This window comes from Sturnira hondurensis, unplaced genomic scaffold (assembly GCF_014824575.4).
Source record: "Sturnira hondurensis isolate 20B ecotype Veracruz unplaced genomic scaffold, ASM1482457v3 Scaffold0022566, whole genome shotgun sequence".
Classification (NCBI taxonomy): domain Eukaryota; kingdom Metazoa; phylum Chordata; class Mammalia; order Chiroptera; family Phyllostomidae; genus Sturnira; species Sturnira hondurensis.
Window position 1 is genome coordinate 15,964,769 of NW_028095197.1, and position 121,896 is coordinate 16,086,664.

A 121,896-nucleotide genomic window follows, 5' to 3' on the forward strand; every position below is an offset into this window, starting at 1 on the left:
TATCCTGCTTTAAAGACACATGTCAAACCTCATCTTCTCTATCAAATGTCTGCTGACCTCCCAATTAATACAATCTCTCACTTTTGAGCTTCATAGTTTAATTCTATCTTTCCTTTCATATAGTACCACGCTTTGGAACTTGATTGATTCTTTTTATCATTGTCTTTGGGTTAGAATGTGGGGAGCTGGGAAATGCTTCAGACTGGAGCATACGTTCATCTGACCTCACAAAATTAGCTCTGATTTTTAAAATACTATTGAACTTCCAGAAACGTTGCAGGAGTAGTACACAGAGCTCCTGTATCTTTTCACCCAGATTTAGCTATATTTGTGCCCCCCATACACACTAATAATTCCTGTTCTTTTTTTAGTCTCTTGAGAACCATACCTATATCTCCAAAACAGACAATAACCTTTTCCAAAATAAGCCAGTGTACTCATCCAACTCAGGTAATCCACCTCAGTACAACACCTCCATGTTGTCCCCATTCAGTTGTTGCTCTCTCAACAATGTTTTGTTTTGTTTTTTACTATGCGGTATAGGATCCAATTCAGTATCAATCATCGCACTTAGTTGCCGCGTCTCTTGAGTTCCTCCATACTTTCCAGTCTTTATTGAACCTGACAGTTGGGAATGACAAGCATTTTATGCCATAGGATGTTCCTCAACCTGGGTCTATCCAAAGCCTCTGGATGACCAGACCCGGGGCATGTATTCTGGCAGAAGTGTCACAGATTGGATGCTCCATTCCTCTTAGCACATCCCATGGGGAGACACCTGACATCACTCCATCCAACCCATAGGATGCCAAACCTTGAGCACCCGGTCAAATTGCCCTCTGCCAGCTTTCTCCATTCGGGAGTCACCACGTTTACCTTTGTGACTAGTAAAATATTTTACAGCAAGTACCCCAAACTAACCAACATCCTGTACTTTAACAAACATCCACACGCCTGCGTTAGCCTCCATCAGTAATTCCTGTCTGAAACAGCCACCACCATGACGGTTGTCAAATGGATTTCTTTCCTCCTTTTTCTTTCTCCCTGTCATACTTTCTCTTCCCCTTTCTTCACTATGGCCCTAAAATGTTCTGTTTTATGCTATCTGTGGTCTTCCGTCACAATCATTTCTTTTAATGCCTAAGTTCTCCTAGATTTGGTCCGAAGGAGCCCTTGACTCTGATTTCCTTTTGACTTGTCACCATATTCTTGGAGCATTTTCCTATTTCCTGTTCCCAGATATTTAGTGGGGAGGCTCATCTTACCCTTCCCCTGCTCTAGCCCTGGAGTCAACGCTTTTCCCAAGGGAACTTAGTTCTTTTTAGTGAAAAATTCTATTTGGAAAGCAGGATATGGGAGCCAGGTGTGCCCACTGTGACTGCAATGACATCACTTCCAGGCCCTTTCAGGGGACAAGGTTGAGAAATATGTGCATGTAGACACATACACTAACACACATTCACATACATAGATATATGCATCTGCGTCTATTTCTATATCTATGTAGACAGAGATTTTAAAATGTAGCTATGAGTTTCCTGTTATATCTTTAATTTCAATCTAACACCTCAAATGTCTTTCTAGACTTTCTCTTTCCATATTTATAGCTCTCTATAATCAGTATTGACTCTGAGGTTTTTTTAAAACACTTGAAGCCCTGGCTGGTGTAGCTCAGTGGACTGAGTGCAGGCCTGCGAAGCAAAGGATCGTGGTTCAACTCCCAGTCAGGACACATGCCTGGGTTGCAAGCCAGTTCCCAGAAGGACGAGGACCCACAAGAGGCAACCATACATTGATATTTCTCTCCCTCTCTCCTTCCCTTCCCCTCTAAAGATAAATAAATAAAATCTTTTAAAAAAATAAAAAATAAAAACTTGAGAGCAAGAACTTTTCTTGCCCTTGTATTTCACCAGAGGGCCGCTCTGTTCAATATACAGGGACTCAATAAATCAGCACTGTCCTTTGGTGCTGGGGTAATGTACAACCTTGGCTTTAGCAATTAAAGGACTGACTGGAGAACTTTTCGGGAAGTCAGGGGGCTGGTTGTATGCTTCACTGTCTAACTCTTTGCCTGACTCTCTTTAATCAGCCTCACAGATTTCTGAAAGTAAGAAATGAAAGAATATTCTCAAAGTCTTTCTGAGGTCTCCAGAGACGGTTGCTATATAAATACAATGTGTAATTGTTGCTGCTGTGTGCAAAAGTTTTTTCCATCCATCTCATTCTACAATAGGTGGCAAATGTTTTATAAGATCACTGCCCTTCTCCGGTTTCCAAACAGAAGCCACTAAAAATTGCATTTGATGCAATGGCATAGGTCAAAATGAACTACAGAAGCCCCAATTTTTTTTAAAATTTTACTTTACTTAAAAAGTACAGCACAACAAAGGACATGCACATGTCCTTTTTCATCTTTTTACTTAATGGGGGTAAAGCTTTGAACTCTGGGGTCAGGTAGGGCATGCTGTCTGGGATGAAACAATAGACGACAAACTAGAAATGTCCAGGTGGCCTCACCCCAAAGTTCTGCTCTCCCTTTTCTTCCACTTTCAACATCACAGAAAATGATACTAAGTTCTTTCTTTTGGAAGGAAGAAATTGATTAGGTCCTGGAGGTTCCCATAAATGGATCAAGTGACTTTCTCAGTAACGAGGGAAGGCAGTAAGAGAATAATCAGGACTCAACAGAACGCTGCTCTCTGCATTTATCAAACAACTCCCCTGTGGCCCCCAGATGTAGGTTTCTTAGACCATGCTGATTCACTGCTGGTTATATTTCAATTTATCAAGCCCGGAGACATACATAGACACAACCTCTATTTCTAGCTCTATCTAAGAATACACATAATAGTCAAGATGGAAGAATCTTTAGAGATCTTCCTGCCAAATGTCTCCATTTTATAAAAAAAAGCAAAGGTGAGGCGATTTGTCCAAAATGAGTTCTACTCTATGTGTTTTACTTCCTCTCCCTTGTATGGGTTCTATTGCATTTAAAAGCTATATCTTGCTTGGGCGTTCAGTTCTGGGTTTAGTTTCCTTTCCAGATATCACATTATCTCCACTCTGTAACTAAAGGAAATGCTATACCAACCCTTCCTCTCCCTCACTCTCACACTGCATGCAGAATGTATCCTTGTGCATGGTATAGTGGCAAAAGAATTGAAATGACTCTAACCCTGGCACTGCCACCAACCATCTGGGCGACTTTGGGCAGGTTCCTTGTCCTTTCTGAGCCTGTTTTCTCATCTGTAAAATGAAGGTACTGAATTAAAATATCCATTCATTCCACAAGTTAAATTTTGAACAAAATAGAAATGCCTCTTTCTCCGCCTAGTTTATTTGGTGTGTGACCTTAAGCAAATTACCAAAGCTCTTGCTAACTCAGTTTTTTCATCTATGTAATAAGAATAGTAGAAGTACGTCTATCATTACTTTGTTGTGAAAATTAAGAGATGAGCATATAAAACACTCGTAACAGTAATTGGCCTACACAGAAAGCATTCCGAAATTGCATGCTATTATTATTGCTATTGTTGTTGTAGACATTGCTATTATTTCCCTATTCTCAGTCTTGGCCCATACTATTCCTACTGCCTGACTTGAGCTTCCTCTCACCTGTAAGTCCAGCTCCTACCTGACTTTCAGGACCCAGTCCAGTCTTCCAGGAAGCCCTCCACCTTCCTCCCTGAAGCACTCACCCATAGTACCCTGACATGACAGCCCCATTTGAACACGTCTGTTCTCTCTCCCTCTAGGCTCCCTGAGAGAAGGGTTTTCATCTGATTCATCTTTGAACCCAAGTGCTTAGCACAGAACCTAGCAATTTGTAGGGAATTCATAAATGTGCCTTAAACGATGAAGTAAAAAATTGTTTAAATACACATGTACATTTGTTGTATAAACAGCTGTGCTGATTGTACATTAACACAAACCAAGAGAGATTTTTTTTTTCCTGAGAGTTGTTAAATCTACACTAGTGATACCAAATGCATCACTAATTGGTTCAATCTCATTGTCTTCAGAGTTTTTTCAACATATGAAACTCTGGTGCCCCACCTCCCAAACATTCTGACTCAGTACATCTTGTTGGGAGTGTAGGAATCCCAAAAATCTTTTTATAAAAGGCTTCACAGGTGTTTGGGATGTGCAGCCAAGGTGGGGATACTCAAATGCATATTATGTCTTAAAGACTTCCTCAAGTTTTCTCCCCCAAATGACTGTTCAATTTAAATACAAAACGAGAGAGCCTGAAAGTTATTTTGCTCTTTTCATGTTCATCGCAATCAATATTTTCTTCCCACACTGAGGGTCCCTCAATGAATGATACCAGCTATTAAGATGGAACATATTGGAAAGAGCAATGCTCTAAATGTCAAGAGACATAGATTCTAGAATATACTTGGCCAAATATGTGTGAACTTGAATAACCTACTTTGCTTTTCTGCATTTTAATTTCCCCATTTTAAAAATGGAAGCTGTTATAACAACAGCATGAAGGGAGTTTGGAGATCTTGAGACTGGCTTGGCTACATGGCCTTTTTTTTTTAGCATAGCTGAAAGTGGTTCTTTTCTTTTTTCTTTTTCAATTATAGTTTACTTTCAATATTACTGTGTATTGGTTTCATTGCAATAACTATGTATGGTGCTGGCTGGGTATTGGCAATATTGGGGGGAACACTTTGTAAAGTGGTTGACTGTCTAACCACTATGGTGTACACTTGGCTACTCAGCATTCCCAGCGCTGCTTGATTTTGCTGGATAAGCTCCGTCACAATGAAGACATCTTGAGGGATCTTAGAAGCAGGTTGGAAAACACTGGTTTTGGCAGTGCCTTGGAAGGGCAGGAGATTTCTGCGTTGCTTGGAGGCAGAATAAACAGCTTTGTGTCAATTGTACCTTGAGCCATGGAACTGAAGCCCACTCTGGCACCCCATTATGGTTTAGGGCGGTGATTTTCAACCTGTGTGGCAAGAATTTTTAAAACATGCAGTACCTGACTATTCAGTCAGGGGCACTGACCTTTTTTCCCTTAGAGTGTCCAATAAAAAATGACAACAGCCAAGACAACAATAGATATCTGCTGCGAATGAATCTAAATTATACCTATTTTTGGTCAGATTGTCAAAAAATATAACATATTTTTTGGTGCCGCAGAATTTTAGTAATTACTTATTGTGTGCCATGAGATGAAAAGGGTTGAAAAATCACTGGTTTAGATGTTGGAAAAATGCTAATGGTAATTCACCTCAAACTGTCTCTATGACCTGTGACCCTTTTGGTTGCAAGGGACAGAAACACAGCTCAAATTATTTTAGGGTAAGAAGATTAAGCAAACTTGCAGCTGAGTTTTGAGAATCACTGAAATGATAAACTCAAATGTAGCAAGAGCATTCCTATCTCTCCTCTCTGTTGCTCTCCTCATACCACCTTTATGGTCTCAGCCAGACTTCCTCCGCACAGCAGGAGATGTGACTTCTATTTATAATTTCATTTTGCCCCCAGGGAGGAACTGCCTTTTTCTATGGAATTCTCAAGGAAGGACCCTGGCCTGGTTTAGGCACATGTCTACAACCAAAACGAATCATCCAAGATCACGGAGAACAAGTACACTGATCAGCAACTACTATTAATATCACAAGGGTTAAGGAAGAGGGGGAGCAATTTCTCCCACTAAGAGGGTGCTCCACTTAGAAAAAGGATGGGTGCTGAGAAGGCCAAACATAGAGGCCCACTCCACTGTCCCATAGACATTTAGGTAGAGATGTGTCAGGAGAGGGTTGTCAGCTGGCCAACTACATGGGAAATAATGTAATAAAATACATCTTGGTTCTGCCACCGCTAGCTGTGTGACCTTGGGCCATGGTCATCATTCATCTGCCTGCATTGCAATTACTTACATAAATGCCTATCTCCTCCACCTGACTAGGGTTTTTTGAATTTAGACAGCAGCTATATTATTCATATTAATATTTGCAGGACCTACTACAAAATTTGGCCCTTCATAATTACATAATGCTGTCATTTAAAAAATCATATCTAAGCAAAGTTTTCAATGTGGCTTACTGAGATACTTATAACCATTAGATTTTTTAATTTAAAAAAAAAGAAAGTAAAGGGGTATAAACAAATGGAAAAGATGAAGCTAAGTACACACCACAAAGTTCTATTAGAAATCGGTAATTATAATGATCCTTTAAGCTACCTAGCAGTCTGAGTAGGGATGGAAGATGGAAAGACACTCCATGATTAGGGTTGCTTTTTTTTCTTTTTATTGAATTTATTGGGGTGGCACTGGTTAGCAAAATCATACAAGTTTCAGATACATGATGTATTGTTTGTTCACTACCCCAAGTCAAGTTTCTGTCCATCATCGTTTATCCCCACCATTTATTCCCCCTCTCCCCGCACTCCACCTCCCCTGGCAACTCAGCCCCTGCCCCAACAGCTGTCAGCCTGCTCTTTATCCATGAGTCTACCAGTGTTTTGCTTGTTTGTTCATTCTTTCCATTAGATTCCACATATAAGAGAAATCGTATGATACTTATCTTTCTGTGACTGGCTTATTTCACTTAGCATAATGTTCTGCAGGTCCATTTATACTGTCACAAAGGGTAAGATTTCTTTTGCTTTAATGCCCAGTAGTATTCCATTGTGTGAATATGCCACAGTTACTTTATCCCTTCATCTATTGATGGACACTTGGGCTGCTTCCAAATCTTGTAAATAATGTTGCAATAATCATGGGGGAAGGGGTAGTGGATAGATTTAGGGAGGAGGAGGAAGAGAAGAAAAACTGAGTTAAATTTGAATTTCCCTTTTTAAAAAATAACTCTATTATAAGTTATCCTGTGAAGTATTTGGGACATAGTTACACTAAAAGGAATAATTATTGTTCATTGAAAATTCAGCTCTATCTGGGTTTCTTATGACTTACCTGACAATACTAAATATAATTAGGTTTCCCGTGCCCAAAAGAGAAAGACCAAACCTGCTGCTCAGTGAAGTAAGATCTTTCCAATGCCAGGTTTCCCCTAATGAAGTTCCTAATAAGGAGGATTAATGAGGTGCTTAAGGATTCTTGATCAGCTGAGCTCTCCTGGGCATTCCAGGTCTCAGTTTTCCCCTCTATACAAAGGAGTTTGACTCAGTGATTTCTGGGTTTCCTCCTTACACAAAGGTCCTATGATTCATCCAGTCTGAGATTTTCCATGCCTGAAGACTGTGCCTGTTGTCTAGAATGTCCCTGTTGTGGCCAAATTCTACTGACTAGAGCTCTTTGATTTTGTTGACTTTTCACTTCCCCCAAGAAGCTGACTGTAGCCATGTTTGATTCCCTTAAACCTTTCATTGCAACTCTGGCTTCCTGCTCTGACGCCCACCCCCAAGGGGACTAGAGAGAGTCAACTTCTCTGTTTCTCATTGCATATGTGCATTTCACTGTGGAGCCCCTGGGCCCAGCAGCAGCAGTGGCTACAGCCTTCCGGAGGGAAGTTGAACTTTTCAGGAAGCTAACGAATGCTCAGGGACTGAGCAACTTATGCCAGGTGACAAGGCCAGGGGGTCACTGAACAGTCACTCATATCCAAATTCTACAGCCTTCCCACCATCTAATGCAGTCTTATAAGAAAGCTAACACTCAGAGTCTTGAAGACATTTGCTCAGTTTTTCACAGTGAGATCCCCAAAGTTTAAGCACTTTGATTAAAACATGTTGCCCTAGTAAAGTGTTCTGAGTTTAGATTTATTTCTTAACCCACAATCTTATTGGGATGATTTCAAGGCTGAATGATTGAGAAACGAGAGTCTGAAAAATCCTCTGTCTTCCCTGGAATCAAAAGTTTTCTGACGTCATTTTTAAAAAAACTGGTGATTTCAGTGGCAAGATGTCAGATTTGCAAGATTAGACCTTGAGGCTATTTTTGTGACCTCCTCACTTGGCTTCTGTCTGCCCTCCTCATTTTTGGCTTCTGAAATGGCCTAACTTAGCAGTCACACAACTGTTTACATTTCCCCAAAGAAGTTACCACGCTCTCCCATACTCCAAGACTTTAAGCCCTTCCCTATCTCTTTTAGGATCTAGCTCAAAGAGTCGCAACTTCTGGGAAGTCTCTCCTAATTCCTTCAATCAGAGCAGGCCTCGCCAGTCAGCTTGGAATGCCTATAGCTCTTACTGCGTTAGATTAAGATAATTGATTTATTATACACCTTTCCTCCAGAAAATCAAAAGCTCCTTATACAAAGGTTTATGGACTTGTTTTTTTCTCTGTATCCTCAGCATTTAATGTAGTACTTAGCATGAAGTTGGAGCTCAGTAACTATTTATTGAAGGGAGAAAAGAGGGGAAGGAGAAAAGGATGAATGGAGAAAGGGAAGAAGAATGTTCTTTGCTGTCTCCAGAAGGAAGGAATCCACTGATTTTTGAAAAAAATTCTTACTCTTGATGACTTCTTTTAAGAAGTTAGGCTTTATATGTAATCAATTTTAATAAGTTCCCATTGTTCTTTAGTACTGAAGCATTGGGATTATGGCTTCTCATCATCTGAACTGTGCCATGATGTCTGAACCAGGGCCAGAGACACTTTGGGAGGAAATGTATTATTGTCTGGACCAGTTTCTTCTTTGGTTTCTCTGTTCTCTCTCTGTGCTTTCAGTCATAGGCTCAGTTAGTCACACCTAATATAAAATAATAAAATTAAAGCAATTAGGCACTGTTACTCACTCACACATCTGGTCAAGTCACCAAGTCCTGCCAATTTTTCTTCCCCCCCCCCACTTTCTTTGTTCTCTTTTTTCTTCTATTTTTAAATTATTTTATTGTTGTTCAATTACAGTTGTCTGCATTTACCCCTCCACTCCCCCACCCCCAGCCAAACCCACCTCCCTCCCTTGATCCCATCCCCCTCCTTGGTTTTGTTCATGTGTCTCTTATAGTTGTTCCTGAAATCCCTTCCCCCCATTATTCCTTCCCACCTCCCCTCTGGTTACTGTCAATTTTACTTAATTTCAATGTCTCTGGTTATATTTTGCTTGCTTTTTTCTTTTTAAGTTCCAGTTATAGATGAGATCATATGGTATTTGTCCCTCACCACCTGGCTTATTTCACTTAGCATAATGCTCTCCAGTTCCATCCATGTTGTTGCAAAGGTTAGGAGCTCCTTCTTTCTTTCTGCTATGCAGTATTCCATTGTGTAAATGTACCATAGTTTTTTGATTCAGTCATTTACTGATGGGCACTTAGGTTGCTTCCAGCACTTAGCTATGGTAAATTGTGCTGCTATGAACATGGGGGTACATATGTTCTTTTGGATTGGTGTTTCAGGGTTCTTAGGATATAATCCCAAATGAAGACAATGAGGAAGAGTTTTCCCAAGCCACCCAGAGAAGTGAGACAATATGGTGTATTTGTGGCACTATTAGTATATACAGTAATGAGTTAGAAATTATAGGAAGTATGGCTAGACATATAGACAGGCAGTCTGTGAACGGTCTCATAAATTGAGGAGTTCTTTCAGTATCTAATACTTGTTCATTCATTTTATACACATAGATATGTTTATATTATTTACTGACTTTTTAGATATTTATTATGTTAAACCACTGAAAATTTTAAGCAATCAAGTGACATGTCCCATTTACTTATTAGGATATTAATTTTGGCAGCAAAGTAAAGGTAGACTGAAGAGACTCAACACTGGAAAGAGGGAGGCCATTGAAGAAACTGCTGCCCTGGCCCAGGCCAGGGATGCCAAGGAAATGGACTGGGACAGATGTCACAGAGACTGAGAGGAGGGGGTGAATCACAGTAATACTTAGAAGGTAAAAGTGGATAAATCCAGTTATTGTTTGAACAAGGACATAAGAAGGAGGAAGGAAGAAGGACAGAAGAATAAATCCCTAGTCTGGGTGGGTGACGGTGTGGATGACAGAGTGATTCATAGAAACTTCAAGCACAGAGGAGAAGCAGTCAGGATGCAGTAAGAGTCAGGTGGGGTATGGATAACATATGGGGAAGGACAAAAGGTTTAGTTGAATTATAGGTGCTCAAAGTATATCCAGTTAGAGATAGCAGATATATAGCCACCACTACCAGTCTGGGACTTGAGAGAGATCTTAGCTGGGGATGTGGATTCTGGAGTTACCCATATAGAGAAAATAACTGAGGTCACGGGAATAGATCCCATAATCCAAGGAAGACATGAGGAGCGGTAGGGACTAGAGATAGAACCTTGGGCCTGGTAGCAGTAATTCAGCAGCTTTGGCTCTGTCCTACTTCTTGGTAACCGTATATTTGCAAGACTACAGACATCCCAGGTTCATGTTGAATACCATCATCTAGAAACACTCAAATGTATGAAAACAAATATAGTCAAATCCACAGCTGTAAAGGGAGATGGCAAAAAAAAACTAGATTTTGATGATCTGACTTTATTCTTTTCACTCATTCTGCTAATTGTATTCTGTTTATTATTTGTCATTCCAATATATTGAAAGCATAGTCATTATTCATAAACCCAATATCCCCAAGAAATGCACTCAAAATTATAATTGCAATAATTAAACAAAATCCAGCAGGTAAAGTTTAAAATCTGCCTCCACTCTCACCTCCATGAAAGAAAAAACGGAAGTCATATCTGTACCTGACAGGGATCCCATCCAACCATCACCTAAAATGGAAGCCCTGGGTTCCTTCACTTTTGGAGATAAAAACCTGGGGATCATTAACAGACATGTCATGGTGACCTTCATTGTCAGTCAGCCACTTACAGATTCTCTTTCATCAAACTACGTACCTGTGTTCCCTCCTCTCTCCCATCTTTGTCCCGCCTCCACTGTTAGGTGCAGCCATTCAACCCAGAACATGCAAGGATACTGTTGGCAAGCCTACTTTTTCTATACCTATGGCAGGCAAAGGCCATTAGTCTATTTCTTGAGCATTTTTGTGTCTATTCTTAAATATCCTCTCTAAATTTTAAGTTTTTCATCTATAAAATGGAAACTGTACAGATTGTTTTCCTTAACACTCTTATATTACAAACTAACTCTGGCTCTGACTGTCGTTTCTCTACGGCATTGGTATGGCTTCCCTGCCAGGTTACTCCAGGCACTTCCAGTGCCTGTGATGTCACAATACCTTTGACCCCCCCCAAACCATGCTTCACATTATATTGAGAAAATAATCCAAAAGAAAGAATAATTTGTGTGTAAGGGACATTCATTGAAATATTATCTATCATAGAAAGATCTCTTACAATAGGAGAATTTTATGCAGCTCTTATAATGGCATATTTATGAAGAAAGAACCAGAAGAGAAAAGTAGAAAAAATATGAAATGACATTTCTGTAATAATCACAGCTATATAGAATGATATAGTCATAAATAAAAACTTTAAGAGCATAAGTTTTTCCATAAATTTTTAAGAAATCAAATTCTGTAATTATTTACAGAGTGCCATATATATATATATATGGAAATATATAAATATATATTTACTATTATATATATTTAAATTTTTCACAAAAGCCCTATGTTCTAGATGTTGTCATCACTGCCTTTTTTGTTTAAAAGAGGAGGAAAATGGGCTCAGGAATTGCCCAAGACCAGTTTTAATATGTTGGAGTAGCAACATAATGAATGGGTGATCTTCTCTCTATTGGTTTTCATGAATAATATTGAATAATTTTATGCAATTTTTGGCTTAGTATTTGCAAGAAATAAAAATAGAATAATGGGTTTGTCTTGCAATAAAAAGTGAAACCAACTCCTTATCAATTCTGTGGTTTGAAATGTCAAGTTGAGAATTGGGCGGGCCCCTTATTCCATTGCCCATTAATTGGAAAATGCTTTTTAATGTATTTGGGTGGTGAACATCTCTATTCTGTGTCTCCCGGGTTCTCAGGTGGACTTCCCCCTTGTGACTTTTCCCACAGTCACTGATGACAATGGCTGAGAATCTCTGTTGATCATTAGTTGAGTACAGGAAACCCAGCTGAGCCATTGCTTCCCCTGAAATTGTGTCACTATGCGGTTGTAAAACGCAGGAAAGAAGGAGCCCTGTGGGTCTGGCTATCTCCTGTTGGCTCCAGCCCCTTTAAGACAAGCTAATAATGCAGGCTAGCTCTGTGAATCACAGAGAGAAGGCTTGAAGACTCGCTTAAATGATTGACCTATTTCTGGGCTCTCTGTTGTTGCAAATTACAAGAATATACTGTGTGCATTTTCAGGTAATTTGATACTATTACCTTAAAATTCACAGCTTCTGCCTCCCCCTATCCTCCCCCGTTCAAATGGAATATCTGACCTTTTCCCTTGGCTGCCTGCTTCCCTTTTCCAGGTAACCGATGATGATTTTATACCCTGGATGATAATCAATATGTAGAAGCTGTCTTTATTGATTTGGATAAAACCACCAATTATGGCTATTTTGAGCAGAGCTCAATGAGATTAGATGTGATTACAGGGCAATGGGGTGTGAGCCCACCGGCAACCTGGGGCTGCTGTGAGGCTGTTTAATTGTTACAGATGAAATGCAAATGGACACGATCTCCACCCTTCACAGGGCAGAACCTCCAGGCTGGAGGTTCTGGTCATGCACATTTCAGATGAAAAGCACTAAGGACCCTGTAAGCCTGTCTCAGAGATGGCAAAGATACAATGGCTCAAAGAGAAACAATGGCCCACATGAACCCTGTTCAGCCTCTGCTCTGTCATTTACTTAGAAATCAGAGGCAGCAACTTTCCCAGAATATCAGTAAGGCACATCAGTAAGAATGTCAGGGGGCGGGAAGAAAGAACACAGCAGGCTTTGTCCTTGGCTTGGAAGGCCCTTCCCTCAATTCCCACACTTCTTGATAGTCCTAGATTTACTGTCACCTCCTCAGAGACTCTTCTTCATCTTGTCTGAAAGATGTCCTCGTAATTCAGTGATGAGAAGCGTGGACTTTGGAGCTGTGCTGCTTTTTAGCTAAGTGACTTTATGCAAATTATCAAATCTTTCTGTGCCAAATTTGTGAAATAAGGTCAATAACAGATACACTTAAAACTGCTTGACCCATTCTCCCTAGCCTTTTGTGTGCACGGGAAAGCAGTGGAGTCAAAGACCAGAGCATACGCCGCTGCTCTCCACACTCACTGGTTATATAGCTTATGCCTGTATTTTTTCACCTGCAGCAGCTACATGATTTCGAATGCGTGATGATGTTGGCTCTACCTGGTTATTCTTTTCTTCCTTTCGATCAGTTTCTGAGTGGCTCACCTGGGACTCACCCATCTGGAAACACACTTGTCTTCCTGCCACTGAAGGCTTGGTAGTGCAAAATGGTTATGGTAACGATAATGACATGGCCATTGATTTATTAATTTCTTCATTAATCAATAAGTATTTAGTGAACACTTCCTAAATGAGGCTTTGTTTCATGTGTTGAGCTCTGCACTGAACAAGACAAATGTTTCTGAAGCCCTCCCTGGCTGGAGAGCTCAGTTGGTTAGAGCATTGTCCCCACATGCCAAGGTTGTGGGTTTGATTCCCTGGTCAGGGCACAAACAAGAATCAACCGATGAATGCATAAGTTAGTTGAACAACAAACTGATGTTTCTCTCTCTTTCTTCCCCGCTCTCTAATATCAATAAGTAAAACTTTTAAAAAGTCTCTGAAACAGTGGAGCCTACATTCCAAGGATGGGAACGGGATACTAAATATATATAAACAAATAAACAGAACAGTTAGATAATTTAAGTGCTGTGGAAGCAGAAGTATGTGGCTGAGAATGACTCATGCACAGGCACTGGGGAAAGGCTGCTGATTTGGTTAGACAGTGCCTCCCCAAGGCAATGACATTGGAACTAGGACCTGAAGGCCAAGAAGGATCTGTCCAGGTGAAGTTCCGGGCAGAGTTGCAACAAGGCCATGAGATGGGATCAGGCTGGTATGTCTGAGGACCACCAAAGCCAATCTGGAGAATCTGTGCTAAGCAAGAGGAAAGAATCTTTTGGAGCAAAATCCCCAGTGCCTCAGCCCCCATTGAAGTCAGGAACTTCTATTCTGGGGTTCCTGCAATGACTCAGGAACAGTCATGACTCAACTTCTGTGTCTCTTATGGTGACTCTCCCCAGAGTGACACTGAATGTGGGGCCCTGTCTTGCTGTTCTTGAAGTTCCTGCACCTTGTCCAATATACTGGCAGAGTTCTAGCTACTGCCCTGGTTCAAAAGCAAGAGTAGGGATGCATGTCTGGGTGGCAGAATTATTCCTCTTTCTTGTGACACACTCAGCTCTCAGCCCAGGGAATGTTATTGGTAGTTGGTTCACCTGCCACCTCTGATAGAGTAAAGCCCATTTGCATGATGACATTTTTTAGGTCATTCAGTCTACCTTAGGAGTAGCACCCAGCACCCTCTTACCAAGTTTGGAGTCCAAGCTGTTTAAAATGGGTGGAATCATTCCATTCTGCATCACCCCTTTCTTTTCCAGTATAATATGAGGGTAGGAACACAGGCTTTAGAGGCAGGTGGACCAGGGTCCCAGTCCCCCCTTCTCCACTGAATAGATGGATGAACTTGAGCAAGGAAATTGATCTTCCTTCTCCTCATCTTCCTCACCTGTAAAATGGGGAGAATTATAATAATGCAACATAGGTTATAAAGTACCAGCACAAGACCTATCACATAAAGAGATACTTAACAGTTTGTTTGTTTGTTTGTTTGTCATTGTTACTTCCGGACCAAGGTGTGTACCTTGATTTTCTTTTTTTTTTAATAATAGTTCCTTCCCTACTTCCTATGATGCTAAGGTGTGATTTTTATTCCCCATAGTTTGGATGAGCCTCAGCCTGGGAACCAGCCATCAGTTCAACTTTTGAGATACTGATTCCCCCAGTGGGGACCACCAGATCATCATAGAAGCAGAAATCTGAGCACCTACCTGCCCAGCGGCATCTGAATTTGCAGGAGATACACAGCCTCATTCCTTTCTCTGAGCCTGTTACTACAGCAGAGAAATTAGAGCTCAAACACCACCAGTCTCTCTGATTTGCGCACATATCTGGGTGTGCATTAAATTCAGTGTCAGAAAACAAGCACGGAAAAATCTGCAGAAGACTTCTTACCTTTTTTCCTCATGCTTTCCTGGTGCCTTTGAGTTGCCAAAGACCATTCTTGTTAAGTCAAAAAAGACTCCCCCAAACAAAAACAAACCAACAAACAAAAACAAGCATTGTTTGCTTTTGGAGAAAGCTCCTTACAAAGCTACAAGCTTTTTCAGGGCTGAAAGACAGAACAATTGGAAACTCCAAGTGTGACTTTTGGCCCCATCATTTAAGGCTGAATTCTCCTCTCTAAGACCCCATGATGGTCTCCATTGCATCATTTAGACTCTTGGCATGCACTTACATCCTATTCATGGGAAGAGTAGCTCAGCTTCCAGCAGAGGTCGAAAATGCAAGAGGCTCTGTGGTGTCGTTGGAACAGGGTTGATGAGAGAGAATTTTCCTGCTAATCTTCTTTCCATTCTGACACCAGCCTGGCATTCGGGAGGCGGGAGGATGACAGAGATTAAAACTACACAGGGTGAGCAAAGATAGGTAGCAGTATATGATAAAGGCAATTTTCACTTCTCAGACGCAAGACTGAGAAATGGATCACATTCTACATTAAGTTTTGTACTGCTTCTCAGCACCTTGCCAAGAACTCTCGAAAAGAGAGTGAACATATTAGGATTAAGGCTCTCCATCACTGAGACGAATGGGCCCAGCCATTGAGTAGGTCAGCACTTATGAGAAAGTCGTTTCCACTTTTTGTGCCATGTTTATCTCCACATAATTTCAGGGTCAGGACAGCAACCTTAAAAAAAAACTAGTTTTGGTTGTTTGACCATCAGATCATACAATCACTGAGACCCAACATGCTAAAACTTATCTGCAAAAATAGCAAAATGAAGGATCTTCAAAAGTCTACCAATCTTGAATTGCACAGTGTCTCTCTATAGCTTCCTCAAGCATTTTGCCATCTTCAACCTGACACAACCAGACCCGCTAGCCCTCACCAGGTGATACATATGATTACTGAGAAATCAGACAAGGCCCGTCCTGTACCTGGTTCTCTATTCCCCCACCTTGCTCCCTGGATAGCAGTCCTGCTCCTTCTTCTCATCTCCAAATATGTACTACTAGCTACTTCGTTGTCTTACAGACACCTCAAGTCTAAAGCCTAACTCATCCTCTTCCCTCCTCCTCTCCCTGACTTTCTAACTGATGGAAAGCTATCAACACATTTTGCTCAAGCCAGAAAATAGGGGTGATTATTGATCCTTCCAGCTCCCTCCCTAGCTCATACAATAAAACTTCCTCATTCTGCCTGTTAATATCTTTTAATTCTATGTCCTTTTTCTGCTGTCACTTTAGCTCAAGCCAGTGCCATGTCTTAGCCTGAATCACCTTGTCAGCCCCCCACCAGTTCTCCTTGCCTCAATTCTTGTCCAATTCCAATTGATTCTGTGCAAGTAAGAGCGATCTTTCTCAAATGCTTATCCAATTGTCTCATTGGCTGCTAAAATCCTTCAGTGGCTCTCCAGGGTTCTCAGTCCAAGCTCCTGTGCTGAACTTAAAAAGCCTTGTATAACTTGACTCTTTCCTGCCTGTAGAGACCCATTTTTATCACTACCTGCTTCTCCCTCCTTTCTCTCTCTTCTGTCCCTCACCACTCCATGCATATGTCCATGGTGCTCTTGCTTCAGAAACTGTCCTCCTCTTCTCCACTTATTTCTTTGTCTTTCTCCAGGACTGAGATGCTAAAATATCCTCAAGCAAGAATTCAATAATCACTCTCCTTTTTTGCTAGACTGTGGTCTCCTTATATTTAGGCCCCAAGTCTCCTTCATTTCAGAATGTACAGTTCCTAGCATAGGGCCCCCGCCTCAGTGCCAATAGAAGTTCCAAGTTTGAATGAGAATCTTCATCTCAATGGACTGCAATTAGGAAAGCCCTAGAGGCAGCTCACCACATTGTCCAGAAGGCCTCAGAACTTCTATGAGGAAGACAACCTTCCTCTCCCTTCTGGCAATTTCTCAGTATCTCTGTTTTCGTATTATAGGTAGGACGACAAAGGCAAAAAGGTTGATGAGGTGGGGGGGGGGCCACTAAAACCCTCATGCTCTTGCATCATATTCAGTCCATCTTCTCACATTATGAACTGGAAGTTAATTGGATTACAGGAACCAGGCAAATTGACTTATTTGGGAAAAGAAAATGTCAGTATATTTTATCAGAATTTAGAGAGGAAAGACAAACAAAATGTTGAACACTAATGGCAATCCCAAACAAGAATTTAAAAAAGAAGAAATCATAAAACAGTTACTATGGATAAAAATGTCTTGTGTTTATCTGATTTAATACTCTTAACAACCTTTCGAATAAGTCCTATTTCTACCCCATTTGTAATAGGAGGAAATTGAAACTCGCAGAAGTTCAACACCTTGCCCAGAATGTGAGCCAGAGTCGACATTTGGACACATCTTCCTGATCACAGTCTATATTCTGCATCATCAAGCTATATTGCATCTCTAAAGAGAAAATTGAGATGGGCAATAGACATATGAAAAGATGTTCAACATCACTAGTCATCAGAGAAATACAAACTAAAACCACAATGAAATATCACCTCACACCTGTCAGAATGGCTACCATTAATAAATCAACAAACAAGAGTTGGCAAGGAGGTGGAGAAAAAGGAACCCTCATGCACTGTTTGTAGGAATACAAATTGGTGCACCCGCTATGGAAAACAGTAGAGAGTTTTCTCAAAAAATTAAAAATGGAACTGCTTTATGACAGAGTGATTCCACTGGGTGATTCATGCATATATCCAACAGTGTAATCTGGGGTCATAGAAGAAATCCAAAACATTAATTTTAAAAGGATAGATGCACCCTTATGTTCAATGCAGCATTATTTACAGTAGTCAAGATATGGAAGCAACCCATGTACCCATCAATAGATGAATGAATAAAAAAGCTGTGCTACCTGTATAGAATGGGATATTACTCACCCACAAAAAAGAATGAAATCTTACCTCTTGTAGTAGTAGGGATGAACCTAGAGGGTATTATGCCAAGTGAAATAAGTCAGCCAAAGAAAGATAAATATCATGTGGATTTTACTCGTATGTGGAATCTAAAGAATGAAATAAACAAAGAAGCAAAGTTGAAACAGATGCATAGAAATAGAGAACAGACTGGTGGTTGCCGGATGGGAGGGTAGGTTAGGAGACTAAGCAAAATTCAGGAAGATTTTTCTGAAACATGTGTAATAGATAGTAACTATCTATTGTTGAATGAAAATGAGTGAGTAAAAAATCCAGGTAGAATTCTTAACCAGTTCATTTTCAGATTTCTTTTGTTCACTGAATAGACTCCCTAGGGATCCTTAGGCTACACTGGACAGCATCTTCTGAGATTTTTTAAAATAAAAATATAACCATTGCCCATAGTGGACATGAACACAATGGAAGTACCTTGTATTTATTGATTCTGCAAACATCTAAAGAAGTACTGTCAGTAAAAGTTCATCCAGAAAGCCCACATAAGAATTTCTAGAAGGGAGCGTTTCTTTCCATACCACCTCTGTGGTCACTGTGGTCACTGTCACTGAAGAGAGGCAGTCCCAGGGTGCACTGTGAGACAACACAAAGGCCTCTCGGAAGAGACGTGCAAGAAATGTAGGTAGCAGCTCGAACAGGTACAGGGAACCTAAAATTAAGTAATAAGGTCCACCCTGTGCCTGGCAGGAGGTAAAGAATTGTACATACATTCAATCCTCACAACCTGTACAGTAGGTATTATGAGATACATATGATTTGTGAGAAAAGTAAGTCTCAGAGAAGATGGCAATGCCCTAAAATAGCCCTGCTAAGAAGCGGCAGGGCAGGAGAGTATGAACTCCTTCTGTCTTACCCATCTGCTTGGATAACGGCAGGCGAAATTCCGTGTGGGGTCATGGGACAGGGAAGTGGGGAGGGGGGCGTTTGTGCTCCTCACTGACTGACGGGAGAGCACGTGTTTGGAGAAGATTCATGCTGGATCTGCTGGCATCACCATTCGGAAGCGGAGGACCATCCATGAGGAACTGGAGGTTGCTCTGTTTGTGCTATGGGGGGGAGGGGAGAGATTGTAATGAAAATCTAAGGCACCATCTATTTTATCAAAATTACATAGCTATTCCTTGACGTGAACAAACCCACCACACTAAGCCATCACTGTAACAAGATGCGTTAACATAGTCAATTCTTTTTTATTTTGCCCGAGTATAAAAAATACTAAATTTTTCTGGTTTCTCTAGCAAGCGTCATGTATTGCTCTTACCTTGCTGTCATTTGATGAGCCTTATCTGAAACATCATCCAGTATTTGTCACAAAAAAATCTGAAACAAAAGCCCGAGGTCAAAACATAGTTTGCTGCAAACATACTGCTGGCCTGAATGGTCCCAGCCTCAGCGTTGTTCCGCGACTCTCTCCGTGGCTACGTTCTTGAGTAGAAAAAATAGTTTTGTAAATCTTTATTTGAATCTTGAAATAGTAATAGAGAGGCAACTCTCAAAGGACTGAGGTTGTTTTGAATTCATAGTTTTTAATGTTTTTCCTTCAGCTAATCAGTCGGATAAAACAACAAACAATCCTTTAAAATCTCACTGAGAGGGTCCCAAGGAGCGGTGGATGGGGCAGGATGGACACGGGTCACACAGCAATGCTATATCTCATTTATAAAGGTCGATGGCGAAAAGCCCCCATGACACATTTCAAGCCCTCGTCTTCCATCTCCAAATAGAGGCGACATATTTGGGCCCACCAATCCATACCTTGCTCCTCCTTATGACTGTCAGAGCCTGCAGAGACCCTTGTGGGCTCCTTCTGAGTCTGTGGGCTGATGTCCTAGGACATGGACTCCAGGGTGCTTTCCAGAAGCTTCTGGGTTTGGTGGTGGACCCAGACCACTAACTATGGGCTCTTGATCCAATGACTTACAGGATCTATGAAGCAGGAGAGGAAGCTCTGATCACTGGGGGCTGCTTTGGAGAGCCCACGAAATGCGAAAAGTGAAGCCTTTCAGGCCCATGAGGAGGAGAGGAGACATGCCTTTTGGGGTTCAGCGGCACTCGTTAGGATACAAGAGCATCTCTGAGGGCAGACTGACTTTAATTCAGGTTCCCATCAGAAGTAACAGTTCCCGGCATCATGCAAATGAAAGAACCAAGGAGTCTTTCTCATAGGAAAATGTGATGTTGCTTTCTTTTCAGAATAGCTAAGTAACAAAAAAATATAAATTAGGTTAGAGGGTGGTTGGCTAAAAAAGAAGAAAAACTATCTGGGTTTCAAAAATTACTTTTTTTAAAAGAAATATTCAGCTGTGTCTAAAAAACGATAAAGGACGGAAGGTAATGATTTAGCCCTAAATCACTCTAGGGATAAAAATAAGTAAAGATACTTCTGGCTGCATGTGGCAATTGCCACAGTTATGAATATGAATGTAGGTGAGTGTGTGTGTGTCTGAATGTATATAAACCTCAGCCTCCCAGCTAGATTTTAAATATTTTGAAGGCAGAGACTGTTGCATCTGGGCTGAGTTGGAATCAAACAGATTTCTACTGATTCATTAAGATTTACTTCCCTCCCAGTCCTTCTTTACTTTCAAAGGGCACTATTTTTCCTTCGTATAGATATTAGAAACTCTTCCTAAATATTAACTTCAGGAGTATAGAGACCATTTACTCATCCTTTTTGGCTCCCTAATTCAGTAACACCCACCCAGACTTTCTGTGTCTCACTGTGTCTCTCTCATACACACACTCAAATCTTTTATATGGAAAGCTTGGCACAGCTAATCAGTACATATTTGCTGAAACAGTTCTGAAGGCAACTATGTAATGCATAGAAGTAATGACAAATCCAAGGAGTTGCACCAAGCAATGGAATGGTTTGAGTTTCTGATCATAGATTCCTACATCATAAGAAATAGTCCTGAAAATTATAATGCAACTGGCTTATTGGAATAACAAGACAGATATACAGGGATGGGCAAAAGTTAGGGTACAGTTGTTCATATGGAAAACAATACAATATTTAATAAATAATCATACAAGACTAAACTGTGTTTTGTGTACTCAAAACTGCAAACCTACTTTTGCCCACCCTTGTAATTCATGTTGGTTGTTTTTTGACCTAAGAGTGCCTATGTCATTTCTTTTCTTCCTTCATACAAATAAACTTACACTGGGCACTTATTATTTACAAGACACCAATGTGAAGAAAACAGCAAAGAATCAGACAGGTGTCTACCCTTAACACGTGCAAGAAGAAAGGGGTGAGAAAGCATGGTTGGCAGAAAGGGCTGGGAATGTCAAGGCTAGAGAATGCGTCTTGGTTCTACCACCCTTGCCGTGTGACCTTAGGTAAGTCATCTGACAATCCTGAATTTCAGTTTCCTTCTCTGTAAAATACAGTACCCGCAGGGTTTTCACAGGACTCATATAAAATCATAAAAGTGACTACAACCTCTATAGCACTCTCCAATGTGGACTAAAATATGATTTCACAGACAATAAGCATATCTGCTGTATTCACTGAATGGTTAATGCTGGCCATCTGGAGGTCACATTCAGCCTGTACGGTGTCTTTACAACTTCGAAAGAGCCATCAAATTTTAAAACAGATTTAGCTCTCATTTTTTAAAATCTGGAAGGTCTGGAAACATTAGATACACATTGGAGTGTAGCAACAATGAACTAAATTGAGTAGCAATGCCACTTTTAGATGAAATGGCTACCCTGTAAGTAGCCACAGTTTGCACGACTCCCTTTCACCTTATGCAAGTTACAAATCACTGTAATAAAGCAGAGACAGAGGAAAGTACAACAAAAGAGGAGTGTGTCAGAGGTGGACTCTGGCTATTAAAAAACTAACCTTTGCAGCCGGGAGGCCTTGGACAGCTGCTTGCCTGGTGGAGGTGGTATTTGAGCCACACCTTGGAAAAAAAATCCTAGTTCTTAGACCATGTGGAAATTAGCTCCTACACCTCGTGGGAAGGAAAGGAGGAAACACACAGTCCAGAGAGAGAAAACAGCATGGAAGAAGGTGTGATGGCAAGAACACACGGCAGGGAAATGAGGCATGGTAACCACCCTCTGAGTTAAGGAGAAGGTTTGCGAAGCATATTCATTTATGTATTGAATATTTACTAAGAATCTATATGTCAGGTTCTGGGGACAGAAATGAATAAGATGGACATGTGAACCTGCCTTCTCAAAACTTATGGTCTAGTGGGGGAGACAGAAAAGTGGCGGGAAGATTGGACTGATTCAGCAGCAGTCTGGAGGTCCTTTGATATTAACCAGGAGATCACAGGATCCCTTAATCCTTGCTGAGTAGACTTGGTATTCAGAAGGAGTTAGGAGCATGACTTGTGAATGTGAATCCAGTTTTCCACTAATCCCATGTGCGTGCCTCAGCAGTTGGCTGTGCTGGTGCACACTTCTCCTCCCCAGCCCTTACAGAGAGAAAAGGTCAGCATTAACTACTTCCCAGCATCTCTGGGACAATGACAGTGTTTTGACATGTAAAGTGTGTTATGCAGATGCATGTTGTTAGTGTTACTACTTCTCTGGTCTCTGGGGATCACACCGTCAGCAGTCCTTCCTATCGGGGAGACAGCAGAAACCATTGCTCAGAACGATGTGTGGATGTTAGAAGGTGGGAATAAAAGGAATGTGAACACAGGTCTTACAACCACAAAGACCTGAACTCAAATCCCGTCTGCACCATTGGCTACTTGTATAGCTATGAACATGAGATCACCTCTGTAGGCCTGTTTTCTTACCTGTAAATGATATCTAACAATATCTATTTCTTCGATCTGTCATGTGAATAAAATGAGAGAGCTTACCACCGTGCCTGGGACATGGTGCTCATTCAAAATCTGCTATGATGCAATAGCAGTTGATTTTACAATGAACTTGTTCACAGAGATACATACACAGATATGTATTGAAACATTGTGAAATAGCAAAAGAATAGGCATACACTAAATGTCCATCATTTAGAAATTATTAGTAAATGTTAGGTCTCCCCAAAGGTACATTTGAAATCCTAACCTCCAGGCTGATGGCACTGGAGGGTGGGGTCTTTGGGAGTTGATTAGGCCGTGATGGTGGGTCACTGATGAATGGGAATAATGCCCTTATAAAAGGAGACCCAGGAGAGCTTGCTTCCTCTCTCCTCCGCTTTCTGTCATGTGAAGATACAAGGAGAAAACAGTTCTCTTGAAACCAAGAAGACGCCCTTCACCAAGAACCCGACTCTGCTGGCACCTTAACCTTGAACTTTCCAGCCTCTAAAACCAAGAAATATATGCTGTTTAGGCCACCCCATCTAAGGCAGTTTGTTAAAGTGGCTGCAACTGACTAAGACAGGGCGTAAAGAGATCCAGTGATGGAATACTATACAGCTACGGTAAAGAATAAGATAGAGCTCTGTGCCCTGGCATGGCCATTGTGAAACTAAATTTTTAACTAATAAAAGCAAGCGACAAAAGATGTGCATAGCATGCTCCCATTTGTGAAATATGGGGAGTCCCTAGATACAGCTATAATGGAGATATATATCACATTCATAGGTGCTTTAGTCCAACCAGAAAATGCTGGGAAGGCACACAAGAATCTGTCGTGTGGTGCCTTTCGGAAAGAAGAATTTGGGGTCAGGGTGAGAGGGAGACTCCTTACTACTGTATATCCTTTTATACTCACAATTTTGAAGCCTTTCTGGAAGTTATTCAGATAATGACACAAAGTCAGCTGCTATGTTACATTTACTCAGAACCACTAATAGAAACCATTTACAAGTAACAAGTATCCAGGATACTTAGTGCTTATATCCAAGACACTCTGTATCTTCTTTCTTTATTCTTCCCCATGCACCCCTGGTTGGGAGTACATACCGCCTCACAGGCATTTGTGATCTCTAAAGGATAAATTGGTGGTTTTTCATGCCATGGGGTGGGGCACTGCTGGCTTTCAGCTCGGCCACTTACATATCATGGTTCCTGTTTTACAGATGAGGAACCTAAAGTTCAAGGAAGGACAAAGGAATTTTTGTCTAAAGTTACACAGGCAGTTAAAAGTCACACAGTTGAGTCATGACTGAAATACAAGGCTCCTTCCTCCAGTCCTGTTTATACTTCAGAGTGACTGAGGAAATACCTGAGGCTTTAGAAGGAACATTAACCTGACATTCAACTTGGTACAAGAATAGAATTTCCAACGTTCCTTCTTAGAGAGCGATCACCTCATAACCCTTCCTCATTCCAAGGACAGGCTTCCACAGACCAGTGGTTGAAGTGGTGATGTTTCCTTCAGATGACCTCCAGAGGTGCTAAGTAGGGTTACTGAGGTCTTGTGTTGTGGACAAGGCAGTACTGGTGCTTGGCAGAAGTGCCGGGGAGTCTGAGACCAGAGAATGAATCCAGATTCTCCCATTTGCTTGCTCTGTAACTATGGACAAGTTACATAACACTCCTGAATGTAAGATTCCTCCTCTGAAAAACAGGGATAATAGCAGCACATGGGGTTTTCATGAGACTCAGACAAAATCATGCACGTGGCCCAGCACGATGTCTTTCAATTTTTGAAAGAGGTCAACATTTAAAGCTCAAATTTCAAAAGTCTGAAAGATTTGGCAACTTTGGACTCACATTCCAGTGTGATGAAAATGGACAAAAGTAAATAGTGGTGCCTCTTTCAAATGAAACCTACACCCTCTAGTTGACCACAGTCCCCACTACTCCCTTTTGTCTCATGCTTCATTCATTTACACTCCCTGTCTGTGGGCCTCGGACCTGCAACCCTACAGCTCATTTAACAACCATATTTTGCAGAAGAAATCACTTCAACTCTGGGCATTTACAGTGTCTCGACCACTACCACACAGCAAGTACTCCAATCCACCAACTCCTGCTTTAGGGCCCTTTAGTCTGCATTTGAGGTATGCCTCACACTCTACCACAACTGTGGAGACCCATGCCCATAACCAAGCCCATGTATTGTCTTCCAAACAAGAGGAAAAAAGGCTCACTTTCCTCCACAGCTGATCTGGCCTTCCCTTTACTGAAAACAAACAAACAAACAAGCAAAAAAAAACTAGGTTTCAAAAGAAAATCCTCAAATGAAAGCCTGTTTTGATTTCCCTCTTTGGCTCAGGCACTCTTGCCCTCCACTCTTTCCATTACACAATTCCTGTGCTACAGTTTCCATTACCTTATGCCCAGAGGCCCAAACCGTTTATCAGACACTTCACTTCAGTAGGGAGGTAATGTCACATGGCCATGAATTCGGCAGGAGCCTTGCTGCTATCAATAGAAACCTGGTTAAGGCTCTGAGGGACCTTCTAGAAGACGCCCTCGAACTGGACTTCTCCACCCCACAGCAGCCAACAGACCCACAGGATCAGGGAATCATGTGCATATGTGTGTGATTTATGAGTAAGCACGTGAATTCGAATTTCTCAGACAATACATAAGAAAATTGGATAAAAATACATCTCCACAGTTCCTTCACCCAAAGACTGTAATGTTAAGAGATAAATGAGTTGATTCAGCACGAAAAATGCAAGGTGGTGATCTATGGAAGCACATCAACTACTATGGCACAAACATATTTTAAATAAATTGGAAAACTCCAATATAAATAATTTCCTTTGTTATTCTACGTACTCTTTTTTACATTGAAAAACATTAATTTCTTCTCCAGATGCCCAAGAGGGTCCATGACCACAAAATTTTTGGGAATTCTTGCTTTTAAAGCAATGGTTCTCAACCAGGGACAGCTTTGTCCCTTGGTGACATTTGACAGTGTCTGGAAACAGTTGCTACTGGCTGGCAGAGGACAGAGTAGGGGACAGGGATACTGCTAAACATTCCACAATGCACAGGAAAGCACCTACCCATGAAGAATTGGGCCTAAATGTAAACTGCACTGAGTTTGAGAAACCCTGCAAAGCAAAAGGCCGAAAAGTTGCTCATCTTTCCCACATAATAACCGTTTATATTTATCTGTCTCGATCCTCCTGCTTACCCTTTGAGTAATCACGCAGATAGAGTAGGTTTGTTTATGTTTCTGCTTTTGATTCTTGCATCCACTCCAACTCCAAGTATTACAAGTAGCCCAAATCTGTGAGCCAGAAGCTTGAGCCAAGGCAGAGTTAGGAAGTGTTGATGAATTTACTGGAAATGTAAACAAGAAGTCAGTGTCCCAGAGACAAAAGCAAGATGGTCCATGAGCCCTCCATCTAGCTATCCATGCCTTGAATGAACTGTGTGGGTAACTCCGGGCTTTCCAAAAGGGTGGCTTCTCTAACCGCGCAGAGCTCCTTTGCAGGGCGGGGAGAGTTGCAGGAGGGGAGGAGGAGAAAAGGGGATGGAACATCTTCACCTGGAGACCAGTAATAAACACAAGGCACAAGTGACCCAGCCATCTTCTCCTTCCCTCTTTCCCCTCAGCAATATCATCATCAAAGAAAAATCTTTTTCTNTTGAATGAACTGTGTGGGTAACTCCGGGCTTTCCAAAAGGGTGGCTTCTCTAACCGCGCAGAGCTCCTTTGCAGGGCGGGGAGAGTTGCAGGAGGGGAGGAGGAGAAAAGGGGATGGAACATCTTCACCTGGAGACCAGTAATAAACACAAGGCACAAGTGACCCAGCCATCTTCTCCTTCCCTCTTTCCCCTCAGCAATATCATCATCCAAGAAAAATCTTCTTCTGTGTTGATCTTTTCAAATTAATTTCTCAAATGACAGAACAAAAATTGAAAACTCCAGGAATGTTTTGAACCGTAGTGCAAAGGGTAGAGTTCCGAACAGTGTTTTTAAAACTCTTGTCGGAGAAGCCTTGGCAAAAAACTCGTCTTCACTTCGGCACATTTTCTGTTACCTATCTAAGCCTTTGAGTGACATTCCTCTCTGCTTGGAGATTCTGAAAAACATCTGGCCTGGTCTGGCACAGACCATCCTTACTGGTGAATCTGTCCTGCTGTGCCACACCGAAAAGGAAACAAGTAAGTGCCCAGAAGAGGACAGGTACGGAACATGGATCAGGGACTTCTCATGAGTTCATCTCCAGCCGTGCTGGTGTGATAGTTAATTCTATCTGTCAGTTTGACTAGATACCAGGGTGCCTTCATTTCTGGGTGGTCTGCAAAGGTGTGGTTGGGTTACATTAACATTTGAATCACAAGACTCAGCAAAACAATTTGCCCTTCCTAATGTGGGTGGGCATGGTCCAATATATCAGGGCCTGGATAGAACAAAAAGGCAGAGGATGTTCAGTAAATATTTGTTAAATAAATAAATTCTCCAAAGAAGTCATGCAATCACAAATCGTGGATTCACTGATGAGTGAACAAATCACAGGAAAGATGCCTTTTCTCATTCTACAGATGAAGGGACCCAAGGAATGCACCTATGCTTGCCCCAAATTACAGAATCTCTCCGTCTAAGCCAGTACTTGAGCCCTAGGTCATCTGACTGGAAACACCTTGCCCAAGGCTAATTTTTTCTCTTAAAGCTTTATTTGGAGAGGGATTTGGTGTTAACACACCTCCTGTGGGCTAAAGGATGATCTATCTGGCCAGGGTGTCAGTTACACAGCGAATCATTAATATTGGTGGCAGTAGTTTGAACATACCATGTTCAGAAAAATTAAGCAAGTTTCTTGACTATAGGACTTAACAGAGCTTTGAATGTGCCAATATGTGGCAGGAATAAAACACAACATTTCCCGAACCTAACTGAGGAGCACATTTTGGGTAGAACAGAAACTGATGTTGGGCAGTCTGCCTTTTGCGAAACATGGAGTAATCCTGTTGCCTCTCTTATCCTTGCTGCCTAATTGGATGGTGGCCACGACAGACAAAAATCATCTCACTTCGTCTTCAGAGCCAGCCACGTGAAGCAGCTGTGCACCATCCTCTGGGTATGAGATACCAAGGCAGAACATTTATCCAAACAACCAATAGCACGGGGTTAAATTTTTTTTTTTTTTTTTACTTTTTAAATTGCCTGTGGTTATTTAATGTGGGAAACGAACAGCTCCCTGGAAGGCTGTGCGGTGCCAGAACGCTTGCCCGTCGTCACCCTCACGCCCGCAGCCAGGCCGCCAATCAGGTACATGTGAACAAATGGAGGTGAACCAGTCCCTCTCCTCCCTTGCCCTCCACCAAGAAATGTCATGTGAAGGGGCCTTCAAGGTGCTGCCACAATGATAACCTACAGGATCTCGCCGGGGTAAATGTGGGGACTGTCAGTGGCCTAATTCTTTCATCTTTGTTATGTGCAGAGACATCTTTTAAGAGATAGAAAAAGGAAACTAATATAATGTTTATATGTCTGCCTTCCTACTTGGCTCAGGGCTTTCAGGAAAATAAGAAGTTGTAGAAGGGAAAGATGTTTTCCAATAAATAGATAAACAGAGACCAAATTGTTTCATAAGTTCTGTCTTTTGTTTTTAAATTTTTTTCTGACATGCTCAAAAATGTTTATTAGTACAATGGACATTGAACCACTTTTTTAAATCTGGGAGAAAAAAATAGGCAACCATGACTGCCTATTAATTGCTCATAACTTGTAACAAGAGTTATTCGAAGTACCAAACAGATATACCACATTTATTTCTTACAACATCTTTTCAAATTTTGATTGAAAATTTGTCACTTCAAGGTATGGTCTCTTTCCAGAGGTCGTATCATAATGCTGTATAGTCTTTGGAGGAAAATACTTGAAGAATGGGCACCTGGCGACCTAAAGTGAAATTGAAAATGCCCCCGATACATAAATCATCAGAAGTAGCACTGAGGACGCATTTCAGAATAATAAGGAGGTAAACAGTAAAAGGGTGAGAAATTCAGAATCCTAATTCAATCACATTCCATATAGCACACTGGTTAAACAGGAGGCAAACAGGAGGCCAGATGTGAAGTCCACTTCTATTACTTACAGTGATCCATGATATACTCATAGCCGTATAACCTTGAACACGTTATTTAAACTTCCTATGCCTCAATTTCTCCTCTCAGAATGAAGTGAGACTAATATCTCTACCTTATAGGATGATGAAGACAGCATATGTCAAGTGCACGGGACTATGTGCTTGGGACAAAGTCAACTTTCAATTCACGTTAGCAATAACTAGTGTCGCTAGCTATGTGACTGTGAAATGTACGTCTCCTTTCCTCCACCTATAAAATTGAGATGGTCATAGTTATATCACAGTTCTATCCTGAGGATCAAATAAGACAAAGGACGGAAGCTAGAGGGTAAAACGTCACCTCACATATGTGAAGAAATTTTCCTGTGGCTATCTGGTGGGTCTTCCTTCCACTCAGTGGGAGGTATTTCCTCTCATTGCTGAGCCCCAGGTTTCCTCTCTGAGCACCTCTCTAGGGTATGAAGGGGTCCCCTCTCATTCCGGATCCTAAGGAAAGAACCCCCAGTTCATCACCAGTCCTTTCCATCTCAGTAAGTGGCACTTTCACTACCGTCCAATGGCCAGAGTCAGAAACCAGGGTGCCAGCTATCTCGCTTTGTCACCTCATTGACTCAGTTGACCAGCACCTCCCCTTACCTTTGTCTCCAACATAGGTACCTAATCCTTCTACTTCTCCATGTTCACAGCTCCTGTACTAATTCATACCATCCTCCTTTCTTTTTAGTAATAACCTCCTATACTCCCACTTCCACACTTGTCTGATTCTATCCATTTCTTCCTCTCCGGTACAGAAAGAGAAATCTTTCAAAAATGTCATTCCAATCACATCTCTTCCCAACTCTAAATCCAAAAATGGCTTCTGATTCTCACATCCCTCCCCAAACATAGTCCTCAACAAGGGTCCTGCCTGTTCTCCGGGTTTATCCCAACCCATTCCAGAGCCCCAGTTCCCATCCCTGTCACCAACTTATCTCTGTACCCTATCCTATAGGTCTTTCTCAGCAACGTGAATATATTTACAGTCTTCCTTACCTCAGGACCTTTGCATTTGCTGTTCTCTCCCTCAGCTCCTTTATATTCTTCGTGTCTCATCCCATAATTCATCTCCTTAGAGAGGCCTTCCTGGACCACCCCCAAATGCCTTTGTAGCATTATTATGAAAATTTTCATAGTATTTACTTCATCGCATTATTATGAGAATTAAATGAGAGCAGTGCTTGGCATAGAAGTATTCCTTAAAGCTATAAATAATTATTATTGCTATCATCATCGCCATCCATGTCTCACTTTGCAGCCTATTAAACTGCACAGAAAACACTAACCAGAGTATGTGGTTGTGGTGTGTGTTTGCTTACTTGCATTTTGCCTACCCGACCGCTACTTCCATGAGACATACATCCTTGCCTATGTTGTTTCCTGGTGTGTCCTCACGTCCCAGCAAACCGGCGATCGCAGTGCGAGCTCTCAAATATATGTTGAAGGAACGAATGGCAGTGAAAGGGACTCACATTGCTGAAACCCATGACGGCCTTTGGGGCAGCCCCTCATCTGGCTCCAGTGACAGCGCTGTCTGTGCTCTGAGGGATCACTCCCCCGCTCCCCTTACACCCCTTCATCTCCCCTGCTTCACCCTGTTTGCATTCGAGGCGTCCTGCTCCCGTGAGAAAAGCAAAAGATCCCACAAAACTCTTTTCTTTTTTCTCTCTCCAGAAAAATGGGCCAATTCACAGCTGGGAGAATTTCCTGTCTGGGAGTCTGGAAACTGCCAAGCCAGGAAAGCAGCAGCCAGCCAGCGAGGCCTCTGTTGTCATTGGCCCAAACAGCAACAAAAACAACCACAGCAATAACAACAACAACAACAACCAAACATGCCACGTGGGCGCAGGCACACACAAACACGCCCGGAGACCCAACCGGAGGGACAAGGCTTCAGGGAGGAGCCTCTGGGCTGCACATGCCGGAGGCGAGGCAGATCCTCTGGCCCCGCGCCCGAGGCCCCAGCCCCAGCCCCCCCACCATCTGTCATCAGCGCTCTGCCTACTGTAAGTGTGCGACACAGGACACCCAGGCTGACAAGTAGCAAATGCGGGGGAAGAAAAAACAAAGCCACCACAGCCCGTGGGGGGAAGGTGGCTGCGGCTTTGGTACCAACTGACAAAAAGCCGGGAAATTTGAACCGAAAATTTTCCTTGAAGACCTTCCTTTGTGAGGGTTCTTCTAGGGGGAGGGTGGAGAGGGGGAGGGAGGCTGGCATGGTAGCATCGGCAAGTAGGCTGGCTTTTTTCAGACTCCATGGGCATGAAATATAATTTATAATTCATTCTGACTGTCCATGGGTTGCCCCAAAAGGCTCTCTTATAAGAAAAAAAAAAAGAAAATAACTTTTCCAATAAAATTTCAGAAGGAAACATTTTATCAAGGCCTCATGTGTAATGGAATGCAAATTGCTGATTTCTCCATCAAATAATCATTCAGATTAACAAGTTTCAAAAGACAAAATTGAATAATTTATTATAATCTCTTACAATGATTGATAATCTATTAATTTGGGATCAATTGCCTTTTTCTTGTCGTCCAGAAGTTGTGGGGTTAGTTTTATGTTCTTATTGTAGAAAACTTTCTGGAAAAAAATTAAGGTGTCTGTCATTTTCCACTGTGGGTAACAAAAAAATATTTTTATGAACCTGTGTGTCTACCACAGCAAAAGAATTTTAATCAGCTGAGGTTCCTGCTAAAATGTGTCTAAATTTTGGCTTGAGTGGTGGGAACTGTGTCCACACTTAGATGCCTGGCTGTCGTGGGTTTTCTTTTCCTGTCATTAGACACAGAGTCTTCTTCTCTTAAAAATTAAAAATATGGACCCCGGTTACTAGACATTTGATGACCATATAATAAACTTAACATTGTTTCAGGTATGTTAGAGATAAAGAGACTGAGGTTAAGAGAGTTTGAAGATCACCCAAAGTGGCAACGGCAGGACTTCCAAGCCTCTGGACTTGAAGCCCTAGCATCCTCTCATCTTAAACAAGAAGATTCTGCTCTGTTGCTGTGGTCTCACTTTGCCCATTTAGTTCTCACCGCAGAGCCCACAAGTTCTCCAAATTCTAATCCCTGCTTTTCAAAAAATATTAATTAAGCAAACACAACTGGGGTGAATTTTACCAAGTTGGCCAGAAACAAATCAGATTTCCTTCTGTTTTCTCATCAGTGAAATGTTAGTATTTGATCACTCTTTAATAGTTGGTGACTAAAACACAAACTCGGGCGAAAGAATTCTCAGACCTTAAATAATGCTGACTGACAGCATAATAGCTTGGCTCGTTATCCCTAATTGACAGGGTATACATATATTTACAAATAAAAACACACACCACATGTATTTTCATCCACAAGGTGATGCTGTCAACTAAAATAGGGAATGTGTACCAGTGTACGACATCCATCATTTTTGAGACAGATTCACCACAAAATCCCTCACTTCATGATCCATGGATGAAAGCCTGCATGGGTGCAGGTGGCTGTGACATTGCCACCCGTGTGACATTTACAGAGGAGTGAGGGGCGGGCAAAAACACCAGCTCTAACATCTGGAGAGTCACCTCTGAGCGCAGGCTTATACCCCTGTGCCTCAGTATGTTTGTCTGTGAAGGGGGAGCAGTAATGGCGTCAACGGAATTGTGTGAAGTATAAAATGAGACAGTGGATCAGAAAATGTTTTGTAAATACTAACATACTTAGCATAGTTAAGGAAAAGGAAAACATAGTTTTTATTTTTTCCATACTTCTCCGTTCCCTTTTCTTCATGTCCTTCTGTTTCTCCCAAACTGGTCTGCGTTTAAAAGGAAACAGTATCTCTCCCATCTCCTACTCTCTCTTCAGAAGGTGAAAGTCGGTTGGAAGGTAGTCTTGTAATATTTTTGAGGCCAGCCTGACACTCTACATCAAAAGCCCATTTTGCATTTCATCTGTGGAGAGAGGTATACAGAAGTATCTTCCTTTCCACTTTCTGTGGAATTTAACAGATTTTCAAAAATCCTACACACAGCTCTTCTAGGAGCATAATGAGCAAAGTCAATTTTGCAAACTGTGTGTCGTACATGTCTGTGGGTGATGAGTGTCAGTTAATAACTTATATCAGTGTCCATTCATTCATTCATTCAGCAAGTACATTGAGTGCCCACCTTGTCCAGGGCAATCTCCCAAGTCCTAGGCTGGTAGCAGGAATCCAGAGATGTGATCCTGCCAGGAGATTTGCCCACTGTGCCAAAACGAGAAGTTTAAAGGAGTATCTTAGAATTTTTAGAGTGCTTTTGAATTTTGAGAAGACTCAATTCTTGTAAAGGAGTAATAAGATAAGAGCTGTGGAATCCAGTTCCCTTCCTGACTTGACCAGTCTTCGAGGCCCTGAACCAGTCATTTTCCTGTTTAGGGCAGTTTCCATCCTTTCTAGACATTAAAGGCTTTTCAACCCCCTCTTGCTGTGTTTTCTGAGTTAGCAGGGCTGCTTCACCAAGAACTAAGGGCTAACTGTGGGGAAAGCATGCGTTTCGCTCTTCTGAATTACACTTTCATGAAAGAGAGTGTCATGACTGGGAGCTGGACAGGGCATGGTCCAAAGGGGGCTTTGGATGAAAACAATGAAGAGGGATTAACACAAAAACACAGCTTTGCGAGTCCTTCACTAGGGGCTAAAGGCTTCGTAAGGAGAAGGACTGAGGATCCTCTCTCACCATTGCAACCCTCCCTCGGGTTGCAGTGAACCTACAGGGTTGCAGGTACACACAGAGGCAGAGCCATGGTCACCGCAACAGGAAGGGTGATTGCTCCCTGACGCTAAGCAATCTCTCAAAACCCTTAAGTGATATCCACTAACAAGTTAAAAGATTGGGTTAGGGTTGAAAAGGTACTTTCTAGACGCCTAAAGTCTTGAATTCTGATCCTCGTTTTCCCCTAGCCAGCTATGTGGCCTGGAGCAAACCCTCTACTTCTCCGGGGCCTAAGTTTTCTCATCTGTAAACAAGAGGTTTAGATTTCTAAGGCTCTTTCCAGGAATTGGAATTTGGGAAGAAAGTGGAAAATTAAACAGATGTGGGCATTTTGAAAGTAGAGCTTCACCATCCAAAATGCCTCTGTTACTTTATTAATTCCATTCCTGGTCTGAGCTTGGAAAATTGGCAAAATAAATGCAACTGTTTCAGAAGTTAATGTTGTATTAGATTAACATAGCAAATAGACACTTGCCTAGAGAGTAGTATCTTTTGCCAGAAGCGGGTTGGCTCTGAAAAACCCTGCCCTGAAAAGCCGTACCCAGCACACAATTCTGCCTCCTCACACCTCTTCATCCCCACAACTCAACTTGCCCCCAGAACCAACCTGCACTGGCATTAGAAGTACAAAGCTTTTCATTATAGGACCCAATGTGGAGTCACCTCCTTAATGGTTTAACCATGACCTGGTATGTCACTTTGGATAAGGCTCTTTAGCTTGAATTCTTTATCCTAAAAGAACTGGAAAGAGTGGTTTATTCATGCATTCATTCCTAAGTACCTATGAAGTCCTCAGGAAGAGCCCTCTCCCCTAACTCGATCTGGACTTGTGTACTAGAATCACTTCCTCTCTCTCTTGGTTTCACCTTGCTGTCCTCACTCACTATTGCTCAACTCACTTCCGGTAATGGCAACCCTACTTCTGGCCGTTTCACAAGAGGAAATATTGACTGCATGGAATTGACCTGACCCAGGAAATCTGAAAACATTGAAATTTCCAAGACCTGGCTAAACATGATTTATTTGGACCATGTAAGTTCAGCTGGACACCTTCAGAGAAAGGGGGCAACAGCAGAGCCCTCATCTGTATCAAGCCACAGAATAAAGGTCATGTGTGCATTTCTTCAGACATTGCAGACTGCATGCAGAATACCTCACAATTGCCCTGTAAATAAAGATGCTGCTGTGTTAAAGTTTTCTAATCAGTGTTACTATTATAAACCTGAAGGATTCCTGGACTCATTAGAACCTCATTCCTCTAAGAACCCTCACCATCATCACTATCAGGAGCTAAAACCCAAACTCTAAAGGCTAGTCTCGTAGCTAGAATCCTACTACCCATTCTTGAGTCACACTATTCACCTAAATTTGGGATTATCACTTGCTTTGTAGTCCCTGCTCATCCACCAGAAACCCTGTCAAATCTTCTTAGATTCTTGACTCTGTGCACTCTGATTTCATCTGTTATCTGTTACCATGTTCAAGAGCCACTCAAGAAAATCAGCTAAAATGGCTAAGCATCATGCCCATGGTGTAGAGGTTGAGGCCAGGTTCAACCAAACAGTCCTAAAGTAGCGTATTTGGGTGAATGAAGTCTTACGGAAGGAAGTTTAGCTGGGACCATAGTACCCACCATCAAGTTCCCACCATCAAACAAAAGAATAAGCACCAAGGTTAGCAGGGTCGATTCACAGCAAGGCAATATCAAGGAACCACTGGCAGTAAGTTGAGTTAAACTGTGGGCATGGGGGGGAAATGTCCTCTTAATGAACAATTCGGTACATGGTGCAGACAGGGAAGCTTTCAGGAGGCCATGAGAGCTAGACATGCATACTCTGTGAGCCTTGGTTTTTGCTGGACCAAATTTCCTTGCAGCATCTGTGGATGTGGCCCAGCCTCAAAGAGGGACTCGTCCAGGCTGCCCCATCTCATTGCACTTTATTAAACTGAGACAGACTAAGGCTTGACCGATTTCATGCTGATAATACATTTGGTTCTGAATTTGTTTCAGTTTCTACAAAATAAAATTTAAGATAATGGTTGGAAACCTCAGTTAAGGTTTGATAAGACTGTATGTGTGTATTTGTTTTTCAGATAGTAGGAAAAAATATTTTCATTTACCAGTAATGTACTTTAGAAAAAGTAAGACTTGGTTTCGTAGGCTCATTCCAAGTGAGCAATAGGGAAACTCAGAGATCATTTGCCTCTCCCCACCCATCCTTTTACAAATGAGGGATTGGCAGGCAGAGAAGCTTACAACTTGCCCTAGGTCACATGGGTAGCTAGTGTTGGAAATAAGAAAGTTCATTTCTTATAATTCCGAGATAGGCAGGAAAATGGCCTTAATAAATAGTCTTTTTTTCTATAGTTCGCTTGGGCAAGCGTGGTCCATGATCTTTGTTTCCAGCAGTATTTTTGCAAAACAGGTCCTCCGATCCTAACCACAGCCAGATTCCACAAGACCAAAGGCACAGTTAAAGGAAGTCATGCTACACTGAAAATGAAGTCATCCCAGAGGATTTGACCTCTGCTGAGATTCATCATAGCCTCAGCTGCCTCTTGGTCAACCGGAGCACCTGGACCTCACTGCCCATCAGGAGACCACACCCAGAGGAGGCAGTCACTCAGCTACACATATACAGACCTGTGGCTTAAAGTGGGTGAGACAAGACTGGTTGGTTGAGTGCCTTTGCCAGTTTGTGCCTTAACTTTCTTCATACTTTGGTTTCTTCCAGTCCCTTAGCTGCATAGAACCAACATGCGACCTTGTAGAAACTAGGCAAAAAGGAATACATTAGCCTAGTCGCTTGGAACTGCTGCCAAAGGAACTGTATCTTCAACTGATTGCCAGCCAAGTCCCTTAAGAGATTGTGTAGACTCACAATATTGCTCAGGGAGCGAAACAAAGAGGAAGAAAAAGAGAAGGGTCGTGCTTATCATAATTTATAGTACATGGTTATGGGAAGCTTCTGATGTTACCAGAAAGCTGGTGTCTGGGGTTTTCCTCTTCCCCAGAGGAGCTGGAAATGAGAAAGGGGAGGGGGGGGATTATTTTAGCAACTCTTTGCAGCCAAAATTATAAAGGCCAAAATTCCTTCCTAGAAATGTCAGTAAGATTCAGACGATTACCACCAGTTCAACAGCTCCCAGCCCTGGGTCATTAACATCACCCCTGCCATTCAACAATCATGTCACTCCACCACCCATCCCCAAGGAGCAGGAAAATCTTAGAACCTCTTTCCTTAAAGCCATCCGATGAGAGGCATCAAGGAAGGGAAACCCAAGTGTTAAACATTTGCCTAGGGAGTTACAGCACCTTGGCTGCTGTGGTTTGTAAGTAGTTTCATTGTCCTTGTTCTTCATCTTAGAGAATGACGATGTTTCAAGTATTTCCGTTAAAATTCTGTCCTGTGATGAAGGAAAGCAGATGGCATAGGGCGTTAACCAGTCTTCTCCAAGGGTTATGACTTCCACTAACCTCCATTGATTACATTCTGTCCTTACATCAGTGTCTCAGTCAATCAAAATGCGATGCCAGGAGCCCTGATGCTCATCAATAGTGGCTCCATCCTGTCCCTCCTCTCTGTATGGGCTCCTGACACACAAGCCTGAGGCAGGCTAATGGCTCTTCCTGAATAGATTGTCCTGACAGCAGGAGCCCAATCTTATTCATCTTTGACTCCTTATTCCACAGTTAGTTGATAGGACAAAAAAATATTGAATGGATGTCACTATGAAGCATGAAGGAAAGGAGGGCTAACCACTTCTCTGTGCATGCTGGCTCGAAGACTCACAAACTGGACAGCAACGTGGCGACTAGCCCATACCCTGGCGCCTCAACATACAGGTTGTTTCTACCAAACTAATCAATAGAAATGAGCATACTTAGATGACAAAGTTGCTCTGGAGAAAAGAAGTGAAGGGAAAAAGGTACCACTCTCTGCACAGGCAAATACTGTCACAATCCAGATGAACTAATCAGTATTATCTTAATACTATGCTGTGGACCTTAAAGTGACCTGAACATCTCACCTAATTGTCTATGCCCCGATGATGACCTTGACAGTCAGGCCCATCCACAGGATCTTTGCTGATTGTCAGTCCATGACCCTCTCAAATGTGGCTCTCATTTACCTGTGTGAAGCATCTTCAAAAGCAAATACAAGTTTATACCAATCCCACCCCCAGGAAGTAAAAGGGCCTAAGAGTAACATAGTCATATTATTATAAAGATATCCTCGAAGCCATCCTTAAGGCCACTTATAAATTTATGGATGCTTGCTTTGGTTAATAATGTATTTTTTTAGATTTATTTATTTTTTAGAGAGAGGGGAGGAAAGTGGAAGGAGGAAGAGAAAAACTTTAATGTGTGAGAGAAAAATCAATTGGTCGCCTCTTGCATGTCCCCAGTGGAGGACCTCACCTATAACCCAGGCATGTGTCCTGATTGGGAATCGAACTGGTGACCTTTAATCGCAGGCCAGCACTCAATCCACTGAGCCACACTAGCCAGATAATAACATGTTTTTTGTGCATTATTTTCGTTCATTCACTCACTTCCTTCTCAACTCCTTTGACACACCTGTGGTGAGACTGTTCCTCTCTGGGGTCCTATAAATAAAATTCTGCTCCTAGTCTTCACCCTTTTCATCTTCCTTCTGCCCAGGTTGGGAGCCTTGGCTCTGCTTTCCATTCTGGCATGGTTCCTACCCGTTGGAATATTTGTTAGATTACTGTCATTTCCTTCACTCAAATTTCAGCACTTCCTAAAAATTTTGGCTCAGACTCACTTTCCGGTCTTTTTATTCCTGTTGTTTTCAATGTGATCCTTTTCTCCCCAATATCCCCCTTCCTCCACCCACACACCCTGTGACATCTGTATACTCAGTCCCCAACCAAACCCAGTCCCCAGTAGAGCACAGGTACCTCAGGGGCTTCCAGTGACCTAAACAGAGGGGGGTTTGGATACTGCAGATGTCACAGGACAACTGCTATTTCATTCTACTGCCAAATTTCATGTTCCAGTCTCAGGAGTGAAAGGGACTTGAAAGCTCCCCCTTGCCTCCACCTCTGATTACAACAAAATATGAGCCATTAAGGAAAGATTAGCATTCCAGGGCGTCCTCGGAGATCTCAGAAGTGGATTCTTTCACCTCCCTTCGTAATGCATTCCAGAGGCCCGGCGCACTCAGAGAGATTTTCCTCGTGCCGAACCTGAATCCTGCTGTAAGCAATTTCAGCCATTCCCCTCTGGCCTGTCTTTGTGTGGAGAAAGAAGAGAGCTCTGCCACTGTCCTCGCAGGGTCCCTTTATAGATTCCTTGGCTCCCACAGACGCTTCATTTACTGATTAAAATAAGAGCCAAGCAAGGTCTGGGAGAGCAGAAGGAGAGAGAGGTCGTGGAGAAGTATATGCCTTTCCCTCTGGTCAGCTTTGCAGAAGAAGCACCGAGGGTTTAAGAAGCACCAAGCACGAAGGCCCCGGGTTTAACCCAAGCTTCCACTTCTCATTTTCCTCGGTTAAGTCTCATTCCCCTTTCACCGCCGGGTGACCTACTTTCATCGTAAGCAAAGGAAGTTTTCCTCTTGAAGCGTGTAGATAGCGTGCAGCCTGACACAGGGTGATGCAGCTGAGCGGCACGGCTACCTTGACCTTTTCCTTCATCTCCTGAGTAACATGAAAGAAGGACTAAGGACAATCAGGTTTTCTACTGGCCAAACCTGCTTTGCTTTCCTTGCAAAAGGACACTAGGAGAGTATATTCTCCCACCCAAGACAGTAAATAAAAGAAAGAATGCTGTGGGTGGGTGTGGAGGACGCTTGGAACATTTCATTACTGTAACTGTGCTTTCTGTGCAAAGACCCACCACAAAAGACCAGTCTTTGGAAACTGAGGGGGGTTTGTGGTTGTCTTTTGGGGCCTGCTGGCCAGCCAGGATTCTGTTTCCATTTTTTCCATTAGGTTTCATGTTCTAGATGAGGCCCCCAACATCCTGGGGCATCTGACCAGAGGCAGCTGCCAACCTTTTCCCATGATGAGCTTTGGAATGTGTTTGGCTGGGCACAAGGTGTTTGTAAAGTTGTTGATCCTCTTTCCCACCTGGCTTGCGTTCTGGACCCAGAAGTTTATGGACTGTGATGTGCCACCCAGAACAAAGACATGGAATATACATTCTACACTCTTCCCTGGGAAGCTTCTTTTGTAAAACTTTGAATTTTTAAAATTCTCTGGCTCCCTTCACTTTTGTTTCCTTTTTTCTCTCTCTCTCTCTCTCTTTTTTTCCCCCCTCTCTGGTGTCTCTGTTTACACAGTTTAGAGATTGGAAAGATTTGGGTCGTTTTCCAGCTGCTTATGCACAAGTGTAATTGAGTCATTTATTTTTAGTGATGTCAAGACTTTGAGAACAGAAATAAAAGGAACATTGCACACTGACTAACTGAAATGTAAGAGAGTCCTCATTCGGGGAATGAAGATACAGTGGATGCGATTATTCTCAGACTGGAGGCTTTTCCCTTCTCCTGTCAAAACCAGATTTGGAACATAATTTGTTTGATTTTCAGCTGATGGGGTCTCCGATCTCAAGCAGAGCTGCTCTACGCCCTTCCAGGGTAGATGGCTAACGGCTGCTCCTTCATGAAGAAGCCTCCTGCTACGCCTGCCATTTTCTTTCTTTTTAAATCAGAGAGGATTGTTTCCTGGGTGGAAAAGATGAAGCTTAACCTGAAGACCTGTGGGGCATCCTGAGATCTTCATAGGGAAAGGTCACTGAAACACCATCTCTCGCTTAAAACAATTAAACAGATGTAATAATACACATTTGATGACCGGCCCATTCCAAGTATATCAAGTTACCTTTTTCTATGCGCCCAGATTTATTTGTAAATCAAACCTGGAATTGGAGAAGTATCATCTGTTCTTTATAAAGCTGACACAAAGTGCTCATGGCATTGACACAGGCATTCTTTATTTGCCTTTGATTCTCCCGTCAAACTCCCCACCTGCACAAAGATATGAGACAACTATTTATTTGGCATGATATAAAACTGGATATTTGGAAATAAGTTCTAACTAATAAAACTGGTTAGTGTTCATTGAGTGTCCATCCCATTCCAGGCATTGTTCCAAGTATTGTGGTTATGAGGGAAAGGGCACTATTCTCCCAATTCAGAGGTAAGGAAGGAGATGAATAAAGATATTGAGTCCGTTCTGAGTTGCACTCTGAACCCAGAGTCCAGCTCAGGTGTTCGCAGGTGTCTTCTCTGCTCTGTGTGCCTCTCACAGCAATGGAAAAACAGCTGGTGAATGGAAGAAACAAATGTAAGATAGACGGCAAAGGGATAGTATTCCTAACATATAAAGAACTTTGGCAAAACAATAAGGACAAAAAGCCAGATGCTTCAATAGGAAGATGGGCAGAGAACAAGAATGGATAATTCACATGCAGAAAATTCCACATGGTTAATAAACTTTAAAAAAATATTAAATCATAAAATAGAAGAAACATAATTTTGAACAATGACACACATTTCTTTGAAATAATCTAAGAAAATAAAATTATATGAAATAATATGAGAAATGAGATAATATAAGAAAATATGCTGCTTATTGTTGGCAATGGTATGAAGAAACAGCCACAGTCAAATGTTACTGGTATGGAGTGTAAATTGTTGTCAGATTTATGAAAAGCAAATTGCCAATATTCATAAAAATCTTTAAAATTAGTTTAGTAATTCCAGTTCTGGATATTTTTTCTAAGTAAATTTTTAAAAGTTCAAACGCTCATGTATAAAGATGTCAACCTTACTATTATTTAAAATAATGATACATCTTTATCACAGACTAGCAAACCATCATCAAAAATCATGCTTTTCAAGAAAATTAACAGAAGTGGAAAATGCTCTTAATATATCATTAAAGTAAAAGCGAGTTTGTATATTGCACTGTATCCTTTGATCACAACAATATGAAAAGAGTGCTGATGCACAAAAGAAACACTGGAAGGCAAGAAAGTTAACAAATGTCATTCCTAATGATGACACTTCTTATGGGTCTTCTGTACATTCTTCGTCAGTGAAAATGAATTCCAAATGAATGCATAGAATGTAGCACTGGAGCAAATGTAGGAACGTATAGATGCGTGCAAACAAAAATTTTCAGATAAAGCAAAAAGGGAAACACATTGCATATGCCATTTTTTAATAGGAAGAATACAAGTTCATCTTTCAAAAATGTTTTCTGTATTAAATTTTAAAAGGATCCTATTGGCGATATTTACATGAGAAATATGGTAACACTGAGCAATATCTTCACCTTGCTCCTGGGAAAGACACCCAAACTTTGTTCCCAGGCACGGCCTTACCGTGGCCAACTGAAAAGGTAAACACTGAGTAAGTAAGAGTGCATAACTCAGGAAAGACATTTTTCAGGGAAATAAAGCAATATAATGAACAAAATCTCTCTTAGGATGCCTAACCGCTTTGTACAGGGATAAACCTTAGAGAAGCCTGAGGAAACACTCTTAGGTTGAGAAAACAGTTTTCTCCTTCAGGTCATTTAAGGTAGACAGTGTAAATAATGCAATAAAAAAAACCATCGCTGGCATATGAACAACTCCAACTTTAACAGAACAAAAACTATAATAAGACTTTGGGCCCCCTAGTAAAAAAAAAAATGTTTCCCCATAATATAAAATTGGCCTCACATTAAAGCGAAGAAGTGTGACTTAAAGGAATATGTGCCAATCCTCCCTGTAAAATATTTATATTCTACGTCTTATGACAAAAAAATACAAAGAAAACCTAAGAAGGATAACGTTTCCAAACTTAAAAAGACTTCAGAGTTCCTATCATCCAGAGGTGATTGACTTCGGGGCGGTCATGAACTTTTTTGGAAATCTAACGAAACTGTGGAGTCTCTCCCCCAAAATGTATTATTCTCATGCATCCAATTTCACATAAAACTGAAGAAGTTTAGGACTGACCTCACATTCATTCGTAGTTCCGTAGAATAAGAACACCTGAGGTGGTTCCACCTTGTTTATCTGAGAGGACTTTAGAGCAAGATGCAGGGTTCTAGTTAAACAAGATTTCTTACTTTCGCAAAACCAGTCTCTGTGAGTGAAGGAACTTGCCCAGGATCGTAAAGTGAATCAAATGGCAGATCCAGGTTGGAAATCAGGTCTTCAGACTCCCAGGACAGCCCTCGTTCTCCTGCATCCCTCGCTTCCTGAGATGTTAAACCCTCCTTGGTTTCCCACAATCCTGGTTAAAACAAGAAATCTCTAGAACACGTAACTATGCAAACCCTGCGGAAGAGTGAGGTGTCTATCACCTGAGCGTGCAACACAGAAAATACTGGAAGTAAACTTAGGCTCAAATACATGTCTGCCAGGTACCAGTGCCATATTTTTTTAATAGAACAGAGTTCATGACAACATCATATCCATTTAGATGTTTCTTTTTAAATAAATCTGGGGCTGTCTTCTGATTATGCTCAAAACAGCTGAAAGTCAAACACAATGTGTAGCTCTAACTTTGGAAAGAGCAATAAATCAAAATTCTCTACCAACCTCGGTAATGAGAGTGATGAGACACCTGAAGGCAGGAGAGGCATGACCATCAAGGATCTCGAAACCCTGCAACTTATTTTCATGATATAAGGAATTCTTGTTTTACTTATTTGCTAAGAGGAATCTGTGACTTGTGAGCAGAAGAGAACTGTAGGATACGTTGGTGCCTGAGAATAAATGCAGAAAATTTGGAACTTTCCTGTTGTTCAACCAAATGCCTTGATCAAACGTTCCTATCAATTATGTCTGTACACTGGTTTGGGCTAGAACGTCCCTCTGGAATACTCTGTTTATTGGAGTTTTATACATATTCTCTGAGGTGCATTCACATCTCACCCTCCACAGAGAGACCTCCCTGGTGATCACAGCCCACAGTCTTCTCTACTTTTCTTTGCCGTCCCTACAGCACCTGTGTGTAAGGCATATTTCAAACACACTTACATACTGCGGAGTAGATCTCACTGCTTCCTGAAATCTTGTTAGCCTAACCAGAGTATAAGTTATTCAAAAACAGGAATCGTGTTTTGCCTGCTGCTTCAAACCGAGTATACTGCAGGTATTTAAAAAAATTGTTTGTTGATTGACCGATTAAAATGAGAAAACAGCCGCTCCCTTCTGAATCCAGTCTGGCAGCATTCTGCTCAGGACAGAAATAAGCTTTCTCGCCTGATGAACCTCTGCTGATGCTTCAAGACCTAGCTGCAAATGCCAACTCTTCTGCCACAGCTCACGTCACAGACAGCTTCTGAGAACTACTAGTCAGGCCAAAAAGCATGGTTCTTCCATGGAGGAGAGAAACTCCCAGATACCCAGAAGGACAGTTTCCCCTACGACTAGCAGAATTGTTTAAAACAAGAAGTGCCTTTCAAATGGTTCTCAACATTATCCCACTACCACCTTTACTTATTACCTAAGAAAGTCCGTGGACACGGTCAGTGACAAGAGGGCAGAGGAGAGGGAATGTCAAGGGAAAAGGGGAAGGGTTTGCAGGAACAAGTATAAAGGACACATGGACAAAAACAAGGCGGGGGGGGTGGAAACGGGAGAGAGGTGGGAAGGGTGGGGGGTGCTGGGATGGGAGTAAAAGGCAGAAAACTGTACTTGAACAACAATTAAAGTAAAATAAAATAAAATAAAATACAAAAGTCAGTAGACACTCTGAGAGTAGTAAGTGGAGAAGAAACTTAAACATCATTTTAGTCAAATTGTAGTCTACCTATGGAATACCTGGACAGCCATTCAAAATAATAAAATATGTGGACTGATAAGAAATTATGTCTAAAATAAAATTTGATATGGAAAATGAAACAAGTTTTATATAAACATTAATTCTATTTGTGTAAAAATCTATATATGAATGCATATACATGTGTACACATACATGCACAAATATGTGTTAAATAAGCATGAAAAATATATGGAAGCATCACAAAAAACAAAACAAAACACAGAACCTGTCAATCATGGGCCCCTCTGTAAGTGGATTTGGAGCCTGGAGAATAGAACCAGAATTTTAACAATTCACTTCAGGCATTGGGTGCTGTTTTTTTTAGATTTGGCAGTAAGCATGACTTTGATTACTTACATCATTTTACAGTCGGCATTTACTAATTTTCCAAGAAGCCATGAGTCCAAGTCTTCAACAATATACCCTCACCTGCCTCCCACACCCCGCCTCATGTTTTGGGCTCCCACCACCCCCGGGATGGATGCCTCCTCTCCACACTGCTTCAGCCAGTTCTGTTTTCTCTCTCAGGAATGACCACCCCTTATGTAGGGGCTCCTAACAGCACTTCCAATAACCCGTATGAGAACCTCATGTGAATACAGCCCAGGCATCTTCTCCCAGGTCCTGGGATTCATTCAGTGCCCAGAGACCCTGGCAGGAGAAAGACAGGAGAGGAAGAGACAAGGGAGAGGGGATGGAAAGAGGGGAAAGAGGGCTAGTGAAAGAGATACGTGGAAACGTGCTTGCCTAACCATTGTCCTTTGTCCTCAGGAGACATTTGTCCTTCAGAAATGCACAAAACCATGAAAGACAATGTGTAAATCTGGCCCTGGTCGTTCCTTATTCTCCAGACAAAACGAGAAGGAAAGTCCTCCTCTCTGTGCCCATTCTGGTCGGTAATCAGATGACAGCAAGGGGTCCTAGGAAAGAAAATGGGGAGGGCCCCATCACTCCAATAAGTCAGTACCTTCCAATAAAAAATTTACCAGCCGTTTGTGTTAAACATTCAGATTGTTTGTAGTTTTCGGTAATTATAAATAATGTTGAGATGAACATGTTTTAGAGTTGCATTTTGTACACTTTTGACTATTTCCTAGAGGGGGTCCCAGAGTAGAATTGCTAATTCAGAGTATATTCTCCTTTTAAACTCTTTATTCATATCAAAAACACTTCAACAATTATGGTAACAAATTATATCCTGTTGGAAATATTTGAGAATGCTTGTTCAATACACTTTGCCCAGCATTACTGCTCTCTTCAAACTTCATTATTTTGTTAGAAAAATCCAAGTTTTATTTTAATTTTAATTTTAAGAAAACCTGCCCTGGGTGGTGTAGCTCAGTGGATTGAGCGCGGGCCTGAAAACCACACGATCGCGGTTCCATTCCCAGTCAGGGCACATGCCTGGGGTGCAGGCCAGGTCCCCAGTAGGGGACACACAAGAGGCAACCAAACATTGGTGTTTCTCTCCCACTCTTTCTCTTTCCCTTCCCGTCTCTCTAAAAATAAATAAATAAAAACAAAACAAAAACAAAACAAAACAATGAGAGGTTGAATATGTTTGATAAATGTATTAATAATCTGTATCAAATTTATACATACAAACTTAGTAGGTCCACAATAAGAAGAGATTATTTAATTACTTATTTAATAATAAATTTGAATGTTATTTCCTGGTTATTGGTTACATATATATTTCCTTATAACTTTAAATTCATTTATTTTTTCCATTTCTCTATCGAAGTTTTAATGGCTTATTATTAGTGAGTTCAATGGGCTTTTTATATATTAAGTATATTAACCCTTTGTTTTGAAGAATTGTCATTTATAGAGCAAGCTACCTAAAAGCATTATACTTTGCAAATATGACTGTGTTTGGTTTCAACAGAAGCTTAAAATTCAGCATGTGTTTTCTCTTTTTTTAGGTAAGATTTATATACAGTGAAATGCCCAGTTGCTAAGTGTATCATTTGATGAACTTTGGCAAATGCATACATTTATGTAACACAAACCTTTAAGATATAAAATAGTGTAATCATCCAGAGATCTTCCTTATGCCCTTTCCAATCAGTTCGGCCCTTACCCAGCTCGCCCTCGGGAGAAGACTTTGTTCCATTTTATTTCCACCTTAGATTAGTTTTGTTTGTTCCAGAATTTCATATCAATGGAATATAGTAATATGTGCTTTTTAAAAAAATCTTTTCTTCATTTAGCACAATGCTTTTGAGATTGATCTGTGTTGTTGCATATATCAATAGTTTGTTCCTTGTTATTATTGTAGTTTATCTATTCACCTATTGATGGATATATGAGCTATTTCCAGTGTTTTACTATTATGAATAAAGTTGCAGTTAACATACTTGTCAAGTAATTTTTTAAAAAGTGCGTTATTTCCTCTTGGATATTAAACATAGGGTAAAATTGTTGAGCCAAAAGGTAGGTTTAGTAAGTAACTCCAGGGTCATTTTCCCAAAGTGGTTGTACCTACTCTCCTTTTGTTAACAGCTCAGGAAAATGTCCACAACATACTATTATGTATCATATACGTTTATAGAGGGAAGAATGGAGAGCAGTTCCTTCAAACGTTAATAGAGATGACCTCTGCCTAATGGGCTACAACTAATTTCCACTTTTTTGTATTTTTCTACTTTTTGTATTTTTCTACTTTTTTCAAATTTGCAACCTCGCCTATGTATTACTTTAAAACAATATACATTTGCTTTTTAAAAAAGGAAAATAAATATCGATGGGCCTAAAATACTCTCTTCTATTCATGAAGGTCAAGAGGTACAAAGAATTAATCATGAACCTGGTCCAGAGGGGAACCAAATATGTTTGTGGCAGTCTCTGAAAGGGAAAAGCTATATGGTAAAGTCAACCCACAGCCAACAAGGCTACTCATCTGAGCAGGTCTTTTCTTGAATACATGAGTTTGTGGTCAGGTAGGACTTCCCGTCCCCTGTCCTTATTTATTCTCTGTGTTTGCAGAGCATTTTGTACTGTAACCTTGTTTACATTGTGATCTGGACCTTTTTGCCGAGACCCTAAGCACTGTGTCGCATTGCACAGACACAAGAACATAGTGGACACTTGATGTGTTTGTGGAAACACGGGGGCACCTCGCAGACAGTGCGTTTGACATGGTGGCCACGTCTAAAACACAATCATAGCATTAATACCGGTAACGGGGACATTTAAGAGACACTGGAATGTTTGTGTTAAGCAAGAAAAATCCCTAGTTACACATCACATTGGAATGCGCACTGCCACTGTGGGCACACAGGAGGCCGCTAAACTTGAGGAACTACTTGGAAGTCACTTTCAATGCGATTTTTCTTTATCTTCAAACAGAAACTCAGATTACAAGGAGCAACTTGTCTTTCAACCAGCAGTATCAAAAATTTAAAGGGCAACAGATAGCATTTATCCAATGAAAACAAAAGGAAACTCCACTTCTAGAATACTTATTTTATGTGTCAGGTCCATACAGGGAAGTTCATACATATATCTCATTTATTCTTCACAAAAACTCTGCAAAGTGAGTATTAGAACATCCATTTCAGAAGGAGGAAACAGTCATTTGCCCCAGTCCACACACCTAGTAAGAGATCGAGTTAGGATCTGAGTTCAGGTCTAGTGAAGTCAAATTTCACAAGATAGATGCAGCTCAGATGAGTTCTGATCTGTAAAGTATTAGAATCAAAGCACATAAAACAACTCAGGTTGCAGAAACAACATCCTCTGAGGATGACTTGAGATGAAACACCAACTAATTTCTAGATCACAAAGGTGCTCAACCTGCCTACCTGTCTCCATGAAAGAGTGAGATGAGACAATGAAACCATTTGTCCCTCAAGCAGGTTTGATACTGTTTATGTGGCTACACTAGGGTAGGATATCCCTGGCCACATGCAGGGAAGCTGAGGTTTACATCTACTTCTAAGTGCAAGGCTGTAAGTAGTTACTAAACAGAAACAATATGGTAATAAGCATGCAGACTGGAGCCAGAATCCTAGCTTTGCTTCTTACTAAAACACAACCCGGGACAAATCGCTTAACCTCTCTGTGGCTTCAGTTTCTTCATTTGTGAAAACGGGAATAATAATTGTAGATACTGCGTATCGTTGCTATGAAAATTAAAGGAGTAAATCCATGTAAACAAGAGAATTCATGCTTAAAACTTTGCCCAACACATAGTAAGCACTTTCAACCAAGCTAACCTGCTGTTATAATTATTTTTCTTTAGTACATGTCATTCACGTGCTCAGAACAATGTGACCCATTCAGGATAATTCAGGAAAAATCAGGTGAATGTGGATTACAGATTTTTTTTTTCGAATCCATTTTGTTACTTTCAAAAAGTTATAGGTATTGAAACTAAAGTAACTAAAAAGTATTAATGCAGGAAAATTTGTAGGAAACATACTTTTAAAAATGGATATTAGTGGCCAGCTTATAAATAAATACATCCTTTGAAAAATGTCTTTTATTAAAAAGTGTAACTATTACAACAAACTATTTGGTTGGCTAACAATCACTTTCCCTACAAAACAGCAATTTTATAGATCCAAAAGGAATTGGAAATCTTTCTCACTCAGCCTTTTATTCTATTCAGACCTTTAGTGAACTGGTTGAGGCCCAACCAATCCTTCACTGGGGAAGGAATCTGCTTTATTCAGTCCATTGATTCAAATGTTAATCTCAATCACAGACATACCTAGAAATAATACTTAGCCAAATATGTGGGTGTCCCATTGCCTAGTCAAGTTGACACATATAACTAACCATCACTGAGTGCAATGTGCTACATCACCTATATCTTTCCCACCTTCTACCTTCAATATTTCCCCCAGCATTTTACATTTCTCCCCACTACATTTCTTTCCATCTTTTCCCATAGTTTCAGATTTGGATCTCAGATTCTGATTCTCTTAACATAATATGAAATACCATTCTCAAATTACCATGTACAATATTTCTCAACAAATCCTTTTCTATTTTTTAATTATATTTTATTGATTATGCTATTAAAATTGTCCTGATTTTCCCTCTTTGTCCCTCTCCACCTAGCACTCCCTCAGGCAATCCTCCCACCACTGTTCATGTCCATGGGTCATGAGTATAAGTTCTTTGGCTACTCCATTTCCTATATTGTATCTTCCACCCCCATGGGGATGGAAGATACTTGTACTGCTCAATCCCCTCACCTCTTTACCCATTCTCCCATATCCTCCTCTCATTTAGCAACCATCAAAACATTCTCTGTATCCAAGATTCTGCCTCTGTTCTTCTTGTTTGCTTGGTTTGTTTTTTAGATTCAATTGTTGATAGATATGTATTTTTGTCATTTTATTGTTTATAATTTCATCTTCTTTTTCTTGAATAAATGTCCTTAACAGTTCATATAATAATGGTTTAGTGATGATGAACTCCTTTAGTTTTTTCTTGTCTGGGTAGCTCTTTATCTGCCCTTTGATTTTAAATGATAGCTTTGCTGGGTAGAGCAATCTGGCTTCAGGTCTCTGCTTTTCATGACTTTGAAAATGTCTTGCCAATCCCTTCTAGCCTGCAAAGTTTCTTTGACAAATCAACTGACAGCCTTACGGGAACTTCCTATAGGTAACTAACTTGTTTTCTCTTGCTGCTTTAAAGATAAAGAGAGAATCTCTTGGTATTTTAACTCTGATGTGTCTTCCAGTGGGCTTCTTTGCATATATCTTGTTTGGGACTCTCTTTGCTTTCTGGACCTCCACATCTATTTCCTTCACCAAATTAGGAAAGTTTTCTTTCCTTGTTTTGTTTTTTTTTTTTTTCAAAAAGATTTCCAGTTTCTTGCTCTTTTTCTTCTTCTACTGACACCCCTATGATGTGAATGTTGGAATGCTTGAAGTTGTCCCAGAGGCCGCTTATACTATTCTCATGTTTTTGGATTCTTTATTTCCTCTCATTGTTTGATTCATTGTTTTTTGCTTTCTTATGTTCCAAATCATTGATTTGATTCTCAGTTTTATCCACTCTACTGTTGTTTCCCTGTACATTGTTCCTTATTTCAATTAGTGCATCCTTCGTTTTGACTGGATCATTTTTATGCTGCTGAGGGCCTCACTAAGTTCTTTGAGCATCATTATAAACAGTGTTTTGAACTCTGTATCTGATAAATTACTTATCTCAATTTCTTTTAGCTTTTTTTCTGGAGTTTTGATCTGTTCTTTCATTCGGGCCATGTTTCTTTGTCACTTCATTTTGGCAGCCTCCCTGTGTTTGTTTCTATGTCCTGGTAGTATGATCTGATGTAGTAAGTGTCCTATAAGGTCTGGGGGCACAGCCTCTCCTATCACTCAAGCTGAATACTCAAGTTATGCCCTTAGTGTGGGCTGAGTTCATCCTCCTCTAGTAGTTGAGCCTGGGTTGCTATTGAAAGATCAATGGGAGGGATTTATTCAGGCCAAATAGGTGCAAGGATTGGCTGTGACCACTGACCACCAACCTCCACCCTCTGTGTAGGATCAGCTGTTCAGGGGCAGGGTGGGGTGCTCCAGCATGGTCTGTAGATGTCCACTGGGTACGATGGCCCTGAAGTTTCCTGAGTGGTGCAAGCCAACATTAGCTACCACCTGTGTTTTGGCCCAGGCCACCCTGCCTGAATATAAGGCAATCTAAGATGGCTGTTACTTGTGCTGGGCTTGGAGAGCCCCAGGTGAAGCCATGCTGTGAATCTAGGCTGGTTGCTGCTAGTGCCAGGCCTGGGGCTCACTGAGGCCAGCTGTTGCTTGTTTTGAGAGGACTAGTAAGCTGTGAAGCATGAGCCAAGACCAGCCATTCATAAGGAAAAATAACTTGGATGGGCTCATAAGTTGGGTAGGGCCGAGTCTCTGGGGATCTCCTAAGTGGGTCACCCAGGGTTAGCTAGGTTGATGGAGTCTCAGATACGGTGCAAGCTTGCCAGCTCTATGGGGAGAGGGTTTAGAAAAGGACAATAGCTTCTGCTCACCTTAATGCCAGCCACTTCAATTCTTCCTTTGTGCCCCTGGTGCCTCTCGAGCTATTACCCCAGTGCTAGAGCTCAGAGAGAATGAGTCTGAGTAGGTCAGTCCATGTGTGGATCCTTTAAGAGGAACTGCTTGGGGCTCCAGAAGTTTCTTCCACCAACTCAATCCTCTCTGGGCTTTTGCAGCCAGAAGGTGTGGGGACTTATCTTCCTGGCACTGGAACCCTGGGCTGAGAGGCCTGGTGCTGGGATGGGACTCCTCAGTCCTGAGGTATCCCTCCCAAATTTTTATCCACCACATGTGGGTGAGGGACCAGCCTATTCCATATCTGTGCCTCTCCTACCAGTCTGGATGGATGTGATTACTTTAATTCCATAGTTGTCAGACTTCCGTTCAACTCGATATCTGACACTTGTCAGTGATGATTGTTCTACATTTTGGTTGTAATTTTGACACGGTGGTGTGAAAAGGTGAGCCATGTCTGCCTATGCCACTATCTTGACCAGAAGTAATAAATCTTCTTCTATTATAGAATATTAGAGTGGAAATTACCAAGAAAAGCATCATATCAAGTACTAGATTTTCATCCATCTATTAATTGGTTCTTTCTATGGTCATTGATTAGTTATTATCTATTTTAATTGTAGTATTAGTCGCCACTTTTTTCATAAGATCATAAAAGTTTGGAATGAAACTATGCCTAGTCTTCCTTCCCTCTGTGGGTCTCTATCACCTTTAGTGGAGTACAGACATCATAGCATTGAAATCTCGGTATTCTATGTCTATAGCATTTCCCTTTTAACCAGTTTTGCAACCTTATTAAAAAGGAAGTTAGGGAGTAAAGGCAGAAGGGTTTTCAGGAACCTGTATAAAGGACACATGGGCAAAAGGGAGGTAGGATCAAGGGCAGGAAGTGGATATGGCTGGGGGCGGGGAGTTGTAGGGGGGAAATGGAGACAACTGTACTTGAACAACAATTTAAAAAGTGGAAAAAAATAAGGAAGTTAGTCCAGCATGACCAGATTTCAGTGGACCCATCTGGATAGATGGATCTGAGACCCACCCTAAAGTTCACAATCCATCTCTTTCATAAACTATAAGAGATTTTTTAAAACTATACTTAGTAAAATTTGCCCCTTTTCCCCATAAATTTGTGCCCACTTCCAAATCAAGTTGTAAGTGGATTAATTAATTCATAATTTGTTGTCTACAGTTAAGTCAAATTGTGCACTAGAAACTTGATTGTTGTTGGAGGAATAAACTGGTCCACGTCTTTGGGTAGGTAAGCTTCTGTCCATAGTTTCAGACTTGAGACTCTTGGGTACCACATCAATGATCTAACAGACTGGGTCTCATTCCCAAATGGGAAAAAAAGAGGGGTGGGGAGAGGTAAAATTGCTTCTCTTACCTGAAGTCAAAGAACTGAACTACATAATTTTAATTTCCTTCTGGTACTTCTTCCTTCCTCCTTCTATAGTTAAGAAGACTTCATCTTGGGTGAAGTTCAAAACACTTGTCTAGGACTATTTTAATTTTGCTCCTCCTGTGCTGTGATTCCCCCATGATAGACTTTAGCTTCACTCATATTCCTATGTGTAAATCTGATTTTTCAGGATAGCAAGATTTAAAAGATAAACTGCATTAATAAATTAGAAAACTGAGTTTCAAAAACACATAAAATTGATTCCATCAGGAGGTTTCTGAAATTCTTGGAAACCTAAAATAAAAAGAAAGCAGCTCCAAAATATGACTATCACCACAGGACAGTGTACAAAAGCAACTCACACAAAAGGGACCCTCTGACCAGCTTTTCTGTCTGAAATTCTCTTCTTGCTTTGGGACTGATCTCAAACTAATTTTCCTGCCCTTGCTTTGTTAAAGGTTCTTAGCAGCCTGGACCATTTTTTTTTTTTAATTTCTTGTTTGTTTAGGGCTCTGGCTGGTGGCATATCATTCCCTAAATTGGATTATGGTTAAATTGGCTTTTCTACTCAGTCTTTGGTAGCCATCTTCCACCATGAAGGAAAACATTTCCTCTCCTGGCTCAAATCGTTTAATAATGTTCCTTCCCAACCAGTGAAGGCCAGCAATAACTATCTTACTACTCCCTACTGATGGCTCCTATCATTATTAATTCATCCCACCTTTTAAACCCTCTTTATGCAAATGAACTGACAAAATCAAGTCCCTTGAAATAAAAATGAAAATTGTAGTAAAACTGAGCCTCAGTCTGATCTCAGCCCATTGAATCCATCCAGATGTGCTATAATAGAACTGATTGGGTGATGATTTAGAATAGCCATGTTGACTAAATGTCAGGACTCTGGAATGAATCCCAGTTCTACTCTCAGAGTCCTTGGCAAGCCATTTCTTCTTGCCAAACCTCAGCTCTATAATCTGTATAAAAAGATGGTTTGACCAGAAGGCCCCCTAGGCCCACTTTAGCTCTCAAGTTCTGTGGATCTATGGATCTATTGTAAAGTTGCCCATTATTAACTCATAACTTTTCTGTGTCACAGCCTGACCCAGCTATTAGCAGTATAATCATGACTTTGGAGGCAATGAAAGAATGGGAGTTCTTAGAGACATCAAACCAACTTTCCTTTTTCTCTCTACTGTTATTCTTCCGGTTCCCTACATTTTAATGTATTGTGGTGAAGGAGCTGCTCTTTTATAGCCTGAATGGCAGTGAGGTGTACTGGAAATGTCATGACAATGCCTGTCCTCTGTTGATCCAGCCCATATTTGCAGATGCAAGAGCTTCAGATAATCATCCCAACTTCTGGGGGCTTGTCTTTGGACTTGGGCCCTTCTTTTCAGCAGGAATATATTGAGACTTACACTTTTTTGCTGTTTCAAAAGATCTTGGAAACTTTGGGATAAAACCAATACATAAATGCAAATACCCATGCTCTCTTACATAATACACACTTGTATAGATGTTCATAAATATCCTAATGACCATTGGAACAACTACATCATAGGATCCTGCACTCTTCCAAAACATCAGGAGGAGGCCAGTTTTGCAGAATATGAGAATGTCCACTTAAAAGCAGCTAGAAGGATAAAGTCTCCAGGAGGATGCTGACTATTTCCAATGATGGCTTTGGCTAGAGTGGCCTGGTGCATGGTTTTGCCCATGATGTGATTACAAAGTTTTGTCTTTATTTATTGATACATAGCATATTTGAATGGTGGAAAACTTAGGCAACATTAAGGAGAAGAGATTTACTTGTCACGTTTCTTCCAATGCTAACAGCTTTAAATTTTTTTCCCATGCAACATGCTATATTTATGAGATAATGAAGGAGTAAGGGTCTGAGGAAATAAAATTAGAAAAGGCTTAGGCAAGAGAATAGTAGAGAGCTCTGGCCTTGATGAGACTAAAAAATTTAAAATTCTCGATTCTATTATACTCTGCAAGTGCCAGTTGTTTTTTCAAAAGTTTCCATTCATTATATTTCAGGGTATGTTGTAATGCAAAATTCTAAACCACATGCCAGTTCTATCTCTACACATTCATTCATTCAGTAAATATACTTACTGACTCAGTATTTTGTACGAGGTATTATCTTAAGCACTGTAGAAAGTATAAAGATATGAAAGGCACACTTCTGTCCTTTATGATCTAATTGTCTAGTAGACAGACACAACAGAAGAACATATGACTATAATACATCACTCTGCATTGATTATTAAAAAACTAATTAAAGAAAAATCACTTAAAAGTACACCTGAAGATGTAAATGAATGGAATCTCAGGAAAACAGCATGGGCACAGATGTAGAGGCAAAACGTGCAAAGCTATTGAAAAGGAGAAAACCGAAGGCCCAAAATGGCATCGCTCGTGCTGAAAGCTTGTGATTACCAAACCTAGATTTAATACCTCATGGAACTGAAGTTTCAACCTCTCCCAGAAGCGGAATCTTAATCAACTAGTAAGGAATTTTCTGGTTAAGCACCAGCAAAGTAACCTGTCATGGGGGCCTGCTCCATCCCCCTCCCCAAACCCAGAGAAAGACAGTCTGCATGATAAAAAAATAAATAAAAAATAAAAAAACTTGTCATTCACTCCCTGCTCCACCACCCCCCATCACAAAAAAAAAAAAAAAATGTCCTGGTCTAAAAACAATCTTTTCTTTCCTTCTGTTAATAGCTTCCTTGCTCTACCCTTCTTTCTATAAAAGCTTTGTAGAGGATTGGTGTGGTTCAGTCGGTTGGGCAGTCTTACTGCAAAGGCAAAGAGAAAGGTCGTGGGTTCAATTTCTGATCAGGGCTTGGGGTTGGCAAAGCACTGTCTGAGAGGCAACTGATAGATGTTTCTTTCTCCATCTTTCTCCCTCCCTTCCCCTTTTTCTAAAAATAAATAAACAAAATCTTAAAACAAAAACTTTGCAACCCCTCCAGTGCCCTTTTACTTGCTATAGAATGCTGACTACTTCATGAATCACTTAATAAACCTGATTCTATCTTCAAAATTCATTGAATTTTATTTTTTAATGCTATTTTAGAGGACTACAGAATCCGTGTGGTTGAACATTAGAAGAATAGAAGGAGAAAGTCTTGGGAGAGTATGAATATTTTGAGGAAGGTTACCAGTAACTTTAAATCTCACACTGAGAAATCTGGCCTTTCTTTACCAGAAGAGAGAAGTCAGTGATGATTTTAAACAGGTGATGATTTGGGCAGAGTGCTGCTTTGAGAATACCGATCTCAAAGTTGGGGGCAGTACTGACTGAAGTCAAGAGAGCTTGGGGTCATGTTGATCAGTTATAAGGCTCTTTCAGTCAGTTCAGTGCAAGATAATCATGACTTCATTTTGGTTGGTAGAGATAAGAAGGCAAATTAATTAATAACTGCACAAACAGATGTGGAAGAATTAGACAGCATATATGTGGAATGAGGAAGCAGGAGGTAGAGAAGACTCTGGCATTTTAAACTGCAATAAGAGAAACAAAATGGCTCCACTGAGGGACAACCAGTGTATGAGGAGGAATGATATTAACTCAGTTTTAAACATTTAAGGAATTTAAACATATTTCTCACTGAGCCTCTGAGAAATCTCCCTTTTCAAACTTAGGCTTGAATTACGAAGTAGTAAAATCTGGTGATGTCTTCCCATTGTTTGTTTATAAATCTATTCTAAATTCCAAACAAAAAGGAAAATAGCACTTCATGTTTTCTTTGGCTAATCACCAATAAAACTGATTATCCAACACCCATTCATGTCTATTGCCTTATCCACATTGCTGACAATAATCGAAACACAGCACAAAATGGGTTCATGAAGCATCTTTATCCTTGCTTCCACAAGGCTGCAAGTGATAGCTTCAGAACAACCAACAACTGGAGAAAATGCACCCAGACTGGATTGAAAAGTCATTAGCATCAAGCCCAGAAAAAGACTTTCTATTATCAGTGATCGTGGGAATAAATGACTCCCCAAGGAAATGGTGTGTTTTCTTAATAGTTCACACATTATCCAGGTTACTTCAATCAAGTGGGACAGAGCTAGCAGGATACAAATTACTCCCATGGTGGCAAAGACAAAGCTTCCACGAAAAAGAAAATTCCAGGTGTGAAGGAAGTGAAAGGTTAATTTTTTAAATAGGAATCAGGACGGGGCTTACAGCTTGAAAGACGTTTGCTTATGCTTTTATTCCATTCCAATGCCCAATCTCCTAAAGATGATAAATGGTAGTGGGGAGGGTGATCTAAAAGCCAGTCTCCAGTCTCCAGTCTCTAATCTTGCCTTGTAGTGACCTTTGGGGCAGAGTTCTTAACGCTACATCTTGTGGGAGAGCAAGGGGTTCGAACAAAACACTAGGAACCTGAGAGTTCCTCCTCACTTTCTGGCTATCTTTCAGCAAACAGAGCTCTGTTAATATTGGAAGCACCCATTGCAGCTTCTGCTTGCAATCAGCTATAGAAAAGAATCTGTGCACCTAGGCAAACTGCGAATCAAGCATACAGTTCTGGTTTGGCTTTAGTGAGGTCAGTAGTCCCAAATCTTCTGATCAAAACACATTGTGGGGAAAACATGAGCTCTTCACTCAGAGGCTGTCAGCCAGTTATGATCCCACTAGGCCCCAGAGGAGGAGTGGAACCCACATTTTCTACGGCCTTTCAACAACGTTCAGGGAGGTTTTCCTCCAGCTTTGATGGGTGACATATCTGAGCAAAGACTCACACTACTTGTAATTAATTAGTATTCATGATGGTAAAGTCCATAATTAAAAAGTTGGTCATTCATTCCACTCATTCAACATGGATAAAGACCCTGGTGACTAATTACATGAATCACAACTCACACTTGCATCCCAGGTAATGGTGAACAATGAATTCCACAGTCACTGTCAGCTCATACTCACCAACCAACACTTGAGTTCTCTGTTGATGTTATTCCCAGTTACAGAGGCGGAAACTGAGGACTGGACAGATTAAATGGTCCAAGGTCTCACAACTAGCAGGAGGCAAATCGAAGACTGTAACCCAAATCTCCTGAGTCTAAATCCCTTAGATTTTTTCTTATTATCCCACATAGTAATTAGAAGTCATGTGCATTAATTGGCACAAACACCAAATATAAAATCTCACATCATCTCTAATTGTCCCAAATGCATACTCTACACTGGGCAAGTTCCACTGGGGAAAAAATAAGTGAGGCTGTTTTTTGGCATAATGTGATAAAAATGCCCAGTTGACCCACTGGGTTTTTCCATTGTGAGTGGATTTCTTGGCAGTTAGTCATTTATTTAATTCATTCCATATAAAACCAATATTTACTGACTGTCTCCTTTGTTCTAGACATGATGTTCATTACATGAATTAAGTTCACATTTGCATCTCAGTTGATGGTGAGTACATTTTTTTCTTTTATATATAACTTAGGTAAGGTAATTCATGCGAGTTGTATATGTATTGAGAATGGTGCTTCACCAATGGAATTGAAAACAGGCTAACTGAATAACCATTACGACCCCCTTGCTTTAAGGCTGCCCTGAAGGTGTGCTGTGGATTTCCAACATGCTGAATGAGTGATCCTTCTGCCAGCATGGAGCCCTGTTGAAAGAGGGGTAAGTGTTGCCTTTAGACTTGGCACAAGAACCAAATAACTGCCAGGAAATCGATAACGTGGCATCACTCAGAACATGTTGGGTGGAGAAGAAATGCTGAGCACAGATAGGAATGGAGAACTTTCCCTGGATTTGAAGTCAGAAGATCTGGATTCCAGTTCTGGCTCTTTCCCTTACCAATGGAGAAACCTTGGAAAAATTACTTAACCTGTCTGAGCTTCCATTTTCTCCTCTGTAGAATGGGGGTAGTAGTAGTACCCATGCAACATAGGGATTGCAGAAGATGGCCAAAATTCTTCTTTTTCCAGGGAGTGCTAATAGGAAATGTTCAGATAGGCTTAAATCATACTCCAGCTTTTGCTCCCAGTCTCCCTTTTGCATGTGACCTAGGAGTTTGGTGAGGGCAGGAGGTCTGGCAAATACTCTCTCCTTTAGTACAGCAACTGACACACTGCTGGGGATGAGTAGGTTTTTGTTAAACAACAGTGAGCATCGTCCCCTCTCTTCCCTCTATGTCCTTGTTACTTCACCTCTTCTTACTTATCCCCATAAGTCATGGTTGCTTTATTAGAAAGAAGCAGGAAGGGTTGCTTTGGAAGGAATCACTTAGTTGGATAAGTGATAAGTAATAAGGAATGACTTAGTTGGATAAGACCACTAAGTCAACTGAGAGTATTGACTACCAACCAGGCAGCTACATTTCAGTTCTCTGACATAAAGGTGATTACTACAATTTCTTAAATAAGTGAAACTCCTAACCAAGAGAGAGTAAAAAGTTTAGCCTGGCTGAATTTGGAACCAGCTGTAAACTAGTGAAAGAAGGAAGAGGAAAACTCCCAACCAGACTACATCAATAGTTTCAGTGTGAGAAGGCTCAAAGAGTCTGGCCTAAAGCTTGAGCTGCCACAGCAGTGAAACTGTTTCTAATTTTAGAAATATTAAATAACTGATAATGACATGACCTTGTTAAAGAACCATGTTGGGAAAGAAAAAAAAAAGGACACTGTTAAAAATAGCATGCAGTCTTTCAGCTGAACATTCCAGGTAAAATATGGGTTCCCATCCATAATATAGGCTCCAAATGCTAAGACACCCACATTGCTGCCAAATGTGTCAAGTCCAAGGCTCTTGTATATTCTGGAGGATATCCATTTTAAGCACCCAGGAGGGTGCCTTTTAGCATCCTTAAGGTGTGAGAGAAGATATAAGCACTGGGAAAACAAAGAGAAATAGGACAAAGTCCTTGTTCTTAAGGGGGAAAAAGTCTAGTCAACAGCCCAGTGGTGATTCCAAAACATCATAATTTTAATATGTGAGGCTGGTACTGCAGCGCATAAAACCAACGTGGGGAAGAGCAGCCCCGTGCACTGCCTGGGAACGTCTGAAATGTCACTGCTGGAGTCATATCAAACAACAATCGGAAATGCAAAACCTAAATAAAGCCAGCAGGCTGGCCCCACTCTGGGAGGACAGAGAAACGGAAGAAGTGGCGGGGCCTGGGAGGTGGACAGAACCCCAGACAGCACCCCCAGCCTGCCCAAGCCCGCAGATAATGCACCTCTATGGCTTGGCTACCTCGAGGATCATTAAATGCTTTTAGCAAAGCTGTCTCCTAGGAGTAACCAGCTTTGAAAGCCAAATTGAAAAAGGTCCATCTGATCATGTAATTGGAGACAAAGTAGGATTCGTGCCATGATAACACATTAGAGGCATTTGGAGATGAAAGAAAGTAAGAGGTGGTCTAATAATTAGCAGGGGTCGGTGAGTAGGGAGATGTGGTGCCTCTGGAGGTAACCCTGAACTTCATGTAACTTCAGATGCCGCCAGTCCCTCCTGATGTGACTCTAAACACAGGAGGAGTTTGCCGAGCATACCTTGGTGAAATCTCATCTCAATTTCTATTACCTACAAAATCTCCAACCACACAGTTTAGAGGAATGACTCCCAACAGAGGGCCATTTTGCCCCCCGCCAGGGAACATTTAGAGAGGTCTGGAGACATTTTGGTTGTCCCAACGGGGAAGGGATTCTCCAGGCACCCAATGAATCAATACCAGGGATGCTGCTAAACATCCCATAATGTACTACACAACAAAGAATTATTCAGCCCAAATGTCAATAGTGCTGAGGTTGAGAAACCCTGATTTAGAATAATAACCAGAACCCTGGGTGTGTTCTGACCTTTCATGCTTTGCAAGCTTATTTTATTTTCTTTTATTTCATAATATTTTATCTTTATACCTTGAAAGATAACAGCCATTTAAGACAAAAGGAAATGGTTTATTTCATCATCATTACAGTAATGGAAAAATCCCAGCAATTAAGTTGCTCAATAGTGTCTACTAATTTCCACTAAGGGAACTAGTAGAATGGAGAGCTTGGGAAAGGGTAAGGGGGTACTGTTACAGACAGTCATATTATTTTTTTCATTTTTGTTCCTGTGTTTGAGGGAAACACAGGAACAAAAATGGAAAAAAGGATGTCTCTGGGACCACATGGCCTGAAACAACGTTTTGGAAAAGCAAAATGTGAGGATGCAGATTTCCTATTTGCTAGGAGTGGGCAGGACCACACTGCTACCTGCAAAGATCTTCCTCAATGGTAGAGTGCATTATTCAATTCTCTTCTGGAAGGCTTCAATCGTTCCCCATCATACACAACACAAAATATTATGCCCTTCCCCTGGATATGGCTCCTGTCCATCTTCCCAACCATACCACCTCCTGGATTTCCCCAACTCTGTCTTTTACCTCAAGCATACTGAATTTCTTGTCTTTCCCAGAATATAACAATCCTATCATATTTTCTTCCTTGTTTTAAACACAGGAGCTGTCCTCTGCCTGCAAAGTTTCCCACTCTGTTCTTCATCTAATTCCTAGCATTTTCAAATACTTATCTCAAATATTTTCTCACCTAAAACCCGTCCCTCTCCAATACCCTAGCTTGAGTCTGGCACCCCTCTATGGACTCCCAGGAGCACCTACATCTACCTCTAATATAACACCTGCCATTCTGAATTTCAGCTAACTGTGCGTTGTCTCTGGGCACTGTTTGTCTCTGAGCGTACACCAACCCCTATACCTCTTCCCAGGCCTAGTGTGGAGTTTGGGTCCCTGACAAAATTTCAACAACTATTTGAGGAAGAAATAGGAAAAAAGTAGAGAGGGAGGGGAAGTACCAGAGAGGAAGAGAGGGGGAAAAAAAGGAAGGAGGAAGAGGGAGGGAAAGAGGAAGAGAGGAAAACAAGAGAAGGAAGGAGGGAAGAAAGCAGATTAGGAGGAGGAAATTAAGGAAGCAGGGAGGGAGAGAATGAAGGAGGGAAAGAGAGAACGAAGAGGGATAAATGGAAGGGAGAGTGAGAGAAGGAGGAGAAAAGGAAGGAGAAGGAAAAACTCTGCTCTTGTCTCTTGCTCAGAAAAGATTTCTCTGATCTCTGAGACTTAAGTCAAATCCTTGACTTACGTCTTTTGAAAAACCACATAACTCTTTCCTAGAACTTTCCGCATTTGTCACCGTAGATTCCTTTGCATGAGCATTATCACTAGGTTGTAAGCTCCATGAGGTCAATGTCTATGTTTCCATGAACACTGTGCCTTCGGTACATAGTGTGTCTATACATATTATTCGCTAAATAAATGAAAAGTTGGCAGACTGATTGGACAGGGCCAGGAGCTAATTATCTTAATAAAAAGTCAGCCTCTCTATTGTTTTGTTGTTTTGTTTTCTGGGGTTTTTTAGAAATACATCTGGGAGGTTAGATAAGGTCTTTTTCCTCCCACCTCAATTTGTCCACATTAAAAAAAAAAAAAGTATTCTGGTTCTGGGTAGAACTGTTCTAAAGTGTTCAAGATAGTGGCATATACATTCTCACTTTAAAAGTCAATCCCAGGAGCAATTTATTACAGGGAAATTTCCTGGACTCCAAGAAGCACCTTGAAGTCAGGAGATGATTAATTTGATATAACTGAAGAGCTGCAAACATCTGCTCCCCGTTGACATCTGCCTCTCATTAAGTTACAGCCCTCTGTCTCCCTCTGCACTGGGAGGCTGGCTTGTGTGTTGATCTGGTAACTCTAATTATATGGTAAGCCCTGTGCTCAAGGCACTTGTGCCAGCCACCTGGTGGGGGCTCAATAAAAACTGGCTCGAGTGCATTGTACTCCAGATCCACCCGAGCACTTTGTGAGTCCTCCAACACTCCTAAATAAGAGAAATAAAAAATAGTAATGAGGTTGGTGAGCACATTTTCATCTTGAGGACCTGGTTAAGGCTGTGTCTGGATAAAAATCAAACCCTTGGTTGATTCAAATAAACAGATCAATTCCACGAAAGGGCTTCTAAATCTATTATTTTGGCATCAGGTTTTATTATAGCTCTTTAATTGATATCTCTTACTCCATTATCCCTTTTCCACCGATTCTATCAATGTAATTGTGCTAAAAACATTTTTCCAGTACTGGGTCATCCTATTCAGAAACCTCAGAGGCTCTGCCTCTATGAGCACATACCACCTTCCTAAGCTTGACTTCTAAGCCCTCCACTGCCTGTAATAAACCAAATCTCTGTCCCAGGACTCTCCTTCAGACAGCCTAGTCTTCTGACATTTGCTATGACTTCTTGCTTCCAAATTCTGTTTGTGCTCCTCCACCTTCATACCATAGCTTATGTTTAACAACTCACATAAAGCACATGTACCATATAGTGCCATCTTTTTTATATTTTATTGATTATGCCATTAGAGTTGTCCCATTTCCCCCCTCTTCATTCCCCTCCACCCTGCACACCCCCTCCCACCCACATTCCCCCACTTTAGTTCATGTCCATGTGTCATAAGTTCTTTAGCTTCTACATTTCCCACACTACTCTTGCCCTCCCCCCATCTATTTTCTACCTACCCTCTATGCTATTTATTCTCTGTACCTTCTCCTCCTCCCCTCTTGCTCCTACTCCCCTGTTGCCAACCCTCCATGTGGTCTCCATTTCTGTGGCTCTGCTCCTGTTCTAGCTGTCTGCTCAGTTTGCTTTTGTTTTAGGTGTGGTTAATAACTGTGAGTTTGCTGTCCTTTCACTGGTCATATTTTTTTACCTTCTTTTTCTTAGATAAATCTCTTTAACATTTCATATAATAAGGGCTTGATGATGATGAATCCCTTGAACTTGACCTTATCTGAGAAGCACTTTATCTGTCCTTCCATTCTAAATATAAGCTTTGCTGGATAGAGCAATCTTGGATGGAGGTCCTCGCCTTTCATGACTTGGAATACTTCTTTCCAACCCCTTCTTTCCTGTAAGGTCTCTTTTGAGAAGAGAGTAGGTGACTGTCCCCTTATCTCTTGCTGCTTCTAGAATTCTCTCCTTCATTTTCATCTTGGCTAATGTAATTACGATGTGTCTTGGTGTGTTTCTCCTTGGGTTTCCCCTCTTTGGGGTTCTCTGAGCTTCCTGGACTTCCTGAAAGTCTATTACCTTTGCCAGATTGGCGAAATTCTTCTTTATTACTTGTTCAAATAAGTTTTCCGTTTGTTGCTCTTCCTCTTCTCCTTCTGGTACCCCTATAACTTGGATATTGGGATGTTTAAAGATGTCCTGGAGGTTCCTAAGCCTCTCCTCTTTTTTTTGAATTCTTATTTCTTCATTCTTTTCTGTTTGGTTGTTTCTTTCTTCCTTCTGGTCCACTCCATTGATTTGAGTCCCAGTTTTCTTCCCATCACTGTTGGTTCCCTGTGCATTTTGCTTCATTTCACTTAGTGTAGCCTTCATTTTTTCATCTAATTTGCAACCAAAATCAACCACTTCTGTGAGCATCCTGATCACCAGTGTTGTGAATTGTGCATCTGACACGTTGGGTATCTCCTGGTCACTTAAAAGTGTTGGCTCTGGGGCTTTGATCTGTTCTTTGATTTGAGCCATAATGTTTTGGTCTCTTCCCATCTGTATTTAAGAGGGGTGGAGCCTTAGGTGTTCACCAGGGCAGAGCAATCCAGTGGCTGGGTTGAGATGCTGTATGTGGAGGTGGGGTCAGAAAGGGAGCACTAGCGCTTGCTCCTCTTGTACTTCAGTCCCTTCCACCACTTTCCACAAGCAAATGGGGCCCTTCTGGTGCTGGTTCCCAGGTGAGTGGGCTTGTGTACTCTCCAGGACCCTGTGGGTCTCTCCAACAAACTCTCCTGTGAGGCTGGGAGTCTCTCCTGGCACCTCAGCCTGGACAAGTTTTTTCATTCAGTGGTTTTAGGCTTTATTTCTTGGTTCTGAGGCCCTGGGTTGTGTGGTCTGTCTTGCTACCCATTTTTGCCTGGTTTATCTGAGAGCAAATGTGTCACCATGGTCATCCAACCACCTTGTGCACCTTGCTGGGTCCACTCATTTTCTCCCCATGCCAGTCAGTACTCTTTCCTGCCATGACCCCTCTCTGCCAGCTGCTGACTTCACCCCTCTTACTGGTCTGGATGAATGGTTGTCAGATTTCCATACAGTTCAATTTTCTGTCTGTTCTGGTTGTGTTTTTGTTTCTAAATATTTGTTGTCCTTAATTGTGGTTGTGCAAAGAGGCACAGTATTTCCATCTATGCCTCCATCTTGGCCGGAAGTCTGCCCATATAGTGCCATCTTAATACAGTGCTTTGTCAAATGAGCATCAACCCAGACCACAAAATGTTAAGTTAATTAAATATATACAGCTGTCTTTTATAAAAACACCAAAAAGGAGAACATGCCCATAGCATGTAGAAAAATGTCCTAAAACCTTTCTTTTCCTTTTCCTTCCTCTCATTTCCCCCATGGGTCAAGGATGACCCAGTCTGTCTTCTCCCTGACTCTAAGCTCCTACTCCAAGCTCTCCTCTGAACCCAGATTGAGGGCTTTTGTCTCCCTGCCTGACCAAGCTCTTCTGCAGTAGTTTCCTTTATCTATGTGGGATATATTTCAAGACCCCCAGTGGATGCCTGAAACCACAGATAATTCCAAACCTGGTATGTATGTATTTTTTCTACACATACATACCTTTGCACTTAATAAATACTTATGGTTTCACTTTAGTGTGTTCAAATTGTCAGCATCACTATTCTTATGCTTTGGGACCATTATGAAATAAAACAAGGGTGACTTGAACACAAGTACTGTGATACTGCAACAGTCCATCTAATAACTGAGAAGGCTACTAAGTGACAGTGACAGGCAAGGAGCACATAGAGCCTGGATAGTCTGGACAAAAGGATGATCCAGGTCCTGGGCAAGACAGAGTAGAAATCATGAGATTTCATCACACTGCTCAGTATGGTACACAACCTAAAACATATGAATTGTTTGTTTCTGGAATTTTCCATTTAATATTTTCAGACTGCTCTGGGCCATGGGTAACTAAAACTCCAGAAACTGAAACCTTGAGTAAGGAGGAGATACCAAATATCATTTCAGCCTGACCCACCAAACAAACAAACAAAAAAAATATTCCTCATTAGAAGACAGGGTAAGAGGAAAGGCCAGAAAAAAAAGGTATTTAATATAATTTGTCTTAGTCCCATCACATTAACAATGTACACTCTGCATAAATGCCCTTTGCTCCTTTCTAAGGGTCAATACCCCATTCAATCACCAAAGCTCAAGAACAAAAGATTCTTCCTCTTTGAATTATTTTATGATGCCTCCTTAGAGCATTTTATACCTTTTGTCTTGCGTATTAGCTTTTGGAAAAACATCTTATTTTTACTTTTGAAAATTGGGACTCAAGATCATTCGGCAAATTTTTATTTACCCCTCAATACTCACCTGAAAGCACTTCCTTGGAAATTACTCTTCTCACTATTTTTCCATCCTTAGTTTGGCCATCCCTTCAATGCCACACAAACCAATACTAAATTGATACATCGCAAAGAAATTCAGTGAAAACTTTCACCCATTTAGGCTCCTATAACAAAATACAGTGAACAAGGTAGCTTGTAAACAAAAGAAATGTATTTGTTATAGTGCTGGAGACTGGGAAGTCAAATATCAAAGCTCTAGTAGCTTTGGTGTCTTATGGGAGCCTTCTTCCCGGTTCATAGACAGCTATCTCATCACTGTGTCCTCACGTGGTAGGAGTAAGCAAGCTTCTGGGGTCTGTTTGATAAGGGCACTAATCCCATTCATAAGGACTCTGTCCTTGTGACCTAATCATCTCCCAGGGTCCCACCTCCAAATGACAACACATTAAGGGTTAGGTTTCAACATGTGAATTAGGGGTAGAGGGCATTTATATATTCCGTCTACAGCAGTAGACTCTTTACTTATCTATATTGTCTCCTGTCATTCCAAACACATATACACCTTGAAAATAAAGGCATCTCTTTGTCACCTTACATCTCCAAATTTATCCAAGTACTTGGCCTAAAGTATGTTCTCAGAAAATGTGTGTACAATGACGTTTGCTAGTTTATGTATTCTCCACAATAACTAGTCCTGTGCTTGGACTCATACTAGATGCTCAAAGAGTATATTTAGAGTTGAATTGAGCATCTATGAAACGTTCAGCTTGATTGAATTTTCTTTTCTTGACATAACTCTTCATGGTGATCTAAAAATGTTTTCCACGTTAAAAATGGTGGCGAGAAAACAAAGGATTAAAAATATAAACTGGTTTGACCAGTTTCTTGCCCTCTGGGTTCAAAGCCAAGTTTGCAGCTTTGTCTCAGTAGGAAATCACATACTCAGGCAAAGCTAACAGGCTGAGAGTGGGTCCTTCTGCCACAACCTGCAAGGCTGAGAGACCTTTCATTTTTGTATTAGAATATTTTGTTATACTAGGCTCCTGTGGCTCCTTTGGTTAATGGTGACAGGAAATGTGACTCCAGGGCTGCATAACTGTGAATACTACTGGCCTAGAAGCTGGAACAGGTTGATATGATTGGCAAACCCCACCTAGCCTGCTCTTTGAAAGAAGTGGGAGAAAATACAGTGAATAAACTTAATCACTTTTATGAATTGTATAGTTACTCGCCAGCACCCCTGGACTGCTCTCCAGGCTCCATAACTTAGACCCAACCCACAGAGATGGGCTCATTGACTATGCTTCTGATGTATGATGGAAAAAATCCACACACAAAATTCATTAATTCTTTTAAAATTTAGTTCTCCTCTGTGTAGTGGGGGCTTGGAGAAAAGAGGACCTATTTTGGGGGGCAAAGCTTTTAAGTCAGAAGTTCAGGGCAGAGGCAGTCTGGGGAAAGCAGATACAGTTGGTTGCCTATGCATGCTCTTAGCTCCAACCCCAAGGATGGGTCATAAACCCATTCCCCTTGAGAGTGGTTGGTTTAGATGGTGGCATGGATGCAAATCAAGCCAATAAGGTGTGAGAGGAAATCTGCTGGAGGATCTGGGGGAAGATTTCCCTTAAAAAAAAAGAAGGGCACAGAGGAAAAGCTGGTCTCGTTTCCTCTCTGAATATTGTCCTGCTTGGCTCTGGCAACCACACCTGCACTAGCCATCTTGCAACCAAGGGAGAACGGAGGATCAGGACAAAGGTGAGGATAGCAGAAGTGAGAGATAAAGGAACCCTGACTTCTTGCTACTAGCATTGTGCTTCTGAGGAACCAATGAGGGAGGAGCCCCCTTATCTCTGGATTATTTTTGTCATGGGGAATAATACATTTCATTATTGGGTAAACCACTTAGAATTAGGTTTCTTATGTTACTTGAGGTTAAATAAAATTAATACATTTGGTTTACTGAGCTGGCCAAAACATTTAGAGATTTTTTTTTAAGTGTAGCTCTTACATATCATACTACATCATAACAAAGAGGTAAGCCCCAGTACCTGTTTGGGTTACTTCATTTTCACTTCCCTGGTCCTGCTTCCTTGTTATGGACAGTATTCCTGACCTTAATCCTCAACTGGGTGACCCAATGATTTAATGTTAAGGTCTACATTGAACCACTGAATCTATACAGCTCCTTAATTTTATGCCCAAATGACTCACCTCCTCTTTCCCATTTCCCTTAGATTTATAGAACGCTCACTTGCTAAGTCAACTCCCTGACATCTCCTCCATGCCCATCTATTCCATTTATTAAGTTCCTGAATGCAGCTAGCCCTTTGTTAGGCTCTTCGTGAATGAAAGGGACGAGTTACTAACCTGCAAGTGACTTCAAGCCCTGAAGAGACATTCTTCAAACAACTACATAGATATTCCTATAGAGTGCATCATTTATTGATTTAGTTTATTCAGCATTTAGTCAGCATTTTAATCTAGTCCATGCATTCTGCTAGGCTTTGAGGATACAAAAAATGACTGATATTATATATCAACAAACATATAACAAGTGTCTATTTTGTGCCAGCCAAGTACTAGGGATAAAATTGTGATGGGAAAAAAATACGTGGGACTTGCCCACAGGACCACCTATGGAAAAGACATTTATCATATATTCAGTCAAACATTAGGTGAAAGGGAAGAATAAGGCAAGAGAGAACATTCTAGGCAAGGGGAACTGCACATGCAAAAGCACTGAGGCAGAAGGGGAATAGTGCAGTTCAGAAACTGAAAGGCCAGTGTGACAGCAGCACCATGAGCACGGGGGAACTGTGGCTGGAGAGGTAGGAGGCCAGGGCTAGGTCACAAAGTGCTCTGTATACCATATGAAGGACTTTGAACCTTTTCCTAAACATCCAGGTGTGCCACTGGAAAATTTTAAGCAGGAGAATAAACTGACCAAGCTTTTGCTGGAAGGGCCAAGCCTGGAGTCAGGAAGATGAATAGAAAAATAAACATAAAATGAGGAATGACTTCATGTTTGTGGCAATGGGGAGGGAGAAGAGAAGATAGGCAAGGGATGTCAAGTTGGCATGATCAGGAGAAGATAACAGCCAATGAGCTACTGGAGGAGGTGAGGAAGAAGGGCGGGGAGATGGAGATGATCCCCAGGTTTCAGGAGAAGATGGTTTGAGGAGTGGAATTAGAGTGCATTTAGTTAGTGACATTTTGTGTCCGAGGTGGAGCATCCAAGTTAGACATTAAGATATTCAAGTCTGAAGCTCAAGAGGAAATCTGCACAGGGGAAATAAATTTGGGTTCCATAGTAAGTAGGTGGTATGAAAACATGGGAATGGATATTGCCCAGAGAAAGAATATAGAGTGAAAAGAGAGGGGTTCCTGAGGACAGTCTATGTCTCTGGGACCTTGGGCAAGGGGACCAGTGAACATCTCTGTGCATATGGTTAAATACTTGAAAATGAACCTCAAACTAACAGGCTAAATACAATGTTGAATCCTCTTACCTTTAAAATTATAACTTTGTAATAATACAGTTTTAAATGTGCAAAGTGGTGGTTTTAAATGAAATTTGGCAAGAAAATTAATAAGATGACTTAGTTCAATTATAATTTTGAATGTCTGCATGTTCTGTTGGTTAGTCAGTAATGTGCAAAGAAAGGATAAGAGAGTCATTATGCACTTCATGAGTTATTGTAAATTTATCCCATGAAATTTATTTTCTTGTCTTTATTTCAATAAATCACCAATTATGTTGTTATAATCAAGATTCTCACACAATTCACATTCTTTTCACAGCAGTGCCAAAGCAGAAAACTGAGGCAGTAGCAATTAGAAATGTCAAAAAAAATGTCAAAGTAATACTTCAATTTAGAATGAGTCGCTAGTTTTTCAGATCATGTTCAAACATTGTTGTATACAGAATGTATAGAAAGCATTACAAAATAATTTAATTTCATTATCTCTTAAAGTGGTATCTAGATCTATAGAGCAATATAAAAATTCAGTATCATACTTCACACTTATTACATTTAAACCTGCATGTATACAAATTTAAGAACAATACAAGTAGTTTAATACTACCAAATGTTTTCCTGCTTCTATGTTACACTACTGTATTCCACATTAATTCATAAATACCTCTAAAACTCTCATTCAGAGAAGCAAGAAAATGAACAGTTAGCACTTTGGAGAAATGATACTTCATTATATAAATATATATTGCATTCATGTTATCTGAGAGGAAAGATTTGAGACATTAATTAATTTGTCTTTTATCTAAGCACTTTCACCAGTCAGGTCCTCCCTGTGCTCCAAAGCAGTACCCATCTTTGGCTCCCACAGAAGTGTAACCCACACATTGTTATGGGACTTGGACTTAGAAATCTTTTGTTTAGATGTCATGGGCAAGTGATGTAGAGAAGGATTTTCTGGGGCTTGAACAGTGTTCATCCTGACAGGAATTGTTTAAGGTTGTGAGACACGGTATGCCTGCACTGAGCAGTGGATCCCCAATGGTAGAGGTCCTCTTGTGTTCTTTCATAAATTTATTGAGAAGGTGTGGTATGTTTGGCCTTCTAACAGGCGTTGTTCAGGGCAAGACTCCTATTGCAGAGTCTAAAGTGTAGTACTATCTGAGAAGCATCAACAAAAGCAATTGGAAGGAGAGAATCCCATGAAGGGGTTTGAGGTGGCATGATGAGAGAAACAAGAGGAAAATCAAATGTAGCATTGCAGTCATCAAGACAGGAAGTATTTCCAAGGAATTATTAACAGAATCAAGTGTAGGACATTAGCCAAACAAAAATATGGCCTATCTGTACATTAAAAAATTATTCAACAAACAAAAATAATCAAGTATCAATATATGTTATGACACCAATGAATCTCAAAAACATTATGTTAACTAAAAAAAATCAATCACAGAAGACCACATATATTGTATGAAGAAATATATGTGTATTGTCTAGTATAGACAAATCCATAGACACAGAAAGTTTAGTGGTTGAAAGGTGCTTGCGGAACTGGAGGAAATGGGAGTGACAGCTAATGGGTACAGGATTCCTTTCTGAGGTGATGGAAATGTCCTAAATTTAGATTGCGGCAACAGCTGCACAACTCTGTAAATATACAAGAAGCCAGTGAATTACATACTTTCAACAGTTGAATGTTGTGGCATATGAATTATATCTCAATAAAGCCATTTTTAAGAAAGAAAAAAGAATGAGGAGATATCCACCACATTTAAGATCACACCATCCTTTGTCTGATCCACCAAACACTGTCCACCTACCTGTGGAAAATCAAATCTGAGCCTTAAACAACCTTATTTAAGACTAAACAATCTATCGTGTGATTTGTCCTTTGCCCCAACAAAAAAATAAATAAATCTATTCTTTGAGAAACAAAAGACAATATAAAGGGACCCACTTGTAATAAAGGTCTTTCACACCAAGCTAAACTTGAAAACAGAGAACATTTATGCAAAAATCCATTTACTGTGTCAGTAATTTTCAACATTTCCCCTGCTGTTATTGTAGATAATTGAGTAAAAGCTTTTTCTTCCCTACATCAAGCATCAGTTTCCAAGTGATCCTCTTAGAAATTCAGTTTTGAGATTTCACTTCAAGATCATGACTGCAGAGTTTATGGGAAATGCATATGTGTTTGGGTAAATGGAACTATTTCCTATTCTTGAGGCAAACACTTAGAAAAACTAGAAGAAAACAGAAAGAGGGGGGAGTAAAATCTCCTACCAAATTTATCAATACAGAGTCACAACTATTTTTTATAAACTTTCAGTTGACTGTAAGTCTAGGTTGTGAATCCACAATTCATATCTGTTCTACCTAACCAATTATTCAGTATTTATGTGAATTCTAGGTACTAAAGGCTAATATATTCCTGCTGTTCATGTTTTTAATGCACCCATTAGTTCTAAAGCCCATAAACCAATGTCTACATTCTAGCAAACATGCAGCATTGAATTTACACCTTCTAAGAATTTATTTCTTAAAATTACAGGTTGGGAGTATGAAATCTACAGACAATAATATCTAATGGGAAGATTAATAACTCACAGGACATCTTATCAATTCACAGTAACAATTCCAGGTAACAGGACAATTAACATTTACATTTTTACAGTTTACATGATACAGTCATATACAATAATACGTGTGCTTTTTTACAAAATGGGAGAGCAGGTATGACTGTCTCTCCATTTGTTAGGTAGGGAAGCAAAAGTTGGCCAAACCATTTAGGGACTACAGTAGATGGCCTTGCTAAATGTTTCCAAAGTACCCTATCTTGAACACCCACTCCAGTCTAATTGCTTGACACCTGTTTTCCCCTCAAAGTTTCATGGAAGCAGGGCCCTAGCACAGCATCTGACCCACAGTATGTGCTCAGTAACTATTAGTTGAATTAAACTGATCAAGTCTCCACGGCTAGTAAGGCAGAAATGACATGTCAGATTCTACATCACATATTCTTTTAAATTCTGAATGATGTTTTATTCACCCATTGTCACTGTCAGCTCATTTTAAAAAGACAGAAAGAAGATACTAAAACACCTAGACCAGCATTTGGCATACAGGTCTCTGGCCCCATAGCTCAGTGGTTACACACCTCAGTGGTGAAGAGTCAGAGAGCTGTGGAATCAGGTCTTTACTCCAGACATTGCTCTGTTCTCTTTAGCTATGTGTCCTCCAGTAACCTTCCCAGGACTCAGTTTTCTCATTTGCAAAAATGGAGATAAAAATAAAAATCTCTCAGGATTATTGGAATGACTAAATGGAATCAAATCTATAAGCCATGCAGCACAATGCCTGGCACTTAGAGAGAATTCAAAATCCATCGTTATCATTACCATTATTATTATTATTACTATTCTTACGTTTCCCTACAAGAAGAGAAAAGCCCTTGGGTTAAACACACAATTGTCCACAGCAGAAATGGCTGTTTGTTGATAACTGACTTAGGCAATTTCTACAGTAACAGTTGAGTAAATGTTATTCCTGTCGTGTCTTTCATATAGCACAGTGAAACCACCAGAGGCAAGAATAGCATCTCCAGCTTCCTGGAGAGAAGTTCACTGACTTGCCAGTTAAAGAATCTGGGGAGAACTAGAATATTCTTCTCTAATTCCCTTTACCAGCCTTGGGCCATTTAATTTCCTCATCCACCTCCATTGCTGTGTGTGATCTTTTTTCTAGGCAACCACAGCCTGCCCTGATCATTTTTAGAAAGGGAATTGTTAAATTCCTTTGCAACTCAGAAAAGTGTATTCTATCACTTGCATATACATCTTTCTCTTTCATGCTAGGTGGGGTTTTTTTTTTTCCTGATTTCAACTGCTTTTTATGAACACAAAGATTCCCAAGAGTTGTGTCCTGAAGGACTGTGTTGCCTTCCTCTCTGACCCTCCTCATCAGAGCCTCCCCTTTCTTTCCCGTCTCTGCTCCTCCGTGCACTTTCCTCAGCCTCGGAGACAGCCAGCAATTCAGAATATAGTTGTATCATGTTGTACAGACATTGACACCTCCTGCTTGTCTTTGTGGATATTAGAGAGATAGGGCATTAGGAGCCAGATACTTGATGTGAATTTCAAGTTAATGATAGGCAAGGTGACTGAGGTTTTGGCAAGCTATTTCATGTCTCTATATCTCGGTTTACACATTTATAAAATGGGACTAATAATAACACCAACCTCATTCACTTGTAATAAGATCACATAAATAAAAAAGTGTTCTGCAAAATATGACATTCTTCAAAAAAATATTCTGACTACCTGGAATGATAGTAGAGGGAAAGAAAGACAAAGAATTAATATGAATTAGGGTTTACAAGGTGACAGGTAATTTGTAACTTTGTTAGTATCCAGAGTAATGCATTATCTCGAGCTGTTCCTCTGTTTCTTTTTGTCTGGGAAGTTTTCCCCTGTTCCACTAGCGTAGATGTGATGGTCAGCGCTCTGTCCACATTCCTCTCCTACCTTCATATTCTTTCTCTTGTGAAGCTCAACAATCTACTGTGAGACAGATGTCTCACAAATCTACCCTGCAGGATAGGAAGTCACGAGACCATTAAAATCCCTTCACCTTTACCATATAATGTAATCTAACCACAGGAGTGACATCCATCATAGTAACGGAGAGATGACATCCAACATATTAACAGTTCCCGCCACACACGAGGGGAAGAGATTATACAGGGTATGGACACCAGGGGGCTGGATTCTTGAGGACCATCTTAGAATTCTGCCTACCACGACCATCTATCATCTGCTTGGCAGAAGGGATGCAAAAAGAATTTGACATGTTCTTCACCTTCAAAGAGTTATAAATTGGATGATACTCACCCCTAAATCATAGGGCTAGATGAATAGAATTATACGGGAAAAAATACGTGTGCGGTGTTTACCACAGGGCCTGACACATGAGAATTAGTGTCCAGAAGAGTTAGTTATTATGATCGGATCATTGGAGCACAGTCTGTTAAGAGATGTATGCAGGTTCCACACAAGGACTAGGCTGAGAGGAGGGGGGCTCAGTTTGGGGGCAGATAGGAAGGGGCTTCAAAAAAATAGAAGCCGCTTGACCTCAGTCTTCTCAAAAATATTATCAAATTTGCTGTATCAACCCCTCTTTTAAAAATATAACCAATGACACTCAAATACGGAACAGGCTGACAGGGTCCAGAGGGGAGAGGGGAGAGAATCACAGGGGAAAAGGGGAAGGACTCCCATGAACAAGTATAAAGGACACATGGACAATAACTAAGGGTGGGGGGTGGAAAGGGGAGGGAGGTGGGGAGCACTGGGGGGGGGGGGAAGGGCTGGGAATATAAAACAGAAAACTGTACTTAAATAAGAATTAAATAAAAAATAAATAAAATAAAAATAAATTTAAAAAATAAAAATATTTGAAAACTGAGACTCGGTTAAGGAACTTATATAAGGCCATTCATCTAGATAGAGGGGAAAGTGGTTAAGCCACATGTGGTTAAGTTGGTTGGGCATTATCCTGCAACGCAAAGGTTACCATTTCTGTTCCTGGTCAGGACACAAGCCTGGGTTGAGGATTTGGTCCCCGGTCAGGGCGAGTAAGTCCCCATGTCCAAGAGGCAATTGATCGATGTTTCTCTCTCACATCTATGTCTCTCCCCTGCTTTTTCTCCCTCCCTTGCCTTCTCTCTATAAATAAATAAATAAATAAATAAATAAATAAATAAATAATAGTTTTAAAAAAGAAAAGCAGATGCCTTTGACAAGAGAATTACCTAACAGCTAATTGGAGTATTATTTTAGGAAGATTGTCCTGGCCTTGATGGGCAAGATCAGGGAACAAGAAAGTGCACGAGGAGGGATGAGCCAAGGAAGCTGCACTGGTACCTCAGATGGGAAGCAACTGAAACTTGAAACTGGAGCAGTGGAGAGGAGAGTTGGGAGAAATGCTGGACATGAAAGTGACCAGTTGAGTAGGAGTCAGGAGAAAGGCCTGATGCAGTTGAACCCTTCCTTGGAACTCTCCAACCCTTTGCCCCACAGGCTCCCTTCCATTTTCTGTCTCTGTTCCTATGCTGTGCATCAGCCCACCCAGACTGTAAGCAGAGCACCCCAAACTTACCATGCCAATGTGGTTGTTCTTGCTGTGTTCTTCCTTGAAAATAGTCTTCCTCATATCCTCCTCTGGCAAAATCCCAACCTTCCTTCAATGCTCATTCTAAGTGTCTCTGATTTGAAAGAACCATTTATAATCCTTTCCCCTTTCCAAAGTGTTTGCTTTTCCAAACACTTAAAACTCTGTACCATACTACTCGGCCCTTTGATACATGCCTCAGAGGGACCTTAAATTGATTTCAACTCAATACAAGGAAGCCCTTTCCAACAATTAGAGCTATCTGGCTGCTTCTGAAGAGAGGAGCTGCCTGTGAAGGCAGCAAACTGGTTGTCACTGAAGTTTGCAATTGCAGTAATTGTCAGGGAATTGAAGTGAACCCCAAACCTGCTGTTGAGACTTGAACATCTAATGGAATGTGAGACTGGGAAATCTTTAAGGTCCTGTGTCACTCAGAGATTCTGGATTACATGGAGCACCATAGTGTTCATTCAGCAAACATCTTCCATGTACCTACTTTGGACTTCAATAGGAACCACAAGCCCCATTAGAGTCTACCCTTGTACACCATTTTGGAACCCAATGCTAAATACGGTACCAGATGTTTGGTATAACAAAAATAAACCTGATCTTCAGAAATCTCACACTCTTACAGAGGAGATAGGCATTGTAGCAGGTAAATGCAGTAGAATGCACATTTAGAATATTTGAGGTTTTTTCCTCGTAAAGAAATGAAGCCCTGATGACAAAATGAAGAGAGAAGGAGTGAATGTAAAAGTAAGAAGGCAAGAAGAAAACAGAAATAACTTGCCTTCCCAGTAGAAGTGAATATAAACCTGGGTCTTTACCCTTGGATAACAGGACAAAAGAGCAGTTTTTAGTTAAGAAGAAATATGTTACATTCCATTGGGAATAAGTTTAATTTGATGTAGCCACAAAACATCTACCAAACAATGTTTAATTATCCAATTTCATATAGGGAGTTGGAAGGTGGAAAGAAAAATGAAAATGAGAGATAAGAATTTTGGGTCACTTACAGGGGCATAATATTTGATGTCCTATGTGAATGAGTTCAAGAGTAGAGAATGGAATTATATTTTAGAAGAGAAGCATTTAGGGACAGGTGCAGAGTCAGAATGTCCAGCAAAGGGAACTAAAAAGAATATCAGGAAAGCAAAGAAAGACCCAAGTCCTCGAGGCCAAGGCAGGAACATTTGCTGAGAAGTCACTCTCCTTCCATTCCTGTTAAACTAGGTCATCCCCAAAGTACAGCTGGGCAGGGGGTGGGGTGGGGGTGGAAAGGAAAACTGCAAACTGTAAAACCACAGGACAAGGACGATTTCCAACCTGGGCAGGAATTGTTACCCAGTAAAGAGTTGATAGTAAGTCTTGAAGAGAATATTGCTGGGTGGCCAACTGAGCCTTTCATTTCGGATTGTCACCAGGGAATACTCTTTCCATGGCTAACAGAGAGAAGGTTTTGTGTTCTTTCAGAAGAAACAGATTTTTTTTGTGCTGACTCTGCAAGGGCAATGCAAGTCATAAGGAAAGGATTTGTTAGTTTCAACTGCTATCTTCCCTCATTCCCAACACAAATGTCACTCCACACCCAGAGACATTCAAATCAACTTCAGAGGGGATGAGCACATCCATGTTCTTAGGTTGCAACTATTCACCACAGCCAACTTTTTTCTCTCTTAAGAAATCTAAATTTAGGTCTGCTGGGAAAAGAAGGAAAATGAAGCAGGCCAAATTGGAGGTTCAGTGGACTTGAGAGGTAAATTTTCAGAAACTCCCTTTCCCCCTATTAATCCTTCTTCTTTTTTGTCCCTTATCCATTATGTGGGATTAGTCCTTTGTAAATTTGGATTTGTACTGATGAATTAAATTCTTGGCAACCGCTGTTCCTGCTGACTGGGTGTTTCTTTGTGTTCTTTGTAAGATCTATAACTCATTGCACCTGTTGCCTCTGAATAGTCCTCCCCAGTCAAGAGTGTGTGTGTGTGTGTGTGTGTGTGTGTGTGTGTATTCTTTAAAGCATTCTACAACATTCAATGTAAAAAGAACTCCAGTAGGTGGGAGGGGTTGCTAAACAGTGGACTGAGTTGGGAAGGCAAGTTGTAGAATCTCTTTCCTAGACAATCTCTTAAGAAAAGCACCAAAACCAGCTCTACACAGCACAATGGGCAATTGGTGCTCATTTGGGGCAAGAGGTGATAGAAGATGGAGCCTGAAGGCCTTTCCAGGCCTTGGGGACTACTATATGTTTTCACCAGAGATCAAGAAAGGAAGTTTGTCATCCTCTAGTCAAAATAGCGTAGTTTTCAAATGGGGTAAGTCTAGGTCAGGGAGGTTAGTAGGAATTTATCCAAGGTAACACAGTCAATTAGTAAAAAATAAGGAACTAGAATCCGCACCTCCTGGTTCCACCCCACCCCAAACACACACACAGTCCCACTTTACACCTTCTTTTTGTTTTTTTCTTTCCAAATAAATATTAACCAACTGGTTTGTAAGGTCTTTATAGAGAAGCTCTCTAGTTTTATCAAGTTTCACATTTCTGAAAAATTACATCAAAATTTATGTCAGAAGAATGTTGTATTTTTTCAATGAAATAAATTTTTTAATGGGAAAAAGAAAAAGTAGCCTAGGATATATATCTTAGCAGCTGAATAAACAGGTCTACAGGACAAGCATTTTTGGCTTTATGTTATATATTATTTATGATGCAATCATTCAATTTATTAAAGATTGGACCATTAGTTTCATAATATAATACATTTTCTCCTTTTATTTTCCATCGAGAGCTCTTTCTGAGTTGGAAGTCGGCCAAATGGAGTGCAAGTATCTTTCTTGGAGATTCTGTTAGGTCTCCTTCCTTTTTATTTTTCCCTATTCCCCACTGCTACTCAGCACCACCATCACGTATAAATCTTTTCCCACACATATTTGAGCCCATCTATATGTCATCCATTGGATGTTTGAGCCTCCAGGAATTTGGAATAGGTCTAATCCTAGAGATGAGAATATCCTCAATGTCACAATTTTAAAAAATTCAATGGAGTCATTTCTCATCTCTGTCTTCTAAACCCATTTCCACATCTCTTATGGGCAAATATAAAATATTAGTGGATAACAAGGATAAAAACTTGAAAGTCTTCATTATTGATTAAATCACCTGAGGGTCACAGTTAAGCTCTAAGAAAATGCTGGTTGAAACTTTCTAGCTTTCATTTCTTCTCTGAATATAGTCTGACTCAAGAACTGCAAATCCCTCTAAAAGTTACTGTCTTAAACATAAAACTTCAAAGCACGGGCGGTCAGATCCAGCACACGTAAATTAGATTACATCTAAAGCCATAAGGTATTAAATATTTGGTCCAGGTTTGGTGGTAGTGGTGAATGGGGTATCTATCTGGAGGCTTATCTCATTCAAGAAACTGTCCTTGATAAAGGACAAGCTTTCCCACAGTGACTGCCTAGAACACATCATGTTACAACCAACACTTTGTCATTCATCAGACTCACTTAAACACTTTATTGCCTTCTGGTTGGCCTCCCTGGTACTGCATTTGGAAATCATCACATCTTCATTATCTATATAAACACAGGCTGTACTTGCCCTGAGTATGCAGTGTAGAGTTGCCCACATGAGAAGCAGCTCCATTTCTATTCTCCACTAGCATTTCAAAGCATCTTTCTTTGCGATTTTTATTTGGGGCTTATATTTATAATCATTGGTATTTTCTCTATCCATGAAAATTTCTCTAGGCTATAATTTAACTCAGACAATCCTAAATATACCCTCCAAGTTCAATGCACATCTATGTAGATATTTGGCTTCACAGGACAAGCAATAAATAACTTTATTTGCATTCATTCAACAATTAGTTCATTACATCAGAAAATGCTACTGAACGCTTAGTCTAAGTTGGGCCCTGTGTTATAACTTGGGAGAGAATGAGAGATGTAGCCCATGCGGTGAAAATGGTTGCTCACAGCCTCCTTGGAGAGTTGGGCAAATCATGAGCTCATCTCAATATATTCTACATTGTGAGAGCTGTAACCCAAATGTGTGTAGAACAAGGGAGAAGAAGAACAAGGAGGAAACAGAGCAGGGAGGATAATGGGTTTTGCCTGGAAAGGTATGATAGAAAGCTTCAAAAAGAAGGTGGTGTTTGAGTTGTGCTTAAAAGATAAGCCAAAGTTTTCTGGACTGACGCACAAAAGATAGGCCTTCTAGGCAGAGGAACACTGTGGAGAAGGGGCATGGAGACACGAGGCAGCTACTGTGAATTGTCCAGTGTGACAGGAGTGTACCATGCATGGCTGGGCAGAACTGTTAGACAGGAACCTGGCAAGGGAGGCTGGGCTCAGATAAAAGGCCTTGGCTGTGTCCTCCAAAGATATTTGAGTTTGCCCACTAAGCAAGGGGAGCATAGAAAGATTTCCTTGAAAAATGCTTCTGTTGGCAAAGTTAATGAAAGGTCCAAGGAAAGAAGTGATTAGTGAAAGTAAAACAACCAGTTAGATACTCAACAAGATCCAGAAAAGTGCCCAGATCGAGAGAGAAAGAAATGGATTCAAAAGACACTTTTGGCTTAGAGCTGTTCCCACATGGAAACAACAGAAATGCGCTTTGATAGATTGTTGAACAGAGAAGAGGTAGCACAGACATACAGTGGAATACTGCTCAGCTGTAAAAAAGGGACAAAATAGTGTTATTTGTGATAACATGGATGGATCTCGAGAATATCAAGCTAAGCAAAATAAGTGAGACAGAAAAAGTCAAGAATCATATGATTTCACTCGTATGCCAGACATAAAACTAAAAGCAACCAATGAACAAACAAGACAAACAAACAAACAAAAACTCACAGACACAGACCACAGTATGGTGGTTACCAGAGGGAAAGGGAGTGGGGAGAGGTAGTAAAGGGAGTCAAATGCTTGGTGAAAAAAGAGTTTTGACTCTGGGTGGTGGTCACACCACACAATATACAGATGATGTCTAACAGCATTGCACACTTGAAACCTGTGTAATTATATTAACACGTGTCACCACAGTAAGTTTAATAAAAACAATAATAATGGTCAGCCCTCATTGGCAGGATGGATATCTATTTCTTTGCATTTACCATATACATTTTAAGCATACAAAAGTCTATAAGCTCCTTAAATGCTGAAGTAAAGACACATAATTCAATAAACAGATCCTCCAAGATTACAAATAAACATGAAGGTGCTGGGAGAAAATAACTCTCGAGCACGGAGCCAGCAGTGCTTGGGGTGGCATTCTGGCACTGACACTTTGGTAGCAGGCTGGCTGTTAGAGAAGTCCCTTTGCCTCTCTAAGGCCCTTTTCTGTCTCAAATGGAGCAACTGGCCGAGACGGTTTATCTCCAAGGCTTCCTCCAGCTCTCATACTCTGTGAGTCAAACCCTTGTGATAAGGGGGCACCAGTTCTGGCCTTTCCCAAGCTGAGTCACCTCTGAAGCAGCAATTATTCCGGGGATAACCAGGAAATGTGAGTCCAGTCACTGTGGTACTATCCTAAGGTCCATTCTCGGGAATTGGGGATGGGCAGCTCTGGTCCGGGGCTGGGGCAAATGTTAGTGGCGGCTCATGATTACACAACCCTCTCTCAGCGTCTCCCCTCGAAGGCACAGCCAGACTGGGTCCAGGAGACCAGAGCTCCACAGAAGAAAGAGCCCTCTCTTTCAGATCTCAGGATTTCCCAGAGTCTGTTTTCCCTGCTTGTGTAAATTCCCACAGCCAGTTATCTTATTTACATTGTTGTAATGTTGCTCATAGGACTTGCCACAAGAATGCAGAGTTCTCAGGTAGCTTTTCCTCACTTCCTCATCCTTTATCTGTTCTGGGGAACAGCTGGGAATCCACTTCCCTCTTAGCAGCAAGCATTGTTCCCTGAGGCCCAGCCAAGAGAACGCACCCCCTCTGCCTATTTCCAGTCACCTAGCTCTTAGTGAGCACCTACTGTATGCCACAAGCTCTTCTTCAAGTCAAGGATTCCACACAGCAAACCCACAAGGGGGATGATGTGACTTCCCTATTTGTCTACAGAAAGGTGGCTCACCAAACAAAGCCTGAACTTCTAGGACGTACCAAACCAGGATTCAAACAGAGTTCTGTCTGGTTTCCAGTCAGTCTGCTGTGTTCTCTGTCCTACAACCAGACTTAAGTTCTAAATAAGATTACGCCCAAGTGTGAACTATCTACAAAGCCCCTAAGTACTTCCCCACCTGGTGGAAGTTACAGTCAAGGTTACTTCAGGCCAAGATACCAAAAGAGGGAAACAGGTCAAAATGCACCTAAGCAAGGGCACTAATGTTACAATCCAGGTTCCTTCCAATTTTTCCCAATACAGTTGTGATTTGCTGCTAGGAGTCAGTTCTGCAGAGTCATTAAAATGAAGAAACCCTGTGAATCAGGCTGCCTGGTTTTGAATCCCCACTATCTCATAGTAGCCAAGTAACCTGGGCCAAATTACTTAGGCTCCCTAAGCCTCATCTTCCGGTGTATCAATGGTGATGAGAGTAATACTCCCCTCATAGTGTTGTTATGAGGAGTAAGTAAGATGATGCATGTAAGGCACTTAACACAGAGTCTGGCATATGGCATGGGCTCAATAAATCCCAGCCATTATTATTATCATAATATCTTTGTACATAAATCTATCTGTAGCTCTGATTGTTTTCTTAGGACAGATTCCAATGAGTAACATCACTGTATCAAAGGGTGGCTCTTCACACATAGTGCTTAATTATCTCCCAGAAATTTTGGAGCGATTTATACACCCAACAGAAATGTCTGCGGGAGAGCACGCAGCATCATTCATAGCAGTGGACTTGGCAAATATATCACATGCAGATGACTGCAGTACAGTAAAAGATGTTTGACCATCTTACAGTTCTCAAATATAAGGACATAAACTTATTGCTTTTCCATGCCTCTTCAGTTATGGGAATGGAATAACCAGGGCTGGAACTGATCATCGCAAAGTCTTTTGATTTAAGAGTTAGAGACCATGGATTCAATTCCAAGCTCTGCCACTTACTAGCTATGAGGTTTTGGAGTTGGTTTATTTTCCTCTCTGTACCTTAGTTCCTTCAACAGTTTTTAAAAATGTATATATGTATTATATCTGAACAGCATCTTTCTCTCATATATGGTGCAGCTACAGATGCAGAATAAACGTGATTCTGCCAGCTGGTGACAGCTGTCAATATCGTTTGCACATTTTTCTGTAACTACTGTGCTTTTATAAACAATTTTTACTTTATTCTTATATAGATATTTCATATGTCTAATATCAAGTGGATTCTAGATCCAGCTCTATCAAAATTTTGCTGTGCAACCAAGGGTAAGTGACTTCACCATTCTCAGGCACTACTTCCTGTCTATAACAACAAGGTCCTCTATAACCTGAGGTCCAGGTCATCTCCAAAAGTTCTGTTTCTATCATCTTGCCTTCTCATACAGCAGGTTTCTTAAATGGCACTACTGATATTCCAGGCTAAATCATTCTTCATTGTGCTGGACACAGGGGTGGCTATTGCAGGGTACTTAGAAGCATCTTGGCCTCTACTACCCACTGACACCTTCACCAAAGTTGTGACAACTGAAAATGTCCCTGGATATTGCCAAATGTCCTCCGAGGCTCAAAAGCATCCCCAGTTGAGGACTACGTGGATATACTTGAGGGTTTCAGGCACTGAGTATTACTTAAAGAGCTGAACTAGATGGCTTTTTTAAAAAATATTTTATCTATTTACTTTTAGAGAGAGGGGAAGGGAAGGAGAAACAGAGGGAGAGAAACATCCATGTGTGGTTGCCTCTCATGCTTCCCCTACTGGGGACCTGGCCTGCAACCCAGGCATGTGCCCTGACTGGGAATCAAACCAGTGAACCTTTGCTTCACAGGCCCGTGCTCAATCCACTGAGCTACACCAGCCAGGGCTGAACTAGATGGCTTTTAATATCTTTTCCAAACATAATATCCCAAGGGCCAATGATGCTGTGACTGATGGGTCTCAAATCCATCCACATGACACACATTTGAGAGAGGCCCTTGTCTTTTCTACCTACTAAATTCCGTGGAGGAGACTGATTCAGTCATCCACCTCTTTGCTACAGGTGGTGGGCAAACTATTCAACCACATGGGTGCAGTCCATCTGACCCAGTCTTGAGTCAAGTGTCTTTGGGCAAACCTTTATTTTTTTTAATGCTCACCAGAGGTTATGTTTTATTAATTTTGGAGAGAGAGGAAGGGAAAGAGAGAAACAGCGATGTGAGAGAGAAATATTGATCAGCTGCCTCCCATACACGCCCCAGCTGGGGATTGAACTCGCAACCTAGGTATGTGTCCTGACCTAGAATCAAACCTGCAAACTTTTGGTGCCTGGGATGATGCTCCAACCAACTCAGACACCGGACCAGAGCAAATCCTTTAGTTTTTCTGAATTCCTTCATATGCCACATGTGGAGGACACCGCAAAGCAATTTGGAAAGGACGAAATATGAGAAGTGTGGATGTGCCTGGCACCAAGAAGGAGGAAGAGGAACTCCACATGGGAAGCTCTTGCCTTCACGTTTCCCTGAAGAAAATCATGAGCGCTCAGTCACGTCCTTGGCCTAGCCTGGGGATTTGGACCAGATTTTCCTTTGATTTAGGTGCATGTAACCAGAATCAAGGAGCAGCTCCTGAGGAGTGGGGTGGACAAATGATACAGTTAGCAGTCAAGGGAATGCTGCAGACCAAGTGAGGGACTTTGGTTCCAGCTGAAAACGTCAGCAGAGTGCTGGGAGAAAGGAATCTCTTTAGCAGGTGTGTTTGGAATCTGGCACAGCACACTGGGCCAAGGCCAGGACCACTGAGCTGGTCTGAATGCCTTCTATGTTGCCTCCCTGGGACTGAGACCCAGGGTTTAAAGGGGAGGACGTCTAGGGTAAACACACAACAGCCAGACAGTGGCTAGAATTTTTCCTTAGGGTTTCCATGTCTCCTGCAGAACACCAAGAGCCCAGCAATAGGAGGGGCCTAAGTCCTTCACCCACCCTCTTCCACATCACCTGATCCGAAAAGAGCTCCGAAAATAGCTCAGAATCTGGGCCTGCCTGGGAGAGACATAAAGATCCATTTACATGGGAAGGTGAGTGCTCTGAATACCCACAGCAGACCAATCTATGCTAATGGCTCCGTCCCCCTCAAATCTGGGATTTATGTAACTGGCTCCTGTGCTCTGTCATTGCCAGCAGAAATGCCTGAATTATCTTAATTCCAGAATGTAAATTATTCCAATTTTGAGGCCATCGTTTTAAAGCTGTCAAAGTCAATATTTTTAACAGCCTAGAAAAAAATCTACAACTGGAAAATGTCTAAACAAGTTGTGCTTGAGGTCTTGAGACAACTTCTGGCAAAAACCGAAGCTGAGATAGAGAAATAATCCCACACTGCTTCCATGGCTAGGAAAAAACGTCAGTTCGTCCCGCTACCAATTTGTCTGCGGGACAGCCAATGAGTCCGTCTCCTTGCATTGATCACTTTCAATCTGTTACCTTCCATTTATGGATTAATCATTTGTCTTTTGGTCCTAAGATATTTTTAAAGAAATTAATTCTCGAAAGAATAAAATTCAGTACGTGGTCATGAAGAGATGGTGGGGGGGGGGAATCCTCCCCTAACCTTCACCCATCCCAAGTTTGCATGTCATATGTATTTTAAATCATATCATCCATTATTCTGAGAGCCCCTGTGTGCTGGGCACAGCCCTGGGAATGCTGGGGTGGGTGAGGACAGGTGGGGGAAGAGGGTTTCAAACAAACTGCCTTGTACTTACTTGGTCAGAAAAGAAAAAGCAGGGTGTGTGTGTATGTGTTGTTTATTTGATTGATTGGGGTTTTGTTTTGGTTTGGTTTGGTTTGGTTTTTGCACATCAGTTCCCATCCAGGTGAATCATCATCTCTACCTTGTTAACTCTCCCAGATAGAAACCTGGGAACGAAGGAAGCACACATATGCAGGGAATAACATGCAAAGCAAAATCACCATTATGGTTTACCTCTGAGGCAGAGGCCATTAATTAGTACCTCGGGTGCCAACCTGGTTACAAGAATAGGCCCTGCCCAAATGGGCACCTCCGCTCACCACTGGCACGGACAGCGGTGGTCCTCATGGGACAACACTAAAAAAAAAATCTCTGTTATGGGCACATCTGCTATTCAGAGGCGAAAACACGCCCTGTTCTTACAGCTCTGAAGCAGGATTAATTGATTGGTCTCATATGAACCTAAAAGCCGTTAAGAGCAAGGAGGATGAAAAGCAATTCAAATTGCTTTATTACCATTTTCTAGTAAAGTACCAGTTTAGTCTTCAGCCCTACTGTGAAGCAGCGGGTTTCCAGATATTGACTGTGCTGGCATGTGCTCCTAGAAGGGAGGAAACGCCTGGGTCTGAAAAGCAGAAACATCTGTTCAGATCTCCAGCAGGCCTGTGGCTGGGACCGTGGGGGTGGGGGTGTCCCCTCCAGGTGCTGTCACAACCAGCCAGAGATGGGGAAGCACTCCCCATAGGGGAATGTCAGGCTGTGAGCAGAGCTCTTCCTCGCTCTTTTTTTTAAAAGACCTCATTCACTTAATGTAGGTGGGAGAGTTTTATAAAGCAGTTCATAGACTTTCTGACAGAGGGAAGCCGGGATGATGATAGTAGTTGTAATGATAATATTAACAGTCATTATGTAGTACTTGTATATGCCAGCCACTGAGTGTTTTACTTATCTTAACTCATTTAAACCTCAAACAACACCACAAGGTAGGTACTACTACAATCTCTTCTTTACAGATGAGGAAACGGAGGCAGATGGGTTAAAGAACTGGCCCGAGTTCAACACCTCCTACGTGCAGGAGTCATGCTTTGAACCCAGCTCTCCATCACCACCTCTGGTCATGATCGCTGCACTGTGCTACATACCGTCATGCACGCTTTTTCTCTGATCCTTGTATGATACTGAGAATTGGATATTGCTGTCCCCAATTTTCAGGTGGGAGAACTACAGCTGAGAGTTATGAAGTGATTTATTCAAGGTCATGAGGATTAGAAATGTCAGAGCCTGGGTTAACCCTGGGTCAAGCTCTTTTTACAATAGTCTGGTCCCTCGGCATGCACTGAAAGTTTGAACTTGAACTATGTTTTCTCAGTGGGACCTAGCCCAGAATGTCAACAAGTAGACCGGTAATAATAATAGTATTATTATTATTATAGTTACCACTTATGGAGCACCTGCAATTTGATAACCCCTCCCCTAGACATAAGTTTAATTTTCACAAATATCTGCAAGTTGGGTTTTTTAATATTTTCCCCATAAATCAAAAGAGGGAAGCTGGGGAACAGAGCTACAAAGTGACTTGACCAAGGTCACATAGCTGGTAAATGGCTGCACTTGAATATGACCCCAAATTATTCTGGTTCATAAGTACAAGTGCTTACTAATTGTCCTTTATTCTTAAAACATGTGATTGGGGATTTTTAGCTTTTTCATCCTCTCTTGTATTCCCAGTGCCTGTTGAACAAATGACTGAATTTACTTTGGGGTCTGAAAAAAATATCTTAGGAAGCTTCAGTAATTTGCAGAAGGAGAGTTTCATGACATAGCTAAGAACAAATCCAATATCAGGCTACAGCTAATCCAAAGTAACAAGAGGTAGCTTTTCTAGGAATGATTATTCCACAAGTGTCCATCTGACCTAAATACTTATCTACGAGAAGAGAACTCAATGGGCCACCATCTCTGCAATTCATCAAACCAGAAAATTTTGCCTCTACAAATTGGACCAAGCTACTGTCATCTCTGCCCTCTATGTTAACACAAGTTCCTCCCATCTTGACTCTCTCCTTCCGCTTGCCCTCTTCAATCCATCCTACATTCAAAAACCAGAGTGTGCCTCCCGAAATATCAATCACATCACATTACACACCCTACTGGAAAACCATCCCTGGCTCCCTATTAAAATTACAGTAGAATCCAAACTTTCTCCCCTGGCTTCCGCCTTCCACTACCAGCATTTTGAACTACCACATCCATAACTTAGAACACTCCATCTGCATTGTCTCAGGACCTCTAACAAACTACGTCCTCTCTCTCCTTGGACCTTGAACATACTATTTCTCTTCCTGGATTCTCTTTCTCCCACTCTTCTCATTCTTGCTCCTTCTTTTTCTAACCTTAGTTCTATGCTACCTCCTGACGGAGATTTTCTCCAACCATCCAGTCAAACCCTCTCTCTCCCTGTTCTCTCCCATAGTACTCTATTTCTTCCATAGCTCTTACCAGGCAGTATTCAAAATTATATATTTACTTTTTTAAGTTCTCTCTCTCCTCCACTGTGTTGCAAGCTCATGAAGGCAAATGCCATGTCTGTTGGGTGTGTGTTTGTTGCAGGTGGGGAAGGGGTGTTACCACTGTCTGGTCAGCAGCTAACTTGGTGCCTAGCTCTGCGTCTGGTCTAAAACAGACATTCCAAATGTCTGTTTTAGTCACTCAGTACTTACTGAGTTAATAAATGAGAAAAGATTATTGGAACTGGAAAATACTGCAGAGACCCATAAAGTATAAGTATCTTGAGAACAAGTTCTATGTCTTGGTTAGCTCTGTATTTCTAACAACTTGTCCAGAGACTAAGATAAATGTATGGTTGTTGAATAACTAAACAGAACAGACAAGTGAACTAACATTTATTAAACAACTCTTATGTATTCTAGGCAATTGACATGCATCATTTCATTTCTTCTTCCCATAGCCATGTTTAGTAATTTGGCAAGAAAAATAAATAAAAGATATCAAAGTAGGAAAGGAAGAAGCAAAATAACCTGTTTGCAGACAATATGATTATATTGCACAAAATTCTAAAGATCGCACACATGCACCTACACTCACAGATTGTTGAAACTGATAAATTCAACAAAGTTGCAGAATACAAAATCAGCACAGAAAGCCAGTTATGTTTCTACACACTAACAATAAACAATGCAAAAACTTAACCAAGGAGGTGAAAAGCTTATAAATTGTAAACTACAAAATATTGCTAACAAAATTAAAATACACAAATAAATAGAAGCATGTCTGTGTCCATAGACTGAAACATAATATTAAAATGTCAATACTATTCAAAACAATCTAGAGATGCACTGTAATCTTTATCAAAATCCCAAGATCTATTTTGCAGAAATAGAGAAAACTGTTCTAAAATTCGTATGGAATCTCAAGGGACCTCAGATAGCCAAAACAATCAATGAAAAAGAAGAACAATGTTGGAAGACTAACACTTCCTACAAATCTACAGTAATCAAAACAATGTGGTACTGGCATAAAAACAAACATATTGACTATTGGAACAGAATAGAGAGCCCAGAAATAAACTCTCAAATATATGGCCAAATGATTTTTTGATGAAGTGCCAAGATATTTCAATGGGGAAGAGACAGTCTTTTTGACAAATGATATTAGCATATCTAAATATCCACAAAAGAATGAAGTTGGACCCTTACTTTACACAGTAGACAAAACTGAACCCCAAATGGGTCAAAGAACTAAAATGTTAGAGCTAAAAGTATAGAACTCTTAGAAGAAAAACATACAAAAAATCTCCAAGATCACACAGTGAACAGGTTATTGGCATAGTTTACACTAGAACTCTCAGCTCCCTGAAGCCCCAATCTTTGGTTTAAACTAAAATAGTATTTAAAATTATAGCACATTTGCAAACACATGTTAACATCAAGCAGCCTGAACATAGTAAAACAAGCTCCTCCTATGTTTTCCCCAAGTTCTCCAAGAAAAAAAAAAGAAACTCACAACCATAAGATATAATTGGTGGTGGTGTGATGGTATGCCGATGGTAATAATGAAACTTTCTGTGCCCTCAGGACTGGGCTGATGGGAATTTAATTCAGCTCCCTGAACCCTACTCTCTCACTATAAAAAATAACACTCAACAAACTTAGACTTTGTTTATATCTTCCCCATGATAAAATGGGACTCAGTAAAAACTCAGTTAATCAGAAACCCACTGATCTCCCAATTAATGGTGGTTCTTCAGGTCCCTTGAAAATAATCTCTTTCTTAAACAGGGAAATAAAAATCCTACCTGAAAATATTTGAAACTTTAAAACTAAAGCTCATTTGGCCTCTTTTTTTTTCTCCTCTCCTCTTTTTTTCTTTCCACTGTCAGATTATCATTTGTTAGGTGACTGAAGAAACTGTTTAGTTCGCCAAATATTTATCATTCAAAGGCAAATAAAACTATTATGTATATCATTTCCCATAGCTGTTTGACCACTCTGGCCCTTGTCAATTTCTCTTAGTCAAGGTTTAGCAAAAAGAAAAGAGCAAGAAAAGTACTTGTAGAATAAGATTATAACAAAAACTAGATCACTAACTCCAATCAGATAATTTTAAATTAATGCATATTCTTCTGGCCCTTGCCCTAAAACGGGGCTTTCACTAATACCATTGCTGATATCACAGATTTGTCCCCTTATTAATGTCCAGAGTTATCAGAAATCCCAACTACAACAAATTTACAGTAAATTTAAATATTAAATTCCTGATTATATTTCCCTTTCAGCCAAACAAACAAATGAGCAAATAAAAACCAACAAACAAAACGCCTCAGGTTATAGGCTCATGTGTATAATGAATTTTAATTTTTTCATATTTTCTCCACAGCACCCTGAATATGGTTATTGATTTTTCCTTAAACTGGGTTTAAGTGTTTGGAATGATAGAATTGTTTCTCCTTTCGTCTTTTCCCTTAGTCTCTTCATAGTTCTAGTCCATTTCTTAATACACATTAACTATGAAGAACATTTATGCTATCAAAGGTCAAATTTTATGGGAAAAAGGACCTTAATTCAATTTTTCTAAGTTCAAGGTTTTTTAAATTGGGATTTAGATAGGAAAAAGAAAATCATTCATATGCCATATAATTCCAACCAGCTATCCATCACTTTCATTCTTAAAGATGTGTATTTTTCTGCCCTTTTAAACCATTGAAGTTCAAGGAATTGAAAATCCCTCCTGATTCTAGGACATTATATATCCTGAAAAACATCAGCTCTTAATCTAAGCTTTCCTAACTCAAATCTATACAGTGTTGTTTTGTCAATTGCAGTTGAACAATTAAGTTACCTGGATTCATGCTGCTAACAGATAGGAGAACTACCCCCTAAACGAGTCACCTGGTTCATTCTTCCTCATATGTGAGATCTGTCCAGAAAGTATCCAGCTGTGTCTTATGAAATATAGAGCCACTTATTGAAGAAGATACAAGAAACATTTCACATAGGACAATGACTCCGCAGTCCCATTCAAAGTAGGCCCCCTGTTCAAGTTGCAACATCATGGATGGAACTAGAAAGCATTATGCTGAGCAAAATCAGCCAGGCGGTGAAAGACAAATACCATATGATATCACCGTTAACAGGAATCTAAACAACAAAACAAACAAGCAAGCAAAATATGACCAATGACACTCAAATACGGAACAGGCTGACAGGGTCCAGAGGGGAGAGGGGAGAGAATCACAGGGGAAAAGGGGAAGGACTCACATGAACAAGTATAAAGGCCACATGGACAATAACTAAGGGTGGGGGGTGGAAATGGGAGGGAGGTGGGGAACATGGGGTGGGGCAGGGCTGGGTTGGGAATATAAGACAGAAAGCTGTACTTGAACAAGAATTAAATTTTAAAAAATTATAAAAAAAAACAAAGTAGGCCCCCTACTTAGTGTGGGTCAGAGGATTCAGTGCCAGCCTGCAAAATGACAGGTCGCCAGTTTGATTCTCATTCCGGGCACATGCCTAGGTTGCCGGCCAGGTCCCCAGCTGGAGGCTTGCGAGAGGCAACCAGTCAATGTATCTTTTGCACATCGATGTTTCTCTCCCTCTCTTTCTTCCTCCCTTCCCCTCTCTCAAAAAATAAATAAATAAAATTTAAAAATAAATGAAAGAAGGTGAATTCCAATTCATGAGGGATACATACATATTTAAAATAATTTAAAAACAAAACAAAGTAGGCTCCTTGGGACGTCACACAGTTCTCCCAGTGTCTCTTCCATTGTTCAAAACACTTTGCAAAATCCTTTGTTGGAATCACCATTGGCTGCCCTGTCGTATTTTTCCTGAATCTCATCGATGGTCTGAAATCTCTTCCCTTTCAAAGGTGATTTTAGTTTTCAGAAAAGCCAGAAGTCACAGGGCACCAAATCTGGTCTATAGAGGGGCTGAGTCACCTGGGAGATTTTACATTTTGCCAAAACACTCTGAACAAGACATGATGTGTAAGTGGGTGTGTTATCCTGACAAAGCTGCCAATCACCAGCTGCCCATACTTGTGGCTGTTTTTATCATATTGCATCTCTCAACCGATGAAGAACTATGAGGTAGTATTTCTTATTAATTGTTTGACCTGGAGGGACACACTCATGATGGACAACACCTTCCCAATCAAAAATACATGGTCTTGATCTTGCTGCAACTTCGCCACGCCTTCTTCAAGCATAGAGAACCAGGCGACTTCTGTTGAGACGACTAGGCCTTCATTTATAGATCATAGATGTAGACCCAGGATTCATCTCCAGTTATGACTTTCTTGAGGAAATCTGGTTCATTGGTAGCAGTTTGAGTCAAATCATGAACAATTACAGCACAATGTTTCTTCTGCTCTGGTAGCAGAAGCTGCAGAACCAATTTTGCTATGACATGTTTTATGCCAAGATCTTGTGTCAAAATCTCAGACACAGAAGTTTTTGGAACCCCCAGATCAGCTGCTTATAGTCCCACTGTCAGTCGCCCATCTTTGTTGATTGCAGCCCATACACGTTCATATGCTCAGGTGTTCTGCTTGTTGCAGGCCTTCCAGAAAGCGGAGCTCTTTCAACAGATCCTCAACTACCTTTGAAGTGTTTGTACCACACTTTTATTTAAGCTGCACTCATTGCATCATCCCAAAAGCCTTCTGAATCATCTGAATAGTTTCTGTGGATGAATGTTCAAGTGTAACACAAAATTTGATGCAGATTCATTGCTCTACTGGCTCCATTATTTCGATGCAACGCCCACACAGTTCACATGCTCTGTCAGTGGCATCTACTGCCCCCACTGACTAGTACAGTGAAGTCTCCATTGTTCATGCATGTGCATTCCAGTCCACTCTCCTTTGCTGGCAGGTTACATTGATGTCACATACATTTGCTATCAGTGTATTAAACAAAGGCTGGACTTTTTCTGGACAGACCTCATATTCCTTTACAGCACAGGTCTTCTTTTCTACTCCAAATATGAAGGGGTTCATGGCTGCTCTCTTCACAGATTTTTGTACTAATTGTTCTCTAGTTACTAGTTCCCCAAAGGGAAACTTGTGATAAATTTTTACTTGGGATTCTAGCTGGTCTTATTGTAGCTCTAAGTCCTTCTCCCTGGCCCAGGCTCTAACCACTTTCACCTGGCAATGTACCTGTCCTCCCATCAATGTCCAGTAGTGTGGGTTGATTTTTTAAATTAAGTCATATTTAGCAAGTGCTTTTTGGTTTACAGAGCATAAGATGCAACATTTCTTCTATGTAGTATCTTCAATAAATGTCCCTATTTTTTACATTACATGGTTGGATACCTTCTGGACAGACCTCATAAATCTTTAAATTAAAGGGGCTCCTGTGTGCCTAAAATGAAACTAAAATGCTCATATAAATGCAATGCAAGCGATAAATTCAAAATGCAAGATGTTTTCAGAAATCAAATGTGGGCTACAAGCAAGTAACAGGTATAATAAGGCATTAGACTTCTCAGCAACAAGATTGATTTTTGGTCAGTGAAGCATGGCCTATAAATTTGTGAGAAATTTTTTAACCTAGAATTTTCTATCAAGCTAAATTGTTCAGATTAGAAGAAAATAACAAAATGTTTATATATTACAAGCCTTAAAAAATGTTTACCTCTTAGGCCTTTCTTCAGAAGTCACTAAAGGATGTACTCCAGCAAAAGAAGGACTGAGTCAAGAAAATAAAAGTTAAAAGGCAGGAATCAAGGGGAGTGGCAAACAGAGTTTTATGATATTCCCCAGACCCAGAGAAAAAACAGTTTAGATTAGCTGATGAGTACTGAGAACTGTGAGAGAGAACTCCCCAGGGGGAAAAAATGTCAGCTTGATAGATTTTATCTTATTTATTTAATTATTTGGAAAAATTACTTCTGAGGATTTGACATATCTGTTGGCATATTTAGAAAAATAGTGTGTTAAGTAAATAGAAAATTAAATAAATGAAAACAATGTAATTATTTACTACAAGAAAAACAAAAAATTGTTTGGTAAAAAAAATCAATAGCACTTGGCTAGGTAGTGAATTGTTTTAGTAGTCGTGATAGTGTCACACTATCTATAGACTAGGTCAAAAACTGTTATGAGAGAATTACATTGGGAACCTGGAGGGTTAGAAAGGAAAGAAGTGGGTTTAGAAGAGCAATAAATCCTCACCTACCATAATAGGAATCTAGCACATAGTATCAAAAGGTAAAACAATAAGCATATTATATAGACATTTAAAAACAAATATCAGATAAACAACTAAAATAGTTGAAAGAAACTCCCTCTGTAGAATGGACAGGTGATAGAAAGGTTTGGGTCAAGGAACTATCATATTTTATATAACCTACTTTATTTTCAAACTATATATATTACAGAAAATTTTCAATAGAAAAGAGAAGCTGTCTCCTATTTTTATTATTACAAATAATATTACAAATCACTTTTGCACTCATTGTCTCATTTAGTTTTCTCAAGAATCTGCTGAGATAGATAGAATATTCTGTTAGCCCTGTTTTATAGGTGAAGAAATTGAGAATCAGAGAAATAAGGTGAACTGTGACAAGTCTACTGATTCAAATTCCCTACACTTTCCTCCATCCAAAGGTTAAAAATCAATGTTGTGATGTATGTCTATTTGTAAACATGCCTAAATCCAAAAAGTACTTAATGTAGCTTATAAAAATGAATACAAACAGTGCCAGATAAATTGAATTAAAAATTTATTTGAAATCATTTGAAAAATATGTAGGAGAAAAAATAAGGATAGTGGATTGAAAGATCAATTTAGTTTATTTAATGCAGGCTAGCAAGTCTTAAATATCACAACAGAAGAGAAACTAAGATTTGGTCCTGAGCTTCCTAGCAACAAGTGCAAAAGAAGAAACAGTATTGACAAGTCAGAAGATTCATTGTATCAACAAAGATCAAATCAGATATTTTAAAAAAAGATTCATCTCTTCTTGGTGCTAAGACCAAGGAGAACTTTCACCCGCTAAGTGTTATAAGGCAGAAATTATATAATGTAATGAGCAATATCCTCATCAATGTTCTTAAAACAAATCAGCAACAAGTAGTAGAATCTGTGTCTTTCAATGTAAACTAATTTCATCACACCAAAAATAATTTGATTATAATTAAGTTTGCAAACACAGGAGGAAGAGCATCAAAATAATGAGATCTAAATATAGAAAAAGTTCAATGCAGGTGTAATGTTCTCATTAGCCATGCATAAATATACACATATATGCCTATATATACACATACATATGACCTCTGTAAAGAGTTTTCAAATAACTCGATTTCCTAGTACTCTCATCAAGAGAAATTAGATATAAAATGTACATATAACCTAACAGTTTATGCCACTTTTTACATAGGGTTACTCAGCAAAAATCATTTTAAAGCTGATGTATCTATTCAATTGTCTCTTAAATCTGCTCCTGATCCATGATAATAAAACCACCTCACTTGTCAGAGTTTGACTCTAGTTAAGGGAGGTTGAAATTACTATCCACCTCAATTCTGTCTCAAAAGTAGAGTTCTCCAAATTCCATCACATTTCATTGAGCCACAGTAGCAGAGAACGTTGATTTGAGAGAGCCAAGTCGAGGATTGTATGTGTGAAAGATGAAAACTTTCTAGGGGATGGAAACGGATTCTCATTAAAACAACACTTCAGTAGGCCTGACTCTACTCCTTCCAACACTCGGAAGATCCTGGAATTATCTTCATCATTTCTCCCAGAAGTTCCCTCACATGTACTTACTTTCTCATTCTGTCTGCTCCCACCACATCGCTTGTCTTCTCTTCCTGGTTCAGAACAACTCTTTGAAGTTCATCATCTTCAGCGCTGTGTAGAGTTACCCCAACGCTTGCTACAGCACACCACTGAAACATTTCCCATGGACCCACCAAAAAGGCAACTAGTATCCTACAGTTCTGGAGTTGCCAAAACAACACTTTGTTGCCATAAATCTTTAATGTACTTAAGTCAACTAATCTCTGTGCAGAAGTGGAGGGGAAATCTTTCAGGTTCCATTATCATTGGAAGTATTGTTATGACAACTAAATGAAGTTGTGTTTACGTTTATTTCCAGCTCCCTCTTTCTCTGGAGTTCAAATACGTATCTACAGAGGGCTACTACAGGGGAGAACACTGAATGGCAGACACCATGGGCAAAGGTAAATGGACATATCCTCACCTGCAAATTCTAAGCCTTTGCTGTGGGAATAACCATGTGTAACTTTAGCATGAGTTCTCTGGAGGGTCTTCTGCTGCACAGAGAACACAAATGAGCCACCCCACAGGACTTCCAAATAAACCAAGCTACGTCTGGATCTTAAGAGGAATGGAGATTTGCCTCAAACTGTAATAAAATATCTACCACGTAAGAAGAACCAGGCATTTGTGCTGGTTTCTTCATTTAATACTCACAAGAACCCTTTCTCCACTTTGAAAGGGAGCACTGAATCTCATCTACTCATCATCTTCTCCAGAACTTCTCTCTGAAGCTCTGGAGGTATGAACTATCATGGGACCACTCCAACTCAGTGCTAGACATTATGCTAGGCCGTGTGGCAAGAACCCAATGTACCCTCAAGACACCGTGGTCATAGAAGGATAAATAAAACACAGACATAAACCACACTACTAAAGGCAGAGTATCACATAATAGATACACAGAGTGCTGGAGATATACTGAGGGGAAAGTAGAAATTTAAAATCACACCAAACAAACTGGTCCTGATTTTAAATGGCCAAGTGATGTTCATTCATTTATTCAGTCAATAAGTAGACATTGAATATCTCCTCTGAGCTAGGACCTGTACTAGGCACTAAAGTCACAACTGTATGAGGAAACTCATGATTTAATAGATAAATAATTAAATATTTCTGCTGTATAATCAGCCTCCTAGAGCTGCTGTAAAACAAATTATTAAAACAACAAAAATCTACTTTCTCACAGTCCTGGGGGCTAGAAGTTCGAAACCAGGGTGTTGGCAGGGTCATGCTCTCTCTGAAGGCTCTTGAGAAAGAATTCTTCCCTGCTTTTACCTAGCATCTGGTCACTGCCAGCCACTCTTTGCATTCCTTGTAGCTGTATCACTTCGGTCTCTGCCTCTGTCTTCACCTGGCCTCCTTCCCTACATGTCGTCACATCATCTTCTTCTCTTGGAGCCTTCATATGGCTTTTTTATAAGGACCTCAGTCACTACATTTGGGTTCCTAGGTTCCTGATTCAGTATGACCTTAACTAGTTACATCTGTAAGAACCTATTTCCAAATAAAGTCATAGTCTGAGGATCTGAGTGCACATGAATTTTGAGGGGACATTACTAAATCTAGTACACTCACATTCCATAAAACTCAAGTGACAAGGAAGTATGAGGGGCTATGGGAGCACATAGATTGGGACCTAATTCAAACTCAAGAGACTCAAGAAAAGATCAGAATTCTGGAAGACAGTGAGTTGGCAAAGGCCTAGACCAAGAGTCCTCTTGTATGAGGACAACTTAACCACTTCTTCTCAAACATGCACACCCATAACCCCTAAACTATTTTTATTTCTCTTACTCACTTGTCAAAGTCCAACCCCCAAACTACCTCATCCACCAAACCTTTTCTGACCTCTCTGTCCAGGTTAATCACTCCCTTTGCAGCACCACAATCACTTGCCGCTTACTCTCACTTAGAGGAGTGGAAACTAGCTTTCCTTGAGTGTCTTCTCTAAACCAGTGATGTGCCGGTCAACTTCACATACACAGCAGTTCACCTGAAAGGGAACCCCTGCTTCAGAGGTAGAAAAACTGACCTGGAGCTAAGAGACTCACCCCACAACACACAGCTCCTTCTTCTTTTAGCCATGGGACTCGGTGCAGTCCTACTTCTGCTTCCTCAGGTCTGAACGAACCAGCTCAGAACAGAGTCTGTGTTTTACTCCTGTGGCTAGGACACAGCTGAAAGTCCCGTCGCACTGAATGCACATGGGGTCACGAAGGTCCATACGCTCACTTATCGCTCTCTGCATCCTCGATGCACCTTTGTCCAATCTTTCTTTCCTCCCAGGAGAAAACCAGATCAGCTAGGAGTGTTTGCACCAAGAAAAATCCATCTCATAGCAAACAGTCTTTCAGTCCCCAAGGATTCTTCATAAGAGCTTTCTACTGCGCCCGCTCACAGGGCAGACAATGTGCTAAACCAGCTGTTTAACACGAGGGGCTTCCCATCCCCAGAGACCTGAGACAAGCTCCTGAGACATGCAATATGTCTCCATTAGCCAAGCAACCAGCTTTGGGCGTGTTTTCTACTTCCTTATTCCTGTGTTCATGAGCTGCAAGCCTGCCAGAAACTCTGGGCTCACCAGCTTTTCCAAACAGAGAAGAGAGAAATATTTCACATGGTTTGCCTTACAGATCTGTTGGTCCTGGGACCCAGTGCCATAGAAGCTTGTTGCCACTATACCCTGAGCAGACTGATAGCAGCAGCGCAGGCTGGAATGTCTGTGTTGAGTCAGCTGGGAAAGGTGAGTAAGCAGACACAGGCATGGCAGAGAAAGGAGCTGACATGGCCGTGGAAATGGTTTCTGAAAGACATGGCAGCCAACCAAGTCCCGACGTCCCAGGGGGCAAGAGGAGAGGGGTGTAGCACAGTAGATAAGAGCTTGAACTCCAGAGTTAGGCAGAACTGGTTTTGGATTCTAACACTGCCACTTAGCAATTCTCTGACCTTGGGCAACTTACATAACCTCTTATGCCCCGCAGGTAATAAAAGACCCTCCGGATTGTTCTGAGGATAGTATGAGATAATGGTTGTAAAGTTCTTAGCACACAGTGTGACCTCAGGTGAACTATAATTAATTTCCATCTCCAAGGGAAGACAGGCTAGGCTGATGGGTAGCGACCTCCCATCAGCAGTGTCCTCACAGAGAATAGGAGCTCCCAACTCTGGGTTCTCCTTCTAGGCTGCAACCAAGTCTGAAGTAACCAGTGTTGGGTCCGGGGGTTGCATCATCCAATATGGTAGCCACTAGTCATAGATGGCAACTGAGCCCATGACATGTGGCTAGTTCATATGAGTCTGAATGTTCCATAAGTCTAAAATCCACACTGTATTTGAAAGGCTTAGTGTGAGAAATAAAGTGAAGTAGCTCATTACTGCTCTTTCTTACAGTGCCTGCATGCTGACATGATAATGTTTGGGTTATATTGGGTTAAATTAAATATATCATTCAAGGTAATTTTCCTTGTTTCTTTTTAGCTTTTCCCATGTGGCTACAAAAAAATTTGAGATTATATGTGTGGCTTGCCTGCATGGTTCACATCATCTTTTATATTGGGCTGTGCTGGTTTAAGCTATCAAATGTTCCAGCCAATGGGTTGGACCTAGGATCCCAACTCCTGGGTCAGGAAAAGTGGAACTTGGGCTGGGCTCAAGTTCCCTGAAAATAAAGATGATGATGGCGGCAGCAAAGCACATATCAGACCCACCTCCAGGTGGAAGAAGAGCCAGGTATGTTCAGGGCTGGCTCTGTGAGTGGGTGAAACTGAGCCATGAGCCTGGGACCTGCCCTGGGTCTCCAGAGACAGTTACCATGTTTGAGATTGTTTGTGAACCTGATAACAGGGAAGCATGTCCTAACACCATGCATTCCTCCCTCACCTCACTGGCAGAGATAAGGAATCAAGATGGATTCACACCCAGCTCAGAATCCTGGGATGGAAGAGAAAGCCAGCAAGAGCAGGGAGGAGAAACAAAAACTGTCAAAGTGTGAGTGTGCCCTCAAGCCGAGCAAGCCCCAACCCATGTCTAACCTGGTCACAAGAAGCATGCTTGGAGAACTCTGTCTCTCAGCCCTTTGGAAACAACCATATGGAGGGCCTAATGTCTTTAGGAAACTTCTGGCTAACCCCCTTCAATTTCTCAGTCGCAAACAGCCTCTGCAATGTGATTAGGTAAAATATAGACCCACGTCTCCCCAGGGGCATGACATCAAAACCTGTTTATTAACTCCCAAAGCTACAGTTTTCCAGGAATACATGTTGTCCTTCAATGAATGAGGGTGAGCCCTTGCCAAGTAATTTCTCCAGTTTAGAAACGGAGAAATTTAGCATCTGATCTTTCCTTCATGAAGTATAAATGAGCCTAAATGAAGGAGGCATGGGAAACCCACTGAAATTGGAAAAAACTAAGATGGTTTCTCAGCTGATGAGAACTCTGTGATATGCTGTGCTTTGGGCTGGGATTATTTTTAGGCTTTGGCACTGAAATCAGGATTCATGTTTCACTCTCTGACCTCTGAAGACACTCTTCTGGCTTCATCTTTCTGAACATAGCATGCGTTCTGGTACAAGTTGTGTGAAGACCACTACCAGACTCAAGGAGGTAGCCCATCCCTGAATATAATGTGCAAAAGGCAAGTCTAACCCCAGCGTATAATGTGGTTTCTAAAGAGTCATGTGACCATGACCAAAAAAAAAATCTAAAAAAATTCTACAAGACATACAGAAACCTTGAATAACCTCTAGAAACCACTGGAAGCCACCCCCATGGTATACCTCCAACATGTCTTGTGAAAAATCCATTACATCTGATTCTTCCACATTTTGGTTGCCTGTTTATTTCAACAGCATGGATGACTCACCTCTGTAACCAGGCATCACATAATTGGCCCAGTTCTGACAAACGCACTGGGACACAGGTGGGGTGGGGAGGTTTCTCCTGTCCTCCATGAGATTCCTAAGCTCACCCCACCCTGTATCACAGACCCTGTTTTGAGACTATCCACTGACCTCAACCTACTAGGTCCTGGTATATTCCAAGTACTTCATAAATGTGTGCTAAATAAAAGAGAAAAAAAATTGCTGCCTACAACTCTGAGCTTCATCTTTCTCGGTGCATCTCTCCACTCTGTCTGCAGCAGGAGTACTAATTCACCTAGCAATCCACTAGGTTTTGAAGGTGACTCCTAATAAGTATGGGAGTGGGCTGGAAAAGAGGCAGTGGGACTGCAGACAAGGCTCAGGGCTTCTGAGGGTCAGTGTTGGTTAGGAAAGCCAGAGATGACCAAGTTTAGAAACAGCTTAAAAGAGGTGAGATCATCCAGCTTTCTCATGAAACACTTTCATTATCAGAATATTAACAATCCTAACAATGATAACCATAAGAATAGTCATTTATTCCTTCAACATTTGTGCCTGAAGTTTCTACCGTGTTGCAGGCACTGTTCTGAGTGTTTCAGGCAGAACGGTAAACAGAATAAGCAAAAGTGACAGTAGGGATGCAGGGAGGCAAGGTAGAGAAGTAAATGTTTGATAAAGCAGGAGAAAGAGAGAGAGAGAGAGAGAGAGGACGGGCTGTGTTTTCATACAAGGTAGCCAGGGAAGATGTCAGTGATATGTTGATGTTTGAGCAGAGAACTAAAAAGAACATTCCAAACAGAGGAATCAAGTATAAGAGTGGTCAGCATGCTCAGGGAGGTGCAAGGCAGTCAGAGGGCTGGAACTTCAGGAGCTAGGAGTCGTGGGAGGCAAAGCCAGAGGTCAGCAAGGAGCACATCACGTCACTTTTTCTTGACAAGGAGCCCCAGTCCACTGCTTTCCATATGAAAATGAATAGTCGAGTGTCCTGTGATTGTACCAGAAAAATGAAAAACAATCACCATCCCAATACCAAAACGTCCCACCAAAACCAAGTGTTTAGAGGTCTTTCATATCAAATCCTATACAAGGGGCAAGAATAATGCCAACAGAGTTTAATTTTGATTCTTGGTGATAAACATACTACTGCCGTGAACACACATAATACCACCTTCTACTGTCCGGTCCATGCAGAGAAAAATGCAACTTTACAACTGGGCTCAAGACATATCGGACAATGTTGGACTGTGCCAGGCTCTGATCTCATTTTTTACTCATTTAAACCTCACAATAAACACATCAGGTAGATGTTAATCATGCCCATGGTGCCTTCAATAAAATAGAGCTCAGGAAGATGACTCCCCGCTTCCCAAATCACCCAGCCTGTAAGTAGTGGCATCATAATTTCCACCCAAATGTTCCCACCCACTCTATCTTTGTGCCATCCGGCCTATCTGCCCAGCAGGAGGCCCCCTGAGTGAGTGTTGGGGGAACTAGGAATAAGATGAGCCCTGTGACCCAGAGACTCAGAAAACTGCCAGGATGCATTTAGTCCCCAAGAGAATGAGACATAGGAAGTGTGACTGCTTTCTTCCTTGGCTGGCCAAGAGCGTTTGTGGGAACAAGGACATTTGACCGAGTGCCTTCGAAAATCAGGAGGACATAAAACTTTCCAAGATTACCAGCTTTTGAGGCGCTGAACTGGAAAACTACTGGAATAAGTATTGAGTGCTCCCGGGCCTGTTCATGCATTTATTCCATTCATTTGTTCATTTCATTTCCTCATGTAACGTTTATTGACTGCTTACTGGCCATGTCGTTACCTCCTGCAGTTCTAATCTCCTGTTTGTAGCACGGCCCCTGAGAAACTCACCTGCCCAGGAAAGACAAAATGGCGTCGAAGCCGCCATCATCGGAAGCTTTGGCTCTGACTCAGAAAGTTGTTGTTACTTGGCAGCTGTTACAAATTACCTAATCATTCTATTTCTTTAGATGTTAAAGGTAGACGACAATATTAGTCCTACCTTATAGGTTTGTTGTAAAGATTTCCTACAAGAAAGTGTATGAGGTCTCCTGGTGCACAGGTAGAATTCAGGAAATGTTAGCTGAATCTGAATTTGTGAGTAAAGCCTTTTTTTGGGAGGGGGGGTTAAGTCTATTCCTGGTTTTTAGAGCAAAATTTAGGATATAGAATTAAAGGAAATAGGAGCTGCAGAAAGGTAGCCTTCATGTCTCCAGCCAGTGATTTGTGCACATGAGCTTGAGGGGAAGGGAGTCCTGGGGGGTTCATCTAGATGACACCACCAGGACAGGGGACAGCACCAGGAGTCCTGACCACGGTCCTGACAAAGATTAGGGACTAAGACTGTGACACCTTGGTGAAAATGGTGGATGCTAAATGAACCAACAACCAAGCGATGGTCTTTGTCTCACGAGGCAAACGTTGTGAGTATTTCTTCACCAGTTTCGCTTTCTTCGGGAAGAGCAGCACACAAAACCTGACACCATTGTGCAAATGCAATGCAAGTACCTGGGCACTGTTCTTGGAAACCCACTTCGGAATAGCTTCATTAGCCAACATCCAAAACAAAGATGCTTCAAAGCTGTATGTTTAAAAAGTGAAACTGTCTTCTATGACCGAAGGAGTATTCGCTCCTGTTCTGTGCATGATGTGTATTCAGGCTCTTTTTAGGCTGAGCTGTGTCTGTAGGCTTTCTGCTCTCCCTGTACACGTGTGTCTTCTCTAGAACTGGTTACTAAAACAAGAGCGGAGAGGGGCCCAGAAGCAAAAGTAGAGAGGACCCAGGAAGCCCACACTAGAGGGCTTCAGATGGAAGATACAAAACACAAGAGAACTCATGGGAAGAACTCACACCAACTGACTTTCTTCTTTGTTTTTCCTTTTTATTGCATGTATGGGGGTGATGGTGGTTAACAAATTATACAAGTGTCAGGTGCACAGTTCTACAACCAGCTTTGTAAGGTAGGGAGTTTCAACCTTTTTCATGTCATGGCACACCGCAACTAATTACTAAAATTCTGTCGCACACCAAACAATATACCAAACAGTATATTTTTTTGCCAATCTTATAAAAAGTAGGTATAACTTTGATTCATTCACACTGGATGGCTGTTATTCTGTTGGAAGTTGTCCATTTTTTTATTTGACAATCTAAGGGAAAAGAGGTCAGTGCCCCTGACTAGTCAGGTACTGCATGTTTTAAAAATTCCGTGGTGTAGCATTTGAGAGTTGCTGTTCTAAGGGAATCCTGAATTTCTGGCAGGTGTGTACCATGAGAACTGAGGAAGGGTAGAGCCTGCTTCCTCTAAGTAAGCCACTTTTTATAGCTTAAGCAGCATGTGACTAACAAACTGTTGCTTGTCTGCATGGTGGGGGAGGGGTGTTGTTCCTGTGGAACTGGGCTCACGGCAGGAGTGGAGTCACCCAGAGGAACCAAAGAGAAGCCACCATGAGATCTCCCTTTAGACTGGAGAAAGCTCTGTGCAGGTGAACTGGCCCAGGACTAGTGAACTTCCCTGGACTGGCGCTGCTGTCTCACACATAGTGCTCTAGACAGAGAGAGCACCCACACTCTGATAAACAGGGAAATTATAAGGACTTGGTGATGGCTGAAGGTACCTGTGAGTATATTAAAAACCACTGAATGCTATACTTTGGATAAGTAAGTTGTATGTAGGTTAGTTATACCTCAACAAAGCTGCTGGGGAAAATGAAAGAGCTGTCTTTTATTCGTGCAGCTTAAAAAGGAAGGAGGGAACAAAGAACATCCCTGCCCCATCCCTATGCTAGGAAGAAACCTAGGTGTCCATCGATAGATGAGTGGATAAAGAAGATGTGGCATACATACATACATTATATATATATGTGTGTGTGTATACATATATATGCATATGTGTGTATAAATGACAAAAATAGTCTTAACAATTGTAATACAAATAATATAATTAATAAATAAAAATAAACAAGAATAAACTTTCACATACTCACAAATGTAAACCTACTGTTGTACACCTCATGTACATTTCTTCTATAACTCATGCGCTTATTTTGATGTCTTGTCTAGTAAGGGCCATAGAGTAAGTTCTCAAAAGTTGATGGAAGAGTTTGCCATTAAACAGGTGACACCCCCCTGTACACCCACCCATTGGTCATCCTTGTAAAAATGAGATACCTATTTGTATGTGACTATATTCCATTGGTTATCCTTGAACCTCTAGTGAAGTCTTATTTGTGAATCAGCTTTTTCTCAGCTGGTTGAATCCTGCTAATATAAATAATAACTTACACTTGTTGGATCTTCATCTAAAGCTTTATTATCTTCCCAAAGAGCTTTATTAGACACCATGTGTATTAGTCTGCTCTGGTTGCCATAACAAAATAGCCAACAGACTGGGTGGTTTAAACAATGGGTTTTTCTTGTAGTTCTAGAAACTAGAAATCCATGATCAATGTGTGGGCAGGTTTGGTTTCTGGTGAAGGTTCTCTTCTTGGCTTACAGACAGCTGCTTTCTCTTTGTGTCCTCGCATGGCCTTTCCTCTGTGCTTCTCAAAGAGAGGGAGATAAATCTCTAGCTTTTCTTTCTCTTCTTGTAAGGACACCAATCATGTCGGATTAATATCCTCATAAATGATTATTATTATTATTATTATTATTAACTTATAAGCCCATTTAACCTTAATTACATCTCTAAAGGCCCTACATACAAATACAGATAAGGTTAGGGCTTCAACGTATGAATTTAGGGGGAGGACACAGTTCAATCCATGACACTATTTTTCCCCATTTTATACTTGAGAAAACGGAAGCCTAGAGAAGTGAAGTGATTTTGCCATACCAAAAAAGCCAACCCAAACCAGGATGTCCAATGGAAGAAACACATCTGTATCTACTTCACTTAGGTGACTGGAGTGAATTAACATGTGTGTATGTTTCAGGCAACACATTGCTAGAGAAGCAGGCTGGGTGGTGGTGGAGAAATCTGGGAAGGAAGAGAAATCTTGGCCGGGCTGGAGTCATGGCAACCAGCTTCTGCCAGCCTGCCCCACCTAGGCTTTTCCCTTCTGTTGCCAAACTTGAAGGGTCTGTGCCTGAGGTTTATTAAGAGAGATGACAGTTTCACTTACATGATTCTGATAAAGAAGAAACATTATAACCCAGATGCTAGAGTCTGCAAGAGTTTGGATGATAGCCACATGTCTACTGGCAAAGTAAGTAGCCTATGATTCAAGGTCACCCTGTTCCTTTTAACACAGAAAAGTATCAGTTAAGCCATGGGGATCAAAAGTTCCTTATTATGACCACAAACAGACCTGACCATCCTAGATGACACAACGCTTGAAATTTTTCTCTTTTCCCTTAACATCTAAGTGTTCTGTTCCCTCTGTTTGGCCTGCGGGGGGTAACAATAATTTTAAAATTTCCCAGTAATCATGTCTGACATGTCTTTTAATGGTACTTCACTTATTCATTCAACAAATGTTTGGTTCACAACTGGCGCTCCATCCACTGGAGGCATAGATAGATACACCTTGCCTCCCCACACAACCAAAAGAAAAATAACAACAAATTTAAAAACAAAAAATAACCAGGCCTACCAGAAAATCAAACTGTATGGAAGTCTAACAACCAAGGAGTTAAAGAAGAAACATTCACCCAGACTTGTAGGAGGGGGGAGATGGGCATCCAAGATGGAGAGGACCCACGGCAAGGTGGTGGCTGGAGAACAAGGGCAGGTGAGGTGGCAGCTGGTGGAGCAGGTGGTCCCACTTTGGTGTACATATAAACTGGGAGGAACTACTGGGGAGTGAGACACACCGTGCAACTCAGGGTTCCAGCATGGCGAAATAAAGCCTCAAAACCTCTGACTAAAAAATCCTATAGGGACTAATGCAGCAGGAGAAACTCCCAGCCTCACAGGACAGTTCATTAGAGAAATCCACAGAGTCCTAGAACACACACAAACCCACCCACTCAGGAACCAGCATCAGAAGGGTCTAATTTTCTTGTGGGTAGCAAAGGAAGTGACCAAAAGCCAGCCCTCTCCTAAAGAAAGGGGCGTCATGTCCTCTCATACCCCTCCCTGACATACAGCACCACAATGCAGCAATTTGGGTGGCCCCACCCTGGTGAATACCTCAGGCTCCACCCCTTACTATGGCCAATCTATCAGATGCACTGATCCAATCTATCAGTGTTTTGAATTCAGATGCAGAATTCAAAACACTGGTAATCAAAATGCTCACAGAAGGTTGAGTATGGTCACAAAATAGAAGAAAAAGTGAAGGCTATGAAAAGTAAAATAAAGAAAAATGTACAGGACCCCTGGCTGGTGTAGCTCAGTGGATTAAGCGCGGGCCTGCGAACCAGAGGATTGGGGTTCGATTCCCAGTCAGGGCTCATGCCTGGGTTGCAGGCTGGTTCCCTGCAGGCCAACTCCCAGCAGGGGATGCATGAAAGGCAACCATACATTGATGTTTCTCTCCCTCTCCTTCCCTTCTAAAGATAAATAAATAAATAAAATCTTTATTAAAAAATGTACAGGGAACCACCAGTGAAGGGAAGGAAATTAAATAAATAAAATCTTTATTAAAAAATGTACAGGGAACCACCAGTGAAGGGAAGGAAATAGGGACTCAAATCAGTGGTTTGGGGCAGAAGGAAGAAACAAGCACTCAAAAAAATGAGGAGAGGCTTAGGAACCTCCAGGACAACTTTAAACATTCCAACATTCAAATCATAGGGATGCCAGAAGGAGAAGAGGAAGACCAAGAAATTGAAAACTTATCTGAAACATAAGGAAAGAGAACTTCCCTCATCTGGCAAAGGAAATAGATTTCAAGGAAGTCCAGGAAGCTCAAAGAGTCCCAAAGAAGGTGGACCCAAGGGAGCACACACCAAGATACATCATAATTACATTAGCCAAGATTAAAGATAAGTAGAGAGTCTCAAAAACAGCTACAGAAAAGGAGACAGTTACCTACAAAGGAGTTCCCATAAGATTCTCAGCTGATTTCTCAAAAGAAAGCTTACAGGCAAGAAGGAGTTGGAAAGAAATATTCCAAGTCATGAAAGGCAAGAACCTACATCCACGATTACTGTACCCAACAAAGCTTTCATTTAGAATGGAAGGGCAGATGAAGTGCTTCTCAGATAAGGTCAAGTTAAAGGAGTTCATCATCACCAGGCCCTTATTATATGAAAGGTTAAAGGGACTTATCTAAGAAAAAGAAGGTCAAAAATACAAACAGTAAAATGACAACAAACTCACAACTATCAACAACTGAAACAAACAAAAATGAACTAAGCAAACAACTAGAACAGGAACAGATTCACAGAAACAGAAATCACATGGAAGGTTATCAGCAGGGAGGGGAAAGGGGGAGAATAGGGGAAAAGGTACAGGGAATAAGAAGCATAAATGGTAGGTACAAAATAGATAGAGGGTGGTTAAGAATAGTATGGGAAATGGGGAAGAAGAAGAACTTATATTTATGATCCATGGACATGAACTAAGGTGGGGGAATGATTATAGGAGGTGGGGTGCAGGTCAGAAGGGAATAAAGGGGAGAAAAATGGGACAACCATAATAGCATAATCAATAAAACATATTTTAAAAAATAAAAGAAATAAATGTTTGTTTCCTCTCTATTATAGATCAGATACTATTCTAGGCACCAGCAACTTCGTAGTGAGGAAGTAAGAAATCATCCTTGTCCTCCAAGCACACATGTTCTAGTAAGGAACTTATATTACCATGAGGATCTTAACCTTTATTTTAAGGAGAACATCTCTACTGTTAAACCAATCAGAACAGTGTGAAGAAATGGAGCATGATCCGCAGTCATGATTAAAAGACCTGGTGTCAAGCCCTGGCTTCATACCTTTCAGTTATTCATGTAACATCTTCTGTCTATCGGGAATTATGCTTCGTGATAGTGATATAGAAATAAGCAGTGGGGTGAAGGGTGCAAGGAGACAGACCACTACAATGCAATGTGCTAAGTGCTATCAAAGAATCACTGTCAAAGTGCTTTGGAATTGTAGAGTGAGGAGCAGTTTGGTCTCTTCCAGAAAAATGTAGACAGCTTCACAGAAGACATGACATGCAAGCTAAGTAATCAAGGAGTGAGTATCTTCTAGGTAGAGAAAATGAAGTTGGTCTATAGATAGAGGTATATAGCATTTAGGGGGAGAGGGGAAGAAATCAGCATGGCTGATAAGAATTCCAGGCAGGTGGGAAAATGGATAAGAAACAGAGATTGGCCAGAAATCTGTCTCTGTATTTCTATCATCATTTCACAAACCCACCTCTGTCAATCCTTACACCTTCATATGTGATGGCATAGTCAGAGAACCATCAATAACATTTACCTCCATAAATGATTTTCTTTTCAGAGCGTACAAACATGCATGCATGTATAGAGATATGTATGTTAGCCTTAAAATAGCACAATGAAATATAACAGTACGGAGATGACGCCTCTTCAAAATTTGTACTAATTTTGATTTTACTAATAGTTACCCAAATTTGATTTTACTAATAGTTATTCAAAGTTGACTTGGAATATAAAGTATATTTATCTCGTATTGAGACAGAAACATTAGCCACAGACACCATAAAATTGAGCACATCAGAAATCACATTAGGAAATCCTGCACTTGCACTTTCAAAATCTTTGACTCAATTAAATGATGTTTAAAATCTATTGCTTCAAAATCATTATGGTAGATTGAAAGCAATCTTCTGCTGTGAACCAGAGGGTAATTGGATCATGGCAGGGTCCAGTACTCTAAAGAAACTTTTTAACATTCCCTCAGAAGGTTGCTGTCCAACAACCCCACACCCCAGCCTTCATGAAGAGATTAGAGAAACAATAAAGAATAAATATTATTTTGTTAGTCTTAGTGCTGTTTGCCACATAATTTCAGCTTTCTGCCTTCCAGGCACATGAGAATGTTACATTTCCTTCAAAGAGTTTATTCTAGACTTTTTAAAGCTTTTTTTCCTTTCTCTCTTGATGGACAATGATAACAGCTGCTTCATCAGCCTGGTTCTAACATGGGGACAAAACAAAGCAGATATCTAGACTCTTTACAATGTGCATGTAGAGCAAGTGAGAAACACACCTGTTGCTCTAAACCACTAACAATTGTGGATTTCTTTTGTTACTAGGCACAATCTAGCCTGTGCTGACTGGTAAGTTTTATAGATTCGAGAGTTGAATCAATTACATTTTAAAGTATGAACAACTGCGCACGCATTGATCATACATTCTATGCTAGTTATGTGCTACATATTTTCATATCTGCTGGGCCGGTAGGTATATTTTGTAAATTATAAAACTGAGGCTCTATACAGTACATTGCAAAGCCAGAATACAAACCTGGTCCTCTTATTCCAGGTTTGGCTTCCCTGTCACTATGCCTCATGACCTATCCTACAATTTCTAGGGCAAGATGCAGTCTTGCAGAATAAAACCCAGATATCACCTGAGGCTTGACACTTAAGACCTAGACATTTAACTTGAATCCCTTCTCAAAGATTTATGGAAAGTTGAATCCTTCTCCAAGAGTTTTGCAAATTCCCAGAGGGCTTAAGAACCCAAGCCTTTGTCTGCTTCCTAGGATCCTGATTTATTTTATTCCACACTTACAAAATTTGAATCAGAGGTTAAACTCTGAACCCTCACCAATTTCTCTTTTTTTAAGATTTTATTTACTTATTTTTTAGGGAGAAGGGAAAGGAGAGATAAAGAGAGGGAGAGAAATATCATGGTGTGGTTGCCTCTCGTGTGCCCCTGTGCCGGGGGCCTGGCCTGCAACCTAGGCATGTGCCTGACTGGGAATTGAACCAGTGACACTTTGGTTCACAGACTGGTTCTCAGTCAACTGAGGCACACCAGCCAGAGACACCAATTAAAAAAAAAAAAGACCAACAATTTTTGAAACACTAACTGCATGAACACATACACAGACCATTAGGTGAAGGGAGTCTGACACCAAGTCTTAAACCAAACAACTGAAAATCTCATATTAGACATTTCTAGTTTTTTTAAATCCTCTCAGGTCACTCCTCCTCCAGGGAGAATTCTTTTTGTGATCTATGTCTCACAAGATACCAAAATTCTCACCTGCTCCTGGCTCCTCTTTCCTCTTGCTCCCCACAACCTTCTTCCTGGATTTCTGCTGGAACTCCAAATTCTTCTTCCCTACCCTTCAAACAAGTCAGTTTGTCCCTAGTTCTTGTTTCCCAACCCACACAGCCAAACTCAGCAAGGCTCTCAGCCTTCCATTTAACGAAAACTACCCTCCTTAACAGTCCATTGTGGTTATTTTTAAAAGTACTTTTTCTGTCATACAAGCTTTAAAATGTTTTTTTCCCCATCTTCCTTGATGTTATGTATAGATTTTCAGATACAAATGTAGAACCAGCTTCAAGGCAGTGCTTATTTAATTCTCTCACTCAATACTATCCACCATCAGACATCTCTTGAGACCTGAACTAAGAGAAGTAATAGTTGTAAAAGTTCCAGCTTCTGGACCTCGAGATGCTTACCTTGGAGTCGAAGATTCATGATAATGGTCCATAAAACATGTTGGAAGCCTCTCAAGTTGTTATCTGCATAACATTTGTGAAGGTAACAGGAATTCAGTGAGGAGCTAATGTGGTCAGGCAAGGTCTCCTGGAGAAGCTGGGACTTGAGAAAGGACTAAATAGATACACAGGTTTGATAAATATGCACAAGATGTGTAAGTGATCAAATATAAGTCAAGACAAGCTTGTGAGAGACATCTTGGTATATACTAGCAACATTTCACCCCATTGCCCCATCTCTCTTTAGCCCACCGTGCCTAGAGTCATATAGCAATTAAAACAATCAAAGATGTATCAACCCAAGTGTTTTCATCTCAAGTCCAAGACATTTTTCCATAGCCAAATACTTCTCAAAGTGATCCCACAAAACAGTAATTTATCATGAGTTGGACTACTGGATTCTGCATCTAAAACCTGGTCTTTTTCAAATTGTTGAGGAGGAATAGTATGGATGGGAAAATGTTTTGTTCAATTTTGAATTTTTCTTCTCTAAACATTTAAAAGCTTTTTACTCAAATTTTCACTAGTTGACAACAAAACAATAACAAGTTGCAAGTAAATATTAATGGGGAAAATGAGCAACAGTCTATACTCTTAGTTTTTCTATTTTGCGTTTTTGCTCTTTCATGAACAAGTACTCGTGGAGGTGGGAACTCTGGCTTTGGAGCCGTTCTGCCTGGGTTCACATCTCTGCCTCGCCACTTAAGAACTGCATGTTCTTCCTAGGGTAAGTTGTTTAACCTCTCAGTACCTCAGTTTCTTTACCTATACACATATATACATAAAGTACAGTAGAAAAATCCCACCATCAGGAACATTGATGACAATATAATTATGATAATAATAACTAACAGTTATTGAGAACTTAGTATGTGTCAGGCTCTAATTAATTTATCAACAAATGTTAGCTGTTACTATTATTACATTTGAAATTATTATTATTTTGCCATCAGTGTTCCTGACGGTAGAGTTATGCCTGATGTCGATAATGGAAATCAATGGATCATTATTTCATAATGTTCTGAAATGAGCTCCATGGCTGCTGTGTTCTCTGCCACCTGAAAAACATTTGAGAAGCCCTGCATTGCTCATCAAGGAGATTGGTGTCATTCTCTCTTCTCATACACTTTCATACCAATAACTTTCCGTCCAAATTTCAAAATAGAACATTTGCTTTTAGTTGGATGAAAATCCTTGTTTTGGAGCCAACAAGGCATCCAGAATTCATTGACTGTTCTGGTGTATGCTAGATAAGGGAGAAAAACCCTAGAGGAAAATGCTTAAATTTTTCTGCCTTTGTTGCTCTTTGGAGGTTTCTTTATGCACATTACAGACAGGGGATCAATTATGTAGTGATGCAGTTCTTGAATATAATATATTTCAGTGTTAGAATCATGGTCAGAGCTTCTTTTCTGTGGCTTCAAATCCTGCCACTTTAATAACAAGTTCTCATTAAAATGGAGAAAACTGAACAAGACGCATTGCAAATCCATTTTAAAAGTGTTTCAGTAAGCAAATTAATCCTGACATCACCCTGAAACTGGGTACATTCTTTGCTTAGATGGTAACCTGGACTGTACTGCGGAGTCCTTGTCAATCATCTATCTGCACAGAACTCATGTGCTGGGGTGCTTTCATTCAATCAGAAACCAACCAGAGAGAGGACTTCCAGATGGTAAGAATTCTCATAGAGTCTGCCTTATCTAAAATGAGGATATAAAATTAAATGGCCAGTATATTAAAAGGGAAGCTTGTCTTCTAGCCATTAGTCATTGTTTACAGATTGGTATTATACAAATAAAATCAATATCCTGCTGAAGGCATAGCTATTTGCATCACAGAGGTCTCTCTGCCTTAACACTGCAGATTTGGGAATTTGTTAATACATATAATTCAAGATTATTTTGTTTGAAAACAATGAATCCTCATGGAATTGAAACAGTATGGTCATTTTTAACAGCCCAGGGATAATCCCTATATTATCAACAAGACTGTATGATTAAGTCTCTCAGAAGCCAAGGAAAGAGCTTCCACCAGAAATAAATACTTTCTACAAAGCATAAACAAAAGTTGTTAAATAACTAACTAACCAGAGCAAGAAAAGCACCCATCCCAGGATCCCTATACTTAATTTCAGATATAGCAAACCCTACCGAGTTTCAGAGACTCACATTAAAACTCCACTCACAAATTTAACAAGGTGAAGTGCAAATTCTCTTAAAGAAAGGGTAACCTTAGCCAAGCATGCACTTCGGAATCCATTACACAGGAATCCAGAAACACTGTTAGCGGTGCCCATAACCTGTCATCAAGAGTTCTTGATTATTCAAATATAATGAATGCCAAGGGTTGGAGCACATTCAGGAAATATAGGTCAGGTTGCTTTTGATAAATACTTTAAAATAGTGGTTACTAATTCTAAGGGCTTCCTATGAGACATTTTTAAACCAATATCATTTCCAGCCCTTATAATAACGCTCAAGGTGAGTACCATTACCCTCATTTTGCAAATGACTCAAGGAAAGATCCAGAGTGTTGGGTCATCTTCTGACAACGGAGGACATAGTAACCAGCCGAGCCAGGGAAAGTCAGTTTTGCTCAACACCATGTCAGGTGATTTCCCTAAATACTGAACTTCCTCCCCAGTGTGTGCACAGCACTTTTCTGTGCATTAATTGCCTTGTTGGCTCTAGTCAACAGCTCTCTGATGTAAGTATTACATCCTCGCTTTAAAGAGAGGGAAACTGAGGTTCCAAAAAAGAGGTGACAGCTAACGCCATCCAGGCAGTAAGTGGCAATTCTCTTCTAGTGGTGCCACCACGCATCTGCCTGAGAGTGAGCAACAGAACTGCATCCTCCACCGGGAGAGGAAGATTCAAATTGAACTGAGTTGCAGTAGAGCCTTAATCAGACACATTCCATTTAACTTTTTTCAAAGTCTGTTGCCATGGTTGTTAAGACCATGCATGCATTCCTTGAGATTACAACAATCTCACAGCTGATGATGCTGGAAATTGCGTTGTGAGGTGTCATTACAAAGGGAACAAACCCCCACCAAAAAAAAGAAACTTTAGTTTATAACAATAGACTTCAGTGCCCAAGGCTGCTGTTCCATTTAGAATTATATTGAAATATTTTATAAACCCTTACAATTATAAAATTACCTTATTATTACCTTATTATTATAAAATAAGTGCATGGTCTTTATAGGGAAATATTAAATATATAAAAGTAGAAAAATGAGGAAAACTCACAGTTCCAGCAGCATCCCAAGGGAACTACAACTAACAACTTGCTTTCGTTAATCTGCATATATATATACACACACATATATATATGCACACATATATTCATATGGATATATGTGTGTATATATCATACATATATACATATATATTATAAAGTTTTCATCATACAGGAAATGTAAATTTATGTCTTAGTTTTCAATGTATCTCTTACATTGAACATTATAACATAGGCATTACCAGTACCATGTTAATGGCTGCTTAATTATGTTTTCAGCACAATTATCATGATGTGCATAAGATTTTTCTTAACAGAATAGTCCTTTAAACTTTTAACCATTGATCTATAGTATAAAGATTATTGCAATTGACATCTTCATGCATAAAGTTTTTATTTTTTATTATTTAGGCTTATTTTATTGGATAGACACTCAGAAATTAAATTGATGATCATTTTTAAGACTTTTAGTAGATATTTTCAAATTATTTTTATTATTTTATATTGTTCTCACTTGCAATATCATTAATATCATTTGAATATCCCAACTTTAAGACATTGACAGAAAACTTCCCAAAGGATTCTCTGAATACTATGTGAGCCTATGTCATTCATTTTGTTTTTTTTCCAATTTTTTAACATTTTATTGTTGTTCAAGTGCAGTTGTCTGCCTTTCCTCCCCCTCCATTCCCCCCAACCCCATCAATAAACGAATGGATTAAAAAACTACAGTACATTTACACAATGGAATACTACACAGCAGAAAAAAAGAAGGAGCTCCTACCCTCTGCAACAGCATGGAACTGGAGAGCATTATGCTAAGTGAGATAAGCTAGGCTGTGGCAGACTAATACCATATGATCTCACCTTTAAGTTGAACCTAATCAACAAAACAAACAAGCAAGCAAAATATAATCATAGACATTGAAATTAAGAACAAACAGACAGTAACCAGAGGAGAGGGGAGTTGGGAGGGGATAATGGGAGGGGAAAGGGTGAAGGGTTTTCCAGAACAACTATAAAGGACACATGGACAAAGCCGAGGGGTGGTGGAATCAGGGGAGGAAGATGGGGATGACTGTTGAATTTTGCCTTTTCACCAGTTCATTCACATGCTAGAAATAATCTTTGACTCCAAAGGAAAAAAAATAACAGCTTTCAATAGACAGACAACTAGTGTCCTCAAGCCAGCACTGCCATTTAGCCATGCCCTTCACGTCACTATTGCCTAATCACTGGGCAGTGTGGACAATGGAACTGCAACCACAAATTCTTCAGTAGCACCATACACAGTATCTTTGGACAATCAGGTTCTGGATGTTCTTGCCAGTGGTGGGAACTTTGCAAAGCCTAACCTTGACCATGTTGGTCAAGAGCTGATCTTTGATGAAGCAACTATCATTTGTGAAAGGCCATTTCAGGTTATGTACTTTCTCTTTGGAAATTCTTTTTACCATAAAATTTTCCAGTATCTGGATAGCTTTGAAGAATTAGATCTATCTTAACAGAGATGAAGTTAGGGCTTCACTGAATCTTCAAAAAGGAGTGCAAATGTAGATATCTGCAAGGAGATGGAGAATTTCATTCATCAGACTCATGCTCTGGGCCAGTAAGTGGGAGAAATATTCCCCAAATAGGAAAAGGAGCATCGTTGTGACTTGGAAAAAGAAAATGGAGGGTAAAGAGCAAGGAACATGGGGAAAAAGTCAAAGCAGGAGAGAAAAGCAGAGATTTAAATAGAAACAGAAAGAGGGGAAATGTTTTAATGTCTTTAGACAGATGGATGAGTGAAGACAAATTTTAAAATATTTTTTTATATAATGTATAAACTTCGTGACTAACAACTCAAGAAGAGATAGTAAAGATCAACATTATATTCTAGTCCTTTAGAGTTAAATTTGTAGTGGTTTGGGGTATATGTGGAGGCAGTGAATTGCACTTATTGAGCCATTTTATGTTTTGTCAGAAGCAGGTCTAACATGACTCATTTATATTTAAGTTATGTAAATATTTTCCAAGAAAACCATTCTGAACTGACTGGGCCTTCACCAAAGCTCATATACTTCATATGCCAGTATGCTCCTGTCAACTTTTACCTTTCTCATTTTAATGCCAAGCCCAAGATTATGACTGTCACTAGAAAATCTAGAATCCCTCTTTTGCTATACTAATCTTGACTTAAGCCCTGATCACTGTTCCAAACGATCACCCTATTTTTGCTCTTTCCCTTAGTATGAATTTTGGTATCCCGTCTACCCTACACATACTCCCACAGTATTGCCAGCCCTCCCTGATGGCTAGTATTTGGCTCAGTAGTTTCAGCTTGGCCAAGGCGGCTAGCATCTGCCTTGGCAGATTGGCAGAGATGGCATACCAATCACACAGCTAAGAAAGACAAACTCACAGAATCACTTTTGGTTATAAATTAGTGGGAGAAATCTAAAAGTCAAGTTGGAACTTCAATGTCATCTTCTTGAGTTATTACATCAATACTCTACCCACCACTCAGTAGGCCTAAAGTCACGTCTTATTTGAAGGTTAGTATCCAGTGTTGGTTTTAGGTTAAAAAAATTAATGTAGTGAGAAAATTTCTTCCCAAATCCCTTAATATATCCATAAAGTTTTATGTACTATTCTCAACAATTCTAGAAGCCCCCCCATTCCCACAAAAGAAAAAAAAGTTTTTCCTCTAGGAATAGAAAGGATCACCAATACTTTAATTGAGCACCAGAGAAAATCTTTAGTGTGTGTTTAGAGGCCATTAATTTATTTAAAAAAATAAACTATGCTTTAAAGTCTTGATATAAAATCAGTATGGCAAGATGCTCTCACTAGAAAAGATGCTCTCACTAGAAAAGATACACAGCAACTGGGAGAGACATAGGAACATTAGAATCATAGCTTCCATTCACTATGAGGTCTAAGCTCATTAAGTGGAAATATGAACAGATGTGTTTATGCATTATAACATCTATGGCATATTTACTTCTAGACCAAAGTAAGGGTGTTTAAAGTATTCATTCATTCATTCCAGAAATACATATCGTATAATTATTTTGTACCAAATACCATGTTGGGTACTGCAGCAGTTACACAGAGGAACAAGATGTTCTTGCTCCTCTAGGAGCTCATTGTTTAGTGAGAGGAAGACAGACACTTGAGCCAATATTGATAATTCAATCCATCAACAGAAGTGTAAGCATGAGTTTATGGGAACACAGTGGAAGACCTTATTAAGCTTGCCTGGGGTGGGTTATGGTGATAATCACAGAATCCTTGGATAAGAGGTTTACTAATAACAGCCCTGGCTGGCGTAGCTCAGTGGATTGAGTGCGAGCCTGAGAACCACATGATCGCGGTTCGATCCCCAGTCAGGGCACATGCCTGGGTTGCAGTCCAGTTCCCAGCAGGGGACTCACAAGAAGCAACCATACATTGATCCTTCTCTCCTTCCCTTCCCCTCTAAAGATAAATAAATAAAATCTTTTAAAAAAAGAGGTTTACTAATAACAAATTTACAATTCTCAGTGCAAAAAGGGGGCTGGTAGCTCTCCCTCTAAGAGCAAGGAACATATACTTCATGCTATGGCTTCACCAAAAGCAAAGGTCACAATCTTCCTATTACTATTTGTTCATTATTCATTCATTCACTTAATTTTTCAAGCTCTCTGCTGCAGAGATGAGTATGAGTTCCGGAGTTCCTCAGCCTAGATACCCTGTGTAAATTTGGTAATTACCCAAGCTTTCTAAATCTCAATTAACTCCTCCTTAAAATGTGATAGTGCTCACATCTTGGGGTTTAAAAAAAATTAATCAAGATAGTACCTGCAAAGTACTTAGCATAGTGCCTGAAACAGAATAAATGGTCAAAAAATATACTTGTTATTGGTCACTGTGTGGTTTTTAAAGATGACTAGGAGCCCTCTGGGAAAAAGAGAGGGGATTCTAAGCAGAGGGAGAAGCTATGCAAACCAGCAGAATAAAGAAAGCACACTGTGTGTTACGGAAACAAGACGGTTCAGTTTGGTGATCATGTAGAACATGTGGTTGAGGGGGTTGGGAAGTGATGAGACTGGAAAGATAAGCTGGGTCCAGATTTCGAAGACCTTATAAACCATAGGAACAAATGAGTTCGAACTTCACCCCACTGGCAAGGAGAAGATGATGGAGGTCTTTAAATGGGAAAGCTACATGATGGCATTTTGTAGGAAGAAAATTCTGGCAGGAGAGTATATAAGAGATTGGAGATAAGAAAGTCAGAAGCAGGGATATCAGCGGGAAATGTTTGTGATAATTCTGGCAAAGAAAATCCCCCCAAAAATGGGAATAGGTGGGAAATAAAGTGTCAGAATTAGATTTGAGGGATATTTCTAAGGTAGGATTAACATGGCATAATGATTGATCAAATGTGGGGAACAAGAGAGATGGAAAAGTCTGGAATAATTCTAGCTAGACTTAGAAAGACAATAAGACAGAGTGGCATAGTAGATTTTGTCGGTCAGATAAGTAGTATGTGTGCGCAAGACATTCTAGTCAAAGTGTTGAACAGGGAGTTGAAAGTTGTGTCTGGAGTTCATTGCAAAGCTCTGAGCTAAAGATATAAATTTGGGAGTCATCAGAAAATAGTGAGCAGGGAAAGTTCTGGGAATGATTCCAAGGAGAGGAGTTCAACATGCACTCTTCTTAGTCTATTGCATTCGTTTCCCTGGTATTCACTCTTCTGAAATAAAGTGAAGAGTTAATCCATGTCACATGGCCTCTTAAAATAAGGTCCCCAAGCCATCCTAGAGCTCTTCACCTTCCACCACATTTTTATTCCACAAAATGTAGCCATGGTTAAGTCATTCTAATACAGAGGAAGTGTCCTATTGCCCTTAACAAATCAAAAGAAACAAGTTTCTTAGACTGTGAGGCCGTTATTAACTCTTGATGATAGACAGAAGCTATGCCCTCTTATTACACATAATTCACCTCCATGTTGCTCAGCCATAAAATGTTGGAGAACCAAATTGTCTATTTTTTATAAAGCAAGAATAAGTTCATCTTCAGAAAGTAACTACCTACACATTGACCAAGAAGCCCATCTATTTATTACAGAAATCAAGGTCCAAAGGCCCATCTACCCTCTTACCATTTGCTTTCCTCTCAGGTTTTTGCAGGTAGGAGGGATTCTTCTCCACTGATAAGTCTAAACTCTTTATTGGTTCCCAGATCCATAATGACTTTGTATGACTCTTCTAGGACAAGAAAGGTTTAGTGTAAAAGATATCTCTAAAAGAGCTTGCAATGATTCTAATTCTATCTTAATTATTCGCCTTAGGCCAGTTATTTGAAGCAATTGAATGATCAACCACCAACATTTTAAAAAACAGTTCACCATTTACTTTGGTTAGATGTAAAGAATTTATGGGCAGAGGTGTTATTAGAGAACCCTATGCCTCATCACCCTCAATCTAAATGCTGGGCAAAAAAAGGGTACAGACTACTAAGGATGGCCACAAGCTGACTCATGAATGGACAAGATTAATCAGAATGGCTTGGTGGTTTCTTCATTGCTCAACATCTCATGTCTTAGGAACAACAGAGGTCAGTTATACCAAATCACCAATGAAAGAACATAAAACTGTCCATTTGAAACCCCTGGTTTCCATCCAAGCTCCTACTTTGAGCAAATCAATTAAATTTTTGAGGGGGTGGGAGGGTCAGTGTCTCTGTTTGTAGAACAGTACGGTTTGTTTTAAGCATTAGCAGGACAATATAAGTGAAAACATTCAACCTGGTGCCAAGTAAATAAAGATGCCCCAAATACCGGTACTGGATCTGGACAGGAGCTTGAAATCTAAATAAGATCATAGTCTTCTTATACTAGGAGTTGAGTCTTTGCTATAAAGACTTAATGAAATGAAACTATTGGGGTCACAGATCTTGGGTCACATTAGTAAGAGAGTGTAGATGTCTCATTTTTATTGTAACTGTCAGTGAACACATTCCTATCAGGGTGACTAAAAAATTCAAGTCTTGTAAGAAGTTGTTGCTCTTCTGATTTTTTAAATGCTCCACAAGAGAATATACCTTTACCACCACATTAAAGATCTGTCATTGGCTGGCCATGCAACTGCTGACCAAAAAATTGGTTTTTCTACACTTGCAGAACTTGAGACAGAAAAAGTAGAGTATCTCCCACATTTAGTCCAGTGTTGTGTAGAACACTTGCTGCCTCTAAAACTCTAGAGTTGCCTTAAGATTGTAACATAGTATGCATGACCAGTATCTTGCATAATTTGCAAACCTATTTCTATCCTCTGGGGAACTTGACTATGTATATTTTCCTCTCCAGTGTAAAATTTTGTAAGAGGAAAATTCCAAAGAAGTTCCACTAAATACAAAGGACTAAAGAGAACAAACTTAGCAAATAAACCAGCTTGTAAAAGGTCAAGGGATGTTTAAGAAAGCTTGCCAAGATAAACAGCATAGGTTCAAAAAAAACCCACCTTATAATGAATCAATATCTTAGAGCTTGATCTTATCACCCAGTATATGTCACCCTCCTTGTATATTATAATGAAATAAGCACATATTTAGCGGATACTCACCAATGGGAAATTGATTTCCAGAGCCCACCTGCCATTCACTTCACAGCTTGCTTCTGATACATAGGAAGATTAATGTACCTGGTCTCACAGGGCCAGTGTAGGAGGTTTGAGGTTGCATCTTATTCATGACCAAATCCTCTCCAGCCAACCATGCAACTTCCTGGAACCATCTGTGAGAAGCTGTGGACTTTGTCATCCTGGGCCATTTATCCAGGCATGATGTTTAATTAGTGCACACAAAGTTGATGTGAAAGGCTTGGCAGCTCATCCCCTCACCCCTGTTGGGTTCATTGCCTCATTAGAAAAGCCCTGGATGGCTGACCAGCCAGACAAAACTAACAAGCACATTTTTCTAACCACCCACAATAGCAGTAACTAACATTTCCATAAAGATTTAAGGTTTACAGAATGCTTTTATGTATGCAATGCTCT

The 121,896-nt window shown here is 40.6% G+C and overlaps 1 long non-coding RNA gene across 2 annotated transcripts; it reads right to left on the bottom strand.

The window, feature by feature from the left end:
* Nucleotides 1-31,567: 31,567 nt before the first annotated feature.
* LOC118979651 (uncharacterized) lies at nucleotides 31,568-121,623 on the bottom strand. Of its 2 annotated transcripts, XR_005064959.1 has the most exons (4): nucleotides 121,465-121,623; nucleotides 120,003-120,108; nucleotides 33,189-33,265; nucleotides 31,568-31,627 (listed from the first exon to the last, which is right to left on the bottom strand). It is a non-coding gene; the product is annotated as an uncharacterized LOC118979651 (long non-coding RNA). The 2 variants fall into 2 exon arrangements; XR_005064960.1 differs by lacking the exons at nucleotides 31,568-31,627; nucleotides 33,189-33,265 and adding an exon at nucleotides 111,641-111,743.
* Between the last annotated feature and the right edge of the window lie 273 nt (nucleotides 121,624-121,896).